Source organism: Castor canadensis, chromosome 5 (genome assembly GCF_047511655.1).
Source record: "Castor canadensis chromosome 5, mCasCan1.hap1v2, whole genome shotgun sequence".
NCBI lineage: Eukaryota > Metazoa > Chordata > Mammalia > Rodentia > Castoridae > Castor > Castor canadensis.
Window position 1 is genome coordinate 132,782,345 of NC_133390.1, and position 144,179 is coordinate 132,926,523.

The following is a 144,179-nucleotide window of genomic DNA, read 5'->3' on the forward strand; positions in this document are numbered from 1 at the left end:
TTTGATAAAGATCATCTTTCTGACATACCTCTTCCCATTCCTCAGGGCAGGATCCACAGCTGAAGATCCACTTCAGGGTGCGGGCAAATGTGTGGCCAAGGAAAGGAGCACTGTCTTTGTGCATAAAGCACTTACCTTTATGAAAGGCTTGGGGAGTTGTATTCCATGCCTGAGGCAATGCTCTGCACAAATTGTCCAACATTTTACAGGGACAGCAGGCTGCCATGGAAAAGCACAAACCAAACCCCCAGGGCAAATGATGCTCAGGAATCAGGACAGCCTAGTGCTACTTCAAGTCCATCACTCACTATTATTGCTACAACTGCTGCAAGTGCTCCTATAACCATCAAGTAGGTCCTGTGCTAAGTGCTTCATGCACCTTTTCTCATCTCACTCTTAGAAAACCCCTGTGAGATGAGCACTGTCATAATACAATGGGGGAATTTTTTTTTTTAAGCTGCTCTGAAATTGACAGCTGGGACCCAAAAATCCACCATGTACTCAACTTCTCAGAGAGAATTCTGGGGACAGTATTTGCTAATCTGAGGTTTGAAAGAAGGGAGTTAGCTGACTATGCTATGTCTAACCATTACTAGCTCCCCCTTTCCTTGAAGCAACATTGGGAAGGAGGGAGATCAGAGAGGGACCAGGCTCCTTGTCTGATGTCTTTTCTGGGAACCACTGTGGTTACTTTCTCACCAAGGGATGCCCACATGACAGGAACAGAAAACAATGGAGACTGAAGACAGGGGATCCTGGACAGTGAACAGTGGTCATGGTGAGGATGAAGTGAGGGCCCCTTCAGGAAAGAACAGTTTGGAACTATTTGGTGACACCCCAACTAGGAGTCAGGCTGCCAGGCTTGACCAGCAGGAGGGTTGGAAGAGGTGAACCATGATCCAGTGTAAGGAATTGTTTCATATCCCATCTCACTATAACAAAATAACCTCCCCATTTGTCAATGAGGGTTATTGGTACATGAGTGCTCCTTTGAAATTATGCACATATTTTATATTTAGTTCTCTATTATAATCTATTTTACAATTAAGTTTTAAAAGGAAGGTTAACAGGGGAAAAGACTCTTAGGTACTGCCTTTACATTCGATAAAGCTATGGCTGGCAGCTTTCCTTCCTTGTGCCCTCTTGTTCTTCTCTTTTCTCTTTCCCTCCCCTTCACTTTCCTGCTTTCTTCCCCCCCACTCCCCACCCCCACGCTTCTCTCTTTTGTCTTCCTTCAGCACATTATGCTGCTAGTTGAAGACAAGAAGACTGCATGTGACTGGACTCCTGGAAGAAAGAGGCCCTTTCTGTAGAGACCCCTGACCTGGGTGCTTGGTCTCATCTACTAGGCTTGGAAGGTATCAAGTCTGGACATGCTCAGCAGACAATGATGGAACATGTTATTTCTGTGGGTCATTAGCCTTGGGTTTTCATCCTCATCTGTGTATTGTTGGGGATGTGATCTGGGGTTTGCTTAGGAGAGGACAGAGGCTGTGGAACATCTCTTAGCCATCATGCCATAATATCTAGGACAATTGAAGAATCGGTTGCTACAGTTTGAAACTTGGGTGTCCCCAAAGGCCTATGTGTCAAAGGCTTATTCCCCAACCTGTAGTGCTATTGGGAGGTGGTGGAATCTTTAGGAGGTGGGGCCTAGTGGAAAGAAGTTAGGTTATTGGGGGCATGTCCTTAAAGGGGAGTCTGGTAGCCTTCTCTCTTTGCATCCTGGCTACCATGAAGTGAGCAGCTTCCTTTACCCCAGGCTTCTGCCATGATGTTCTGTTGTACCACAGGAACAAAAACAGTGGGACCAAGCAATCATGGACTGAAGCCTCTGAAACTGAGCCAAAATAAACCTTTCCTCCTTATAAGATGATTTACCTCTGGTATCTTGTCACAGTGATGAAAGCTGGCTAATACACAGAGGCAACAGGGATCAATGAAAGACCATATTTAGAGTATTGCTGATGTCCTAGTCCACAAAGTTAGCTTGTCCTCCTAGGCTCCTGATTGAGCCTCCAATAGCTTCCATTTTGCCACTGATTCTGAGCTGGGAACTCACATATAAATGTCTAGACAACAAAGGTGAAGCTTCCAGAAGGGCATAAGATGCTCCAGGCTCCCAGTGATTGATCAAAGTGTCCAGTGCTTTGGGGATATTTGCATCTTTCTAGCAGCCGGGGCTGTGACTGACCATTCTTTTGTGAGGGTTTGTACAATCTCAAGGTTTAGGAGGCTCCCTGCTCAGCGCAGGAAGGGAGGGAAGATGAAAGGTGCATCTCAGAATGTCTTGTTTCTCCCTTTCTTCAGTGGCCCCTATTGTCATGTCACAAGCCATTTACTGGGGATAAGGTTGAGATGGATATGTTACAGTCACCTGCAGGGCCCAAGAGCCCTGATGGCCAGGAAGCATCCAGCCTTGCTGAGCTACCTGCCCAAGATCTTGATATAGCAAGCTCAAGTTATTGAAAATACAATAAAACAACTCATAAAACAGGATTGTGCTAGTCTGGATCCACTGTCATTCCTTTCAATGCATTCAAAGTCCTGGCAAGAAGGAAGCAGTACTTAATGGTGCAGAGCTAGTGCTGGATGTCAAGCAGATAGGATTCCTCATGCATCATGGACTATGTCACCTTCTGCCTGAATCTAGCCTCACTCTGCAAATTCAAGCAGAGTATGTCATGGCCAGCAATTCCTGCAGGTGGAGGTCCCATGTTTGTGCTATGTTCCTAGCAAAGTTCTTCCATTTGCTTGAAGAAAAAATATTGGCTCATTTTGAGCTGGCAAATGAGGGAGTTTTGGAGGACTGAGGGTGGTTTGCTAATAGGAAAATCCTGGGTGGGGGATATGCTGTTCAAGGTGGCAATAAATGTATGATCAGATATTTCCACCAGGCAGGTAGTTCTTTGTATTTTACAAATAAACAGAGGGTGGTCCAGGGACATTGAGGTACTATCCAGAATCATCAGCTTGTAAGAAGTGAAACTGGAGTTTTGGACCCAAGGCCCAAACTCCTGAGATTCCATATATTTATGGGTCTGGCCACCCACCCCTAAATACCAAATAAAGAGACATGGTGAAGGCAGAGAAAGGACACTTATTACATGGTTCAGGACATGCCACAGCAAGAGGCAGAGTAAGCACTCAGCTCATCTTCAACCATCTTTTGAGTATAGACATGAGCTATAGGTTTAAGTAGACAGAAGTGGGGGCAGGGGACAAAGGTATGCATAGCTAAACACTCCCAATAATAGGTGTGCTCTTGTTGGTCATTATCTCAGTCTTTGTTTTGGGAAGGGTTCTGGAGTTGTTATCTGGAGCCAGGCAGGTGGTTTATCCTGAGGAAGGTCTACTATTTGGTGTAGTTTCTGTCCCTTGTCATGAAGATGTTATCTGTCTTTCTTGGAATCCAAGGTGATCACAAAGTGACTGCAAAGAGAGTGGCTTAGAGTCAAGGCAGATACAAAATGGAGGCAGGGATGCCATGCTTTTCTCCTGCTATTAGTTAATTTGTGGGCCTAAGAAGGAATCAGTGCTTTTCAGCAAAAGGAGTTTGAGTACCTCTTACAGAGGCACAGGTGGGATCAGCCTAGACCAGAGGATGATCCTCATGCCTGCTACCTCCTATTGTAAGGCTGTGATGCTTAGAAGATGTATAGGTGACTTACACTGAATTAGGTCAGGAGTCCACAGCTGCCAGGTGTGGAAATATAAAGGTGTCTCCTGGGGATGACAGGTCCCTTAAGCCAGGAGCCCTCTCCAGGAGGAAATAGAACTCTCCTTATAATGCCTCTAAGTCTTGTTCTAAGGAGGTGACTGTGTGAGCATAGCTACAGAAGAACTGTGTGGTCACAAAATGCTTTTCCTTCCAATCTTTCTCCCATTAGATCTGGACAATCTCCAAAGTGGGGAGCCCTCTGAAAGAAATGGGAGCAGTACTACAAATAAGGCCAAGATTTCCCCATGGTAACTTCTTGTTTGGCTCATGCCTGATGGGTGTCCTTACTGTCCAGTGCCTGCCATCTCTGTATCACACAATCATGTCTACAAATCCTTTCACTCCAACCTACTGCAAGGGTCTCTTTTTATAGCTGCCCAGGCTGGCATGGTGATGCATCTCTGGTTTCCACTCTAAAATTAGCTGACTCTTGAGAATAAGGCAGTCAGTGGGGTTTTGAGATGAAAGTGGAAAACATTTCTTCACAACACAGGCAAGGCTAATAAGGAGAATTTATTATCTCAAGTGCCTGGTTGAGTGGTATACACTAGCTATGGATTCTGCTCCTGAGTTGAAGCCAATGCTTTAGGGATGAATTACACAGAGTTTTGATATTAAGAAAAAGGATTTCTCAAGGAGTCTGAATGATTTAATACCTAAGATTTTAACTCTTTCAAAACACTGGAAAATGTCTTCAATTGCTGAAGAAGAAAATTGATAAAGTATAAAATCATTGCAAAAGCATAAGAAATGCTTCCCCAAGCTAATGACAATCAAAGAATCCATTTGCAGCTCTCTTCCAAAGTGAAACACTTTCTATCTTAGAGTCCAGCTAAGCACTCAAAGTAGACTTAGTGCACATCTTTCCAAATTTCTGCTGAAAGAGTCCTTGTGACAGAATCAGAATTTTCAGTTACCTAGAAACTGCTACTAATTTAATAAAAATAAAGAATAACAATTTGATTTGGGATTTCACCTCTGAATTAAATTAACCATTATTAAGCTGGACATTTGTTCTTTGGTTAACTAACACAAATAACATCATCCTATTAAGATTGGATGATTGTTTTTAGTGATTTAAAATAATATCTTTAAAAATCACAACCCGGACCAGTTTCCCTTCTCTCTCTTCTTTTCTCTTCTCTTCTTCTGTCCTCTTCTCTCCTCTCCTCTCCTCTCTCCTCCTTCCTTCCCTCCCTCACCTAAAATTGGTACTTCTTTGAGTTATATGTATCCATTCAATGATATGTTATGTATAACTTTCAAGAAATAGAAATTTTAATTTCATCTGCCATGGAATGGCAGGGTTGAAAGAAATAGCTAGGCTGTAGAATAAGACAGGACCAGAATCTCCGTTCTTCCCAGTATAACCGTCTTGGCCACGTATTCACATCTCTGGGAGCAAAACCATCTCTATCCCATGACACGCCCCCAGACAGCTTGATGAACTGGCTATTAGGGGCCCAGAGTCTGGCTATTTCCACTGCTTTGTAGGTGATACTCAAGTATTTCCAGGGTCCAGAGCTAGTACCACTCTAAACTGTTTTTCCTTCCTTCTATTGTCGTTGACTACTTTTGGGACTCACTTTTCTGTTAGGTTGTGAGCACTCGCATCACTGCCCCTGAAGGATTCTGAAATAGAAGCAGTATTGTTGAAGAGTTTATGTAAAAATGAGTCGTGTTGCATGCACAAAATCTCTGGTTCTCATTTGCTGACTGAGGGAAGATGTGGAACTCAGCCCCATATGGCTATCACCCTTTGTTCTCTAGTTTGTGCACAGGAGCTCTCTGCAAAGTCATCCTTCTGCAGTGTCTTATTGTCTTTGTCACTTGAAGAAGCTCCAGGAGCCCAGGCAGCTCTACCTCCCACCTTTGTAGCTGTGACGATCACTCATGGTGACTTAACTGCACTTGATATTTGCAGCCAAATCATTGAGCTGCCACGTAGCAGCATGTCCAGGTAAGTCAATGGGTTGTCAGTTCTTTTTCCCTCCCTTATGTCAGCAAACCATCCCTAGGAGAGCCTGAGGACATTTTCCTGTCTTCAGGAAACTCAAGAAAATGAAGTCTGACTTTGGGTATGGTTGATGGGAGGTTTGGGAAAGTCAAAGTTGGAAGATATCAGGAGCAAAAATGAGTGGGTAGTATTTGTTTTCCTGTGCACCTGATCTGACAGAAACAGAAAATTGACATTACTATCGCCATAGCTTTTTTTTTTTATTATTCATATGTTCATACAAGGCTTGGGTCATTTCTCCCCCCTGCCCCCACCCCCTCCCTTAACACCCACTCTGCCCCCTCCCTCTCCCCCCCACCCCCTCAATACCCAGCAGAAACTATTTTGCCCTTATTTCTAATTTTGTTGTAGAGAGAGTATAAGCAATAATAGGAAGGAACAAGGGTTTTTGCTAGTTGAGATAAGGATAGGTATACAGGGAGTTGACTCACATTAATTTCCTGTGCGTGTGTGTTACCTTATAGGTTAATTCTTTTTGATCTCACCTTTTCTCTAGTTCCTGGTCCCCTTTTCCTATTGGCCTCAGTTGCTTTTAAGGTATCTGCTTTAGTTTCTCTGCGTATGCGGGGAAAAAGGAACCCTCTTACACTGTTGGTGGGAATGCAAACTAGTACAACCACTCTGGAAAAAAATTTGGAGGCTACTTAAAAAGCTAGACATTGATCTACCATTTGATCCAGCAATACCACTCTTGGGGATATACCCAAAAGACTGTGACACAGGTTACTCCAGAGGCACCTGCACACCCATGTTTATTGCGGCACTATTCACAATAGCTAAGTTATGGAAATAGCCAAGATGCCCCACCACCGACAAATGGATTAAGAAAATGTGGTATCTATACACAATGGACTTTTATGCCCCCTCCCTCTCCCCCCCACCCCCTCAATACCCAGCAGAAACTATTTTGCCCTTATTTCTAATTTTGTTGTAGAGAGAGTATAAGCCATAATAGGAAAGAACAAGGGTTTTTGCTGGTTGAGATAAGGATAGCTATACAGGGAGTTAACTCACATTGATTTCCTGTGAGTGGGTGTTACCTTCTAGGTTAATTCTTTTTGATCTAACCTTTTCTCTAGTTCCTGGTCCCCTTTTCCTATTGGCCTCAGTTGCTTTTAAGGTATCTGCTTTAGTTTCTCTGCGTTAAGGGCAACAAATGCTAGCTAGTTTTTTAGGTGTCTTACCTATCCTCACCCCTCCCTTGTGTGCTCTCGCTTTTATCATGTGCTCAAAGTCCAATCCCATTGTTGTGTTTGCCCTTGATCTAATGTCCACATATGAGGGAGAACATACGATTTTTGGTCTTTTGGGCCAGGCTAACCTCACTCAGAATGATGTTCTCCAATTCCATCCATTTACCAGAGAGTGATAACATTTCGTTCTTCTTCATGGCTGCACAAAATTCCATTGTGTATAGATACCACATTTTCTTAATCCATTTGTCAGTGGTGGGGCATCTTGGCTGCTTCCCTAACTTGGCTATTGTGAATAGTGCTGCAATAAACATGGATGTGCAGGTGCCTCTGGAGTAACCTCCACATTTTATTTTATTCTGTTTTATTTATGAACTGCTTCCTTCACCACAGTGTGAGGTGTTTACCTTCCCTGTAGCTTTATAGCCCCCTGTAGCTATTTAAAATCCCAGGTAGAAGTGGAGAGTTTTCAAGTGCCCAGGAAGATCTACAGAACTTTTCACCAGGGACACAGGGCATCTCAGTATCTGAAGAAAAAAGAACCAACATTTAATGATCACTTAAGGATCACTTAATCATTTAATGATCACATGCAAATGCCCATCCATCCAGTCTCAATTTAACTTGCACAACAATATTCTGAGTGAGATATAATTTTCTCATTTAACTGAAAAGGAAAAGGAGCCTTGCAAAATTAGCTTAATGAATGCCTGGGGTGGATTCCCAGGCAGTTTTCCCTGGCTTCTGGACCTAATACTACTCATCAGTACTTAACAGAACATGGTACAGGTGGCCTGTGCACCTGGAGCAGCATTCTATGAATTTCCCAAGGTGTGACAACCTTTGGCATGTATCTGCCAGTTGGAGTGTTTGTGTTGTAAACATACAATTCACTAAGTCTGGAGTAAGGCTCAGAAAATTTTGCTTCTAACAAGTAGCCTCTTCCTTAATTTTTCCTGAACTTTAAGTGTTAAAACTTCTAGCTTAGAGAATATTTGTGAGCAAGATTGTTACTGAACTTTGCCAAAATTGAATATGTATCATAGCAAGATTCATTTTAGGAGTTAAGCCAAAGCGGATGCATCCTTTGTGCTAGTCAAAGAGTCATGCCAACTCAATTCAATTGAGTATAATTTCAAAAATCCTATCAGGAGCAACTAGTGCCTTCACAATCCGTTGCTATGAAATCCAGTGGGCTTAGGAAACATAAGAGGAAGGGCACCCTCCACTCCCTGTGGATTCTAAGAGAAAAGAGCTGCTCCTACCCGCCATTCCAGTGGAAGGGCTTGTCACCCCAGACAGCAAGGCAGATTGTTACTTTGAAGGCTTTTGTCCATCCACACTTGTAATTTGAGAACGAGCTCCATTAAACCATCCTCAGATGCTGAGAAAGGATTTTTGAAACTAAGAATTTCTTTTTGGTTTTGAGGTTGAGAAGCTAAATTTCATGTCAGGAGAGTCTAGAAAATTCTATTTAAAAGACAAGTTCAGTGATTCCATTGCCAAAGCATCTGTTGATAATGAGCAATCACTCATTCTAGTGGAGCAATCTCATTGAACCAGCTTCCTCCAGTTATGTCATTATCATGCTCTATGTGGAGCAAAAGGTAGCAAAATTGGTTCACATCAGATGGGTTAGAAATGTACTGGATCTTACTGAAGAACAGAAACTTTGTGTAACACAGATGAGAGAGACTTTCCCCTGTGGGAATCACAAGGGCAGGACCAGAAATGGAACTGCCCTGATCTAGAAGTACAAGTGGAAGGGTCAAGAATGGTTGGGCATCCAGGTGGCTTTTGAAAGACGTGCAGGCTCTCCCTGCAGCTTCTTCCTAGGGCTGAGGCTGTAGCAGAATTATGAATCTGTAGGAAAAAGTCTGTGAATACCCAGTCCATTTCCTCTGACCCATTACAGAGGATTTGCTTTGCAGGAATCCTACCCTTCCTTCCAACACAAACCTCACAGTCTTGGAAAATTTGGCTGTTCAAGTTTGTCAGCTTTCTTCTGACGTTTTTGGCTGCTTCTACAGTTAAAGGAAGGACATGCTCAGCGTCCTTCACCATAGCCTTTCCCACTGAGGTCCAGCTGCAAACCAATTCTCCCATGTGGCCAGACTTGGTTTAGTCGTCAGGCATGACCTGAATGAAATGTCTCCTTAAGGTCATTTGCTAGAAGCTTTATCTTCAGTTGGTGGCACAATTGGGAAGTGGTGGAAGTAGGTCACTGGGGGTATGTCCTGGAAGGGTATTTCTTGTCTCCATTCCCTTTCTTATATGTTCTCTCTCTCTGCTTCACAACTACATTAAGGTGACTAACTTTGCTCCACCATGTGCTCCTACCATGATATTTTGCCTCACCACAGGACTGGAAATAATGGAGTCAAGTGATCATGGACTGAAACCTCTAGAACTGTGAGATAAAGTAAAGTTTTCTTCCTTTAACTTGACTTTCTCAGCTTTTTGTTACAGTGATGAAAAGCTGACTAATACAGTAAGTTTCTTTTCAATGCTGATACTTAAGGTAACACAATAGGCCTGGAAAGCCCACCTCTAAGTCATATACTATTCTGGGCATGGCTTCTTTTTTGAAATTACTTTGTCTATTTTGTTGCTGGTCACTGCATCCACATCAGTTTGGTATCCTCAGCCTACACCCATTAGCCTTAGGCCTTTGAAATCCAAGGATAATGTAAGGAAAGATATATCAGATTGTCCCACGACATTTAGAAGACCAAGCAGAAGTCTGCCTTGTTTCCATAGTAATGTGACAGAAAATAGAACTCTGGGTCAAGACTGGCTCACAGATAGTGACAGCATCAATGACACTAACTCATCTCCCACTTTTATTGCTTCCCAAACACCAGCAAGGTACCAAGACACCCAATGAAGATGCCCATAATCTGCTCTGGGTACTCCATGTTCTCTAATGTTAAACATGAGTTACTCAGATGCTTGCTTTGCGCTTTGGAGATCCCACACCATCTACAATTTTTATATCTGAAGACTAGCTTTGCCTGTGAGTGATGAAGGAAAAACAAGCCAGTTCCACACCAATTTAGGTGAGGCAACAGCAAGAGCTTAAGATATCAGAAAGTTCCCCTGCAAAGATATGGCTGCCATGGGGCAAACAATTCCTACCCTGCGGCATATGGGATCCAGGCCAAGACTGTGCTATGCTATGTCTTGTCTGAATTTGGGCAAGTGGAATGGTCCTAGTAAAGCTTAACTTGAGAACCACAAGGGTGCAACTGGGTTCTTTCTTCACCATTGGATAGTCATAAGGACCACATTTAAAAATGCACACAAAATATTTACCACAATACCTGAAATGAAGTAACCACTTAAAAATCATTAAATCTCATGGGTTGTGAAACAGGTGACAGGTAGATGCACAAATGTCCTGTTTAGTTTAGCTTGATAGGATAGACTGGAGTCTCTGTGGCATCAGGCCTCCTGAAGCCCCTCCCTGGCCAATGATCCTTTTTTGTGTGTGGTACTGGAGACTGAACTCACATAGCCTTGGGCATGCTAGCCAAGTGCTCTACTGCTACCTTTGCCCAGGTTGGACTCTAAGTAGGATCCTCCTGTTTCTGCCTCTTGAGTAGCTGATATTCAGGTTTGCACTACCATGCCTGGCTTGGTAATGCTCCTTGACAGAGGTGAACAAGGGATGTCTGTCCCAAGGAGTGTGAGCCAGAGACAAATGTCCTGGCAGATATAACTGGAGAAGTAGAAGCCTGAGCAATATCTGGGGTGGAGGAGGAGCAATGCCAACCTCAGGTACCACCTGAGTGTTTCCTGGGAGTGATGTTGGTTCAGACTCCTACACCTCTCAGTGAAAGAAGTAAGAAGTCTAGAGGATCAATGAATCAAAGCAGATGCCATCCTAAAGACCTAGGCAACATCATCTGAAGAGAAGGAAAGATAGACTGGCACTAAGTCAGTGCAGAATTTGACATCAGGCACTAATATAGCACTAATAAATGGTGCTAGTCAGTAAAGAGAGGCAGAAGAGTTGGTTAGCAGAAAATATGTAAACATCAAATCAGGAGTTACAGAAGATGTTGCAAGAATCCACCTGTGAACCTGCACATGGATGGATGGGAAGACCTTGACTTTGCCTCTTCTGTATGATCCAGCCCTTTTTTTTTTCCTGATTTCATGCCCTCCTGAGCATGCTTCACATGATGATTTTGTTCTCTTTTGTGTGTAGGAATAGTGTTTGCTAGGGATACCAGGGTGAACTATTGGATCAACCTGAGGCGTATATTTTTGATTATGCCTTCCTCAACTGCATCCTTGTTGAGACATCTGAACCATGTAAGCTTAGTGAGTGTGGACCTCTACCTGAGGCATAGGTTTATACTCTAAGAGTAGATGAGATCAGATTTCTGAGCCTACAAAACTGTTGAACACAGGCACAGTGAAATATCATTTGGCAGACTTTTTGGCAGGCTGCCTGCTGGGAAAAACAGACTAGCCCCACTTTCATTCAAATTATAGGTCGAGATAGAAGATCCTCACAGATGCTCAAATCATTCTCTGAAATCATCATCAAAAATCCACAATGAATGATTCTCCCTTTGCTTTGTCCTACAGGGTGCATAGTCTTCATTCCTATGTATTAAGTAGATGATTACAGTCTGTCTTGTCTCCACCTCACCCCAATGCCATAGCATCTGTAAGCAAGCAACACTATAGTCTTGCTGAAGAAAAATAAATAAGAAGCTCTCAATCTATAAATCACATGGAAAACTGGCATGGCAGAGCTTACCCAACCAAACAGAAAGTATCAATCACTCTTTTGGAGGTGGCATGTATCTATTACTGCCTGAAAACATCCTATGCTGTCAGATATAAATTCATAACTTTGTGCTCCACAGTTATGGCATCACTCAGGAGCTCAAGCCAGCTAGCACTCAGGCCACCAATGTAGCTCCTCACAACCTTTCCCAGCCTTGGGGTAGAGGGAACTCAGCCAGCATGGTTTCTGTCGATGGTAAACAAGTGGGTGACCAATATGGATGTGTGTGGGGGTCAATAATAAAGATGGGTCCAATTATTTTTTAAGAAAGCAGCTTTTAGTAGGAGACTGAAAATGTTTTCAAATTAAAGTGCCTAATGGGACAACTAAGTTGACAACAACTAATTATTTCAAAATAGCTAGTGGAGAAGATTTTGAATATTCTCAACAAAAAGAAATGAGAAATTTTTGATGTGATGGGCATGCCAGTTACCCTGATCAATTAAACATCATTCACACATAATGAAATGTCATGTTGTGTGAACTAAATATTACTACTTGTCAAATAAAAATAAACATATATTTTAGAAAAGAAAATGCCTAAGAATACTTACCATGTGATTCTGTATTTAATCGTGTACTTGTCTCAGCAAGACATGCCATCAAAAAATCCAAGTCATCTACAGAGTTTTGAAATAGTTTAGGGAAAGCAGGCAATCAGCCCAGAGGATGTCAGAAGCAGGAAAGAGATAAAGCAAGAGTCCTGAAACAGTATGGAGCCCCTTGTGTCTCTTCTTCCCACACTCTGGGAACTACTTGGCTGTCATGGTTTTTATCTCATGGGGGCTTAGAAATCCTGTGAGGTGCTTCACTTCAAGGATCTTCTCCTTCTGAAAGCATCCTCCTCTTTCTACCCATTTGAGCCTTGGAGAGGAAGATGGCAAGGCAGAAAGAGCTGAGCCCAAGAGATTCCTGGCTCTTGTGTCCACAAGCCTACACTCATGGGGATTTCACAAGACAGGTTAGGGGAAGTAGAGGGACAGGAATTATGTAGTGGAATGCAAGTGTCTTGGAAGAAATAGTATGGAGCCAGGAGGGAAGGGGAGAGAGAGAGAGAAGGGGAGGAGAGGAGAGGAGAGATATTTTTCCTGGGCTGTGTGGGGAGGGAGAGCTTCCCAGAAGGCAAGGGAGGTCTCCTTCACTCAGGGCAGTGGAGAAGCTGATTAGGTTCTGCTGAAAGTCCGCTTGACCCCAGAAAGATGCCTCAAGAAGGACATGGTCCCTCACAGATTTCTTCCCCCTGCCACGACAATGGATGTGAATGGATCACAAAGATGGGGGCAAGGCCTTCTGGTGAAACCTGAACAAGTGAGTAACCATGCATCATATCCATGCACTTCTTCTAGATGTTTTGCATATCATGACCCTGGAAACAGGATACCTTCCAGCTATTTGTCACCCCAAGATTCAATGGGATGCATTTTCAGCCAAACCATTGGGATAAGATTCAAAGGTAAAAATTAAGTTGGAGGGTGTAGATCAAGAGTTCCTCTTACCAAGACCTCCTAAGAGATCATATTTTTTAGGTCCAGGAAGAGAGTGCCTCTTTTTGGTTTGTTTCCCTGACAGATGAGGAGGGATTAGTGTGTAGGGGCTTAAGTGGATCCCAGGGGCTGTAACAAGAGCCCCAGTGTGCTTTCTCCCATACAAAGTGATATGGCAGATAGCCAGGAACTGGGAGAGGTGTAGGGAGCAGTACTATATCAGAGTTCACTAGATGGTTTAAGTGAAGATGCTTTAATGAAAGGACCATTTAGAGATAAGAAGCAGGGCCATGGGAGCAAACTAGATATGGTTAAGGCACCTGAAGCCAGAACGAGTTGTCTTATTGTCCTTAAATATGTGTGGATAGAGACTGGAAGTAAGGTCACTGTAGCCCAATTAGATGTGAGTGGTTGCAGAGAGGTCACCAGGTGGGAGCTGCAGTTGCAAATGATAGGGACAAGGCACTAGAACCGGGAGGTATTGGGGAAGAAATGCCAGTTTCTCTCTACAAACACCCTTCATTCTCCTGCTGATGCCTTCTATTGGACAGCCAGAAACTACAACCCTGGAGTCAGCCTCCTGGTCTGTAGGTCTGTGTCTCTTGGGGCATACAGCATGGCAGAGAAGGCTGGGGAAGGAAACTGGGGTGGAGGGAGAGACAATACTGATGAAGGCAGAGGCCAAGGGCTAAGCCAGGTGCATTGTTCAAGTCAACATCTCCTGTCTGAGTGAATAGTTCACAAAAGAGAACCAGGCCATGGGACTGAAATAGTGCTCCACAGAGCAGGAAAGCAGATGGAGAGGAAGGGTTTCTGGAGCAATTTCAGGATGGGTATGAGAGCTATAATCCTAGACTGCACTTGTGGGATACAATTATACTTGCAGGGAAGCAGTATATTTTCAGAGAAGTTGGACCGTTTAGTTCTTATGTGTTGAATTCACAATAGCTGCATCTGAATCTGTTAACAAGCCACTGGTAGGATGCTGTAGTTTTGATCTTGAATGTCCCCAAAGGCCCATGTGTTAAAGGCTAAGTCTCAACTTGGTGCTATTGGGAGGTGGTAGAACCTTTAAGAGATGGGGCCTAATGGGAGGTCTATAGTTCATTGGGGAGTGTGGCTTTGAAGTGGATTGTGAGACCCAGCCCCCTTTTCTTTCATTTGCTTCCTTATCAGGGGCAAGTGGGTTGATATGCCAAATGCTCCTTCCAAGATGAACCCCCACAGACCCAAAACAACAAGGCCAACTGGCCAGGAACTGAAACCTCCAAAACTGTGAACCAAGCTAAACGTTCTCTCTATAAGTTTATTATCTCAGATATTTGCTACCATAACAGGAAGCTGACTAGTAAACAGCTATGGAGTCCAAAGTTCTGCAGGCCATGTCTCTGCCCTCGCTGAGCTGGGGTTTGTCTTCTGCACCCTGAGCTTGCCTTTTTCTTCTGGTGAGTGGAAATGGTGGGATGAAGATTTAACACAAGGTGAAGGAAAAGAATGGGAGGGGTTCAACCTTAAAACACAGGCACTGGGGGCCCTGCTCTGGCCTTTCCCATATGACCAGGAGCTGAGGGATCCCGAGACTTCCCACCTGGAGTCCCTCTTCACCAACAAAGCACATCCTAGAAGCTGACAGAAATGCTCTTCCCCCCAGAGCTTGCTCATGGGACCCATGTGGGTATCTAAGGTTGTCATAAAAGCTCTTCGATATTGGGTGTGGGTCTAAAAGAGATCAACAAGGTAGAATGAGAATGTGGAAACATGACATTGGAAATTCAACTGAGAAGAAGAACTTGTGGAATTAGGTTCTAAACTTTTCCAGGTGGAGCCCCCATCCCACTGTTGCTCTTCAAGTCCATCCTCTCCTCTAGGCTGACGGGTAGAGCAGTGGATGGGGCAGAACCCTTGAAGATGGGTCTACTGCATCTTGGCTGAGTTTAGAATGGCGACAACATCTGACTCTCTAGGGAGAAACCAGGGTACTTGTCTAAGGATAAAGGATAGATGGAAACTGAAGCTAGGAATATGTGCATGTGTGTTTCTTTAGTGGAGAGTTGCAATTTGAAAGCAGCAAACAAGAAAGCTGTGTAGGTCAGAAGTAGGTGTTGCCTTTTGCACACCAAGGAACTCAGGGGCAGTGAACCTGGAATCTGTAGGAGGATTTCAAAGGTGTGTAAACGCATCTCTCTTCCTTAGGTGATGACGATAGTTTCGCCCTCTACAACATGCAGGATTGTGGCCCAGTGGTGAATGTCCCTATCTCGCCAAAACTCAGGGTGAAGCTGAACTTCATCAGCTGTCGGTGCTGCTAAGCTAGCTGCTGCTTTCTTGCCTTAAAAAGAGGTGGTTCCAACCAAGCTTGATCCTTTTTGATACTGAGCAGGCTGGAAAGAACCGGATCCAGCCTGTTTGTGCCTGTACCAGTGGGCAGCATGACCCTGTGCCTCTCACAGAAGCACAGGATGAATCCAAAATGAATTCAGACAGGTCAGGAGTGGGCAGATGCCCTGGTGGGAGCAGGATTCAACGAAAAGAGGCCACTTCACAATTCATGATCTCATCACTCAGGACCGAGGTCACGCACATTACAGTCTCTGAGACTCCAAGGACTGCTTTTGCAAATGGGGAATGACAGTACATTACAGCAGCAGAATGGACAAGTGACCAAATACTGAATGCCTGAGTCATGCTGGATGCAGTTCTGGCTTGTGGGGATGTGACAGATGACTGGGCAACTGGGTCTTGTCTTTGTGGCACATTTCCTATGACTTTACATCAGGGAGAAATGTGAGAACACACAGGAAAGGTGGTGGCATACAGCACCCAAACTGTGATTGGATTTGGGGACTTGAGAAGACTGAGAGCACCTGGCCAGGTACACACCTAGGTCAAGAACTTTAGGAGGGTCCATTTTAGGAACTGGCCAGTGATTCATGTAAGCACAAAGCCAGTGAGGGGAAGCAATGTGGCTCAGCTTCCTTGTCCTAGGGTAAATAAAAGTCAGCGAAAGCAACTCCCTTCTGGGGATCCTGGCAGTGGCTCAGGGCCTGCCATCATTCCTCAATTGTTAGCCCTGGTTGACCTCTACCTTTAACTTTGTCTCATTTCTAAGGACAATCAGAAGGGAGTTTGGGTAATCTGTAAATGCATAAAATGACTCAGGGAACCAAAGAGAAGAAATGGATCTGAATAGGTGAGATCCTATGTCACAGAAATGTGAGGGACTCAGACCTGGCAATGTCTTCAGGGACTCAAGACCAGGCAATGTATTTGGAGTGTTTGGTGCCACCTTAGCATATGGCCAATTGTGCAGAGCTGCTGAGACAGGAAGTAGGGCACCCCCAGGAGTAACGGTGCTGCAGATCCCACAGCTATGCAGCCTTACTTATGTCTCTCCCCGGGATTTCTCAGGGATGGCATGTCCCCCTTTCACAAAGTTCTCTTTTGCCTATTTCCCTCCCAAGTACTTCATGGCAAGAAGGTCACCACTCCAGGAGAAATCAGGACCTTGAATCCTATATCAACATAACCTGTGCTCTGGCTAACTGTAGCAGTGTAATAAACTACTCAAACTCAGTCGCAAGGTATGAACCCTTAGGAAACCAAGCAGGGGTTGACCAGATGATTCTGTTCAACACAGTACCTACTGGGCTTGCCTGGTATAGTTCTGCTTGAGATTGGGCTGCCCCGATGGTCCAGTGGCTCCATTCACATGCTTGTGCTTTGTAGGGGACATCTGGAAGTGAGGCTTGGCTGGCACCTCCCGGCATCAACCCTTGTCTTTCCTTCAGGGTGGTTGGCCTTCTTATCCTAAGATGGACTGCTCTTAGGGGAAGAGACAGAATCTGCAGCTTCACATATTCTAGCCCCAGGAGTCCTAGAACATCATTTCCACTACATTTTATTGATCAAGCAAGCTGCACAGATTGAGGGAAAGGGTGGAAGATTCTATCTCTCAACAGGGGACTGCCATGCATATTCTCAGAGGGATTGGGTCCATGGGTTGTCCTGGAGACAAACTGACATCCTAGAGTTTCAGCAAGTGGAATTTAGGACCAGGAAGGTCTGGGGTCAAGTCCTAGCTCCTTCACTTACTTTGGGAATCTGGGACAAGTTAAACAATTCTCTTAAGACTGTTTCATCATCAGTAAACCAGGAATAATGACATCACATGCTTCACAGGGCTGTTTAATGGGCATTAAAACAATTCACTTGTCTATTGTTGAGGGGATTGGGCCAGTGGGTTTGCGTGTGAGATCCTGTGAGGAGGAGAGGGCTGCTTTTCTGCTCCACAGAGCCAGCCAGGCATGGTTAGCAGGATAAGTAGTGGGCTTGATGCTCGCTCCACTGTTTTTGAAGTGTCTTGACTTCTCAGTTTCCTCATCTGTACAGTGTAGATAACAATAGCACTGGCTTCATGGGCACACTATGGGGACCGAATGAGGGAAAGTCTAAGAGCTCTTTGCAGTGCTAGAATATCATGACTGCTCAATAGATGTTAGCAGCAATTATTATTCATATGAGTTGCTTTTAATCCACACAACAAAAATGCAAGATTGACATTTTCTCTTCATTTGGTGCATAAGCAAACAGAGGCTCAGGGAAAAATTTAAGTGCCTTCTCCAAGGTTACAATGACAGTAAGATGTACAATTAAACTCAGGTCAAGATGACAGGAGGGAATAGCAGAGAATAGGTGATAAAGGGGCAGAGCACAGGTTATGAATATGTTGGTAAAAGAAAGACAGGAGAGTTTGGGAAGAGGAGAGAATGAAGCAGGAGAACCTAGGAGAGTGTTGTTGCAAGCAAGATAGGCATGGAGAGGTACAGATAGAGTGAAGGGATAAAACTCAGAGAGAAAAAAAAAGGTGACAAACTTAAAAGTGAGGTTCCAGGGTACAAAGAAAAGAAAAGACAAGAATACTGAGGCAAAAGAGCTGGGGGTAGGATAGGAAATGGCAGAGAGAGAGAGAGAGACAGAGAGAGAGAGAGAGAGAGATTAAAAGAGATGTTCATAATTTGATGTTTCTATAAAGCAAATATTTAGCATAGGTTCCTTGGGGAAATGCATGCAATTGTAACTCACATACAGTAAGTTAACATTTATTTACTCAGAAATGTTGCAGCTTGGGGATGAATATAATTTCTTTAGAGAACTCAAGCAATAAAGAGTTGGATTCTCCAGGAAATAATTAGGACAATAACAAGGTTTTTAAAAACTCATGCACCAAATTGACCCAGAATTAGAATAACAATGTGGGATCAGATGGCGCCACAGTTGGATGTGACTCCAGTCTCATCTATTTAGCTGTCTGCCTCTGAGGCAGCTGGTGGCACATAAGGCTCTGAGCTCAGGGCAACCAAAGGAGGTAACTCACAAACATGATTGAATGTGAGTTAGGGGAGGTCTTCACATCCCCAGAAACACAGATATCCTTGCTGGGTCACAGAGTTGCCAACTCCAATATGTGTGTGTGTGTGTGTGTCCATATACATACATACATACATATGTATATACACAGCCACACAAATATACAAAAAATTATTAAGAAGAAGACAGACAACTAAATACAAAGATGAACACAAATTTTGGAGAAGCATTTGCTAAAAGAAAATCAGAGTAGCCAAAAAGCATATGGAAAGATACACTGCTACATTGGCCCACAGGAAATGTGAACATATATGTGAATATAAGAAATGTGAATACATTTACATATATAGTACACTCATGCACATATGTTTGCATTGGTGACTATATTTTGGCAACTGTTGAAAAGGATGTGAAGCAAGTTCTGTCTAGACGTCCAATGCACTATCACTTTGCCATAGAGCCATGTAGGAAGAAAATTTTGATACATGCCCACATAAACTTAAGTCTGTGAAACTACCTGGAAAAATGCTTGAGAGTCTACCAAGCTGGAACATAAGAATGATCCATGACACAGCAGATCCATTCCAGAAACATGTACCTGCTTTCACTAAAGACATGTAAAAGAATGTTTACAGTGGCATTTTTGTGATCATAAGACATTGGAAGCAATGGAAATGTGTATCCATACTAGAATGGATACATGCAGTGTGCATATTTTTACAGTGGAATACTATATAATAAGGACAAACACCTCACTGCCAATGCAACAAGATGGATTAATCTCACAGGTAAAATATTAGTGAAAAGGAACAGGCACAAAGGTGTATATGATGTGTAATTCTATTCTTGTAAAGTCAGGAGACAAAATGAATTTCTGATGACAGGGCCCAAGTAGGAGGCGTCTAGGGAAGCCTTTTGAAGTCTTTATCCAGGTGAAAGTTACACAGTGAGAATTTCACCCAACTGTGTGCATGCCCTCTCCTTTTTGTATGTTAGACTGGCTATAGTTTAGCTCTCAAGTAGTCCCCTTCCTCCAAGGTTCATGTGTTAAAGCCTTGCTTTCCAGGGTGGTACTAAGGAACCCTTTAGAGGGAGGGGTCAGGGGGAGATCCTTAAGGGAGGGACAGTGGGACCCCAGGCTCTTCTTTTTCTTTTTTGCTTTCCAGCCATGAGGTAAGGAGTGTTGTTAAGCCATGAAGTGCTGTTTCGCCACAGGCCCAAAGCAACAGGATCAAACAAGGACTGGAACCTCCAAAACTGTGAGCCAAAATAATCCTTTTCTCTTCATAAATTGCTCTTCTCAGGCATTTGTCATAGTAAGGGAAAGCTAATTAATGCACATTTTGATCCAAAGTTTACTTAAGACCAAAACAATAGAACTGATAAATTTTCTGTAATGCAAGTATTCCAATTAGGTTTTGTACTTCTGTCACGATTACCACAGAAGTATTCTAATTTTCCCAGGTAATGTCTGGATGGATACATAGATAAAGCAGCACTGTAATGTCTCATGCTTACCTTGATCATTTGGTTTGGACATGTCTTCTAGGTTTATCTACTGTAAAGTTATCATTTTCTCCTTTGTAATTAATGAATATCTTCCAGAGAGGTATCTTGAAAATATGCAAATACCTTCTTTCTCATAGTTCTGCTCATTTATATTCAAACTGGTTTTTGTATAAAAAAATCATAGCATCTATTATCTCTTAATTATCAGAAAGGTATATCCAAAGGTAAAATTCTGTCAATATAATTCAAATAGAAAAGCAAAAGAAGCATTCATCTTAGCTAGTCACTATGGCATTTGGTGGTGAAGGCATCGTTTATAGAGGGTCCCTGATTTTGATGGTTCAAATTATGATTTTTGACATTATGATAGTGCCACTATGTTATTGTATTCATTAGAAACCTTACCTGGGATTTAGGATTTTGATCTTTTCCTAGGCTGGCAATTTGTAGGACAATGCTCTTGCCATGCTTGGCAGTGGCAGCTATGTGATCAGAAGGGGAAATGATCAAAACTCTCTTGTGAACAGTGTTGCTAAGCTAGGATGTTTGGTAGGTTAGGTGGATTCAATGAGGTTTTGACCTGTGATCTTTTCAGCTTGCTGTGGCTTATTGAGATGTATCCCCTCTGCAGGTCAAGGAGCACCTTGTTTAAGATTCCTTATAGATGCCTTTACTCCATTTTGGGCACTTGGAATCTTCAGGTGGGAAAGTACTGAATTTACCTTTTTCTTTTCTAATTCAATTCTAAGTGAAGAAGAAAGCTGTTAAAACCTACCAAGGACTGTCTTTTCTCAGACAGTTCTCAAAATTGACAACCATTAAACAATTCCAGGTTTCTAAGACCATGTTTGCTCCATAGGCCCTGTTTTCCAAGCACACAGAGTCTAACTACATCTCATTTTCCTTTAAGTGTTGACCATAACTTCTCTGACCTGTGATTTCACTTCATCTGGACTCAGGCCTAGCATGGGCAAGCAAAAAGATGAATCTTTGAAAAGATTTGTAAAATTTCTAAAACAATGTTGACTGGAAAAGTGAAAATGATTATAACTCTCATCTGGATGCTAGATAAGTTTAAGTGTCATAAGATCGCCTCTTCCTTTTTGTTCCACACTCATCATTACCCTGAGCCCTAAGACTTGGCATATGCAAAGTCTTCTCCCCCTTCTTCTAGGATGTGAAGAATGGGTACAAATACATGCAATTTAAACAAATAGAATTTGAGGGCTGGGGGCATGCCTTACGTGGTAGAGTGTTTGCATACCAAGTGTGAGGCACTGGGTTTAAACCCCAGTACTGCTAAAAAAATAAGTAAATGCAATTTTACCAAACACACCAGTGAAATGATAAAATTTTCCAAATTAGACAGCAAAATAAATCAGATTTATGGTGTTTTCAAGAGGTACCCGTAGGACACAATTCTATGAAAGAGATGAGAGCAAAGTAATGAGATAAGTCATATCAAGCAATTACTAACCAAAACAAAGCTGGAGCAGCTACAGCAAGACCAGGCAAAACACGCTTAAGGAAAAATATTAGCAGAGATAGAATGGGGCAAGACGTAATGGTAAAAGATTTAGACAAAAATACATATGTGCCTAATAAAGTAGCCTCAAGATGTATAAAGGAAAATGGATAGAATGTCAAGAAAGAACCCATTGTTAGTCTGTGAGATTCCAATGAATTCCTTTACATTAATTATAGGTCAGGCAGACAACCTAATTAGCAAGAATATGCAACTTGAACAAGAGAGAGAGTCTGCAACCTTGACTTACTGCCCTTCACCTAGGTAAAATTTCACTTTGTCTTTAAATTCTTTCATGTCCACATGATATAGATCTGACTCTTGTTATGCAATAATTTAGCTTAAAATAATTAGCAACTTGAGTTCAGTCATTTATAAAGAAGTAATTAAATTGAGTTTCTCCCAGGTATGAAATGAAGATTTAATATTAGAAAACTTACAAAAAGTAATTTAGCTCATTAAAATCATAAGAAAAAATATCATTGGTATAATGGTTAAGTTTGAAACATAAACAGAGAAGCATTCTATGGCACTTCAATTAATCTAGGATACAGGTGAGAGTTATTTTCATTTTTCCGATCAACACAAATAAATAAATGAAGAAAAATTGACAATATTTAATAGCTATTCACCATAAAAACTTATTTTAAAGTAGAAATACAAGGTAAAATTGTAATCTAATAAGTCTTTATTAGGATAAAAACTAGAAACAATATCATCACCCTAAATGGGAGAATGTGAAAAGAATATACTTGAACATTGGGAACAATTTAAGGATACCCATGTATAACAAAGCTGTTGATAAAAGGAAATTTGCCACACCTCAGTCTCTAAAGGGCTGGAATATACTGGTGCTGATATCCCATACATTGGGATATCAATATGACCTAGCTACCCACTGGTAGCTATCTGTACCAATACAGATACCTCACAACTATGCAGCACTGAGTATAACAGGGTTAGTCACAGAAGCAGGTATGCACATCTGGATTCAGGGTGAGAAGGAGGAAGAAAATGCCAGTGGAGGAGAGCCACTTCTAGAATGGTGGCGTAAAGAGCTCCATGGAATGGTTCCTCTGTGAAATGATCATAACTTATAAAAATTATCTTAAAAACAACTATTCAAAGTCTCTGGAAATTGTCTGAAGGATATCTAGTGAATAAAGAAACATTCATTCAGGAAAATCTACTGAAATTAGGTGAGACTGAAACTAGGTGAGAACAGTGAGTCTGTGACACTTGAGATAACCCTGGGTCTTCCCTCCACACCTTGTGCTGTTCCCACCAGATGACAGAAACTCTGTGGTGGTACAGACAAAAGCACTGACTTCTTTAACTCAGCAAATCAAGGTGGGTTTCACCTGCTCTTACCGTGTGCATCAACAATTCTTTCCTTTGTATTACCGACTGATATCTTGTTGTCTGGAAATACCATGATTTCAGCCCTAATATTTTCCTGCGTCTGTCTTATCTGGGCATGAACTATCAGATAGAAATTTTAGATGACTTGCCCTCCAGAGCCACATGCACTCAATGCCAGGACTGGTCTTGGCCTGAGGGGCAGTGAAACATGGTCCAGGGAGAACTGGGACTCCTGGCACATCTCCCACCTGCACAATGTTTACTCTGATTTTGAAAACAAGGAAAAACCTGAATAATCCCTCTAGCTTTACTTACCTTTAGTTGACATTAAAATCACTAACATTGAGCATGGTGCAGTGGCTCATACCTGTGATCCCAGCTACTTGGGAGATCGAGATCAATAGTGTCACAGTTTGAGGCTAGCCTGGGGAAAATGTTTATAAGATCCCATCTCAACCAATAGCTTGGTATGGTGGTGCATGCCTGCCATCCCAGCTATGTGGAAAGCATAAGTAGAAGGATCACAGTCCAGGCTTGCTTGAACACAAAATCAAACACTATCGCAAAAATGACTAAAGCAAAAAGGCTTGGGAGATCAAGTGGTATAGTGCCTGCCTGTACTGGGGGTACAGTTCAATCCCCCGTAACACACACACACACACACACACACACACACACACACACAAAAGTAGAAAAAAGAAAAGAAAAGGGAAAAAATCTTATTGCTGGAGTTCTTGCAACTTACCTATATATTAGTCTTCTACAGACTTTGCTGTAGATAACACCTCTTTGTGATAATGGTTGACTAGGTTACTTTCCAGGGACTTGAGGGACACCTTTGTTGAAACCACCAAGTCTTCACTTGTGCTTATGAGGGTGTCCCATGGGTGACCTTTGGACATCAGAGAGCCAATAACTCCACCCTCAGATCATGCTAAAGCTGCCATTTTCTGAACATGCATCCCATGAAGAGCCATAAAGATTGATCATACGTGCACAGACCATGGATTACTTCACCACCGTCACGGTTCCTAAGCCTTAAGTCATGTTGCTACTTTATCCCATAAATGCTCTCCAGTCTCCACACTTGGTCACCTTGTGGATAAACATCTTTAAAGTTCGTCTTTTCAGTGATTATCATACTGTCACACAGGCGAAAATGGCCTGGCTTGGTAACAATTTCCATTGAATGAAAGTACAGTTCAATGTTTGCTACAAAAATTAAAAATAAAAGGTTTTCCTTGTGGAGCTGTGATGATGCTCTTCTCCACCGTAACAGTGATGGATTTAGGAAGCCACCCCTCTGTGTAAGTGAACTGCTAATGGATGTGGCCTGTGATGTATTGGCCTCTTGTACCTTGTGTTTTAAATATCAATGATTAAGGGTAACCTGCAGAAATGTTACTAATGCAAGAACTAATTATTTAAGCTGAGTTATATTTTCACTGTTTTTTTTTCAAGTAATTACAGACTGCCCTTATGAATTGATTACAGTAATTTATTGTAAGCCAGATTCCCAGTAGCACCAACGCAGTACTATGAACAATTGTGAAAGTTTCAATTGTTCCAATTGTCAAAATGATCTTTGGGTTTTGGGGCTTTGTTTTCCAGTTAGGACTCATCACTTTATGTCTTATGAAAATAAAGACATACATCAACTCTGAGAAGTCTTCACACTCTCTAAATACCTTTGACCAAGATATTCCATTGCTCTAAAGCAAATGCCATGGACAGCTCTTCATCCTGGCAGGTCCAGGGTGATGCCTCAGGAAAGATGGTTCACATCCCAAGACAAGGCCCTATGAGTATCATTTACCTTCATCCCTTGGGACTCCACCCATCAGAAACATGGATTGTAGGGAGAAATACCGCAAAAAGAAGGAAAATCTATACCAGGGAGTCACTAGTGACAAGCAGGCTAATGAGTGTTAGCAATTTAAACATTCACATGCATTAAAGTACATGGATCTTAGTTAAATCTCAACTAGTTAAGATTAGTTACTACATAAAAAAGGTAAAAGTACCCTAAATTGTATAGCTGGTATATAAAGAACTTGGTTAACATCTTCAAATACTTGACAATAATACTAAAAATGTATATGATGCCATCAATTATGAGTTGTGAAGTTAAGAGAAATGTTTGAAAACATCTAGAAACAGAAAAAATTTAATCAACCACATCAGGAAGACCAGGGACTTACCTTTGTATTTTCTAAGTAGAGAATGGTATAAAATCATTTTCAAGTGAGGAGGCAACCAACAGGTAGGAATCCAAAGAAAGTGAATTAGAAATGTTGCCAGTCCTTGGTTAATAGAAATACTATGGTATTTTCCCAAAATTTGTGATGGAAGTAGTATCTGTTGGCTTTTAAGATACACAAATTGTTGTGGTTTCTGTTTTTTATTCTAAATAGACTCTTCTTAAAGAGGACGTGGAAATTAGAGGCATGTCAGGTCCCTTAAAATCCAGGCCCTGTTCTAGTTTCAGACTTGTTATTTTGCTAATTAATGACATTAGAAATGAAATCAAACTCAATCAAAGTAACCTATTGTCGACTCCTATCATCATTTCATAAAATAATTTATATTTTAGCATGAAAAATAGAAAAACAGTGCTATTTGACTAAAAGCAGATTTTAACATAAAATTCACAAAAAAAATGGATATTGCTCTCATTTCCCCCTTATTTTCCTGGGGAACCTGCAAACAGAGATGTCTTCATATCCAGGAAAAGCCCATGCTGAGCATCCATTACTGCCTGTGAAGCAGAAGGTGGCATCACCTGAGGTGACCTGCCATATGCCCCCCACAACTGCAAACCCAGCATCTGATAGGCCTGAGGCCAGAGATCCAACTGGACTCAACACCTCCCCTCCTCAAGCTGCCATCAACTACTTCCTATTAGGGTGATCCAAGTGGTAGGACCCTGGTGAACTTGGAGGATCTCAGATAGGTAGTAGTCTAGAGCATGGCGGAGACCATTGCCTGCATCTTCACAAATGTGGTCTGCAAACTACTGGTCCTGAGGCTGCACAGATGGTCCTGATTTGCCCTGGTGCAACCATCACAGGAGGATTCTTGGTCTCTGGACTCCTACAGGTGATGAGCCATATCTCCCATTGGGACATACAGTCAGCTCTCTGTATCCATTGGTTTTGCATCCATAGATTCAATCAACCGTGCTTTGAAAGTATCTGAAAAAAGTTACATTTGTACTTAACAGGTACAGACATTTTTCTTTGTAATTATTCCCTAAACAATATAGTAAAACAACTCTTAACATAGCATTTATATTGTGTTAGGTGTTATAATCACTTGGAGATGATGTGAAGTGTACTGGAAGATGTGCATAGACCATATGCAAATACTGAGCCATTTTGTATAAGAAACTTGAGCATCCACAAATTTCAGTGTCTTCAGGGGTCCTGGAAACCATTTCTGCAGACACCAAAGGACAACTGTAGTTGTATTGTCTCAGGTGGATTTTTCATCCAGAATGTTTTCAGAGTACTACAGAAGGCAAAAGCTATGACAGTGCGTCATGCTTCCATGCCTGTGTGAGTGTAGCCTTTCTGCCAGATGTTGGCCTTAGTCACAGATGACAACAGACTGAGGGAAAAAGTGGATTTAATATTCCAACTGTCTTCCACTAAGATGGACACTAGATGAAATGATTTATAAAATTATAAAATAAAACCACTCTTCTCCCTTTTTAATTCTGGAAAAAAATATAGCTATTTTTCATTAAAACAGACCTTTTATGTTATCACGTAATGGATCTGCTATTGCTATGTTAAGATGGATTTATAAATACTTAAGGCATTGCTCATTTTTGTGAGTATGGTAAATATTGGTCAATATTTTGAGCAGTATTTACCTAGGCTCCTAGGGGTTCTCAGTGATTTTGATCAGTGCCATTGGTACTGATCTGGAATGTCTGAGTGTTGCTGCCCTGTGTTCTGAGCTCACTGTGTACCTGGTTTGCTGACCTTCACCTCAGAGGTTTCAGAAGCAGGTAAAGGTAGTGAAACTCAGTACATCTCAGCTATTATTATTGCCCACTGCTTGTATTACTTACCAATGAAGTGGTTATTTTATTACATCAAACAGAAGAGGAAACTGAGTCACAGAGAATGGAGAAAATGTGCAGAGTCATTAACATAAGTGATGGAGATGAGATTCTAACTAGAGTTTATCTTTCTCCAAAGGCAATGTCAAGTCACAATTCTATAATTTATGTCTCCCTGATCTGTGTATCTTAGCAGAGAAATGTTGAATTATCTATACACTGTGCAGTATGATGTTTCACCACATACACACAGGCACTCAGTAAATAATATGAAGCTGAGATCTAATTAAAGAGAACATCTTAAATTATTCTGGGAACTTAAGCATATCCTAAGTGGTATTTTTTTATCATGCAATTTAGTTAGCTATTTATAAGATATTTAAAATCAGGGCTGAGCGATGGAGGATTCTGACTGTGAACTGAGGGCGAGAGATTAGATTTGTGCTCTGCCAAATGAAATATGAAATTGAAAAGTTATTTAAGGACGTGGAACCTCTGCAGAATAGAATAACATAGGATAACAAAGTCAATATTGGATGGCAATACCAAGTTTTTGCTACAAAAATGTGGACGGATGAGAAGCAAACCATAGAATGAAATATCTACATTTTATCACAAAGGCAATATCGTTGCTTATAGAGTAAAGGATAGTGCCCTTGTGTAGAAATTGGCTTAAGTGGTATCTAGTTCACGGACTGTAGTGAGGATTCCATCCACTTACGCCTCTGAATTTCTCCTCATGTGTTTCCTGGTGGGTAGATGATAAATAATCACAATTATTACTGGTCCACATGGCATTTATGTGAATGTGCACAACTCTACCAAGCTGCTCACCTGAACATACTTCTTCTAACCTATATGTAGATACACAAACAAACATTTCAATGTGTTTGTTAATTAGACTTTAACATTTCAGGTGACATGAGCGGATGCCACCCTGACTACTCCAGTGGGCTAGAAGGGCCAGCATCCTTCAGGACTTCCTTGTTTAGTCCTTAGGGAAAAATGTTGTTTAGGGATGCAGCTCAGTGGCATAGCAATTGCTTAGCATCCACAAGACCCAGGTTCAGTCCCCAGAACTGCAAAAAACAAGGCAAAACAAACGTGAGCTGGATGGTCTGTGTGGTGCTAGAGATTCAATCTTGATTGAGATACACATGGTCATGATTTCTGCTCTTATGGACCCCATCACCTGATGAATGTCCTCAAAGTGTGACAAGCTCTAGGGACAAAAAGTGGTGAGATTAGTGCAGGGTCCTACAGTAAGTAAGGATGCTTTTTGATTTTTTTTAATGGCTATTCATACTAACTACTTGAAGTGCATGTTCACGGAAAGATGGGACATCACTGCTAATGTGCAGCATCAGTCCTGGACCAGAAGTATCATCTCTTCACATTTACTCACAAAGCCAGAGATTTTTAGACCCCAGGCCCAAACTCCTGGCTTCTACATATCAGGTATACACACTCACCCCTGTATACCAAATAAAAAGACATGGTGAAGGGCAGAGAAAGATTTATTACATGACCTTGGACTGCTGTGGGAAGAGGCACTTCAAGCCATCTTCAGCCATCTTCAGGATACAGACATGAGCTATAGTTTTAAACAGACAAAGAACTAAGGAAAGAGGGGCAGAGTCCTGGTCAAAGTATGGCCATGATTTCAGTCCTTATTGTTTGAGGATTCTGCAGAAGTTGTTTCTGATGTCATCACTTGAGGGGAACTATCTGGTTCCCATGAGATGATAATTCTTGCTCTAGGGTACAACTTCATCATTGCAAGTAATTGCCCTCTTTTGGGAGGGGGGGTGTCTTTTGCAAGGCTCTGCTGTTCCTTAGGGGTAGTTTTGGTACCTTGTCATAAAGACATTATTGATCAGTCCTGTCCTTCCTGGGATCTAAGTTAATATAAATGGCTTAGGCAAAGACAGATGTAAAATGGAGGCAGGGATGCCAAGCTTTTCTCTTGTCTTTAACTAACTTGTGGACCCAAGTAAGGAGTCTGTGTTTTTCAGCAAAAGCAGTTAAGTTCCTGTTACATTCAGACATACCAGACCTCCCTGCCACTGTGCTTTCACATGGAGCAGGATGGGAAGGACACGGAGCCCATTCAGATGGGTATCCTTGACTCTCTCTCAGTCCCTCACCTATCTGGGGTTCTCTCCTTGCATGACCTTCCTCTCCTCTCCTGGAGGCAGTCCAAGGATAGTCATGGTACCAGGACCCTCAGGGACCTTGCCAGGTTTTCTCCCACCTCTCTCCTGTGAGCGAACCTTTCTTTTTCATCCTCACCAGGAAGGAGCCTCTATTTGCAAGTTTTTTCTTATGTCACGCTTTAGGTTCTCTCTGTGGCTTTTCTAGGCTCTAGAGATTTAGAAAGCCTTTTGTTCATGGTTTTGCCTTCAATTCTATGGTCTCAGTAGACTAGAAATACTTAAAAAATTAGCCAATTTCACAGCCAAAGCTGATCAATGACTACTGTTTTGACTGGATCTATCTGTATCCTGCAGCAATAGAGCACATTATAAAGCAAGGCAGATGAAAATGGTACAGCCATTAACAGTTTTGTCAATAGTGTAGCTGTTGCATTACTATAAGAACTAAAATAACAGAAAATGAAAGTAAATAAAACTCAAAGGAAAATGGAAAATCATATAGAAACAGATTTAACACATGATGGAAGAAAAAATGGCAACCAAAGCTGCAGGATTAGCTTACAAAGCTTTAGAGGATAAATGTGGAAATGGCTTTAGAAAAGTACAGAACAAAGCAGTATACCCCTACAAACAATGTATACACATGTAAATAAATGTAAAAATGATAAAATAAAATTTAAAAAAGCACTATACCCCACAAATAGTAAACAAAATATGCTTTCAGAACAAGTCCCCCGAAGATTAGGGTTCCAAAAGATATCCTCTCTTGCCTGCCAGGATTTTGACACCAGACAAAGAAGGAAGGCGCCAGGGCGTTTGTGAGCAACAGAATAGCTCCTTTGTTATGGTAAGGTTTTGTGAATAAGAAAGAATGCGTTCTCTAGTCACCTAAGATTATAGAATTTTTTTTTTTGGTAGGATTTGGCTGCCAAATAGCTAAGTACTAGGTGTCTACTAGTAGAGGCCAGGGCTTTGGATGAAGCACTGTGGGCCGTTATTCAGAGCCTTGGGGTCCAGTCTTGGCTTCATCACTTGGAATCACAGTGGAGTAGTCTCTCCTCCCCTCCCCTCTGAGATGCCACATCCCTATCTATGCATATGTAAAATAGGGACAATATGCATGCCTAGCTCAAGATGCTTGGCCTGGTGTTGAACTGAGACCGGGAGAAAATGCTTTGCAAATTCCACGTATATACAGGCAATCAAAGCTTCAAGCTTGTGAAACATGTCACAAAGGACTAAGATATACAGGTCAAGCATCTCTAATTAAAAAATGTAGAATCTGAAATGCTCCAGAATCCAAAAATTTTTAACCACTAACATGACACTACAAGTGGAAGATTCTATACCTGCTTTTATGTGATTGGTCATGGTCAAAACACAGACACATGGAAAATATTGTATAAAATTACCTTCAGGTATATATAGAAGGTGCTTATGAAAAAAATGAATTTTGTGTTTAAATTTGTGTTTTATCTCTAAGATATCTTGTTAATGGCAGTGGTGCAGTCTGTGATCAGAAGACTTCCAAATTCTTTGTGTTCTGTGCGGAAAAATTCATGGCAGGACATGTGGGTATATGTGGAGTTTATTAAAAGTTAGGGAAGTAAAATATAGGTGGAAGCCAGGAAGCAGGAGAGTGTGCTTCTCTTCTCCAGGTGCTTTTAAAACTTACACTAAACCTATGGGAAGGGAGGATACAGGTAATTCCCATCCAATAATCAATGAGTGAGGAGAGGCATGCATGGTTCCCAGGCTAGGTGAGGATGATCAAGCCATCCCTGGGTCAGGTGTGGACAACCTACACACACATACAATATTAAGTCATATATTTTCTATGAGTCCTGAACTTTTCCTAATTCTAGACTGCCTCAGTCTTACTACATGTAATTCCAATATTCCAGAATCTGAAAAAAAAAATCTGAGATCAGAAGCTCTTCTGGTCCCATGCACTTTGGATATGGGATATTTCACCTGTATTCAACTAAGATGGAGGAAAGGTGTTTGGTGGTCTTGTCTGGGTTTTTTCTTTAGTACCATACAGTGAAGTGCAGTTTGTTTTGCTGCTGAGATGTGTAGGGCCTATGTGCACTGACAGGAGGAGTGAAGGGGCAACCAAGGTTACAGTTGAGAAAAAGCTATGATTGTCACTGGGCCTTTGTTCAGGAATGCTGGAAGGTGTTAATTCTATAAAGGAAGAAATAGATCTTAAAAATAAAAGAGAAAGCTAATAGCAGCTGAGAGGACAACAATTTAGAATCAAGAGATGGTGATAAAAAGAGCAGAGACTCAAGGTGCGGAGGCTGGTGTGCTCCTCTGACAGAGTCACAGCCTGGGAGTCAAAAACTGAGTTGGCCTGAGGACTGGAATACATGATCCAGTGAGTGATCAGAAACAAAGGGCTGGAGAAACGTCATCATGAGTGTGTTGCATTTATGAGAAGTCCATGTGCAGGACTTATCAAAATGGATGGTCTTGGCAGTAGGAACAATAAACATGGAAATACTTTTAGTGTGTGAAAATGTAGGAACAATAAACATGGAAATACTTTTAGTGTGTGAAAATCCTTGCCATTTTTTGGAAACTCTGTCATCAAGTAAGAAATTATATATATATATATATATATATATATATATATATATATAAACAAAACTATAAAGGGCTACAAAAACAAAACAACCCACGAACTCCAACATGGCACCACTAATGATTTTGCTGATAACGTTTGGAGGCTTTTTGTGTACAAGCCATTATTCAAGGTTCTGGCTGCAGTTGAGTTGGTATGAGACATTCAGGCTTTACAAAAGCTACATCTCTGATTTTAAATGCTCCCTGAATGATAAGTATACAAAAAAAGACCCAATGCATCAATTTGATATGCATGAGCATACAAGGTTACTAATTAAAATAATTTCTTTGTGTAGTGTTCCATATTCTATTGCACTGTTCCGGGGACTTGTGATAACTGGAATTCAGTGAAGGCAGAGAGAAGCCAGGCTAGAAGCTAGCTCTCCTGTACTCTCCTTGTAACCACTGGCTCATTGGGTATAAGCAGAGTATATATTTCTATTTGTCTTCTACTTAATCTGAGTTAGCTTCCTAGTTAATCATTTATAATCAACATTATTGATCTCTAGATAGCATACTTCTCAGGAAATCAGTGAGGATTTTTTTGGCACAGATAATGACCAAAAAAAAAATGACCTGTATGTGCATTGTCAACAGAGTTTTGGACTATCTGGGACAATGAGAAACGCATGGCAAGATTCTTTCACTGTGACTATGCTGTCACAAATCAGCATAGCTCTTCAAAGTGCTCTGTTTGTTTTATTTTTCAAGAGCCTTTTTTATATAGCACTAAGTCAGAAGCATGCTTGTACATGTTTAAAAAGCATCAGCTTTTTGAACTCTTGAACACAGGTGCCTGTTATGAAGAGTAGAGTCAAAGGGGACCACTTGATGTGGAATGTAAGAGCATCATGAGCACAGGGATGGCAGCCCTAAAGCCCAGGGTGTTCATACCTGTGGAAGCTGCTGGTGATGACTTCTGTTCCCTGAGTGTAGGGTCAGTCTCATATGTCATTACTATTCTGCGTCCAGTCAACACTTTCTGTTCCATGTTTCCCCTGGTTGTGTTTGAGCTGTCCTCTGGAGCTGGCAAAACTCCCTCACATCTCCTTGATGGTGCTGGCTCATTGATGTCTTCTCTTGGAGTTTACATTGAAAGGATATGCATAATCTCCCTATCTCTGTGAGACTGTCCCAACTTCAGTTTACTAAGGTAGGGCAGAAGAGTTACAGCATGTTTGTGTCATGGATTGTCAGTAATCCAAGGATGTATCTTAGCCAAGAAAGTGAATCTAAACATAAAAGCTAAAATGTGATGTTTTAGTGGTATGGGAGAATATATTTGTAAGCTTTGAAGAGCAAAGGATTCAGTAAACAAGTTGCAAAAAGAGCAAGCCATAGAAAAATATCAATGAGTTGATAGAGGAAGTTGAAATTAAAAACATCTTTCTTCCACACACCCAATAAACAAAGGCAGGGGCCCTGTCCTCAGGAAGTTCATATTCTTTAGGATAAGAGACAAACATACAGTGTAAAAAAATGAATGAATTATCATCATACACAACTGATAAGTACCGTGTAGAACATGAAACAGGATAGCAGTACAGACAGGGCTGGATAGAGGGAAATTCATACCCCTGGATAAAATGCTGCAGGTTCTCTTTCACTATAACCTCTCACATTGTCTCTTCCATTTGAATCATTCTGGGGGTTCAGGCTTACTCTGAATGTTGACATTAAATCAGAAAACCTTCTTATTTGGTGATGTTACCACTGGGGCTTAGAGCAACTGCATATATGCTTGTCTTTTTCAATTACTTTCTGAGCTTAAACCTCCTGATTTAAGCTCCTAGTTGGTTTGCTAAGACACTAAGTCTTGTTGTTCTCCACCCTTCCTCCCTGACCAACGTCATCATTGTTCTGGCCTTCTTTCCTGTAGATTAGAGTTCATATAAGTCACAAAAATGGAATCATTTCATGTATTTTCTTTTGAACCTGGTTTCATTATCAGTGATGATGATCTAGTTGCTGCATATGGAGATTTTTTTTTATTTGTTCTATGAGCATTTCATTGTTGGAATAAACTGTACTTATTAATCCATTCCATACTGATGTATGGGTGACTTTTCTTATTTTCTTGCCAATGAGCATATCTATGTATGTCAACAACACCTAAAAATAAGTTGCATCATGAAGTGTAGGTATGGTTAGGTTAGATAAATAGTACTGAACAATTCTTTCCCCCAAAAGTTGTCCCATTTACATTGGCAAGCAGTATGAAAGTCATGGTTGCCTTCTTTCTCACAAACACTTGGTAACATCAGGACCTTGCTGTGTTTTGTTTTGGTAGATGTCTACAGTATATAGCAACACCTCATTTTTATTTGAGGCATTTCTTAAAAGATTAATGATTATTAATCACCTCTTAATAAGAATATTGGCACTCTGGATAATTTATCAATGCTGGTTCAAGTCTTCTGTCTTTTTTCCCATTAGGCTTCTGTCTTTTTGTTGATATAAAGGAGTTCTTAACAGGTCCCCTTTATTGTACTTTCTTCCCCCACTCTGCAGATCGTCTCTTTACTCATTTAATGGTGTCTTCTGAAGAGCAGATTGCTAGCACACTAGTCCTATTTAACAGATTTTCCCTTTATTACAACATGTGTTTGTTCATGTTTAAGAAATCCTTTCTTCCATGAAAGTGATAAACATATCTACTAAATCATACTCTAGAAGTTTCTTGTTTTTTAAAGGTACTCTTTTGAAGGAGGGAATTCTGTCTTTCCCTTCTATACACATTTACCCACATCTTGAATTGAAGTAGGCAGAAGAATTAAAGGAAACAACTGTGCTCTGTGTTGACACAGCCCTGCACACTCCAGCTGGCTCCACTGAGCTCCCATATCAGCCACTGTCCAGAAAACCCTAGAACACCAAAGCAGAGATGTATTAGGATGCAGAGAAGTCTCAGTAGTTCACAAAAAAATAGCAGTGGAGTAAGTTCCCTTGGAAGGGGAAAAAACTAATCAGCATATCACCAAGCTAATCTCTAGGCAACCAGAGTCATGTCAACTTAAAGCATGACTTACATAAAAAAAATCGAGAGCTTTTCTTATCAGAACTAAACAGCCCTCTTGGGCATGTGGGGAACTTGTGGAAGAAACAGTTTCCAAAAAAATGTAAGTATATGTACATGAATGTATTTCTATATGTGTACAGAAATATATAAACACATGCATATGCACATGAATGTATACATACATATACACACATGTATTTGTATATATCCATACCCACCCATACATGTATAAACATGCATAAGACATATATATACACATACTTATATATTCACGCATATACACATATTTACATATACATGCATATGCATACACATACGTGTACATACAAACACACATTGCTCTACTATCACCTTGGTCTATTACCAGGATTTGTTTTTTTTGGTCACACTAAAGAGAGGGAGGTAGATCAGACTAAGAGCTTGCTTTCTATTTCAACATTCCTGCCTGCACTCCACACCTGACATCTGAATCTAAGGGTCTTGTTTTCCTCCTGCAGTGGATCTTGAGGCCAGGATTTGGTTGCAAGGAGATCATGTGAGAGGCCATCCCCAGAAGTTCCTGCAGGGGAATTCGGAAGTGATAAAGAGAAGGAAGCCTGCCAATGAAGGTGGGCCATATAGAAAGTTATGCTGTGGGCCAAGGCAGCTTGCATCCTCTTGGGAGATTTCAGAGTCAGTGTGGCACATGAATCTCAGAGTGATCTTGTTCAAGGAGCATGGTGCTGTCCACCATGTTTGGCAGCAACCAGGAGGACTGCTAGAGGCTTATGGGTCTTCCTTCACTTTTTTACATGAGCAGAGCCAACTTTGGACATCAGAGTGAATCTGGCTGCTTGAGGTCTGACTACTACATTGGAATGGGGAAGGCCGTAAGGAACAGGGTTTGCCCACAGCCTTTTCTGGAGCTAAGGACTGTGGAGAGCTGGCCAGCACCCATGCAAGGATGTCCTCACCCACAGCCTGTGGTAGTGTTGGTAGAGCTCCATCCCACCTGCATAAACTTGCTGCACAAAGAACAAGATCATGGCTGTGGCTGTAATGTTAGACAGAACTCATGCAACCAAGGGTGCCTCTAGACACTCTAGGGTGTCTTCTGTGATCCCAACTGCATGTAAAACCTGAGAAATCCAGGGCTTCACCACAAAGAGTGTGAAGGTGTAATCCCACAGGGAATTCTATATAATGGTAAACAATTCTTCCATACATCTAAAGGAAATCAAAGTATTTCTATACCAAAATAAAGATAATTGAACTGAAGATAATCAAAATGTAAAACACAAAAGAGATATCTGCACACTGTGTTTATTGTGGCAGTATTCACAATAGTCAAGTTATGGAATCAGACTAGGCAGCCATCAATGGAAGAATGGATAAAGAAAATGTGGCAAATCCACACAATGTACTAGCGTTCAGTCATAAAGAAGGACGAAATCATGTCTTTTGCAGTCAAATGGAAGGAATTGAAAATCAGTGTGTTAAGCTAAAGTAGTCAGACTTGGAAAGATAAATATTGCATATTTCCTTTCATGGGTAGAATCTAAATTTTTTAAGAAAGACATGAAGGCAAAAGAGGGACTATTTGGGAAGAAGAAGGGCACCAGCAGGAGTGGGAAGGGGGACAAGAGAGGGCAATTAGGGTGAATATGATCAAAATACGTTCTATACATGTATGAAAATGTCACAATGAAACCCATTATTTCATATAATTAATATATGCTAATAAAAAAATGCACTGTTTCATCTGTGGCCCACAAAACAAACAAACAAGTCATGCAGGGGAATTCTGTCTTCTCTTTTTTGCCTAAAATCAGGACAGAGATTCACAAAGAAAAATGGTATATCTGCCTTCCTTCCCTCTGTCCCCACCTAATGCCTAGATGTAAATTCTTCTTTATATCACCCACTTAACAGCTCAGAGATGGTGGCCTAGAGAAATTTTTCTATAGACTTTTCTCCTAATAGACCTTCTATAGTTCTCCTGCCTCTGAAGCTTGGAATTGCTTTTCCATTATCTTGTCACATCTCTGAAATTTATTCTTCTTTGGTAAAATACTATTTAAGGCAGGTGTAAGCTACTACCTTGATTAATTTGAACTAAAGTTTCTCCCATGTGGTGTGCACTGCACATTAATAAGCTTGCTTATTTTTTCTCTTGTTTTTCTTTTTCTTTTCTTTTTTTATTGTCATACGAGGGGTGCATTGTGACATTTACAAAAGTTCTTCCATAGTTGAATTCACCCCCTCCACCATTCTCTTTTACCCCTCCTATGCCCTTTCCTGGAATTTCTTTAATTTAAAAAAAATTGCACAACAGGGGTTTATTGTGATGTCTCCATGCATGCATATAATGTACTTTGACCATATTGTCTTTTGTCACAGTATTCTGACTCAGCTATGAACTGATGAACATTAAGGAAAAATTAAACTTCTCCCCTTCACACCAACTGGATTAATGTGAGAGACAAAATGTTTAAGTGATACCAGTTCAGACACCAAGTAAATGAAGTCAAGTGAGTGGTCCCATATGAAGAAGAACTGCACAGGCAAGCCCTGTCTGGACTTCTGACCCAAAGCATCATGGGAATTAACAGACTTGCTGTTTTAGGACAAGCTCTATAACAGCTTGGTTTTCAGCCAATGGAAGCTGAAAGGTTGACAAAATATACAGGCAAACTATATATCCATGTCTTCTTGTACATAAAACTTCGGTTTGGGTTCTTTCCAGCTTGCTTTGGTACACTCCCTTGTTGGCCTTCAGGCCTTTGCAGTTCATTCATCCCCAGTTCTTCCCCAGCTGTGCTCAATGGTTCTTGACCACTTCCCGAAGATTGTCTCTTTGCTGAGCCTCCCAGTGTCCCAAGCTCTCTTCTGCCCACTGCTCCAATGGCTCTTCAACCACCTGTGGGCAGATCTGACTCCTCTCCCTGGACTCTCCACCATTCCTAAAATGAAGGTCCTGTGTGAATGAAACTTCAAGCCACCATCAGCTCTTGTGCCTTGTAGTTTGATTCCGTGAGTCTTCATTTGCTTACTCACTGAGCTTGTATCCAGGGCTGGAGGCTCAGAGAAGGCAAGCTCTGTCTGTGACTGAATGAGTAGTCTCTGAAAAACTCTGGTCAGATTTCAGCTACTATTATCCCATGTGGGAAGAATCCAAGCAGGCCAATGAAATGTAGTAAAGTTTATTAGAAGTGAGGGAAAGTTGTCATAGAGAAAAGTAGTAATAGCCCCTGGCTAGGTGGGGTAGAATCACATGCTAGTCTTTGTTTAAAGGGCCTTTTATAAATTAAAAAGGAAAAAGGCTGTAAAAATCTGGGTGGTCTCTGAGGGACAATGGGCTAGGGTGATTGACAAGTTAGAGTCACTCTGCACACACACTTGAGCTAGCTCTCAGGTATTTTAATTACACCCAAGAGGTGTGATCAATATTCATGTTTTAAGCAAAGGACTTTTTACCTGAAAGGCAAATGGGGCAATTGCCTCAAGACTTTTTTATCTTAAAATCTTTATAATTTACAACTGCAAAGGATAACATAGGGCTGAGATGAGGAGTTTAGCATGAAATGAGCTGAGAAAAGCCATGCCTCATGGCCAGAGTCCCCACAGGAAGGGAAGGGTCCCGAGTAGGTTGCCAGAGAAGTGAAGTTCTGAGGTTTTTATCTATTTTCTCTAGGGCATTGCTCAATCTCTATGCTAATTAGGTGAGCAGAAAGCAGGATTCTGGTTGGCTGTGCCTTCAACTCTCTGATTGGTTGTGCTCTAATCCTCAAAATGTAGCAGGATGGCTCAGACAGGAAGACAGAGTATCAAAGCTCTCAGGAAGCAAGTTTATCAAGCAAGCCGGCAGCGACTTGAGTCTAAAGGCTGAGCCCCGAGAACAAAAGGGGCTTTCCTTATATACCATTTAGAGCAGGTTACAGAAATGGAGGGGCAGCTTGTCCCATACATGGTCACATATTATTTCATTGGCCATTTTAACCTCTGGGGCAAGGTGACCCTTCTCAGGTCTTGTCCCAGGTGCTACTTGACGTTCCTCAAATCTGGTTTTTTCATTTGTTTTACTGATGCACTCATTATCTGTCATTATCTCCCTTTCCCCTCCCTGCCATCCTGCCACAATACTGTTCCTATTCTGGTCTGCCCTGCTGTTTCTTTTTTCATCCTTTAAGGTTACAGGAGGTCATAATGGAGGTTTCCAGGGACCCTTCTGTCTCATTTCTGTTTGTGAAGCCATGTGTATGCTGGTGTCTGGCTCTGAAATGCTGTTCCTTGTTTCCTGTATGTGTCCTATATAAGAAGTACTCATGCCCTAAACTGGAGCTAGGATGACCCTTGTCTAAAGCTGTCTGTAAATTTTCCAGCCGGAGGTTATCGGCAGACCTCCAAGCTCCTGAAGTGAGCTTGTGCCTGCACTGTTAACACTTCCCATTTGTGTTTTTCTTCCTTCAGGCATCTGGTGCTTTAATTCTCCTGTTCACTCATTCCACACATACTTATTAAGTGCTTAACATGTGCCAGGGACTCCCATGCAGTCACTTTTCAATACATGCAGATTTTTAAAGAAGAGGCTTTTGTTAGAACTCCAAAACTTTAAAAAATTCACTAAAGACTGACCTGAAAAATGTCAGCATTCTGTACCCCAACCACTCAAGGATACCCTGAGCAACTCAAATACGTAGGGCACTTTTGAGTTTCAGCTTGGTTGCTCTGAGGGCTCTTGTCGCACAGCACACTACCTCCTGAGAAGTTTCTCTTTCAAGGCCCATGTTAAATGCCATATCCTCTGTGAGGCTCTTTTTTCATTGGTAGGGGGAATGGGTCAGGGTCTTGTTATGCAGCCCAGGCTGGCCTCAAACTTGTGATCCTCCTGCCTCCTCTTCCTGAATACAGAGATTACAGGAATGTACAACCACACCTGTCTTTCTGTGAGGTCTTTCTTAGTGCCTAATGTCAGAGCTAAAAGCTCCCTCTGTCTCTACTTACCACGAAGTGCACTGTGAACTGTTATTCTGCTCTGCTGTCTCCAGAAACATGTTACTTTTTCTACCTGGATCTTTAGATTCTTAGAGGGGAGTGGGTCTCTTAGCTTTGTATTTGCTCCTTTGTTTGCCTCTAGCAGGTACTTTTAGGGACAATCACTTATGCTTGAGGGGTGAGAAGAGCTGCCACCTTTTTAGGTGACTGTTAATGCTCCTTCAAAGCTGTTTTTTGGTTTCAGATAAAGCCCTTCTAAGAAACCTACAAAGAGCTAGCCAAAATCTCCAAGTCCCTGGAACCCACCATTTTCAGATGACCAAGAGTAGACCTTGCTTTTATAATACTAAATTCTCCACTCAGGTGTTCTGGTCCACCACTTTTCTCAACATGCAATGATGACCTTACACTGGACATGCTCAGGTATGTGCCTGCCTCTCCTTGTGATGGGAGTCTGTCCTATATGAATATGTGAATTTTTTCAAATAAAAGTCCCTTGATTTCTTTTTTCAGGGAGAGGAACTGCTTTGAGAATCATTTGCAGTGTCTCCCTACCTGCTGTAATTAATAAACCTCTCCTCACAATTTCATCTTCTGGTTGTTTTTATTGGCTTTGAGATCATCAAGGGTCGGATCCACTGTGCATGGTCACACTTTTGCCAGATTACAGCAAGAAAATGCAAGATATAAGATTTCAAAATCACTAAAACTTGAAGAGATGCAAGAATCCATTGTATACCCACTGGAAAAGCAAAAACTAAAAATCTCAACCACACTAAATGTTGACAGGAGTGCAGAGCAACTGGCACTGTCCCTTACATTGCCAATGAGAATACAGAATTACATTTGCTTTGGGAAACAGGTCAGCTGTTTCTTATAAAGCTAATCGTATACCTACCATATGACTCAGCTATTCTTCCCTTTGGTGTTTATGAAGGGAAATGAAAACACATTCATATAAAGGCTCATGAGCACAAACATTCATAGCAGTGTTTTTTGTTTTGTTTTGTTTTAACAGCTTCAAACTGGAGACAATTCAAATGTCCATCAACCGATGAAAAAGCAAACACATTGTTTATGCACACAACCGAATCCTACTTAGCGGTAAAAAGAGGCAAACTACTGATGAAGACAAAAATACAGAAGTGAATATGTTATATATTCTCTGTATATATGAGATTCTGGAAGATGTAAATCTAATCTGTAGGTAAAGAAAGCAGATCTTCTGCAATCTGGGGGTGGTGGGGGTGGATGGAAAGGACTGACCACAAGGGGGCATGAGAACATTTTGAGGTCATGAAAATGATCCATACTTGCTTTTGGTGGGTAGGAGGACAACCATTTAGTTTAAACTCACCAAGTTTTGCATTAGAACGGGTGCCTTTTGGTTTACGTAAATGATATCTCAATAAAGTTGATTTAAAAGAAAATGCCTAGGGCTGCTGTTTTGCTGAATTTCTTTCTGCTGAATTTCCTATGACTTAACGGAACTCTGGAGATCCTGGGATTTGGGGGAGAAACAGAAAGACTCATATACTGATCCAGACCTATCACATCTTCATTTATCTTTAGAAATGTCTTTGGAGGTGTTTTACATAGCTGACTCCGAGATGAAGAGGTCATCCACCCCACATCATCTGGACAAGTAGTACATCCAGAATCCACACTAAGAGCCTGCCCTAACCCAGATATCTTTCATTTAGCTGTTTCCAAAGTCCCTGGAGGAGGATGGCAAGCTAAGCCTACAGATGGATCTATCAGAAAATGTCTTTACTGCTTCCTCTGCAGTTACCTTGAGGGAATGTGCATGAAGCATGAACTTCTTGTTTTTTTTATTTTCTTTTCCTTTTTGGTGGTACTGGGGTTTGAATTCAGTGCCTTGTGCTTGCTAGACAGGCACTCTTCCCTTGAGCCATTCCACCAGCAAGAATCAACTTTAGAAAACTGGAATTGTTGACCTTGGCTTTGCTCCAAGGCCCCAGCTTTCTGTCCTGGGACCTGGAATCAGGCAGGTTGGTATTGTAGGAGTTTTCAGAAGAACAATTTTTCTACATGGGAGCCATTGCAAGGTATTTCTACATGGAGGCTGTTGGAATATTAGGTACTAAATAAACTGAATGAACAAGTGATCTGAGCAGAATGCAGCAGACTTGTAGCAGGTGCTTAAACTGCTTTTGCTGAAAAACACTGACTTGGGCCCACAGATTGACTAAAAGCCAAAGAAAAGCTTGGCGTCTGTGCCTCCATTTTGTATCTGCTGTCCTTTGCTCTGAGCCATTCTCTCCTGCAGCTATCCAGGAAGGATTAACCAGATAACTCATTTACAAGGAGGGATGAAAAATAAGACTACCCCCAAGAAAAGAAATAGCAAAGATCAACAGAACAGATCACCTGCCAGACAACAATGATTTGTTCATTTTAACCAGTGACGACAGTAATAACATCTTCTGTGGAACTTCTTCTGTGGATAATGATCCACCAGAACACACCTGTGACCAGGACTGTTTAATTATGCATACCTCTCTCTCCTTGCCTCCAATTCTTTGTTGTTTCAAACCTAAAGCTCCTGTCTATATACTGGAAAATGGACTGAGTGCTTAGTTTGCCTCTTCCTATGACTGTCCATGCTGTGTAACGCATTTCCTTTCTCTGCCCTTTACCATGTCTCTTTATTTGATGTACAGGAATGAGTGGCCCAAAGTGACATGGAACCCCTGGAGTTTGGACCTAGGGCAAAAAACTCCAGTTTCAGTCTCAGTGGACTTATGGAAACTTTGAGGAGAGAAGCCACCTTTCTGCTACAGAGTTCAAAGATTTGTGGGGCTCTGCTGCATATGGGTCAGAGAGCAAGGCTCTGCAAGGACACAACACTGCTGAGGTACTGCAGAAAAGAGTGTTGAAAGGATGATAAAACTTGCCTGCTGTTAGAATGTGCATGTGGTTTGCCCCCAGTGTGTTGGGAGCTTGGTCCCAAGAGTGGTGGTGTGAAGAGGTATTAAAAGTCGAAACTTTAAGAGGAGGAGCTAGTGGGAGGATGCTATCGGTCCTTACCCTGTCTCATTTTGACTTCTTGTCTCGCATCTGATCTCTCCCTCTTGCATGATATGATGTCATCTGCCATGACATGATGGTTATCCAGGGGCCTCTTGCCAGAGCTGGTGCCGTGCTATTTGGACGCTGCCTCCTCTGTGAGCTAAATCAGTGTCTTTCCTTCATAAGTTACTTAGTCTCAGGTATTTTGTTACAATAAAGGAGAACAAACTAACCCCTCACACCCTATATTGTTATTCTTAAATTCAATCAAAACTATCACACATAAATTCCATAACAAATTTTTGGAAATGGAAACTGCATTTATCCTTCAGTTTCTAAAGCCCTATCCATACTTTCATAATGACCTTGTCTGCCCACAGCACTAGCTGAGGATGGCTGATGATTACTGTATATTTTAGCTGTCAGATATGTCAAATGTCACATCCTTTCTTTTAACCACAGACATCCCATGAATTATACACAAAAGTATATTATAAGAATCAACCTGTAGTCTATAAAAATTGGTTATTTTTCTGAAAAGCAGGATGGTATCAAAGTAACCATGTATCCCACACTGCCTGGGGGAAACAGCATTTTCACAGAGAAAAAGTGGCATGCTTCCACATTTGAAATAGATCCTCTCTTTTCTTGTGTTTTGCTTTTAGGACATGTCTTACTGTTGATCTGTGACTTGTCTCTCTCTCTATTTCTGTCTCTCATCTTTATCCACTTGTTGCCCCCTCCAAAGCTGTCAGGCTCTTGGATTGGTGGTGACTGAGAACTGAGGACATAAGCTCTGCAGGGGCTGTGTGCACCATCTGAGAAGTCCCTCATGCCTCCCCTCCCCCCTTCCCTGACTCTCCCTCCAGAACCCTCACCCTTGCCCTTTCCTGCCTCTCCCTCCCTCTCCTGCTTCTTCACCCCCCCCTCCCCAACCCTCCCCCTTCCTGTTTTCTTCCTTCTCCAACTTTCTGCAGGGGCAGAATATAAGACATCATGTTTATATATTTAAAAAAAAAAGCTTCTTGAAAGACTTATTTCATTGCAAGGCAAGGTGGAAAAATAAATTTCAGGTGCAAGACTTTTTTATTTGATTTTAATTCTTGGAAAGCACTTTAAGAGCCTTGGTTGTGCAGAGCAAGTTGAGGGCCTGGCCTGATGAGGAAGTTTGTCTCCAGACAGAGTACAACTACCCTGCATAATTAGCTCACAGTGAACTTTTTTTGGGGGGTGATATTGTATTTTTAACTTGTGTTTTACCCCCACCCCAGTAGGGAAGGTGTCCTTGGAGGAAGAAGAGAAGCCCAGCATAAAAGACCTGGGCACAAAGGAACCCATATCCTCAGGTAAGATATCTGGGAGGGGGTAGCCAAGGAGCTATGGCATCAATGGTTTTATCCATGAAAAGTATGTTTCTTTATCTTAAAATGCCCAAACAATATATGAATAAAGTCATGCTGTTTATGTGTAAAGGACAGGGACCTATTCAGGTCAACATTTGAAAGTGCTGTTTATAGAATGTAAAGTGAATGAATGAATAGGTGAAGACATGGGACCATATAGGCTCAGGGGACACACGTCCACAGTGGGCTCAGGGGAAACACATATCACATTAGGCTCCAGAGACCATTCATCCACAGTGTGCTCAGAAAAGGGGTCATGTTTTTTGACACAGCTGAAGAACACCTGTAAGCAAGTGGAAGGCTTGAGAAGATGGGCTATATTGAAAAGAATTCAAAGTTTACTTTATTTGCATTATCATTTGAGTGTAGTATTCTGATACTGAGCTTCCATGTGAGTGGGTTTGATCAAATTTTATCAATAAACTCCTCTGCATGTTATTTCAATGAACTATTAATTAATTTATTTCATAAATATTTATTAAGGCTCTCTCCTGCATGCCAGACAGTATTCTAGAATTTGGGATATCTTAGTACATAAAACACTAAGACTCCTGTGGTCATAAAGCATTCCTTCAAATTCAGAGAGACAGGCAAATAAAAAATAGATTGTGAGTTATGCTGAAAAGTAGTAGGTGTTATTGAAAAAAGATAAAATAGAGTAGTATAAGGGGAATTAAATTTTACAGAGGGAAAGGCAGTGGAAATTTTCAGTATAGTGGTTAAGGTGGGTGGCATTAGGAAGATGCGGTGTAAAAACTGAAGGATATAAGAGAATGAACCAAACAGATAACCGAGGACAGAATATTCCAGAAAATGGCAGCAGTCTATGGCAGGAGTCTGAGACAGGCTCCTGTCTGAGGAGGTCATGGTGATTGGAGATGAGAGGAGGGCAGTGGATGAAGAAAGGATCAGAGATAGAGGGGCCCAGCTCATGTGGAGGCCAGAGGGCTGAAAGTACTTTGGCTTTCATTCTGTGGAGTCCTGTGATGAGAGGGAGCAAAGGTGGAAGAAAGAAGCTTTGTGGTAAGGCTATGTAGTCATATCAGAGGGGTCATGGCTCAAGCCAGGGTGAACAGTGAGGGTATGAGAAAGTAAGGATCCAAAGAATCTTGAAGACTGGGAAGCAGGGTTTCTGTTTTCCTAACCCATATTCAGAAAACGGGTGCAAGATCAATGTGCAGAGAACACTGTGGGAAATGGGTAGATGACATCACATGGGATATTTCTGTGAATGGGGATAAGGAAAGGACATCTTAAAGAAAAGACTGAAAGCACAAACTATCAGATGAAATCTGATGGATTTGACAACACTAAACAATGATTTTGGATTGATAAAATTGCTAGAGATAAAGTTACAATATATATAGAGAATATTAGAAGATAGTTACAAATCCAAAAATAATGGTGATAGGGGCTCTTATTTTAAAGATAGAGGTAAAAACTCTATTTCCTTGTTTTATTTATGGAAAACGTCCAAAAAAGCAGCAAGTAGAATGACAAACAGAAACATAAACTCCCCTATCTGCCGAAGGAGGAGGAACTTAACCCTTCCCCAATTCCAGATGGCAGAAGGGCTGCTGGAAGCAGTGGATATGACACAGGGTTTCATCTGGGGAATACTGAGAGAGGTTGCTTGGCTGCATGCTTCACATCAGCAAGAAAAGTAAGTTTCTTTAAGCTGTGGAGCAAGGCTTGAGATTCAAATCACATATTCCTCAATTATTCCAGTTAAACCTGAGAACACTGCTAATTGCTCGGGACCTCTGACCCCAACTTGATTCCAAGAAACAGCCCAGGGGTCACTGAATGAGGAAATCCGTAGTTGCAGGAAGCAGTCTTCCTCTGAAGTCCCTCTATTGTGACTCAGTTGTCTTCACTGATCTTTTGTGAGAAGCAAATTCAACAGACTCTCACAAAATCTTTGGTTATAAGAAAAACTACAACTGTCTTGCCAGTTATTTCCATGACTTTCAATATTTAAATTATTTTCTAATAAATGGTCTGGAAAAAAATTCACCTGATTCAAACTTGAGTCATTATAGCAAAATAAAGCAGCAATGGTAAAATAGATAAGAATAATGAGGAGAGGAGTAGTGGGGAAAAGTGTATTGCAAATGAAGAAAATGTACAGAAAAAAGCCTCCTATGGAAAGATGTTTGAAACCAGTAATTATCTATCAATTATCTATCTATCTTTCTATATATCTATCTATCTGTCTATCTATCTATCTACAGTAGACTCTTGGTGTCCATGGTTCAAGGAGATCATTGTTGAGGAGAAACTATGAATGCTCAGGATATGTAGAGTTCAGTGCTGCATTGGGATGCTCGATTCATTTTGCCCATAATGTCACGCAATTTCCACTAAAAAGCAGGCTACATTTTGACAAATCTCAAATTTTTTACTTTATCATTTCAATTAAGCACATTCCATGCCCTTTTTTGGCATGGGAGGATTATCATAACTTTTACCTTGCTTATGGGGAGACATATTTTCACAAAATTAAGGACAAGGAAATACTCAGCAAATCACACAATGATTTAACACAACTGAGAATAACATAGGACTGGGTATGAACTTCTCCACATCAACTGAGGTATGTAATGTCATGAATGCATGTGTGAGATTGTCAAATTTTTTTGCTTTGAAATTCTTTTGTTTTTTTAATTTATTATGTTTTGACAGAGCTTGGTCAAAACCACGTGCTAAATCCAGAAATAAGGCAGGATTACTGTATAAACAAAACAAGCAAACAAAGCAAAATCTGTAAAGTAGACTTCATCCATACTGAATAAGAACACAAAGACATGTGCTCCAGAAATATAGTACTTGAGGAAAGAAATGAGCAATCTAGAAGAGAGAAGTGAGAATAAATGGAGTTGTTAGAGTATAGCAGAGCCAGGAAAATAAGCCAGGAACCTTCCTCCCTGAATAGGTTGGAGGGAGTGCAAGGAAAGCCTACAGTGCTGAAACAGTGCCCAAGAGGCAGGAAGGAGAAAACAAATAGTTTGAAGTGATGAGGAAATCAACAGTTAAAAGTAGCATCAGCATAAGGCAAGGAAGATAGGTCACGTGGTACACCAAGTATCACTGTGCCTGAGAAGAAGAAATACAAAATAGTGAAACACAGGAATGTTTAAAGCCATGATGCAAGAAAATTTTCCCAAAGCAAACAAAAAGAGATTGATAGCTGGGCAGGTGATTTACATTTGTAATTCCAGCTACTTTGGAGGCTGAGATTGGGAGGAAAACTGTTTGAGGTCAGCCAAGGTAAACAGTTTGAGAGATCCCATCAAAAAGGTGTGCATGGTGGCTCATACCTGTGGTCCCAGCTATGCAGGAAGGATAGGTAGGAGGATCTCAATTCAGACCATCTCCCAGCAAGAAGTGTGGGATCCTATCTAAGAAATATCTAAAGCATGAAAGACTGGAGGTAGGAGAGTACCTGCCTACCAAGCACAAAGCCCTGATTTCAAATCCCAGTACTGTCCCTGGAAAGAGAGGGAGAGAGAGAGAGAAAGAGAGAGATTTTATATTGAATGGACTTGCAGTGTACTAATAAAGATTGATCCAGAACAGCTAAAACCAGGCTTATCTTAGTATGTTTAATGAATGTCTAAAATGAAGGGTGTACATTCTGCGGCAGACTGGTAAGCATAGTAAGCAATGTACAAGGAGCCAAATTCAGCCTGCCCTCAGAATTCTTCATGACAGTACAGAACAAGACAACAGAGTGCTAAAAGAAAAGATCCTTCTATAAGTAAGAACCACTTAAGTCTGATTATGCAGCCATGTTGCTGTCCAGAAAAAGGACAACACGTGTCACAGGGAAGCTGTGGTCACTCTAAGAAGATTTTTCCCTTGAGTGATTTTTGAGGGACCCACCTAGAGAAGAACTTTAGCCAAGTAAGAAAATAAGTAATCAAGGAGAGGCTTTTTCATGAAAATCAAGTTTATTTAGCCATGAAAACAAAATTGAAACAAAGGTGGAGTGACATTAGAATGGAGATATTGTGGAGTCTCCCAATGAAATAACAGCATAATTGTGTGTTTGTGGAGGGGGAACTGAAAGTTGATGGGTGTGCTATATCCTCATGTTCAACTGTGTGTAGAGGAAATTCAAGGATATCTAAAGCTGAAAATAAAGAATATATGTACGTGTTTTTTTTTTTAACCAACTCATTTATAAAATTTCTTAAATTCTTGATATTACAGAACTAACTGAAATTTGTTAACATTCTACTCCTATGTTTCTTATCAATAACTAAGAATAAAATTTATAAGGTATAAAACTGAAAAGTAAAAGACAGAGAAAAGTTTACAGAACTAAATATGGATCCCAACATTAATGTCTGAACAAACAATGTGATTTTTTTCAATTCTTAGCAGATGATAAAGTGTAGAAATCGAACACTTACAAATTATTTAAAACATGGAATTACTGACTAGAAATTGTACATTTGGGTTATGGGAAAACAGCAGAAGGGGGTATGAGTGAATCTACACTGTTGTGGCTGCACCCCATGCCCTTCTCCAAGGAAAGCTGGCATTGATTAGATCCTGAACAGACTAATACTGGCAGCTGGGCCAGTGATAGTTACCTGCCTACCAGAAGAGCCTTCTACTGGGCTCCACTGGGTTGGCAGTTTTGATCTGAGCTCTGGACATCTGGTGGATCTCATTGATGTTGGTGCCTTAGTGCCTGATTATGCAGCCAACTAAGATTCTTGGAATGGTGATTTCATGGGTGATATGAGTAGATGCACACAAACGTGCCCTATAAGACCTAGAGTCTATTCTAGTGAATCAGTCCTGCGGTTCATCATGGCAAAGTAAGGCTGTTGTCTTGCCACCTGGTTCAGCTTGGCCAGATCCATCACAGAAATTGTATGTTGTCCTTGAATTGAGTTGGCATGTAAAGGTGGTCCTTCTAGGTCATGGGTGGCGTGGGGGTGGCCTACAGTGTCGCTGCTTGGATCCTGGTCACCTGAGTAGATGATGGAGAGCTGACTGGCATAGGCTGGAAAGGAGTGGTCACATGACTCTTCCTTGTGGAGACTGGGAGAGGGACCCCAGCATGACCAGGCAGAGCTGTATAACATACTCCATGACAGACTACACCACAGACAGTGATGGTAATAGCCTGCTCTGTGGAGTTGGGCGGCAACCTCTGCCACCCCATTCAGCCACCCAAATCTGGACCCCTAAGCTCTTCCATCTTCCAGCCTCCTTTCCCAATTGGGGAGCCACACTGGGTATCTGGCACCATCAACCTTAGGGTTGAGGCAGGCTAAATTAGGGACATTTGGGCATGGTAAGCAAGAGCCAGGAACTAAGATAAATGCTGTATTAATTGGTAACTTGAAGTCTCTCACTTCCCGTTAGGCAGCTGACTGTGCTCTTAATCTTGCACTAATGATTTTTGTCAGAGCTCTGGATAAGCAAGACTTAGGTGGATAGCTCAAGAAAAACATCTGGCAAAACTTACCTTTGGGACTAAAAAAGGGACCTTGTTAAGGGAAAATAAGTATCTCCAACAATGGGCTTCTCTGCCCTAAATAAAAATCTTCCAAAAGAAAGTACTTGGTAGATTATCGAACATATATCACCAATACAATTAGGAGACTTGAACTCTGGGAATCTCAAATTTGTCAGTTCTGAGAGAACATATGCTATAAATAAAAGAGGGTTGTCATAGCAAATGATTAACATGCCAGATGATTGAAACAAAGAAGTATACACAGAAATAAGGACTTACAGATCCACAGGCTGACTTGAGCCTCATAAATACACCTCACACACAAGTCTCTGTGTGCTTCCTCTGTGCCCACATCTCCAGCCTACTCAGCTGTGCTTTTCTGTTTTGCTAATTAAAACATTGTATCTAATTAGACTCTTTCTTAAATCTTTTTTCTGTGACAGTGTCAAGAAGTTGGTGGCATCATGCCCTGAACATGGTACACCATGTCACAAGCTGAGAATCCTTGGTTGAGGTTGATGCTCTCTGGGAACCTCCCTGGATTTCAGCAGGTCCTGGTTCTAGAGACAGGGTGACTGGGGAATTGGCTAAACATTGGCTTTTGATCATGGAGGTAAATCTTAAATGTGAAAGAGATTGAAACCAGTTAAAATCAGATGCAGGGACAGGAAGATGAAAGTGGGGGAAGAAGGAATATGCTTATTATATGATAGCTACCATTGACAATTGTGAGATGTGCAAAAAATATTTAAAGGTATTATGTAAAGTCATGTTTATAGTCACCCCACTGAAATGGAAACATGAATCTTCTTTGTAATTGGAAAAAATGTGTACTGAAAATAAACCATAGGGAAATAAGTTTAAGCAATAAAAATAGAAAACATAATATAAAATAACAGCTAAAACAAAACATAATTGCCATTTCAGAAGTGCAAGTGGGCTGAAATGATTTACTAAAATGAAAACCCAGATTTATTCTATGTCTAGAGACATGGATAAAAATCCAAATATGGAAGAATGTGCAACATTGTAGGCTAACATGTGTATGCAAAAGAAAGCAGATAATCAATCTCAGCATCAGATTAAATCGAATCCATGCCAAAAATCATTAAACAAGACAGAGGAGAACATGTTAAGTGGCTGAGGGAGGAAGCACACAGTTAACACCCACAGAATAACATAGCAACCATATTAATAATAGGAAAATTACAGGAGGTTAAATGTGAGCTGGATGCTGCAATGGGAGTCTCCAAATTACACCAGAAATATAAGGCAGACATGAAATCTTAAATATAATAATTAATAAGAGGAGCTTGGCACAGTGGCCTGTATTGCACCTAGCTCAGAAGAAGAAGTAGGAGGATGGAGGTCTGAGATTGTCCCTGGAGAAAAAAAGCATAAGACTCTATTTGAAAAATAAAGCAAAAAGGGCTGGAGCATGGCTCAAGTGGCAGAGCACTTGCCTACCAAGCACATGGCCTTGAGTTCAAGACCTCAGTAGCAAAACAAACAAACACTTAAAAATCAATAAGGGTAATCTACTTATTATTTTAAAATGTGTACCTTGAGCCAGGTGCTAGGGGCTCATGCCTGTAATTCTAACTACTTGAAAGGTAGAGATTGGGAGGATCACATTTCAAGGTCAGCCTGGGCAAATAGCTCATGAGATCCCATCTCCAAAATAATCAGAGCAAAATGAACTGGAGATGTGGCTCAAGCAGTAGAGTTCCTCCTGTGTTAAGTGTGAAGCCCTGAATTCAAGCCCCAATCCCATCAAACAAAAAAACTTTGTACCTTAAAATCAAGAAATAAATCTTTTCCAGTGCCCATAAATAGTCACAAGAGGTGATGATACAATGGGTCAAAAAAGAGCAAGAGAACCTCCATAAATTGTAAAAATCAGAAATTTAGTCATTATCTGGTCATAAGTAAGAAAACTGGAGTTTAATAGTATAATAAAAAAGCAAAAAGTACTTAAAACCTAGATTTTAACGTGTACTCAAACAATTATTGGGTGAAAAAGAAAATCAAATAAAAAGATCAAAGTAATCACAGTATTACCAAATCACAGTGACAGATCTACATATTAAATGATTATAATGAGGATATTAAAAAGTCCTCTCTTGAAGCAGGCATGATAGCTTATGCCAGTAATCCCAGCACGTGGGAGGCTAAGGCAGGAGTATATCAAGCTCCAGCCAACCTGGGCTAAAAAGACCCTGTCTCAAAAAAAACTCTCCTTCTAACTATTTTGATTTATATATTACATTATTGTAAACTATAATCACTCTTTGATGTAAAGAACACCAGGACTTATTCCTTCTCTTCTAGAAAATCTAGAGGATACAGAAAGGAGACATCACTAGAGAAGAAATTAAGAGGTATCTTAATGGCTACTCAACCTCTAGAAAGTAACGAAGAGTTCCGTCAATTCTGTCATTTAAAGATCAGCTCATTCCAAAGATATGTAAAATATTCAGACCATTACAATTTTTTTTCAAAATATTTCAAAATAAGCATGATATGGAGATACCAAAACGTGACAATCATTGTGTTACATTGGAACAAATTGGAAATTACAGATCCATCTTTTCCTTCTTATAAGGAACTCTTGACCTCCCTGAGGTATGTGCCAATTTCCCAAGGGCATGGTTTGTTTTATTATTTTTAAATTGATTTTCTTTCTCTAATGCCAACACCTAAGAATAAGAAATGGATGACTCCTATTGACCAATAAGCATATGATCTAGACATTCCCAAACTTAACACATTACCATGACCTGGATATTAAAAATCATTCTGAAAACAGAATCAACCCCAAGAGAAATTAATTCAGAGTCTTAAAGGAGTTTCAGACAATTGTGAATATTTGTGGTATAATCTCATGTGGGGGAAAGGGGAGAGATCTCTGGTCCTGAGATCTCTGTTAACAAGACAGCCATCAGCTACAGTTGGAAGCTTCAATAATGGGGAACACATTCCTGAACTGGGATGCCCAAAGCATGCTTTGGTTCTCTGTTGTCTCGTACATTAAGCAGCTGGCAGAACTAGCTAGTTCAGCTCCCAAAAGTATCCTACCAAATAGGAAAAGAAGTGCAGGAGCATTAAATGATGGGGAATGGCATAGTCAGAACGTGCTTACTCCACAGGCCTAGAAAGGCTTTGCTGCTGTGGTGGTGGCTGCTGTGTGCCTTTTTGTCTTGCTTTGATTTTTACTTTTATGAGAAATTTTAAATTCAGCTTTGTCCCTGTCTTGTGAAATGGGAATATAATTTCTAATGAAGGTGACATTTTTAAGAACATTTCATTTCTACAAATGACTTATTCTGAATAGATTTCACTATGAAATCTGTTGTGCAATTTTTTTCTAACGGAAGAAAACCTCAAGAGGCCTGTATAAGCTCTGGAGGGAGTCTCATACTGGAGTAGTAGCTGTGTCATATGTGATGGGTGCTAGATAGGTCTGAGAGGTCACATCCTACAGACAAGGCCATTTCAAGGGCTGCCAACTTAATCAGTTATTCTGGCATGAACACGACTGGCAGGGCCTCCTCTTCCTTCATCACCTGAGGAATCGGCTTAGCTTCATCCCTTGTCCTTGTCACTTGGATGTGAGTGATGTGTCTGCCAGGCCAGGATGGGAAATTACTCAGTGACCCAGGGTGCCAAGATGTTCTGACTGATGTGGGCCTTGGGGTTGGCCTCCTGGAAGGGCAGTTTTAAAAGATTCTTCTCTGTCTTTGATTTGAAGATTATCTCACCTAAATTGCCTGGTCCTCATCTTCAAACTGGTCTCATTCCAAAATTTTCTGTTTGGGGGCCAGAATTTCAGATTACTCAGACTTTTCGTAGTCTAGACTCTAGATTAACTGTGACTCTTTACTGTTCAATAAAGCATCCTTGTTTTTCACACAGTTGGTAGACTGCTTTGTGGGGGTGGGGGATAGGAAACAGACAGGAGAGACTGCTGGTGGGGACCTGGGGAGCAGCAGGCAATTTCTAGTTAATTTTCAATTTCTCTTTGTAATACATATTGCACATAGAATTCATAATGATTCTGATACATAGATTGAATCAGTCTTTGCTACCCTTTTGTAGTTCTACAACATTACTTTCTCAAATGCTAATTAAATGGGTGTCTGGCTGCTGCAGGTGGAGCAGCTGGCCTTTGCCAAGAGCTTAGTAATATGCAGTCTGGAAGCTAGGCCTGCCTTGGTGGTGGTGATGGAGTGGGGAGAAGCTACCTTGCTGACTCACAGGAGTCCTACAGACTTGTCTTCATGGCAGAGCATGCCAAGAGAAGAGGGTCTGATGTCCTCTACCTTCCTTTGGTTAATGAGAACCTCCTCTACCTTGCCTCACCCTCAGGACCAATCATATAACCTTTATTCACCTCCATCTTCCCACACTTCCAATCCCATATCTTAGGGGATAGCCTGCTTTGGCCACCTTACTCTGCAACCAATGCATTCCACACACCCTCCTCCCAACACTGGTGAATTCCCCCTCAGGCAGAAATACAACAGGTGTAAGAGGCAGATGGTATTGGTGCCCCCACACATCCCCTTGGCCTCTCTGCTTTGTTGGACCACTCCCCTCCACACTGATAACTGTGCACCTCCAACACAGCACCTTATTTTTCTGCTGGGTGTTTTCTCTGGCCAAGGAAGCTGACTCAGCCTGCATGACAGAGATATTAATGTCCCCAGCTCAATTCTCAGCTCATAAGAGTGAACACCACAGGTTCCTTGCATCTTGGTAATACTACCTGATTCTTGGTCCATGGTCTCTCAGAGATTCTCAGGTATATCCTATTTAAGAAAAATTCCCTATGTGATTTTAATTTGGAGCCAGGTTCCTCAAAATTTGACCAGATAATGCACAGGTGTCCTTTAAGGGTTACAATGATCAAACACATATAAGAGATTTGTCAAGTTACAGAGTCTGTCTCAATAATATGTACAATCTACAGTGGGAATGTTCATTTGGAAAGAACTGAAATTCCCCTTGACAATGAAATTGTACAGCAGTGGTTCTGAAACATTAGTCTGCAGAAGAGGCCCTGTGCCTTCTGACACCGTGCATTTGCCCTTCTACCATGTGATACTTTCTGTTAATGTTGCAGCAAGAAGGCCCTTGCCAGGTACCAGAAACTTGAGCTTGGACTTCCCAGCCTTCAGAACTGTGAGTTAATAACTTTTGTTTGTTATAAATGATCCTGTCTGTGGTAATCTGTTGCAATAGCTTAACTAGATTTAAACAAGCTACATTGGGACCATCTGTACAGCTTATTGAAATGCAGACTCCTGGATCTGCCTGGGGGAGTCACAGCTCTAGAGATAGGTATGGAACAGGCAGGCAAGGTGAGGAAGGGCACTGAAGGTCCAGGGCACAATGGTTCCATATGATTGAATTAAAGGATGAAATTGTGAACATCTGGAAAAGACCAGCTTATAAGGAGTCTTCCCTACCAGTGCAATTCAAAGTGTGGTCCATGAGCCCACAACAGCAGCCTCTTCATGATAGCATTTGTCAGAACTGTAAGTTTTGGGGGCCACCCAGACCTAGATCCAAATCTGAGGCTTGACTACCTACAAAATCTCTGAGGGACTCCTTTCCTTACCCCTGACTGCCAGGAAGATTGCAGAATATCTTATTTCTCAGAGGAACCCAGAGTTTCTGACAGTCACTGGCCATAGTTTTCATTGATATGGCAACTTTGCATTTTCTGCTTTCTGCATTGATTTCTCTCTCCTTATGCCAACTGTAGAATAAGGGCGTAAATACATGAAGATACTCGTCTATAGTAATGACTGCTTACTCTGTAGGAAGGCAACTCTTTTGTGATGATTTCATGATTTCTTAGCTGTGGGACAATGGGCAAGCCACTTAATCCTTCTGTGCCTGCTCCATCATCACTAATAAGTGGGACATATTGCTTTCAGAAGTAAATGAGGTAATGGGAATAAGATGCCCAGCATAGAATAAGATCTCCTTAATTTTTCCTTCTATGGTCAACACAACTGTTACTTTCATTTCTGTCTATACTTTTTGTGTTAGCTTTCTATTGCTGTGACAAAATATGAAAATAAGCAAGATTTACTTTGGTTTCAGAGGTTTCAGTCCACGGTCACTTGGATCTATTGCTCTGGGTCTGTGGTGAGGCAGCACATCATGGTTAGGAGCACAAGGTGAATCATGGAAGCCAGAAAGAACAGTATGGGGCCTGGGCCCCCATTGGGCATGCCACCAATGAGCTCATTTCCTTCTACTAGGCTCCTGCTATTGGAAGGTTCTAATACTTCCCAATAGCACCATCAGCCTGAGGACCAATCCTTTGACACATACCTTTGGGGGACATTTGATACCCAAACCATGACAAATTTCAGCCTCAACTCATCAAGGTCAGACTTCATCCACTCAGTTTTTATCAGCATGGACAAAGGGACCAAACGTGTTGGAAATATCAGTTAATTTCCTGCAGGAAGACAGAAAGACAGTGTTGGAGAAGATTTACTCAAGGTTAGGTCTCTCAGAGCTCCCTATTCTCCTACTCCTAGGTAAAAGTTAATCTCTGGTTATTACTGCACTAAAAGATGTCATATTACCCCAAGAGAGGCACAGCCACTGGATTCATTACACATGAATTGTCTCCTGAGAGACAAGTGTCCTGTCTGCTTTGGTATTGAGAGTGCAGCCTTGGACTCACACTCCTGCACCTGTCTTATGAGGAGGTGTGATTGGCAGGTACTGGAGGTCCTTAGAAACAATCCCATGCTCTATGAAATAAACTTCTCTGTTGAATCTTAAGTACTTCATGCAGAAATCTATCCAAGAGGCACTGCAAGATGAAGTAATGTTAGGGAAGTGTGGCACTATTTGCCACACACACATTAATGACATATCTGAAACCAGATTGTGTTCAGTATCTCCAAAAAGTTATTTTTTAATTCTGACTTTTTATAGTGCTTGGGAATTAACCCTGGGCCTTGTACATGCTAGCAAGCATTTTCAACTGAGCTACCTTCCCAGCCCCCAAACAGTTGTTTGACTGTTAGAACTATGCATTTAGAAAGTTGGTAATATTGATTTGGAACAAGAAACTATAATTTCTTTTTGCTTCAAGCATGATATATAAAGAAAAAGTATATATTTAAAAAATAAGTCATCTCCCTCGATTCATGAAAAACAAATTAAAATCTATATCATGCTCTATCAAAACTCAGGTGTTACTTTTAGAGATTTTGCAGATTAATGAGATGACATTCTTTAAAGACCATAAAATCTCATGTATTAGAGAGGCAACCAAAATGCAGATTGGTCAAATTCATCTTGAAGGAGGATGTGACAGATGCTGTGTAAGGTCAATCTTCTCGATCAGCACTGTGCAAGAGACATCTAAGCTACATCGAATGAAGTCTTTAAAGAATGAAATTAATTTTTGAGAGTATATTTTATTTAATGCATAATATCCAAAACATTATTGTTTCAATGAACTCAACCTAAAAATATTAGTGAGCTATTATACATGCTCATTTTACATTATTAATTCTTCAGAATCTTATGTTCACTTCACAGTACAGCATATTGTGACAGCCTGTCCCAAGAGGTCAGCAATTATGTGAGGCCTATGGCTACTGCATTAGACAGCAAAGTTATAACAAGTAATTAGGAGTCCCTTGCTCCTTTCTTTAGCACTTTTGTTTGTTGCTTGCTCCCATTGGGTTCTCTAGACCCAATGTTGCTTCAGGTAGCTATGAGTTGAAATTTATGCTCCATCTTTCTGGAACATTTTCTCTACTACCATCCTTCCCCTTCCTGTCCCTATGATAGACCTTCAACTTCCTAACCAAGAGTCAGCAGTTCTGGGAAGAATTTTAATACCCCGATATCCTTAAACAATTGATTTAGTGTTTTTTGTACTATTGACATTTTTCTGTTATATATATTTATTTGTTTTTCCCTGTTGTGTGCATTTTGAAGGCATGAATATGTGTATTGCACTCATACCCTCAGTGGAGTATGCAAATGTACTTTATGTGCTGAATAAATGACTCTAGATCTTAATTTTAAAATCAGTCCTAAAGAAGCTTCCAGGGCTGCCCTTCACCCTTCATGTAGTCTGTTTACAAGTATTGTTGGAAAGGCTGAATTACATACTGATTGCACTCATTGTAACATAATCGTATTGATAAATCATAATAACCAATAACAATGTATTTTCTTATTTTTATCCTTCTTCTTCTTAGATATACCTGCTAATGAGTCAGTGATCACTCAACTAAGAAACACCATGAATTTGTCTGAAACTAAATGTAGCTTTCAGAAAGTATAGTCAGATTCTGTTAAGAAAGAAGAAAAGATAATATGCAGATGGACACCATCTTATTTAGACTATGGGAGAGACAAGGAGATAGGATAGGATAGACCATTGAGTTAATACTCACTATTATGAATGTTCTAGCTTTCATGTTGAGTGGTAGGTTCACGAGTATTGTTTATAAAACAATTGTGATGAAAGTATAAAAAGTCTCCGTATACCACATGGCCATTACTCTTAAAATTATCCTATTACCTTAGTGTGGTATATTTGTTATAATTAATGAACTAATAGTAATACATTATTATGAAGCAAAGTGAATATTTTATTCAGATTTCCTTACTTTTTATCTGATGCTTTTTCTTCTCTTCCAGGACCCCATTAAAATGTTGTCATGACTCCTGAGCTCCTCTGGGCTGTGATATTTTCATGAGCTCTTTGACACTTCTCCAATCCAGAGATGGGGTCTGTTCTCTCCCTTGAGTCTGGCAGGCTTGTGACTAGAGTACAAGTGATTGCTGTATCTTCTAATGCTGGGTCACAAAAGGCGTACCTGTTTCTTGAGGACAATGGCTCTTAGAACCCAGCAATGCTTTTATGAAGCTCAAACCAGATTACATGAAGACACCACATGGAGAAACCACCCTGTGAAAACATTGCTACTGACAACCCAGCTGTGGTTCCTTCCACTTATCCTGCCACTTATACACCAGATGTGGGCCTAAATATGCTTCCAGGTAATTTCAGCCTTCAGTTATTGAGTCACTGTAGCATCAAGTCTTCATCTGACACACCATACATCACAGAGCAGAGACCAGCCAACCAGTCTGACCTTTGACTGAGTCCAGAAGGATAATGCAGGGATTATTTTATGACATAAATATTGGTTGTTACAAAGACACAGTAGTTAGAGCACTTGGTATTTCACAAATTGGTGCAAATTCTGATTGTTGTATTATAAATGAGAGGTGGTGGCGGAGAAGAGCACCTGGTGCTAAAGTCAATCACAACTACTACATGCTTGACTCTTCTTTTCCTTGCTCCTTTGACTTAACGATGATCTGATTCATTTGTGAATAAATGCTTATTGAGTGTCTATCATAGTCCAGGTGTTGTCATATTTGCCAGGGTTACACCAATGAACAAAACAAAGATCCTTACCCTCATGGAGTTTTCATTTCAACAGAAGAAGATAGAAAGCAACAAACATCATAAATGAGTAAAAACATGCCAGACTGAAAGTTGCAAAATGCAATACAATAAAGAAGGAAAAATTGCAGCAGGATCAAGGGGACCAGAGTGCTGTGGGCATCATGCAGTATTAAACACAGCAGTTGGGATGGTCCTTTTTGAGTTAAGACATTAGGAACCTGAGGCAAGAATAAAGACAGGATCACTTAGAGATGTAATCCCAGGACAGAGATGTGAGCAAAAGAGAAATGAGGTCAGGAAGAGTTCAAAACACTGGAAAAAAGTGACTCACTGAGGAGAAACCATTATATCTGCCTCAGAGAGAAGTTGCAGATGGCTCTGCAGTGTGTTCACACAGTACATCCTCAGGACAAGAGCACATGGAAGCATCCAGGGAATGGCAAATAGCATGTGCTTACTAGTTCCCTATTGCCATTGTTGTCTGAGTGGCACACATGAACTAGTGATAGGTACTTCCGAGCACTCAAGGTTTCACCCTCCTGGGGCACTCAGGAGTTCAGACCAATAGCCCACACTGCATCTCATCCTAGTCCAGACCCACAGCCCACAATATGCATCTCATCTTTCTCCAAAGGAAAGACTTAGCCCAGAGTTTGGATTTGGGCATGAGATTGTGTCCTGGGAATGTGTATGGAATCCTTGCTAGCACAGAGCCTGTTAAGGACTCTAGTAAATGCATTTGAACAGCAGCAATGTACATGCTATGTTCCCTGAGAAAGAAGGGGCAATGCAGAGAGTCTCAGAAGGGGCTTCATACCCATGTCCTCTGTAGGTTAGGGATCTGGCCATGAAGAAATCTGAGGCCATAGTACTATGAGCAGTGAGACTAACTGAATAAGGCCCAATGGCCCAGGAGGACTGGCCTACTGGAAAACAGCAAGAAGTCCAGTATATCATGGATATAGGAGGAAAGGGGCCATGGGGAAAAGGAATCTGAGAGGAACAGGGCCCTCATGGGGCAGGGTCTGCAGTGTGTAAGGTCCATGGCCTTCCCTCTGAATAAAACTATTTGGTAGATGATTTGAGGGGAGGATTGGAATGGCTTAACTTATATTTTGATGATGAGTCTGATTGCTAGACTGCACATACTCAATGCTGGGAATTAAGCATCAAATGAGATCAGAGAAGCATAGAGAGCAATTAGTGGTCTACTAAGGTCATAAAGCAGAAACAGGAAGGGGGCTCATGTCCAAGTGGTGGGGCAGAGGGTCATTCCTAAATCTCATTAAGGTAGAGTAAGTACGTGGGCTTACCTAATGGTTCTGCTTCTGGGTGTGAAAGAAAGAATTTGATCATGGAGAATCCCAAGCTCCTTGTATGCCAGGATGGATGGAATTGATATTTGGATATATGGAATCGAGCCATTCAAAGAAGAGAAACTGAATACACAATTAGATAGATGAGTAAGATAGGGAGCTATGGATGGATGCTATTTAGCTCAATGCAGGATTGACACTGGGATAAGAAAGATTAAAAGGCTGTGCCTCACCAAAGGCCACTTTGCTCTAAGAGGAGGACTCAGAGTGTTGTCCACTGCACCATTTGCCCGGGAGAATGGGGATCAGCGAGGCTGGGAGACTGCAGTGTAGGCTAGAGAGCCATGAAATGAATTTAGTAGTTTGGAAATGAATTGAACCACTTAATTTCAGTCTGTGAAAATGAACTCCGAGAGTATGTCTGGACTTGTGGTCTTCATCTGTTTCAAGCCTCCCATTAGTGAGCTGGTAAAGTTAGTAGCTAGTTATCAAGGGCTAGGCAGAAGGTAAGAAAGAGAAGCTGATTGATTTGTTTTAGTGTCCTGTTTCACAGTGTAGAGCTCTGTGATCTTGAGGAATTTTCTGACCCTCTTTACACCTTTGTTTCCTCATGTAAAGTGGTAACAATGGTAGTACCTAGCTCACAGCACTGCTTGAGGACCAGTGAGTCCAGAGCAGACTCACTGCTCTGGTTATTATTATTATTATTATTTTTATTTTCATAGCTAATATGTAAACAATTTCAAAAACTGGGAGCTGTCTCATTATATGACTTCTTGTGGTGCTTGTAGGTAGATTTGTTTGCAAGAATTTGGTGATTTTGATGGTTGAAGACACTTGATGGCTTTCAGTTGATAATCACATGTTAGCAAACATTTCTTTGAGGCATCAACTACTCCTAGCACTGTCTAAAACACCAGCCAAAAGGATAAAAAATTGTGGTATTGTATTATTTGGGACTTGACAGGCTGAGAAAATAATTAAAAATGTATGCATGATCAAGACCTCAAGTGCCCAGTTAAGGGACACAGGTGAATTTACAACAAGTGGAGTGGGAGGTGTGAAGCATTTCTGAGCACCTGCTTCAGGCCAGGATTTGTGCTAAGCATCTCTGATGATTCACTGAAATCTTTAAGGAATGCATCAGCATCCCCATTTTATTGTCAAGGGATCTGAGACTGAGATACTGGTAAGTTTTGAATATGGCTTAAGTGTGTCCCCAAAAGAAGGCAACAGAACCTTATAGAGGAGGAGCCTAGTGAGAAGTAATTAGGTCACTATAGGTACTGCACTTGGAAGCCACTCTCTATGTCTTCCTGTGTCACCACGTGATCTCTTCTTATTTGTGCTTCAACCATGATGCCATTCACCATGTAATGCAGCCAAAGAGACTTCACCATATCTGAGCTGATGCCAGCATCATACCCTTGAACCTCCAGAATGGTGAGCTAGATAAACCTCTTTTCTGTATAAAGAATGGAAGATGGATTAATACGGAGATCTTTAGTTATGTGAGAAGGGTCATAGACTTCGTGGAGGACCAGCTGGGACTTGAGTCAACTGGCCAGTCATTGCTGTCCCTTTGACCTGACTGGAAGGCTGAACAGTGGGTGACGTGGGTCACCAGCAGCATTGGCCAGGCTTCCAACAGTGGGCAAGAGTTGTTCGTCTTCCTACACCCCAGTTATAGCTGATGAGAAATTCACTACTGGGATTGTAGTGTGCAGTCTGGGAATGGAAAAAAGTGAGTCTGTGTCATTATGGGGGAGAAGTCTTCAAGACTGGGAAAGGGATAGGATTTTGGTTCTTCAATGTAGAAATAAAAACACTCTATTTTTGCACCTTCTTTCAGTAGCTTTATTTTTAAATGCATCCTCCTGTGCATTAAAACTTTCTCTTCAGGAGCTATTTGTTCCCCATTAACCCTCCTTTGTGCTTTGTGAGATCCAACTGTTTTAATACCATCTAGCTTAAGGAAATGGGGCATCCTGCAGCCTTGCCTGCAGCAGCTCTATTGAAATACTTTCCAGTCCTCAGTTCCAGCTCGATGTTGAGTCAAGTCTCCTGGCTTTTGGTGATGCTGGTATGCTACTGTCATTCCATCCTCCTCATGTGCTTCTCCTTTGCCCAGGCTCCCTGCAAGACACTAACTCTGAACAGAAAGTCCATTTTCTTTTAGCTGAGGGAATAAACAATAGGCAGAAACAATCTCATCACTCCTTTAAACCAGGGGCTTAACACACCAAAGCTGTTGAGGATATGCTGCAGAACTAACTCAGAGCCTTCCTGTAAGTGTGCCTTGAAAGCATATATTCTAAACAGATTTAATGCAGAAAACCAGCTACATAACTGCTTACAGCTTTCACTTACCCGATGACCTGTGAGTCTTTAAAGTTAACCTTACAAAAATCTTCTAGGGTTTGGAGGTGCTGTCTCTTTTGTTCCTTTCAAGATAGCAATTTGGACCTTATCTCTATAAAGCTGTATTAATTAATCCTTACTTTATGTAGCCCTTCTCTCCAAGCACTCTATTTTAAACTAATTTTAGATTTACAAAAATAATCTACTTTCAAAGATAATAGAGAAGGTTCTCATGTAACCCTCACCCTGTTTTCCATATCATTAACAACTTACATTAGTATGGTAAGTTAATTACAATTAATGAACCAATGTTGATACATTAGTATTAACTGAAGTTTCTACTTTATTCAGATCGTTACCTTATTTTTCTGTTCCAGGATCCTCTCCAGGATACCATATGACATTTTGTGATCATGTATCCTTAGGCTTGTCTTGGCTATAACATGTACTCAGAATTTGTTTTTGACAACCCTGGAAACTTTGAGAGCTATTATTTTGTAGAATTTGTTTCTATTGGAACTTCTCATGATTGGACTGTAATTTTGAGTTTAGAAGAGGAAGACCACAGAAGTGAAGGGCCACTCTCATTACATCATAGCAATGATCTATAGCATCATGGAGACTCTATTTGTTTCTCCTTTTCCAGCTTCTAGAGGCTGCCTGTGCCCTTGATTTCTGGTCCTCTTTGTCTTCAAAGCCCCAGGGGGTGGGTGAGTCTTTGTCACATTGCATCCCTCATCTCTGACTCTTCTTCTGCCTCCCTCTTCTACTTGTCATTTCTTTGGGCCACCCAGATGATCAAAGATAATTTCCTTATTCCAAGACCATCTGATCAGTGAATTTAATTCCATCTGTGACCTTAATTCCTCTTAGCTATGTAACCTAACAGATTCCTAGGCTTCTAAGGACAGGACATCTTGAGGGAAAGTTAATCTACCCAGCACAGAATCCAAAATATGCATGTTAGATGTGCTTGTTGCTATTAAGGTGTCATTGTTTATAGGTCCTTTTAGTAGAGCAATAGATATTTATGTATCTATCTAATCTCCTATCTCTCCTTTTGTATCTATATTAAACTAAACATAAATTCGTACTGAGGTTCCCACCTGTAATCCAGTATCCTATGGATATTCTATCTTTGGTTGCTTCCATCCCTTCAATCTGGCTCCTACCCCACCTCCATCAATTTGTTCAGTTATTAAATTCGGTGAACATGTATAATAGTTTCAGAATCATTTTCCTCTACCTTAATAAGGGACAACTTTATCAACTAGACTACAGTGTTTATGTCTTTTTGCTTCAGTCTTACAGATTCTCTTCTCTGAAGCTACTTAGTTCTGAAACTTTCACCTCTACAACTTTCATTTTCTATCAGATAAGCTTGTTAATATTCTTTAATATATTTTTAATAAAACTTTTTAAGGTCATAATCTGATCCCACTCTGGGATTCCCAGCTTCTTTAAATATGAAGAACTGAAATAGGAGTGCAGGGTGAGCAGCCAGAGTATAAGAGTGCACAAGGGCAAAGACATGTCATTAGTAAAAATTGTCCAACAACCCAGACAATACACCTGCCAAGAATGCCCACCATCATCCTCACTGCCCCACGAATGCCTCATCATCTATGAAATCCTGTTGTGAAGGCAACTCTTTCCTCAATGTCTTAGTCTTCAATTTCTTTCCAGGCTAAACAAAGCCATATTGTTCCAGCCCTGAGATTACTCTCTTTTTAAGTCTATGGTAAATAGATATTTATGTGACTTCTTCTGCTCTTCATAAATGAATTGTACTGTTTTTTTTAATGCTTTCAGCATACCTATCTTGTAACTCTTAATAGAATTTGTTCCTATGCCTATCTGACCCATTAGATCAATGCAACTTGAGAACATGCTCTTTCTTCTTAGTAATGGAGGTCTTGCAAAAGATAGTGCTAAGGAAATGTGTGCCAAAATATAACAAATGTAAGAACAAATGTCTGACCTTCCTGCTTTAGACTCACAATGTCCTCATTCACTTCTTCATACACTATTTGTATGATTAGTACTGATCTCTACATGTTGGAGGTAATATATCCATCTCAGTGTACCCCCTGGAGAGGTGATTCCTAGATAGAATGGCCAGATTCTAACCCATTCATTTTGAGTGAAGGTGGGGAAATATTCTTCAAAATTCTGGCATTAGTATTTCTTAGTATTGGTTAGGAGCCTATTCATTTCTCAGAGTCAAGTTCAAATTTCATATATTTTATGATATAATTCCTTTCAACCCTAGTTGCCATTAATATACCCCATCCATGAATCCTTATAGGACTGCCTACTTGTGCCAAACACTCGGGTCTTTTGAATACTGTGTCACCATGTGGGTCACATTTCCATGTTTTATCATATTTTCTCAAAAACATAGTAACTACTGGTAGTGGGATCCATTTATCTTCCTCTCTACCTTTCTCTCACAGTGCTCATCATGAAATTTTACATGTAGTAGTGATCAGTAAATTTGTTAAGCTTGAGAATGGAAAGTTACTTGTGGAAATCAATTCACCATCAGGTGAATGGTACTCTTATTTTAGGAATACGCACTCTGTAGCCTTAACCAGCATAGACGTAACACAAACTCATCACTTCACAACATGGAAAATTGAACACATGGGTTATCACATTTCCATAGGTGTTAGGTAATCCAGTGTCTCCATCTGGGATTTTCTAAAAGCAGAGCATGAATTTTTACTTTTGGTCAGGTTCTATATTTGAGAGGTGATCCCAGCAAGGATAATAGGGGATGATGAAATAGGAACAGACAGGAAATCAATAGTGTCCATTACTGAGCTTGTTATTGCTGTGGGCAGTGGGTCTTTGTCTCACTAAGGACATGTTGAGGAACCTTATAAAATTCACCTAAGATCTGTTCCTTTAAGGATGGGAGACTCGATATTTATTCACAGGGTATTTAGTCCTCATTGTTGTGATTGTCCCTAGGAATCTTAACAACACTACCCCCAAGCTCCCAGGCTATACTCTTGGGTGGGCTGAGGGAGTTTCTTTGGCTTTAGAGAAAGCCTGGAGGATGAAATGCAGAAAGCCCTTTGATAAACCCTTGTAGTGGCACCTGGCAGTGTCCACAGGCCCAAGCTGAACAGTTGCACTGAAATCACAAACTGAGATCTACAGAGTGGGAGATAAATAGTGTTTGCTACATAAAGCATTGCTTGATTTTCAGAAAGGTAGGCTAGACACAAAAAGATTGTTTAAATTCTTCCTTGAGCTCTCAACCTAGAAGAGATTTGGGATTAGACTTTCATTTTAGAAATGTTATCCCAAGCATTAGTCTGAAGTGTGTACTATTCTGAAATTGGTTTTTATGATATCAGATTGATATAGTTCTTGCAATATGATACTTAGGCAGCAAATCACAAGGAGTTTTGAACTTAAGAATTAGAGCACCTAACAAATGTCAGTTTCTTGACTGTCAAGTTTACTTTTGAGTCAGTAATGCACTAGTCTGCAAATAGTGTATGTTTCAGCAAAGTAAGTGGTAGACTAGATTTTTCATTCAGGTCTGATAACTCACCCTGGGAAGATTCAGAAAATGTGCCTTTCACAATGACTGCAGGACATAAGTCTGTGAGAGGACCTTTGGCAACTTTAGAGGGGCTCTCTGACTATAATTTTCTCTAAAAGATTAACCCTACATTGGGAGCCACAGCCCCCAAAGTGCAATGGGAGTAATTGAGTCCTAGAGTGGCAGGGCCCAAGTGGTGACACTCAACCACCAAAGAGAAGACAAGGGATCATGGCTACTATAGTACACTAAGAAAGTGTATTCTGCTGGTATTTCTTCTAGACTTCCCCCAAGAGACCTATGTCACCTTTATCAGCGTAACTGAGAGTTGGGGCATGGAAATAGAACTTTCAGAGGCTACTAAACACTGGCTCTGAGCTAAGACTAATTCCAGGAAGCCCAAAATATCATTATGGCCCACCAGTCAGAAATGGGTTCATGGGGCCAGATGATCAATGGTGCTTTAGATCAAATCTGTGTCACCATGGGACTGGAATGCATGGTTGGAACAGATCTATAGCTTCTGTAGTCCCCATGTTGAGGGTGGAATGAGGTTTATTGCTATAGAAAAAGCCAAGTGAAAGCTAATAGAACTGCCTGTACTGAAGAAGATAGTAAACCCAAAACACCATCACATTCTTGGAGGGATTGCAGGGATTAGTGCCATCATCAGGGATTTTTAAGGATGTAACAGTGATGATTTCTACCATATCCATATTCTCTGACTGATTTGATATGCAGAAGACACGAGATCTTGGTTAGTGACAGTGGATTATCATAAGATAAATCAGGTAGTAGTTTCAGCTGCAGCTGTGGTACCAGATGTGTCTGCAGTGCTTAAGCTAATTACCACATCCCCTGGCTCCTGGTATGCAGCTGTTGATTTGGCAAATGTCATTTCCCCCACACTATCCGTAAGTCTCACCAGAAGCAGTTTGCTTTTATTTGTCAAGGTCAACAATTTGCCTTCATTGCCCTAGCTCAAGGGCATGTCAGCTTTCTAGCCCTGTGCCAACATTTAATTTGTAGGGATCCTGGTTGCCTTCCTTTCCATGAGATATTACATTAGTCTTTTACTTTGATGACTTTGTGAAGATTAGAACTAGTGAGCAAAAGTAGCAACTTCTCTAGACTTACTGATATTTGCATGTTACAGAGTAGGGGTTATATCTTACAAAAATAAATGGGCCTTCTACCTCAGTGACGTTTCCAGTGTGTGAGGCAGGTTAAGATATCCTTTCTAAGGTAAAGGATAAGGTGATGTATATGGCCCCTTCTATAACCAAAAAACGGAGTGCTATACCTTTTTTGCTTCTTTGGATTTTTGAGAAATGCACTACTCATCTGAATGTATTGCTCAGTCCATTTATCTGATCACCCAAAAACTTGCAGTTTTGAGTGGTTCCCAGAATAAAAAAAGACACTGTAGTGCATTCAGGCTGCTATTCAAGCTGCCCTGCCACTCAGTGCACACAGACTAGCATATCCAGTGGTGCTTGAAATGGCTGTGGCAGGTAGATGAGTTGTTTGGAGCTGTTTTCAGGCATTCTCCAAATGCCCTTAGCATTTTGGAGAAAAAAGCCTCACTGTATTCTATAGATAACTACTTTCCTTTTGGAAAAAAGAAGTTTTGGGCTTGCAAGCAGAGCCTGAACATTTAGCCATGGTCCATCAAGTTACCAAGCAACCTGAGCTGCTCATCATGAACTGGGTATTATCTGACCCACTAAGCTGTAAAATTGGGCATGTACAGCAGTACTCCATCACTAGTAAGAATGGTGTATGTGAGATTGGACCCATGCAGGTGCCCAAGCACAAGTAAGCTATATGAATAAGTGGCCCAAATGCCCCTGGTCCCTACTCTTGTTGCTTTCTCTGTCCCAGGCTGCAGAGATGGTCTCATGGGGAGTTCCCTATACTCAGTTCACAATAGCCAATGGTTTTGACTGCATGGACAGAGACTTGGAAGAAAACAATTAGAAAATCAGTGACAAGGAAATTTGGGGTAGTATATGGATGCATCTCTTTGGGAAAATAATGCAAAAATGTTTGTGTCCTGTGTGAGTGTTCATCAAAGGTGACCTTAGCAGAGGAAGATTTTAATAATCAAGTGGATAGGAGGCTTGTTCTGTGGATACCAGGTGGCTTCTTTCCCTAGCTGCTCTGTCATTGCTTGATGGGCTCACAAAGCTGCAATGGTGGCAGGGATGGAGATTATGCATGGCTCAGCAACATAGATTTCCAATCATGAAGGCAGACCTGGCTATAGCCACTGTTGAGGGCCCTGTATGCCAGTGTCAGAGACCAACACTGTGCCACTGATATGCAACCGTTCTCAGGGTGACCAGCCAGCATCTAGTGGCAGGTTGATCACATTGAACTTCTTTCATTATGGAATGGCTAGTACTTTGTTCCTACTGAAACAGACACTTATTCTGGATATAGATTTTCCTTCCTTGTACACAATGTTTCTGGAAAACTCCCATCCTTATATTTACAGAATGTCTTATCTACCATCATAATATTGCACATTAATTGATGATTAAGGAATTCACTTCACAGCAAAAGTTGAAGCAATGGGCCCCTGTTCATGGAATTTTCTGATTGTGTCAGGTTCCTGCCTTTCTAAAGAAACTGGCTTGATAGACAAGTGGGATGCCATTTTGAAGACTTGGTTACACCATAAACTGAGTGGCAATCCCTCGGGACTGGGGCAATGTCATCCAGGCAGCTGTACATGCTCTGAATCAGCATCATATATATGGTGCTCATTCTCCTGTAGTAAAGATGCATGGGTCCAGGAATTAAGAGGTGGAAGTGGGAGTGGCACCATTTACTATTATCTTCAGTGGCCCTCTAGCAATTTTTTAAAATTTCCTGTTTCCATGATTTAATGCTCTGCTCAATTGGAGGTCTGAGTTCCAAAGAGAGGAATGCTTCCACTAGGAAATACAGTAACACTTCCACTGAAGTAACAGGTACCACTCACTTTGGACTTCTTGGGCCTCTGAATCAGCAAGAAAAGAGAGGTATGATTGGACTGGCTGGGTGATTGATCCTGAACATCAAGGTGGAAATTGAACTACTTCTCCATCACGGAGGTAAGGATGAGTATGTCTGAAACACAAGGGCTCTTGTAGGGTCTTTTAGTATTATCACGCCCTGTGACTAAAGTCAATGGAAACTATCCAGTTCAGGCAGGACTAATCATCCCTTGGGTGAAGGTTTGAGATGCTCCACTCATTTAAAAATCATGATCAGCTGAAGAGCTTGCTAGAGCCCAAGGGAATAAATATCAGCTATGGGCGCATGCCAGGTATAGAAAGAGGAACTATAGTTGTCATTTTCTCATGAGCCATGTGGGCCCTGGCACAATTAAGCCTTGTTGCCCACAACAGTAAATGGCTTAGCAACTCCTACTTCCTTGGCTTCGTTCTCTGCCCTGTCTTGCTTTCCTACGTTGTTTCTGTTAAGGATGTTTCCTTTGTCCCCTGAGTAAATAGACTGCTTCCAGGGGAAACAACATTAATACTGGCAGTCTGCGGAGAGGTAAGTACGAGCATTCTTGTGTCCCGTTAGACTTAGAGGCTAAGGTCTACAAAGTGAGGATACTGTAGCCCCCAACACTCAAATTGCTGCTTTACCTGAATTTAGCAATATGCGTGACAATAATAGTGGCACTTATTGTGAGTTTACTACCTGTCAGGTCTGGCTTAATCCCTAATCCACATGGCAATGGAGCAAATTGAGAATACGTATATGGTTTTCACTTCAGAAGGGTTAACTAACTCAAGTTCTTACCTTGAGTTAGTCAAAAGTTGTTTGGATAGATTGAAATTCAGATGTAACTTAAAGTTGCTAAAAGATTGTTTAAATTTACTTCCTCCTTCTTGAAGTCATAGTTTGAGATTACACTTAAGCATTAGTATTAGACTCATTAAGGACAGTGGGGATCAAATGAAGCCATTTCACGGAGCTGGACGAGATGATGAAAATGCACTGATGTACACAATCAGTTCTGGTGGTTGGTGAGCTCACCCCTAGTGTGAAAATCACTAAGTATGATGGATATTATGTGCAGAAAGCTCCATCTAGAAGGATAATAATTGTAACATAATTTATAAAGGGAAAAATTGGACACAACCCAAGTGCTATATATTTGGAGATTAGATATATAAGCTTTCCAAACTCAGCAATATAATACAATACTAAGCAACTAGTAAAATCATATCCTATAAAATATCTAATGGTGAGGGGAAATAAACATCACATACTAAGTGGAAAAAAGCTGCAAAAGCACTAATTATGATATGATTATGTATTGACAAAAAGGTAGTATGGGTATGTACAACAAAAAGTGTCAGCAGTCTCTTGGGTCATGAGATATTTGAAGACTTTCATTTTCCTATTTGGTTTTCTATGGATTTCTTATGATGACCAAACAACTGTATACTTATACTTTTCAATATATTCTCCATCACCAAACCAGAACTCAAATATAATGACTGAGAGATGGTTCATTGAGGCAGAACCTTTGAAGGAAGAGCTGTGTGAGGTCACATCATGAAGAGAGACAGGAAATATAATGACATTCCTTAATGTCTCATACTGAGTTCAATGTTCTGCATAAATGACCTTTTCTCAAGTACAAAGTGTGAAATGATTCACTCAGAGCTCAGCAGGTAGCTGACACAGGTGCTGTACCTACTTCCCACTGACCTTCCCCAAATCCACATTGGTCTCCTTACATCCAAACTTGCATTACAAATCTTCGATCTTCTCAGATTATTTGCAGGTATTCATACAAGAGAAAACTAATTCCTGTTCTAAGAGAATGGGGAATGCTTCAGGTCCTAAATGTTCACCAATTTGACCACTCTATCTGGAGACATCACTCCAGACGGTTCCTTGGGATGTTTCTTAGTATGACCTCAACAGGAGCAAAGGATCTTGGCTGCTCCAGTCTACAGCCTCCCATATTGATTTTATTGTGTAGGGTAGGGTACTATCAAGTTCACATGGATGGCTTATGAACAGAGAAAGAACTCAGCAAAATGTAATAGCTTTTAAGAAACTTAGTGATGGAGAAGTAATGAAAACAGTAGAGGGCTGGCAGTGTGACTCAAGTGATAGAGTGCTTGCCTAGCAAGCTGGAGGTGAGGAGTTCAAACCCCAGTACTCACCTCCCCCACATCTCACAGAAAAACAGTAAAGTAGAGGATCACAGGTTTAGGGATTCAGGTCTCTGTGTTCCTGAAAGCTTACCTGCCATTTACCCTGCAGCTGGATCCAGGTCAAAATGCCCAATAGGAAGAAGGTTCAGCAAAATAAAGAGACTTCCTCATCTACATGCTCAACATTTTCTGTTACTAATACCTCTCCTCCTAATGCTTGGACTTGGACCATGAAGAGTGGACCATGCTTCTATAAACTCTAAATCCACATTGTAAATTAATCTTTTGGGAATGTTCTTAGGGTGCAGGCAGGAGCATGGCAGGACCTTGTCAATAGCTGAAGATCATGGTAAAGACTATATCATCCCCATGATAGATTCTCCCACCACTCCAATATGGCTCAATATATATTGTCTTTCAAAGACATAATCCACTGAATATTTTGGACAAAGAAAATCTGCTCTAATTTCAGCAAGGTCACCACTCCCACTCTGACCCTTCTGGCAACTTTTAATTCATGTCAGCTTTGATTCAAAGAAATGTGGATAAATCTGCTCTTTCAAAGATTCATAAATGGAGTGTCTCCACAACTGTCAAAGGAAAAGGATAATGTCACTTAGGCTGAAGATTGGTAAGAGATGAAGAGTGGGAACAACATAAAGAACTTGAACTTTCTGAGGACAGTGGGGCTCAAGGATGAGATGAGAGAAATCAATCCATTCATGCCTCTCAGCAGGTTGTTCGGAAGATTAAGGTTGTTCCTATAGTGGGGTAAAACTAAAGCACGGGATGTGAAATGGTTCCCTTGAAGCCACATATGTTGCTATTGAAAGTGAGCTGGGGACTGATGCAGATTCAATGATCCCAACCATTTTCTTTCCTCCCCACCACACTGGTCTTCTCACATCTAGACAGCTTCACAAAACTTTGGTCTTGTTAGATTTTGCACTAGCAGCAAGGTGGTTAGCAAGCCTGAGAAAAATGCTTCTGGTCAGCCTATGAAATAGATACTCAAGCAATGGTGTCTTAGTAAAAGGCATCGTGCGGCAGATGAGTATTCTGTAAATCTCACAGTCTGAACAGATATTGTGCTTAGCTTAGCACCTCTTTATTTTTTAGAAACATGCACCATTATTATTACTTAAAAGTATAAATTAAGAAAACAGGAATCAAAATGAGCAGACTTTCTCCTTATGGATACTTTGTTATTTAGCTTATAATTCACAACATCCTTTGCAAATCAAGTAACTCATTCATTTGATGGGTGACTGTCAAATTTTCTGTGAATATGTCCCAGAGGTATTTGGAAGAAACTATGGCTGCCCTCTATTTCTAAGATAACAACACTATAAGTGGCCTCTTTGTTCTGATTTCTAGGACTTGGCAGAGGAGAAAGCAAGCAACCAGCTGTATAACTCCCTTGAGTTTCAGAACACAGTGTTGGAATTGTTGAGGACATCTAATCACATCATTTACAGATGAGGAAGTTGGAGGCTGGATAAGAGGTGAGTGGTCTGAGGTCAATAAATAAATTCATTATGAAAAGAGTTCCATATCCAGGACCCCAACTCCTTTCTTCCTACATTAGTGCTCATTCCTCGCTGCTGTGTTCACTGCTACCTGGATGACAGACATTCACACACACTGAGGGGCACTGGGCAAGCTACTGAACTGTTGGCTGGCTGCTCTGTGTGCAATGGCAGTCCAGACAGAAATGATTAAAAATGTTCCATGTGTTTCCCAATATGGCCCTGAAGCACTTGCTCTTTTGTTGCATCAAATGATCAGTTCTGAGATCAGAAGTATACCTCTCACTTTGGGGCAGAAATATTTAAGAGCTTTTGCACACTCCTTCAGCTGTCTCCTGCCCAGTGACCCTGATGCTACAAGCTTACATATTGATGCTACACGATAGAGGGATAGAAGACAGTCTCACTGGCCTGTCTTAGACTTCAAGTGAACAAGAGAAAAGAAAAAAATTGGCTGTACTAAGCTCCTGAGGTTCAGGATTTACTTGTTACTGTAGCATGACTGGGTGCTCCTGTCCAATATAACAGCATTGTCCTTTATGTTATAAAGACATAAGATGTTTCATTCTTGCCATCAGAAAGCTTACAATGTGATCTATAATAGTTGCTCTCAATGTGTGACTCCTGGAACAGTAGCATCAGCATCACCAAGGGAAACATCAGACATGCAGGTTTTCCAGCTCCAGCCCAGACCTATGGAATCACATGTTGTGGGGGTGGTGCCAAAAAGGTGTCCTACAACAAGCACTTGGTGATTCTGATGCAGGCTGGACTCTGAGAACTATTGATCTAAAAGTTGTCATATGCATAGCTCTTTGGAGTTTTGCAGGAAACTATATTTGTAATAAACATCTCAGGAGATTAGGGGCTTTCTCACTGAATTCATTGGCCTTTTCAATAATTCATTTTCTTCTTATCCATGAAAACCTCTGAATGTAACAATATCATTCCACTTTCTCTCTAAAAAACCTCATCCATTGGTCTTGAGTCAAACCTTATACCAATGGGCCCTTTACAATTCTTCTTTTATATGGTAGGCCTGGATACATTTCAGAGTAGTTCCCAGGGTCTCTCTATCACCATTTTCATCTCTTCTGCAGGTTAGAGACTCTAGTCCTCAAGATTAGACATGCTACATTTTAGAAGGAGTTGGAGGTATTTTCTTTCCAAGGAAGGCCCATAATTTGGGTACTTGGGGTCAAAATTTTAAAAATGACTCAAAGAAATACATGGGAAGATGCCCATGATGCCATGTCATTGAACCCAGGAAATCTCTAACCCTCTTCTCAACATGGTCATAGTGGAGGGCCACACAGGTCTACAGGCAGAGGTAAATGGAGCCTCCTCTTGATATGGAGGATCCATTAAGACCAATAATTCTTCGAGTTTTGATTTTTTTCCCTTGAAATGGGAAATTTTTTGTTTATCACATAACAGGAAAGTACCAACTACTATTGCATGCAGAAGAAATATTCTGTTGTCAAATCAAAGCAAACCTTCTACCAGTAAGTGTTATGTTTGTAGTAAAGAATACCAAGGCTGGGATGCCAATACTGGTCCAACCTCCTGTAGCTAACTAAATAATTTCAAGAGGTCAATGTCTTGTTTGGGTCTTTGTCTTTTAAAAAGAAATTGGTATGGGAAAGAGGTGGGGACTGGAGCGAGGATTAAGAGAGGAACAAAACAACTGATTAAAAGCAGTCTGACAATTATGGGGAAAGGTTAATGGAGTTGAGGCCACTTCTGCTGCTGAAAGCATCCAGGAGGCAGATTAGAAATGGTCTTTGAGTGCATGAAAGGTTATGATGAGGACACTTCACAGTGATTTGCTTCCTCCCTAGAGGCACAAACAGGGAGAAGTGAACTGGCATTGAAACAACAGCAGCAAAAAAAAAAAAAAAAAAAAAAAAAATTCAGTTAAGAAAGAGAAGACAACTAATCCCATTTTAATCATTCAACAGGCTCCAGAGAGAAGCTTCTAAAACTTGGAGAGAAAACAATGTATCTTGGACTCTAGGACCACAATGTTAATGACCCAGGCACATCCCCAGAAGCTTCTGGTATTTTATGTACAATCAAGTCTTTGGGCACCTTAACACCCAAGAGCCTGGTCTCCGGATCACAGGGGCTGCACCATTTTAGGAGTAAAGCCATATGTGCTTATACCACAAGAGCTGGAAGTGCCTAGAAATGCATACTTTCCAAACTTAGCCAATGATTGACAGTGTAGAAACAACACAGGCGCTCCCTCATTCCTGATTGGTACAACTCTGGGGTGTGAAATAACCTGTCCACAGAGGTTCCTGCAAAGTTAAGCCTTTTGTGAACTTTGATTAACATCTTACTCATGCTAGACTTCCTCCCCTTTCTGGGTCCTGGTTCCTTACCCATCACTGACTTTCAGTCTCTCATGTAAATCCTATCTCTGCATGCATACCTGTGGAACTGAAGCTAAGGCAAAGGATCAGTTAACTTTTGATAGATAACAAATGACTCCAAAACACAGGGCTCAAAATAATCACCATTATGGAATTCATGATCAATAATTGGCTTAGTGGGAAGGTTTCTTGGTTTGGTAGATTGTGGTACACTGCAAAAATGGATGTGACAGTGTAAATGGAGCAATGACATAGGAGACTCCATTTTGGATGAGGGAGACACTTTAGAAGCAGACATCTAAAGGGTGCAGAAAACATCAGGCTTCTCAGAGAAATAACAAGGCCCTTACCAAAATAACAAATGCAGCTACAAGATGTGGGCCTCAAGACCAGGACAAGCTAACTAGACCTTCTAGAAGTGTTCTGTTTGAGCAGGAAGGCTATGGACAGGTGGCTGGGTTCAGTGAGAAGATGACTAGGTGCCGACCAATCACAAATATAGTTTCAAGGTAAAATAGTTGGACCTAAGCCAGGTAAAGCCCTATATCACTTCTAGGCTCCAGCTATATTATGCTTTAGCCTTTTCCACTAAGCCCCTCCTATGCAGGGAGATTTGCTATAATTTCAATAAACTTTGAGCTTGCTGTACTCTTAACTCTTGGTCCAGTGTCTTCAATCATCGACTTTGCCAGGACGAAAACTCAAGATCAACGATTCAGTTTTAGTAGTGCATCTCTTCCAGGAACAAGTGGAATCTATTTTCCTATCCCTTTAATTTGGGCTGGCTATGTGACCTGTTTTGACCAGTAAATGTAACAGAAGGACATTGTGTGTATTTTAAGCTTAGAACTTGGGAGACTTGCAGTTTCTACCTGTGCTATTGGAATCTTACCATCACTTGATCACACCCTAGCTAACCTGCTGGAAAATGAGAGATCCCACAGACAGGCGCCATTTATCCCTTCCATTCCAGCTCTGGTTGTCCTAAATCACAAGCCTTAGCCAACTGATCAGATAACCACAGATTTATAAGCAAGCCAAGAGGGCTATGGACAGGTGGCTGGGTTCAGTGAGAACTGAGTTGTCCAGCTCAACTGAGTTGAGCATGGCCTGGAAGAACCACCTTACTGTCCATTCCACATGCCCTCTTATAGAATAGCAAGTTGATAGATGACTGTCATTTTGGAGCCATTCTAGTTTGGGTGGTTTGTCATGTCACAAAACCTGACAAATACAAGCATCTAATTTCAGTCTTTAAGTCTGTGAGGCTTAAAAGCCAGATAGTAGATATTTGTGACATGGGTTTTCTGGTGGGTTGTCATTATTATTATTGTTGTTGCTATTAGAGAAAGGATATCACTATGTAACCCAGGCTAGCCTCAAACTCAAGGCAATCCTCTCACCTCCACGTCATGAGTGCTGGGATTACAGGTTTGCACCACCATGCTGAGCTCTGGGTGGGCTGTTTTACTGGGGTGGTTCTCTAGGCAGGGCTGGGGTGGGCAGCTGGCTGGTTGCAGCTTTGAATGAGGTGCTGGAGTTCAGCATGGGCTTCTACATCTGGCAGGAAATGGATAACAGAATTGGAAACCTATTCTATAATTTCATTCTGACCTGGTACTACTGTGTGGAAGAAGACAACTTGGGGAGCAATGAGATGTCCAGGGACACAAAATGCTAGTACTGGATGAAAAATGAAGGTAGGGAACAGACTCCTTCTTTCTGGGACAGGTGAACAGAGGGGTCTTTTTTTGTATTTCTTAATAATGCTTTTTAGATATTTTATTTTGTTTGTTAAAAAAGTAAACTTTATTTTATAGCATCTATGTTATAATAGAATAGTTTTAGGTTTACAGAAAAATTGAGGGGTTAATACAGAGAATACCCATATACCTCTCACCTGGTCTTCTTTATTATTGGTATATTGTAATACAGTACAAACAATAAGCCAATATTGACACACTATTATGCACTCATGTTCCCACTGTATTAATATTTCTTTAGTATTTATCTAGTTCCAGGATTCTATCATGTTGTCATGTTTCTTTGGACTCTTGTTGACTATGACAAATTTCTTAGACTTTTTTTTGTTTTTGATGACCTTTGGCAGTTTGAGGTGCACTGGTTGGATGTTTTATAGAATCTCTCTCTATTGGAGTTTGTATGATGAAGCAAACAGAGGATTTAAGCTTTGCCAGTGGCCCAGGAGGGAAGTATCTGACACCCACACACTGAAGCCACCCCACTGCACCTGCTTACCCCTCCCCTACACTGTGGGGAGGCAGGCAGGACAGAGTAGGGCAGCAAAGGCAGAATGACAGTGCTGCTCTCCTGGGTGCTATCTCCTGAAGTGTTGCTCTGCTTGCTCAGCAGAGCCACCCAAGTGTCTACCTGTGACTGGACAAGGACTTCAGATGGTTCTGATGGGCAAGTGTGCAACACAAGGCCTGGAAACAGAAGGGTCCTGTGCCAAGAGAAGCCAGGGTAAAAGCAGAGGAAGAGGGAGATGATCAAAGACACTGCTGTTTACAGAAAGGAAAAGTAAATCAAAGGAGGTTAGGAATGGAAATGAGGGACAAAAAAAACCAAGGTGCAAGAAGTCTCATGCCATGGTAAGACTGGCCATGACTGGAGAGCAGCTGGAATGATCTGGGCCAGGTACAGCCCTGGGACCCAATCTCACTATGTATGAATTTAGGATATAGCCTAATCCTTTATTCTATAAAAAAGAGGAAAAGAAGAGCCTCACATAAATGCCTCACAGGACAATGTGAGTCTCTTTTCTTCTCCATAATTAGTGTGCTTTTAAAGTCTTCCCAGGTAACACCTAGTAACCTGCTAAGGAGAGTAGATGCTCACAGGGGTGAGGAGAGAACATGATGAATGGTCAGCTGGGCTTAACATTTATTGAAAGCTGACGCAGTCCCTCTCAGAACATGTGCTGTCATTGCCACTGTTTTTCTAATCTAATAATAAGTCTGTGTCCTAAGAGCTGACATTTGCCCAAGCCCAGCAATTAGAAAACGTCACTTTGCATCTGATATGATTTATGGGGATGGTGGTTTCCCACAGCCTTCATTTAAAATGCTATGCACTGCTCAGGTGGATAAACAATCAGCTGTGGCATTTTCCACTCGCAGCTCTGCCTGTGATGGTTGCCTTGATCTTCTTCTGGGCATCAGCTGAGTGGGCTGTGATGGCCCCTCAGTGGATCTGTGTGTATCTGTGAACCTAGTGGGGATCCGAACTCCCTGTACAGGAAAGTCCCTATTCCTGATTCTCTGCTGTCTCACGCTGGTATTCAGACCTTTGGAACCACTTGGAGTGGAGCATATCCATGTGACCTGGGAGCTCTCTCTGTCTCTCTCCTTCACACACACACACACACACACACACACACACACTCATAGACTCACACATAAATTCAGGAGCAATTTTATTATTATTGTGCTCTCCTGAAATCCACCGTGAATGCCAAATGGTGCAATCTGAGGTGGCAGGTTGATGTCAGCAACCATCATGCTTGCACATAGGAGTATGAGTGAGTGGCAGCTGAGAACATCTGCTTTGGAAGTAGCCAAGATGAGGTCAACATTGGATCAGCTACAGTATGTGACCTCTTTAATTATACTGGGTTTGCTATATAATGAGGAACATCTAAGTACTTATTTCCTAAAGTGTTAGGGGCTAGAAAGTGAGAGAAGTGGGACATGTTGGTCCAAGGGGACAAACTGTCAGCTATAAAATGATTAAGTTCTGAATAGCTAATATACAACATGGGCGGTGATAGATGTGTTAATTTGATTGTGATAACCATTACACAATGTGTATGTATATCATGCATTGTCTTATTCATTTTTCATGCTGGACATAAGCCATGAATGGGTCATAAATTTCATCTGCTGCATTGTGGCTAATATTTTTAAAAGGTGACAGACAAAATAGAAAATATCACAGTACATTGAATATAACTAGGCTAAGTATTTATAGCATGTTCTATTTTCAAAAATAGGCACAACTATCTCTCCTCATTTCATGTGCTCTTCTAGAATGGAACGTTCCTGCTCTGCCATCCAGAAGTGAGGTCTATTTCTTCTATTTCTTTTCCTCTTCAATCTGGGAAGTCCTAGGATTTCTAGGAGCAATAGAATGTGACAGAAGTGAAGCTGTGATTTCTTAGGTTGTTATAAAAACTACGTGGCATTTGTTTTGCCAACTAGAGCCCTCGAACTTGTATCCCTGAGCTGTCTTATAGCAAGATAAAATGACTCGAGGCTGCCATTGTGTGAGGAAGCTCAAGCCATGTGGAGAGGCCATACATCAGTGTTAAGGTCAGTAGACAGTTCTAGACCTTGAGTCAGCCCAGCCAGGCACCAGACAGATGGATGGAACCATCTTGAGATTCTTCTAATTCACCTACATGGAGACGGATTAGTATCCATTGGATGGATTTAGGTGATACCACAAGGAGCAAAATTATTGCCTAACTAGATCCTGTCTGAATCCTCACCCACAGAATCAATCCATTAGTAAAACTCGTAAAATACAGTGGTAAATGTTTTAACCCTATCAATCCTTTTTGGATAGCTTGTTACATAATTACAGCCAGTTCAGTGTCATTTGTGAAATTCTTATTTAGGTATGTTTACTGGGTTACAAACTAAAATTGTTTTCATTGGGTCTGCTACTTAAAAAAATGCATGGCTCAAGTGGTAGTGCACCTGTTTAGCAAGCATGAGACCCTGAGTTCAAACCCCAGTACTGCCAAAAGAGAGAGGGGGAGAGGAGGGAGAAAGAGAGAGAGAGAAGTATTCTGTGGCCATTACATGTTTTCTCCCTTATCCCAGTCATATGCATAAACCTGGGCAAGTTACTTAACCTCTCTGTACCTCTGTTCTTAATTTGCACCTTGGGGATAGTAAGACCTACCTTACAGTGATGTTGCAGAGTATAAACAAGTCACCTTTTGCAAAGTTCTCAGAACTGTGCCCAGAATCAGGCAACCCCTGTGTAAGTGTCCTTTAAATAGAATATGCAAGTCACAAGATGGGAATTATCTTTACAGTACAGTTAAGGGGGCTGGGGTGAGAAAAAGTAACTGACTTTGCTGGAGCAGGGTTAGTAGTAGAAGCAGCAAGACATAAGGCTGATGTTCAGTGAGTGTTCTTTGTTGCAGTTCTTTAATGTCAGTAGGCGCCTGAAGCCCTGTATTCAACATTGTAAAATTGGCACCAGTGCATTCTATAATGGCCCGTCACAGTCTGAGGGGCCCAGCTCAAAAGAGCTGTTTCAGGTCATTTGCATCTCTGGTTGTCAACAAGTGGCTTATTCTGCTATCAGGAACCCGAAGGTCTCTGCACTGTTGTTATTAATTGGGTGGTTCCTGCCTAAGAAATTCTTGGCAACCCAACTCCCACTATCACCGCACCTCCAGAGCAGGGTGAAGAGTGGCTTTGTGGGGATGCCTTCTCTTCACTGTTCTTCTCTTTGGTAGCAGTAACTCCTGTTGCAGTCAAGAGATGTTGTCCTGGTAGGTTTCTCTGTCTCACTGAAACAAGTGTCTAAGCCAAACTGTGTCAGGGAAATTGGAACTGGATTAAATGTAAAAAATGAATTTCCTCTTAATATCAGCAAATACCTACAGCATATTGACCCTGTCTGAAGTGACTTCAGTACCATCAGACTCAGATGCTACAACAGCACTCATTTGGGAACTGCATGTCTAGTTGTCAAACGAGAAACTTAAAATCCAAGACTTACACACTTGAGGCAGCAAGTGTGTAATTATTCTGCAAATAGGATGAGCAGAAACATCTTATCTGTGACTATCCTCTCCCCACCAGGTTAGTCCAAGTATCCATTTAGCCCAGTCATTAAGGTGGCACTCTGAGTCAGTTGCCACTCACTTTTCAGACACATGACAGGGATGTGCATCAATTTCAGTACCTAGAGAGCAATGACAAAAGGTCCCTGCTGTATTGACACAACAAAATTCTAGAAAGGATAAGAAGATGAATTTTTTTAGCAGAGACATGAGTGTGTGCACAGAGGCCTCCCTCTGAGCTTCATTCACACAGGTCTCTGGACATTGCAGAGTTTGGGGAGAGGAAGAGAGAAGGGCAGGGTGGGATTTATCAGACCACATCAAAGAAGAGAAGCAAATGTCACTGAGAAGGCCAGGTGATCCCAGGAGCCCATCAGCCAAGTGAGCTTAAACAGGCAAGTCCATTCCCCACGTCTGACTTGGGAAAACAAGGTGGCAGTTACTTGGCTTTGGGTAGAGGCTGACTGAGAAGGTAGTCACCTTTTGGGCTCCATCTCCAGGGCAGAGCAGCTTGCTGTTCTACATGGTATGCTTTGGGCTCCACATCCTTTCCTGGAGGTGCAGCCTGTTGCATTGCAATCACATTTATTGATGTGCAGACCTCCAATATATGCCTAAAAATCCCCTGGGGGTTGTTTTGAAATGTGAACCATCAAATCAATAAACAAGTTTGTCCTCTGCTTTGTGTTGATACAGAGAAAATCTGAGACATCCCTCTTGCTTTTGAAGTCTTGTAAGTTTAATACAATAAACCAGGAGAAAATGATAGAAAGGAAAAGCTATGGTATTTAGGGAAGATCTGATGAACAGAAGGCTTGAGCAAGACTTTGTAATTTTCCACTTATTAAAATTCAAAGTAGGAACCATAAGAACAGCCAAGCAAAGCCTCCTGCCAGAGACTGGAAATCTTTCTTCCTTAGTTGGAAGCCTTGGGCTCATCTTGCCCTTTGCTATGAGTAAAGTTGTCAGCAGAGGTTTAATATCTTTGCTTATGAGTTCACAGTCTTGGCTTTTGATAGCTTTAAATCAAGGCTGCTAGAAAACCTTACAAAGTGCAAGAAAATGTTTGCTAAATTCACCTACAGAGGAGGAAAGTAGACCCGCGGAAGGAAAATCTGTGTTCCACCATGACAGCTCTTTGGCTTGGGAAAGGGAATAGGGATACTTGCTCTTCCTCAGCAGGGGAAAGGGTATCTTTATGAAATGCTTGAGGGTCCCCTGGAGGAAGGGGTGTCATTAGCACCTGGAGCCTACCAGTAGGGGAGACGGTTTGGCTCTGGAGCTGTGTATTACACTGGAGCTACCCGGAGACATCAATTATCAAGGCGAGTCATTAACATATATCACGAGGATGCTCAGCCTTGGCAATCACCATAATTAAGTGTGCACACTGAATCGGTGCTGATTAAGTGGCTTCAGTTTATGGGTATGACGCCTAATGATTGCTCTCTTCAGTGAGTAAGATGTGTTGAGCTTCAGAGGGAATTCCTGGACTCTTGACAGGAAGTACACTGAAGCCACACCATCTGGGGAGGAAGCTCCCCCTTTAGTTATCTTCCAAGAGCAAAGGAAAGTTTTCTAAGCTAGGTTTATGCCCAAAGGTGCCCAGGTGCCAGGCAAGAGGTGACTGCTAGCAAGTCCAGCCTGACTTCTGTAATCTGATGACACCAGCATTTGTTTTCCTGAAAAAGTATCAAAGGAAGGTTTCAAATTTTTCTAAACAACTCCATAGGATGCTAGAGCTAACTATTCACCAGAAGAGGTAAGAGAAACAAATGACCCACGAAGTGAAAAGTAGCACTGTGCTACTGCCCCTTGTCCCTATCCCCAGTCTTGTCACTGCACACTGCATTAAGCTGACTCCATGATTACCAATAGACATCCACTTGTTCCCCCTGACTTTACCTTGTAGACTTGAAAATGAAGCCCTATGAATTCCCTTTTTTCTCTCTCTCTTTCTTTCTGTCATAACCATTCCTTTTGCTCAAAGAGAGGACCACCACTCTGTAAGACACCAGCCTGGAAGCAGGAAGTCATCACTATGAGCACTTCCTGGTTTCTCACTGCCCCACCTCCTTCCCAAGGCCAAGTCTTTCATTACTGTCTTTCTGACAAATCTACTTCCCTCTGTCTTCACTGCTAGGACTTTAGCAGGATCCTTGTCTTGAATCTCAACTGCTTAATTTTCTCTTTGGAGACTCCTTTTATTCTTTTGAAGTCACAATTCAATTTGTTCAGCCACCACAATGAATTTGTCTTATACAAATATGATTCATCTCTTGTTTAAAATCAGTGTCTTTCAATTCCTTGGGTATAAAACAAAAATGTAGTTGATTAGCTTAAAGTTCTTCCATGATCAGCACATGTCTGCATGTGCTCCAACCATAGAGGAGATCTTGAATGTCTCAACTCTCTTTAACTTTTGTGTTCCTGGCAAGGGAATACAGAGAGGATTATGTTGATTGATGAAAGTCTTCAGAGGCTTCCCATTGCTCTTAGAATAAATTTCCATACATTTTTGCTTTGAAGACTTAAAGCACAGCTGTAAAAGTTTGTATTTTTTGTGTGTGTTCTTTGATTCCTCTGCTAAGTATAGTTCTTACGAGGGCAACAGTTTTGTTTTTCTGTTTGTTGGTTTGAATCTTTCTCCAGTCTTTCTGTTTGTTAGTTTGACTCTTTCTCCACTGTTTTCCCCTAATATTAATATATTATCTGGCTGATATTAGAAGCTCAATAAGTCATTGTTTAATGAACTCAGGCATTTTGCATCCTTTTAGACTTTTATTAGTATGCAGGTATAGCATCAATGTTTGATGAAAAATGAAATAGCCATGGTATCTGGTTAGATACTGAGGTATGGAGGCTTGTCTAAGCCAGACTCTGTCTATGCTGGCTTATTTTATTCAACATTCATTCTGATTTGGTGTAAATGCAATTTACACCAAATTTCCTCTTTGTTCTGTGCAATTTCCTATCTCAGGGACAACTGAGAAAGGAGTGAAATGGCCAAATCTAGAATATTTTAACAACACTTGTGGGTGTGCCCTCTCTACTTGTTTTCCTTTTCCTCCCAGACCTAGCTTTAGCCAGCTGCCTGATCTCTGTGCCTTTGTGTATCCAACCACCCACCTGATTAGCTGAGATGAGGTGAGACAAGCCAGGAGAAGCCAAAATCAGAAGAGAAGATTTAAGAGCTTCAGAATGCAGAGTTCTCTGAGCAGTCATTTCTGTTTCAAAAGAATGTGGGTTCAACCTTCATTCCCTCTTGAGTATTGCAAATTGACCATGCAGCAGTGGCAGATATCACAGCCAAACACTTAAGTCATATACTTTGTGTCATCCTGGTGAGGATGATTTGAGGAAATTCTGTACAGCAGTAGACCCTTGGCAGGCTATAGCTATGGTTCCTGGGGACTTTTGTGCAAGTCTGAGCATTGTAACAATTGCTCATTGCTCTTATTCAAAAGTTTTTAAATTTTATTTTTGTTGCTCCTTGGATGTACTGTAGAAATAAATAGCATTTGTTCCTTCTCCCTATAGTTTAATATATCATCAATTCTCCTTGGCTGATTAATAATCTTTAGTTAACATCTTATCTAGTAACCATGGATCAGCCACCTGCTCCTTTCTCCTCCTAACTCCCCTTTCCATCACTTATTCTGCAGCTTGTATCTTTGACATCTGTCTGTCCCATGCTAGAAACTTTAATCTTGGTCTGTGTTTCATTCCACATCCTGTCAATCATTCTACCCCTTGATAATTCCTGGACCATGCACCTTTTGCCAGATCCTCAAGAGCACTTACTATATTCATGGCAATAGGTCCTAACTTGACTGCTTTCTGCAAGCCAGGAACATTGCCTATCTCACTTATGATGCACTCCTGGTTTCCAGTCCATTGTCTTGTATAGTTTAACCACTCAGCATATTTGATTTTCTTTTAAAATGTGATCTCTGTATGTTATCCAAGTTTGTCTTGGTTTCCTGTATTTAAGTGATCCTCCTGCCTCATTCTCTCTAGTATTAGGATAAGAGGTATGTACCACCATGCCCTGCTTTAATGTGTATCATTTGATGATGGATAAGTGTTCCTTGTACTGGGATCTGTACCTCCAGCTTATCCCCTCACTGTCTGTTCCACAGCCTCCGATGACTCCCTATCACCCACAGAATAAAATACAGACTCATTACATGGATATGCAGGCTTTCAGTCTTTTGACTTGGTTAATTTTACACTGTCATCACTTACCACTTTTCTGCATAAATTCTCCATGCTGGACACTGAAAACGCCTGTTCTTCCCTGAGCACAGAACAGAATACACTATTTCCTCTCCTCTTGGCAGATGCTATGTGCATTGCCACTTTTCTATTTCCAAGTCCCTTATTTCTTCCTCTTTTGAAATTCTGATCATTTTTGAAGATCTAGTTCAGTTGTCCTTTTGCTGATCAAACTTTCCATGAACCATCCTTCCAGGCATACTCAAGAGTTGTTTTCACTAAAATCTACCTCTCTTTTAGAAGTTACCACAGAACTTCATTAGTATTATTACTAATCATTAGTACAATTTCTACCGATTTGTCTCTTTGAAAACATTCTGATGAATAATTGGTGTATAGCCTATATTATTCTTCCCTAATTATTAAAGTTGTCTTGCTACTCCTCTCTTCCATATTATGATAATATTTTGCAGTCTAGTTTTCTTTCTCTATCACTCCCTAGTGACAGAGAATTCAGTGTTTTGTGGCAGAGGCACTAACAGGATATTAGATCTGTGTATTTAAATTTCATTTCATACCTCCAAATCCTTGCTTGTTAGTACAAGACAGTCTAATAACCCTACATTCTAAAGTGATGTGTGTCTTAGATCTCTGAAGAGATTGCAAGGTGGTTTATTGATTAAAGCCCAGCATTGAAATATGTATATGAAGAAGAGGCAGAGGGATAGGACTACTTTTGACATCATGTGTTACATACATACCTCAAACCCAAAAATAGGAAGTGGAGGTGAGTTTCTGATTTTCACTTCAACAGGACCAGGCAGAGAACCTTATGGAAGTCCTCTGGAGTGTGCATAGGCACAGGGATAGAATGTGACTCACACAAGGAGGAATCAAAAGGTGAAGGGTGTGGAAATGTTCTTACCTTTGAGTGAACAAAGGTGGCTTTGCAGGGGACAGCTGGATGTCCATGATGGCAGGGGAAGTAGACTATGTTTCAATACTTAATGGAGACATTCTGGGATCCCATCCAAGAAAAATACAGGGACAAAGGGATGTTAGAAAGATAACCTGCAGAAGCCAGGAGGAAAGAAAGGTGTCAAAAGGGGCCCAGTTACAGGATGTATACGTGAAAGACTACAAAATTTCAATGACAAATTAAAGATCTAAATATACGGAAAGATGTTCAACATTAATGAATCAGAAGACTCAAAATCACTAAAATGTCAATTTTTTCAAACTTGATCTACAAATCCAACATAATCCCAATGAAAACCCCAGTAAGGTATTGTGTCACTATTGACAAACCAATTCCAAAGTTTATATAGAAACTCAAAAAACTCTGAATAGCCATACTGAATGAAGAAGAGTGACAAAGTCCCACAGTCAGATTACCTGACTCCAAGACTCCAGTGATTAGAATGGATTAGATTAGCATGGTACTGGTGAAATTATAGACACAGATGAGTAGAACAGAGATCGAAAATAGATGCACAAATATTTTCAGCTGATCTCTGGTAACAACAGCAAAGGAAATTCAATGAAGAAAGGAGACTAAAAAATGCTTTTGGGAAACTTGGACATCCATATTTTTAAAAAAATGTTGAACCCAGACATAGAACCTTTACCTTTGACAAACATTAACTTAAAAATCAATCATTAACATAAATGTAAATTAAAAAAAATTTTTATTACATTATTGTTGTACAGGGGGTACATTGTGACATTCACAAAAGTTCTTACAATATATCATAGATATCATAGTTGAATTCACCCCTCCTTTATCCTCCTTCCCCTAAATGTAAAATTTAAAAATATAAAACTTAGAAGAAACACTAACAGAAAATTTATACGTTGTGTTCAATGATGAGTTTTTAGGTACGATACCAAAAGCATGATGTGTGAAAAAAAATTGATAAATTAGACTTTATTAAAATTAAAAAGTTGTGTGGGATGGTGATGTCTATAATCCAAGCTCTTATAAGACTGAGGCAGGAGGATTGTGAATTTCAGGCCAGCCTGGGCTACAAAAAAATCAATACATCTGTTCCATGAAAGATTAAAAAATAGACAAATGGTTCTTCTGAGGCAAGTGTTGTACACTTCCATACCCCCATCCATTTGCTTTTAGTTTGTTTTTCAGATAGGGTCTTCTGCTAAATTTTCTCAGGCCAGCATTGAAATGTGATCTTCCTATTCCTCTGGAGCAACGAGGATTACAGGTGTACATCACCTGGCTCAGCCTAGGCCCTACTCTTAAAGGATCCTCCACTTTAGTAGTGCCACTCTGGGACCAAGACTCTAGCACATGAAACTTTGGGTGACACACATCATATTCAAACCATAGCATCATGAAAAGACATGTATGAATCTTAATTGGATGCTGCTAAATGAAAAAAAGACAGCCTGAAAAAAGCACATTCTATATAAATCCAGTTGTATGACTTTTTAGAAAGGCAAAACTATAAAGATAGTAAAAAGATCAGTGGTCACCAGGGACTTGGGAAAGGATTAAATAGTTGGAGGATGGCATTTTGTATAGTGGAGAAAAGTAAGACATGGTAATGGTGAATATTACTGGAAAGTTTAGTGCTGTTGTATATCTTGGTACTTGCACTCAGCAAGAGAATTCAGGCAAGATGTGAAAAGTAGTAAAAGTAATAGTAGAATTTATTAGGAAAAGAATTTAGTAGAATAGGATAAAAGTGAGAAGTGGGAAAAAAGGGAGAAACATTTCCTGTTTCCCACACTGGAAATGGGAGCAAAGACTCAACATGGTGGTCCACATCTCTTAGTCTTGTACTTTCAGAGCTAGAGGAATATGCATGGTCATTAAGATATTGGATCTGGGTGGCCAAGATGGCTACCAAAACGGGGAGGTGTCCTTGAGGCCTACTTAAATGACAGGGTCAAAAAGTGTGCATTAGGACTTCCACTTGCTAGATGCTTTCATCCTTTTTCCTCCCTTCACCCATCCAAGGAGGCTTGGAGCTTGTTAATATCTCAAAGAGAAAATCAAAGTCCTGTTGTTGTATCTTAAACATCTGATAGGAGATGTGAGGAAGTGGCTAATTGCTCTGTTTTTTTAGGTTTTGCTTTCTAGTTTCAATGTCTGAGTCTGGTCCTTTTACTATTTATTAAAAAAATATAATTTTTCTGTCTCCTCATCTATCTATCCTGCCTCATCCATTACTCATGGATCACTGCTACTTAACAGTGAAGACAGAACATACGCATTTTTCAACATTTTTTATCTTTACAGTGCAAAAAGCAAACCTCAATATATGTATATTTTAAAAAGAGAGAAAGAAAACATCATATTACAGATTCAGAATCTTATGTTAGAATGCACAACATGACAAAAAGATCTAAAAAAAATTAAAGTGGTTTATATGGGGGAGACTTGACTGATATAATTGGAAATATACTAGTGATTCCTGGTTTTAGGAAGGTACCCACAACATTCTCCATGAATGACAAAGACACTGGGTACAAGTTAAGTAGGAGTCTTCCTCCTCCCTGATTTCAACTCTGAGGGCCGTAAATATCTATTTTTGATTGCAGGTCTGAGTTGGAGCTAGGAAATATCAGAAAAGCCAACAGTGTAAGCTCCTCAATCCTGGGCATTCAAGTTTGGCTCAAGGCAAAGTTGGGAGGAGCTAGGAAATATCAGAAAAGCCAACAGTGTAAGCTCCTCAATCCTGGGCATTCAAGTTTGGCTCAAGGCAAAGTTGGGAGTTGATGGAAGCTGACACACACTGGTTAGTGGCTACTGGTATTGGGTCTGGAGACCTAAAGGGCTGATGAGTGAGTTTTCCATCCCCCATGGAAAGCACTATGATTCCTGCATCCTGAGAAGGAGTTGTAAATCTGCATTCCTGCATCCTGAAGAGGAGATACAGGGTCTCATAGATCTGCCACAGTGTTGAGCAAAATGCTTTCAAGATTGTTTCCCAGTCCCCAATAACGGGCAAACAGATCAGCTCATCTAAGAGAGCTTGGGAATACTTGGCCAATGAAAAGAGCCCACCTAACCCTTACCCAAACCCAGAGTTAAAACATCCATAAAAGCCCGAGCCTTTACCTGAGCAGGGAGCCATCAGTTTCTGGGCTCTGCTGTGCTACTCTAGCTGTAGCCTTTTCTTTCTCTCTAATAAATCCTACTTTGTGAATCTGCCTTGCCTTGCAAGTCAAACAGCTGCCTCACGAACTAGTTCTCTGCCCTGTGAAGGTAAGAATCCTCGACACCAGCCTGCAACATTTCACACAGGCAAGTAACAATGGTAAGCAGCTGAGGCTATGGAAGAAAAGCCCTCCCAGGCAGAGGGAACAGCCATTGTAAACACCTGAGATGTGATGGAAAGTCTGCATTTGAGGAGAAGTTGGAAAACTGAAAGCTGGGGCTAGACTAATCTAGGGGACAGAAGGATGAGCTGTAAGAATTGGGCCTGCCAAGTGGCCAGCATGAGGTTCAGAAAGCATGCTGGAAGCATGAGATGGTTTTGAACTTTGTCCCACCAGTGATGGGAGGTCACTGGAGATAGGAGTTGAAGGGATAAGTTTCCTAAATCAAAATTAAATCCCAACTTTGACTTTCCCCAAATAAAGACCAATTTATTAGCACTTTACAATATTCATTGAAAGTATAGGATGGAATCATTTTTTAATCATTAAAACTGATCTCAGATTTGCATGTCTTACCAGGATCAGCCAGCTCTTAGGTGGATTTAAACATGATGTTCATATAGGAATTGGTGGTCCTCAGGCTGAGAACGATAGCCTTGAGGCAGGCTAGAGTTAGGGAAAGTTCAGGATTCATAGAAAATATATGACTTAATATTGTCTGTGTACAGGTTGCCTACTACACCTGTCCCAGGGATGGCTTCACCTGGATTGGGAACCACCCATGCCCCTCCACACAGATTGATTATTGGATGGGAAACACCTGATCCTTCCCTTCCCATAGGTTAGCATAGGTTTCAAATGTATCTGGAGAAGAGAACCATGTGCTCTCTGCTTCCTGGCTTCCATATGTATTTTCCTTCCCTAACTTTTAATAAACCCCAGTTACACCCACGTGTCCTGCTATGGATTCTTACACACAGGACACAGGACTTTGGAAATCTTTTGATCACAGACTCCATCAAAGTTGTTAACAACCACAAGTGCTATTATAGGACAGGTGGATATCTGGCTATTGGCAAGTTCAGGGCTGTGGGTGGCTCTGTCTGCCCTGCACTCTGCCCTAAGTCCCAGGTACAGAAGCCATGCTAGCATAATATTCCATGGACACATTTACCCTATATTAGCAGCAGCCCCAGAAATTGCCTTGCACTGATTCCTATGTTTTCTTCTATGGAGATCACCCTTTAGATGAAGGCTCCAAGATCAGTATGCCCTCAGGACCTACTGTTGCTCTCTCCCACCCCCATTTCAGCCTCCAAATTTGTAGGCCCACATTGATATGCAAAGCTGGTGATTCTTGCAGCCAAGCTCCTTTATTGTAAAATCACAAGGAGAGTGAATTTGAGCATAGAATGACAAAGATTATTCAAGGCACCCTGCTTAAGTGCTGATAGCCCCGTCTCTGCCAATCCCATTCAAGAGTCATCTTGGTCCTGCTCCTCCTTTTTCCTTTTGTCCCACAGAGTTACTGTTCACTGACTACCTACTTTCTAAGGAGGATTTCTGGTGGTCACAGAACTGAGCAGCTAGACACTCAGAAGGAGAGGAGAAAGTAACCTGACCTTCAATAAGGAAGTCTGACCATCTCCTGTGACTCATTGCCTAGAATTTAGGTAATATGAAGCTCTTGGAGGCTCTCAGGAGGGAAAGAAGCAAAATTCAGGCTCCTTCAGTGAAGATGGATAGATGTTCCCTTTTAAGCACAATGTAGTCTCAAAACAAAGGAACAGAGTCCACATGCTCCCTGAGACCCTTCTTTTCCATGAGGGTCCAGGAAGAGGAATCTCATTTTCTGCCAAAACAAGCTCATCCCTCACAGCAGTAAAATGTGTTTAATACAGTGAGCCTATTGATCTACGTACACAGACACAAATTCAGCCCTTGCCTCAGTCCAGGCTCAGTCATAATAATAATAATTTGTGAATACAACAGTTGGAATTAAAGTCCCTCCAGTGGCAAAAACAGACACACAAGAGACAGAAAATCTTGATAAGGCAATTTTCTCTTAATCAAGATGGTACAAGCATATGCTCACTCCTTCTAAGCAAACAGGCAAACACAAAATGGCTGACAGTGGCACCTCTTATATCCCTGATGCAGTTGTACCTGCCCATTATCTGGGATTTGTCCAGGTCAAAAGTTTACAATGGCTCCCGATTGGCTAAAAGGGTTGAGGGATGGGTTAGGGCATACAGCTTGGTAGGCAACAGAGTCATACAGGAATCCAGAAGAAGAAGAAGCAAGGACCCTTTAAACATGTAAGTCATCTAAGATGGTGACTTGAGGAATTTTTAAGTAATCTAAGAGGGTAACAAATACTTTGATAGAAAAGATCATTTTTCTTACAATTTCTTTTCTTCAAACTCATTTAGGAGCCATTGGCTCTCATGTTCCTAAGTTTTTAATAGAAACAAGTTATTTTAGTAGGGCGGGGTGATTATTTGGTGAGGGCTGTCTCAATTAACTGCTGTATTAGTCCTTAGATAAGGAATTTTGTGGCATCCTACTAAAATTAAAACTCTGGCCACTACAATCAAGTTGGTTAAAATTGAGGTCATCTAGCCCTTTCATCATCCAAACTATTTTTCCTTTAAGTCAGTGAAGGATCATTTATACTTGAGTTTTCAGCTAGCTTGTTAGATAGAGAAGTTAATCCTTGTAGGGTCTTAGTAATAGTTCCATCAGGGGCTGTATTATTTGGTATATATGTGCAACACAAAACTGCAATCATTATGCAAACTTCTCTCTTTTTGGTCAACATCATGTCTAATGCTAGCCTGTTCTCCCAAGCCATCTGGCTAGTTGGTACCAATTGCTCTGCTATTCCTTTGATAGCATCCCTGGTATAGTTGACAAACTTTGTTGGTTGTAATAAATATAATTAATCCAGTCAATGTTTTTATTTATAGTGAACCACTAGAAGAGTACTGATTCAAATCCAGCTTCAATTTGATTTCTGGCTTTAAATTCATTTGGCACCCTCTAGGAACCCCAGTGGCATCAATGTAAGCATGGGGATCAAAGGAGCCACTGTGGTTGGCTGCAGTGTCTATGTCTATGTCTCTCTTTTTTGTAGATGTTGTGGCATGGGCTGGGGATATAAATACTAGGGTGAAAAAGATTGCCAGCTGCACCAAAGTACAGGTGCCTGCCCAGTTACATGGGAGAGTCTCTAGGAAAGGTCCTCTGCCATACCACCAGACATCAGCTCTGCCCACTGAGAGTTGGACTGGTTTGTGAGGCTTTTGAAGTACTGCCTTTCACTGCATCCCATCAGGTTTCCCATATTTGCCAATCATCCCCCCTGTCTGGTGAGACATGAAGTATAATTGACATCTAGGGTGGGTGGCCTAATACTCCTTGGGGCTGACCTGCAGGACCTCTGGCCTCTGGGAACAGTAGTGATAGCAACTGGCAGGATTTGTTGCCCCAAGCCTTGGCATCCTGAAACACAGCCAACGTGCAATTCATTCTATCTGGGTCTAAGGATGGCCCTAATAAAAACAGGACCACCTGAGATTCTGGTCTCCCAGTAGTACAAACATAGCAATCACTCTTATTTAATGTGTGGACAAAATATTTTCTCCATTCCACCCAAGCATTTGCATCCCCATACCTGATTTTAATAGCCTCAGTGTGTCTTAGGTCCTTGACTTCTACTACGGTTACCTGAGTTCGACACTTGTATAAACATGGAAGTAACATTGGAGCAGAGGTAGAACTGGTTGTCCTGAGAGGGTCTGGGAGCTAGATGGAGCTCAAGGTACCTTAAAGGGTTTGTTCCTGAGACATATGCCCCCAACCCATATTTATGAAATGGATGTTTCTTTTGACATACTCCAAGAGCTTTTTATGACCAATCTAAGTGGGTCACACTGTTTATCTTTGCAAGGAGAGGGGTGTGTCCAAAACAGCTGTAATTTTGACTGTAGTCTTTTAAAATACTGTCAATTATTTTGTATGGTGGAAATCAGTCTTTCCAGTGCCTTGGGGTCTAGTCTGGCCCTTAGGATTTTCATAAAAGGGAGAAGTGTTTTCTTTGTACCCAGTGTTCCACCCCACATCTGTCCACTCTAGATAGATACCAGGCTTCCCTGTGGGTCTCGGGATGTGATACATATAAAGGAAGTATCCTTGGAGTTGAAGTTGGGACATATGGTCTCCACAAGGAAGGATCTGGCATGCATTGAATTTAACAATTAAAGGAAAAGTAATCTGAGTTACATTAATAATAAGGATACCATTTCCCAAATGAAAGACTATAGTCTTTTAAAAGTCACTTTGGTATTACCTGGTTGAGTGGGGGTGTCTTCTTTACTCGTGTGTGATGAGTCCACCCCCACTCTATGGTCTGGATGGCTGTTTCTGTGGTCAGCAGAACCAGGAAGGGTCCTTCCCAAGTTGGTTCATGCTTATTTTCTTTTGAGGTCTTGATCAGTGCATAATCACCAGGCTGGTGCAGGTGAACAGGAAAGTCAAGTGGAGGAGCCTGTGCTAACAACCCCTTTTTCCTAAGAGAAAGTAAGGTAGAGACAATCCAAGTATATAATTTTTGAGGAAATAGTCTTTGATTTCAAAGGTAGGCACATCAGCAACAGAGCTAAGGTAAAGAAGACCATAAAGCACTTCATAAGGGTGCTGGTCAATGTCCTTTGAGAGGCCATCCTTATCCTGAGTAGTGCTATGCTAAGGCATTTAATTCAAGGTAATCTGGTCTCTAAGACTAATTTAGAGGGCTGATGTTTAAGAGTCTGATTTAGAGCAAACAATGCACAAGTCTGTGCTGACCAATTGTTAGGAAGTCAGCCTGATTCTGTTATTGTCAAGGCCTACTCATTATGTCTTTTTCCCTTATTTACCTGAGAGGATTCACTCACAAAGAAATGGAACCCAGACCAGAAAGGAGTTTCCCCAATGTCTGGCCTTACTTTTGTCTGGTATTCAGTAATAGCTAAGCACTTATGTGTGGGGCTCCTCCTTCTTGCTTTCCTTTCCAAGAAAGTGGCTGGATTTGGGGCCTCATCAGTAGTAAGAGTCAGATTATCCTTTTATAAAAGCAAGATAACCTCATACTTTAGGATCCCAGAATCTGTCAGCCATCTACCCAACTTCTGGTTTAAGATTGTCCTAACTTGATGGGTAGTGATAATAATTAGGTTTCCCCCAAAGGTGATTTTCCTACTTTCTTTGGTTAAAAGGGCTGTAGATGCTACTGGCTGAATGTACTCAGGCCAACCTCAGATGACAGGATCTAGGAATTTAGATAAGAAGGCCACATGTTGACACTGACACCCATGTTTTTAGGTTAGCACCCCAAGGGCAACTCCCTTCTTTACACTTACAAAGAGGTGAAAAGACTTTTCAAGAGAGGGCAAGGCTAGCCTCAGGACTGTAATAAGGGCTTGTTTCAGCTCATCTACTTGTTTTATCTCCTTAGGGGTCCAAAGAAGGGAGTCTGGTCCCCCTTGGGTCAATTTGAGATATAAAGATTTAGTTTTAAGGGCATATGAGTCTATCCACAAACAGCAATATCTAACTAAACCAAGGAACTTTCTCAATTCTTGTTTTGTTCCTGGGAGAGGGAGACCAATGATTCCTTCTCTTCTTTCTGGACCAATCCTTCATGTGCCCTTACTGATCAAATGTCCCAGATATTTTACTTCAGTCTCAGCAAATTATAACTTATTCTCTGAAATATGAAGTCCCTGGTTTCCCAGGAAATTTATAAAGCCAATGGTTGGGTTAAATCACCTCCTCCTGATTTTCCCCTCATTAGTAAATCTCTCAAGTCTCATATTTTCTCAGTGCTCTGGGGTGTTGTTATCCCATCAGGTGTTTTGATCAAGAGGCTTACAACATCAGCCACCAGAATACCTTGTCCCAGGGGATGTTCGCCCTCCCAGATAGCCATTGCCGCTCTGTGGATCATGGCTCTTTCCTTCCCTGAGAAGAGAATTCCCAAAATAGACATTAACTCAGTCCAAGTATATATCTGTGGTCCCAGAAGTTGATCAGCCTGTTCTGAGACCCTTCAGGGGTCACAACTCCTTTTTAAAATTTCAGACCTCAGAGCTGATAAGAGGGGCATTTACAAACTCAATTTCACCTCCTCTTAGGGAAACCTCCTGAGAGAAAAGAGGGAGTGGAGTTTTTCTTCTTCAGACTGAGGAAAAGGTAGATTCTCAATGTCTTTAAGACAGTGTTCTAACTACCTTTGAAGACGCAGTATGGAGGCATTTTGGGTAGGGAGGGAAAGGAGTGGAGATGGAAGGATTAGGAGGGGGAGGTGGAGAGGCAGAAGCCTGGTGTGGCAGTGCAGGGCCAGCTCTGGCACCTAAGCTGGAGGAACAGCAGGGTTATGGGGGGTGGGGGGAGGAGAGTAAATCCCAGTTAGAAAGGATTTTGAGTTTTTTTTTTCATTTTGTCCTTTGTCCTTTTATTTAAGTGGAAACAGGACTACAAGACTCTGTCTCCAACAGAGGGCATATTCCATCTCCTCTTGAGTGACTGGGTTTTTGTTGTTTACATGTTCAATTAATAGTTGACAGATCCAGTCTTCATCAGACCCAAATTTTGGCTAAAAAAACCCAAAGGCTTTAGGATTGGTTCTTGGGTCCAGATAAAACAACAGTATTTAACCATTCTTTGTTTCTTTTTCCCTTTAGTGGGAAGAGGTGTTATCATTCCAATATTTTAACATCTTCCCTAGGGGGCTCTCAAAGGGTATTTTATTCTGGGTCTTTGTTTTCTGTTCCCCCTCTTTGCTGCCCTTATTTACCATTTCTCTCTTCTGGTCAACTGTGCTCTATCAGGAGCTTAACCCCCCTGCCCCCCAACCTTGCTTCGGAGATTTCTTGTGCTCTGATTCTCTTTTGCTCTGTCTGTCTCCAGCTGCATCCCTTGTGGGAGCTTGAGGCACCTCTTGGTAGCTGGCAGGTCAGTATAAATTGTTGACCTGGATTAGATTCAAGAATTTAATCCCTTCATGTCACCTGACTCATCTCATTCACATATCACACAGCCTCCAGTATCCTGACTACCAAGACATTACTTGGTCACCCATGTGACATTTCTTGTCTTGGTTTGTGCACAAAACTTTGATGGTCACCGCGGTCCCTGTCTTTGGAGCTTTTTTACCTGTGTTGTCAAGAAATTCTGAAGTCTGAGTTCATTCACAAATCTGGAAAGTTGTCACCCTCAGCTAAACCTCTGGGCCACCACAACCAGGCAGCAGGACACATCTCCCCTGGGAAGGGCCGGGACCCCCTTCCTGGATGGAATGTAAAATTCTGGATCAAGCCTCCAAATTGTTGGAATTAATAACTCTCTGGTGCTGAAAATAGACATATGAGACAGAAAATCTTGACAAGGTAATTTCTCTTGATCAGGAGGGTGCAAGCATGTGCTCACTCCTGCTAAGCAAACAAGCAAACAAAATGGCTGACAGTGGCTCTTCCTTATATCCTTGATGCAGTTGTACCTGCCCCTCATCTGGGATTTGTCCAGGTCAAAGGTTGACAGTCTTTCCCAATTGGCCAAAAGGTTTAGGGGATGGGTTAGGGCATACAGTTTGGAAGGCAATGGAGTTGTACAGGAATCCGGAAGAAGAAGCAAGGACCCTTTAAATATGCAAGTCACCTAAGATGGTAACTTGAGGAATTTTTAAGTAGTCTAAGAGAGTATACTTTGATACTTTTCTTACAACATCAGCAACCATGTCAATAATAATGTCAATCATAACATTGACATTTCTGGAGCTTTTGTTTGTGCAGACATCACATTCTGTACTTCATGAAGTTATCTCTGTGTATCCCCAGAGCAACACAGTGAGGCTAGATGTCAGAGTGTCACCTTTCAGACAGAATTAACAAAGGCTCCTGGAGGTTAAGCAACCTTGTCAAAGGCACATAACAGGTGACTGTGGAAGCAGATTCCTAGTCTTGTGTGTCTGCTCTGAAGCTCCTAACCACCAGACCACATGGAACCCCAGCCCCAATGCCCACCTGTCTATATTTGTAGACAGAGAGCTGGCAGTAACCATTGCTACGAAGACCAGGAAAAAGCAGAAAGGACTGATAGGTAGCACTTAGATATAAGTGGTGGCCACAAGATGAAGAAAAAAATCATAGCAATTCAATTTTCCAACTCCATTAATATCTATTTAAGATCAGGTAGCCAGAGCCCAGGGTCTATCACAGGATGCTTTGAGATTAGCCATTATCCTAAAGCTTAAACCACTCTTTACCCAAAATTAATAAACATCAACTAGGTCTGGGGCAGGGAAGTTTTCACAAATAAATTTAACAAAACAAAAACTCAAGCCTAAGAGTTAGATAGAGCAAAGGTTAGGAATTTCAAACAAAATTTCCCCATCAATTAGAGCAGTAACTAATAGATTACACAATGTCTCTCTTAACAAGACAACAACCCAAATCTAGGAAATCACCCCAGGGGCCAAAAGAATCCAAAGTTGAGTTTCTCAATAAATATTCCAATTAAAAATCTGATGCTTGAGATGACCTGCTTTCAGGCTATTGAAAGTGTGTTCCTTTACTAATAAATGTTACTGTTTCTTTTACTACATCTTTTACATCTTGCTTAAATCCTTCTCCTGCCAGGCATAAGAACTGAGGTAATTATCAATGCTATTTTTCCAGTAACAACTCTGCTAAGACAAACCCAGGTTCATTTTCCATTGTTGTCTGGCCTTGGAGCAATGTCTTGGTCTGAATATGGGAACAAGAATGTTATCTCCCTTATAGTACTCTTAAAAGTATTAAAAGGCACATGTGTATGAAGCGCTTAGCACAGCATCTGGAAAATAGTAAATTGCCAATTAAAAGAAGAATTAGTGGCCTTTATTAAAGCTGGTTTCATAAGTAACTTTTTTTCTGTGAGAGGAAGAGGTTTCATGCCCCTCCCCAGCCCCAGGAGGAGTAGCAGGCTCCTGCAGTGAATAAAGCAATGTCCTGTATTGTCTGGTGTCATTCCCAGCTCTGAGCAATGCTACTGTGTGCAAAGCCACTTCAGTCCTCCTCCTCCATCCCAACCTCTTCCACCCTTGCAACTTGGAAGCACTGAGTTTCAACAGCACTGCTGGAACTGAGCTGGCTGCTCTCAAGGCTTCATTTGGACTTAGAGTTTCTTTGTCAAGTGTTGCTCCCCTTGCCTAAGGCCCTCAAGTTTGTATTCCTCATCACCTCCCAAAATACTCCCAGTCTGCTGTTAATAGTTTCTCAGTTTACTTCACTCCCAGCATGGGCAATGACTGGAAGCATCACTCTGGAACTGGTGCAGAGCTTGTGCATACCATGTCAGCAATTTTACTGAATCACTGCACACTCAGAAAAAAATGTAATTCTGGTTATTAATGGCATTGGTTCTTTCATTCAAAAACATTTTGTTTATGGAGTTTCTGAATTATCTAGAAGCCAGGATTTAGTATTTCTAAATAAAGCTATTACTGGCCCCTCTTGCATGGAAACAGACAGGTAGCTGTAGCCTTTCACTCTTGTTGAAAAGGCTCTGGCTCCTATTCTGAGACTTGAGGATTTCCAAAGTGCTTATGGGGTCTTGTGTAATACAGGGGTGAGGATCACAGTCTTTATTTCTCCTTTGAATTTCCTTCTCCTAACACGATCTTCTGTTTCCCACCATCCATACAGGCTTGACTCACTGCCTTCCAGGTTCTCTAAAAAAACAAAAACAAAAAAACAGAACAGGACCAAAACAAATCAGAGCAGAACTGAAACAGGCACACATGGGCATATAGTGTCCAGTGAGAATGGGAGAAATCAGTTTAGATTTCAGAATGTCTAACTCTAAATTGGAAGTCAAACATATACATAATAAAAATATTGTACACAAAATATATAGAGAACTCTTAGAACTTAACAGCAAAAACCCCTAACAAATTAAAAATTGGCAAAGATTTGAATAGGCTGTTCTATAAATAATATAACATACACACATATATGTATATTTCCAAAAAGAACATGGAAAGATGTCCATCTGTTGGGAATTGGTGACTTACTGGGTCTCAAACACTTGTTGGGAATTGGTGACTTATTGGATCTCAAACAATAGAACTTGGTACAGGCCCTAGGGGGAGGGTGGCCCTGTTGGTCCATTTCTCAGTTAAGCTGTTTTACAAGTTGAGCTGTTTTACAAGTTAAGCTGTTTCACAAGTGGGCTGCAGGAGCACCAAGATGAAAAACACCAAAGTGAAAAACAGGATATTGCAGCTGACAGGTGCTGACCTGTTGCCACCGATAGGCTGCTGATGGGTGCTGACCACATAGATGGGGGAAGAAGAAAACCTCCACCCCCACTTCTGACAGAAGATAAAAGAACCCCTCTGCTGTTATTGCAGGGAGCTCCCTGTTTCTGGGCTCCACTGCACTACTTTAGTTACAGCCTTTTCTATCCCTAATAAATCTACCTGTGTGTGCACTCTTTGTATCTTGTGAGTTTATTCCTAAACCCAGCAAAGACAAGAGCCCCTGGAGCACCACCCCCCAACAGTGTCTTGTTTGGCTCCTTCAGGACAAGCTTCAGGTCTCTTGACCTGGATGTACCCAGGGGTCCTGGGACCTACATATAATACCCCACACAGCAAATGCCCCACAGCATATCCTAAAAATACAATATGATTTGCTACACACTTACTTTTAGACCTAAACTCATCTTCAACTGTTGGAATACACTTAAATGGACTTTGTTATAATTTAAAACATAATAGTTCTTAGCATTTCTGTGTAAATCAAAGCATTTTTTGCCACATATACACCAGGATACTTCCAAAGATATGATAACTCCTCACAGTGTTCACAGGTCAGAAAATACTGCACGAAAAAGATGGAATCTCTTGCTGGGACATTAGGGGCTCCCAAGTTTCTTCCTTAATTCCACATGGGTTTATCATGTGCCTGGCTGCACTTGTCAGTTTGGGTCAGAAGCAATTGCAAATAACTTCATTTCCACCTGTAGAAATGTTCCCCACTGAATGAAAAATTCCCCTTGTGCTTGCAGATCTCGCTTAGGAGCAGGGGTTTTTACATGCTCCCAGCAGACTCAGCCCAGGGTTGTTTTTCCACAAGGTGAAAAGGTCTGCAAGCCCTAGAAAAGCCAGATCTGTCTCTTTATGCTTATGCTATATCAGCACAGACACTCTTAGGTTAATTACCCAAACCCATTTATTTAGCTGTGGAATGTATGTCAGCCTCTACTGCAGAAAGCCAAGAGAAATGACTGATAGCAATTCCATTCTATAAAGAGCTTCAGTGAGTCTTGTCCAAAGCAGAGGCTAACCATGTTTCCATGGCAACCAGAATCCATCTGAAAGGAGCGAAGAGCCCAAACAATTGTGTCATGGACCAAGTCTTACAGAAGCAAGGGTGGCAGAGGCACAGTGGAGATCTGAAGCATGGAGTTCATGTGATTAGGTAAACAGTACTTCTATTCAAGGAAAGGGCACTGTATGGCTGAGAGAGAAGTTTGTTTCTTTAGACTCAGATTTAAGGGGACGGCTGCTTTTTGGTTAGTATTATTGCAGGTAGCTATGGGTGATTAACAAAGGCTGCTAACACCATAAAAACTTCATGGTAGCCTTTACCAGAGACACAAGAGGGAAAAGGACCCTGTGCTCCCATTCTAGAGCTACATTGTTCTTTCTAGTTCCCAACATCCTGGCACAGTGCCATGGATGGACATTACATTGATACAGGTAGAGCATCTCAACCTGGACAGACAGACTTAGGTCTTTACGGAACAATGAGAAGACTTTATATTTTTTGGAAAATGTCCCCATGGAGACTCTTGATCAGCACTCACAGCAGTCTTCAATTCTTAACCTCTTCTTGATAGTTGATCTTTTTTAGAATCACTTAGTAATGTTACAGTCATAACAATTGGGAAATGCAGATAAATATTTCTTGGATGAGATGGAATGTATTCATGTCAGTGTTTATGGGTTTTCTTGCTGCATGCTTAAACATGAATGCTCATAGAGTGATGTTGCTGTTGGCTATGAGAGCATGCTCACTGACTGTCAGCAGGGTAGGCCATGCCAAGCATCCACATGTGGAGAATCTATACTGACTGGGACCAAGAGCCCATGCATTTGGCTGTGACTCTGTAACACCCAGGGGGCATTAATATTTCAGTCCAATGGACAGAATCATCATTCCATAACCGATGCTGATAGATTCTGTAATCTATTTTTAAAAGACTCGATAAAATGATTTTAAAATAAGACCAAGGAGTGCATAACTACCATTTTCTACTCATTACTCATGTTGCCTGACTTTCTGAGGTTGATTTAGAATTTTGCCAATTTTCCAGGGAAAGTGTTGATTATAATTGGTGAAATGAGTCATAGTTTGTGTGAATGGAGGAGACTCAATGAAAGGGCAATTTTTAATATGACAATATAGGAAATCACAGGAAACAGTTTAGTTTTATAAAGACCAGGGGAAGGGTATCTGTTGAAAGTGTCATCATTGTGAGTAAAAATGGTCACTTCTTTTCTTTTTTAAAAATGACTTGTAACCTTAATTGTTGAGGTTAGTCAGATAGAAAGTTGGATGAATAAACAGGGATAATATATCTGGGGTAAACAAAAATACCAAAATCTCATACTGGATGGTGTGGAAATGGGGCCATGAAAGAAGATGGTAGAGAGCAGTCCAGTAGAAAGAAGGTTGGTCATTAGGTTTGAGACTCTGCTAGAGAAAATCAACATATTATACATTTTGAGAAACAGAATGGCTTTGTTCTGGTGACACTTGAATTACTTGGTTGTCCTGATCTGTCATGACTGGTCTCACTCAGCCTGGGTCTGGTCCTGCCTGGCTCAGTCCACTGAGGGTCCTCAGTGCCCAGTGCTGGTTCTGGCCTCCCTGTCTCTAACTCCTTTTCTAAGGGACCATCAAAGTTAGATGAAGATAGGATGTGAATGATCCTCAGTCAGTTTCTCAGTTACACTAGCTGTTCCTGGACTTGTAAGCAGGGTACATATTTGATATTTGTCCAGTAAATCCCTGCAATCACATATGCAGAGAGTATCAACCATGATACTCAAGTCCCACAGTACTCAACTGCTATGTATGGTTACCAGGTGGAACAGGAAAGCAAAGCCAAGTGAATCCCACACATAATCAGAAGCTGTGCTTCAGTTTGTATAATGTGAGCATCTTCTTTCTCAGGTCCATTTGCCTGAACTCTGAGCAAGAAGCTGATAAGTCTTGAATTTGTTTCTTTTACTTGTGCTATGGTACCATTTGATGGAGGTGTAAATGTGCTAAGGAACAGACAGGGTACGCTGGGGAATGCAGGAAGAAGGTATAATCTTTGTAAACTTCCACTTATAATACAACTTTTTTTGTAAGTACATGACACTAATCAGGAAATTGATGTATATGGAAATGTGTCATGGATGTGTCTGTGAACAGAAATATGTGCATAGCCTGAAAAAGAAAACAAAGTTGATCATTGTCTGTTTAGTTGGGTTTGCATTTGTACTTGCATTGCTTGGAAGATAAAGAATTATTTTCAAGAAAATAGTCATAAGAATGCTTTTCCAGATTCACAGGGAAGCTTAATGCTTCAAGTGAAATCCTAGGAAGGCTTGATCTTTTTTGTTTTATGCATAAGACTCAGATTTACTGTGTTGACTTTCATATATTTACACTAGAAACATGCATTTTTCAAGTATTGCTTCCTCCATCTACTTTTTAGAAAAAAGAATCAACTATTAATGATGTTACTTCATACTACAGTGCATTGGATGTATGAATGCCCCAATGCTAAAGTTATAAGTACCATTTTCCAAGGTAAATCTGAAGTGATGGTCTTCTCCAAATTATATCTTCCAGTAACCTAATTTCTTATCCTACATAAAAGGTCATTCAAGCCACCATCTGTTCTCTTTCTGTCCTAGTGTTACCATTATACAGGTAACATTGTCTATTTTAAAACACATACAAATGTACAATACAACATGTTCATATATAATATTAAATACTGGAGCTGGGTGTCAGTGGCTCATCCCTATAATCCTAGCTACTCAGGAGGCAGAGATCAGGAGGATTGCTGTTTGAAGCCAGTCCTGGCAAATAGTTTGCAAGACCCTATCTTGAAAAAACCCACCACATAAAAGGACTGATGGAGTGGCTCAAGGTGAAGGCCCTAAGTTCAAACCCCAGTACCATGCACACACAAAAATACTTGAGCATTAATTCTATTGAATTTTTTAGAACGAATTCATTGAATAGATCTAATGTCTTGCTTGAAGTGTGATCTCTGTCATAATGATATTTGCGTCCCAAGGTTGAGTGAGGATTAAACAGAATTGAATATAAAAGAGCACAGGGCAATTGCTTGGTTCACAAAGTTCTCTAAAATAGTTAATACATGCCAGCACAGTTGTAAATTGAGCAGGTATGTGGCCAGTGTATTGAAAATAATAGAGTATCAAGTGACTTCCACCAAGGCTATCTAGCTCACATTCACAAGTATGACAGAATATTGCTCCTTGCATGATCCTTCTTCTACACTTCTCCCTACTTAACTGCTTAGTGGTGGTTCCCATGCAGTAATTAGCTACCTTTTCCCTTGGGAAACTAAAGAAGTCACTAGCAACCTAAGGGAGCAGCCACAGGATGCTGGGCTTTCATGAGCAAGTTTTGACTATTTTTAAAATTCTCTCACAAAGTTTTCTCATCCAGACACCCACCCCAACTGTGGTGCATGCAAATGACACTCTGATGTACTGAAATGAACTCAGTAAGAGCCTGAGATTTTCTGTGGAGGGCACCTCCCCAGGAGGGCAGGCAGTCAAACTGCCTTGAGTGGTTGTGTTATTCTTGGGAAAGCTAAAGCAATCTTTTTTCAGCCTGTAAATCTACTCATGGCTTAGCTCCAAGAGCCATGAAGAATGTTTTTTTTTTTTTTTCTGCCTTAATTTCAACTTCTTCTCCTGTTCACTTTAAATATAGTGAATGATAAGCTCATGTTTCTTCCTCTGTGGGTTGCTTGGAACGTATATTCAGAATGAAGAGTTTACTCTCTATTAGTGTCTACTCCTGGAAGGGCACACTTTCAGCCCTTTCAAAAAGGGGACTCACATATCCAGCCTGATTTCCAGGCACAGGAGACAAAAAAAAATGCTGTTTTGAAAGGCTCTGGGAATATTTACTTTATCTATGTTTCTCAAACCAGGGACATTAAAACTTAAGAAGCAGGATAGTAGAACAATGAGACTGTAAAACCCACACTCTGCGCACATAGGTGGAGAATCTCATCTGTTTATCAACTTCCACTTGTAGGTTTCCTCTAAGAATACAATGCCAGTTGCAATGCCCAACGTCTTTGCAAGTACTGAATGGGTGACTCCTCACTTGGGAATGACTTTTGAAAATGGCATGAGCCATTTGGAAAACCCTTTGGAAAAGCTTGCATTTTTATGTCATTAAGTTTCTTCAAATGGATCAATGAAATCAATATACTTTAAAAAGAAATGCTGGTTAAAACAAGTCCCACCGATAATTACACAGGGAGAAGAGAAACAACACAGACATATAGTTATAGGCTCTGTTGACATGGCAGGTAATGAGGCTACATTCAGATCCCAATCTCTGTTCTGTGTTCTGTGACTGTCTGGAAGAATAGGCTTCCCCTGCATTTCTCTATGTCTTAATGTACTTCGCACAGTGTTCATTCTCTCTCCCTCCCCTTCCTTCTCTCTCTCTCTCTTCTCTGTTGGTGAAAATGGAGGGGGGGGGGCACCACAGCATATTCTGTCCCCCAATATAAGATAGAAGACATCATATGTGCATGTTACACATAATATATATATACATTTGTGTTTCGTTTCTTCTTGGGTTAATGTTATTTTTATGTGCATAAACTGGCCAGTTACAAGCTGCAATTGAATTAAAGTTGGTGTATTTCTCCGGCATTGTAAAACTTCTTGTCACTTTATGATCAGATGAGGAACAGTTGTATGATTTTTCTGTGGATTTGTAGTTATGGAGATAGAAAGAGCATGGATGCTGTGACTCATTTGTGATTCTCCTACTTTATCTCAAATCTGCCACAGCATGTTTTCCTCCCAGACATATACCATGTTTTTCCTGAGTTGCATGTCTTAAAGGATGGAAATGTACACCTGAGCTTTTGCATGAAGGAAGACTCAGAGAGAGAGGGGGAGAGAGTGCTCTGGTTCTACCACAGGGTGAAGATGTGTGTCAGAGCTTACTCTGTCCAGTTAGTGCCCACTTACATACAGCATTATTTCCAGATATGTTCTGTGCCTCTCGGATGAAGTCAAAGACATAGCTTGAGTGTGTGGTTGAATGTCAGATGGATTGGTGGCACCTAACAGGAGCTTTCACATGTCTGTGTTAACCTGAAACAAACAATGCTTCCAGTCATAATCTATCAAGCCCAACTTGCTTCCAGTGGAAAGATGCTCCACTCAGTTCAGTCTTTTAAAGTGTGTGTGCGTGTGTGTGTGCTGGCTTAATCCACTTGTACATGCTTTGATTCCACCTCTAAAATTATAAAAGAAGCAGGCAGAGGGTCTATATTGAACTCCAGGGGACCCTGCCTCAGGGTCAGAAAGTTAGCTCACACAGTGAGATTCCTGAGATTTCCTAGTAGTCAGGCTGCTGGAGGATAGAAAAAAGAACAAGCCTTGGATGGGAGACTGAGGGAATGAGAGAAGTTTGAAAAGAAAGTGGACTGATCTTGAGAGGCAGAATGGTTGCAAATGAAATAGAGTTTTAGTCCAAATAACCTATCTGTGTTTTTTACTAGTGATAAAGACCCAGGTCCTGCTAATATTTTAGGTTTTCTTCCTTTGTGGATAATAATTATAGTAGAAGGAAGTTCTAATTTTCAGTTAGAAGCAAGTGATACTCACCGAATTCTATTCATGTTCATGGAATCTCTGAATTCTGTTCGTAGGTTCCCTTAGGAACTCTGAGGTCTGTGATCCCAGGTGAGGGTTGATAGTGCTCTCCACAAAACCAGTGATGGTAGGTAGAGAATGCTGAGGGCCTTGTAAAGCAAAGCCAGTCTAAATGTTTCTTTAGTGTCCTTTGGGGAGACCCCAGTCTGACCCAACCATGGAAAACCTTTGAGCAAGCAGATGTTTGGACAGGAATCGTATTAAGTGAGGGGCGTAGGGTGAGGACCATGGACAAATGTAAATAATTCTAACTCTGGCTCTTTCATGCCATGCTAAGCCTCACTACAGAGCTGCCAAGAGAAAGTTCTATTCTCAGTAGGTAAAATTAGAAGCCAGGGATCAAGGAGACAAATTCCTCAACCCAGGATACTCATTGTCTTCAACAAAGCCTCCTTCTCCATCTGCCCAGCATTTGATCTCAGACATCATGATTTGTGTCTCACAGTTAGGAACATTAAGTAACCTGGATTTTATTGCCATCATTTTAGAGGAGAAAAATAGAAGCCTAAATGGCCCCAGGAAATGAAATCTACCTCTTGGAGTCATTTATTGTTAGAAAGGTGTGTGGAGATAAATAAAATCATTCTAACACCGAACTTGCTCAAAACAGACTTCTTAGTTCTCCTCAAACCTGCTGCCTCTGCATTCCTTCCTATATCTTTTAATGAGATCCTTTTCCTCCAGTTGCTCAGGTCAAACCCAGAATCATCCTTGATTCTTTATAAAATTTACAACCAATGCAAAAGTCGTCAGCAAATGTTCTTGGTTCTGCTGTCAAAACTTATCAAGAAGCCAACTATTTCTACACTCTCCACCCTGTTTCAAACTGAAAAGACCTGCCTGCCCACCTCTGATCACACCTTTCCTGACTTTATCCATACCCCCTACCCTCCTCCCCTCTTCCTTCCCATGTCCATAGGTGTTGATCCTAAAAGTCCCTCTAAGAAACATCCCACACATTAATCTTCACCCTAGAGTTTGTTTGTGACCTGAAACAACAGTTGACAGAAAATGGGGAGGAAGAAAGAGGAAGACAGATAGAAAGAAGTATGTGCATATCAATATCCCCATGACAAAGTAGAATGTCAGCAGTTACCCCCCCAGCTCAAGGAAAAAGAGCATGGTTTTTACTTGACTTCATGACAAAAGAACTATGCTTTGTACTTTTCCTGCTCCTTAAGCTCTGGAAAACCCTCCCATCCCCCTCTGCTCCAGAAACTTCTTTCTCTGTCCTGCGGATACTTGTAGTCATGTGATTTTTATCTCAGTAGCTATAGCTACCCCCACCTCAGTCTGCACTCATCCTCACAGGGGCATTCCCTGTACCTCCAAGGTGAGAAAACAGCCTGAAAAGTCAGTTATGAGGGTCTCTTCCTCTGTGTAGTTTCCATGCCACTCTACGCATGTACCAGTGTGACCTCTCTCAGTAAGACACCATCCTCTTACCCTCCATTCAGAAGCTGGTGACTTCTGTAACACACCTGACCTATGATCTTATAATGACCCTCCGAGCTGGAAACACCCTGGCAGGAAGTTCACTGCCTTGAACGTTGCCAGTGAATTGCCTAAACTCTCCATTTTTTGAGAAGTTATTTGACCCACCTCTCCATCTTATAGTAAAAGAATGATGGAAATTTGTGAGGGAGAGACATATAAGCAGCCCGGGATTTTGTGAGCCTGTGCACATTGTAGCTCTTGTGTCCTGTATCCTTATTCATTAACAATGTCTACTCTAATAGTACTTTCTCATCAATTTAGAAACTTACCAAACACTCTTGTATTTACTAAGCACCTTTATTTCCATTATCCACACGGAAAGCCTTCTCTTTATTTTTTGTTTTCTGTCTCTGACTTTGTGCTACGTTTGTTCAATCACTTACCTATATGGGTATGATCTTAGGATGCTCAATGTGGCAGACAATGAGCTCCATCTTCATTGACCCGTTTAGTTCTCAACTCAGGAAAATTTGGTTTAATATGCCCCAAGCACTGACTTGAGCAGTTTATATCTACTCACTTAGCAGTGGTATAGCCCCGTGAGTTAGATACCTTTATTCACCATTTTATAGATGAAGTAGCCAAGACACAGAGGAAGTAAGTACCCTGAATGAAGTTCCCAAACTGAGTATGGAATTAGGCTGCTTGGCCACATTATGGCTCTGACCCCTTCTGGGCACTGATCCAGTGTAGGGGTCAATTTTGAGGAAGTAAAGGTCAGTTAACCTCCCCTAAGTGCAAGAGGGAAAAAAGAATATCCTTTACTTCATTGCTTCTCTTGTTTCTCAAATTATTGGAATTATAGAGTAGCTGAATGTTCTTTTTGGGCATTATTTAGTGGCCCCTGGGTCTTTCAGATCTAGTTCAGGGCATTTTCCTTTTCTATGACTTCTTCCCAACTTCTAATTTTCTCCCAGACCTGACCTCTTGAAGCCTTGTGAGACTCAACTATACAATCTAACTTAATCAGTTTTCTATTCCTATAACAAAACACCTGAAGCTAGGTACTTTATGAAGAAAGGGGTTTGGTTCACAGTTCTGATAGGTAGTATGTGCAGCAGCCTAGTGGGGCCCCTGGCAGTGTCATAACATGGTAGAGAAGCAGAAAGGGAACTGGCTAAATGTCAGGAAGCAAGAGAGAGGGCCAGGAGAGGCCAGAATTGCTGTTTTTAGCAATTTATTCTTATGGGACTGATTGTGAGAATCCATTTTAAAGACCTAATCATCTCCCATTAGGCTCCACCTCTTACAGACCCACCATCTCTCAACACTAGCCACACTGGCACAGTACTTCCAACACTTGATCCTTTGGCTTGGGGTACAAACCATATTCAAACCATACCCCTATCTATTAGTAATGACCTCAAATAGTGACAACAAAATTTCACCTGGCTTTTCTGCCAACTTGATTCAATACCTTTAGAGTTTATATTTCCCTGTCCCCATGATGCCCAGAACATGGCAGAACAGGTGGTTGGCCTGTCTTACTGGCTTGCTAACTGATAGACTGATTAATAATCTAACTGGAGCCTTAACTTGTTTCCACAGGCATCCCTGGAAGGAATGCCTCTATATCGGGGGAACATCTGAGCTCACTTCTTGACATCTTCTCTGAATAGCACCTTGTGTTGTGCAAGCTTCAGGAGGTCACTGGGAATTATTTGAGTTATTCATTTTACTTTTAAATTATCCTACAGCATGCAGGGATAATTTTTTTCCCAGTGGAAACTGTCTGCTTGCATTCACACCTTCCTGAACACATTGGCCCCAGGCCCTAACCACAGGCACCTTTATTATATCATACTCAGGTGACCAAAGAGTTCTGTTTTCATACTCTATTTTTCAAATAACAGAAAGTTAACTTGTGCCAAATATCTTTTCATAACAATAAAACCTGTAGACTGAGGAAGGCAGATAAGTCTTGCTTCTCTGCACAGAGGCCCACTAATGAAGACTGCAGGATCACATTCCAATTATTTGCATCTGAGAGGCTGCCTTACCTCTTAATATCTTCCTTTTGCACACCAAGGATAGATGGTCCCATCTGAGACAAAGGCAGGGGCCAAGCTTTTGCAGAAGTTAGGCTCTTATTAATGTTTCATTATGGTTATCTTTGGCTTCTAGGTGTGACTTCCTCCCCCTGGACCAAACATTAGGAAGATTAATTGGTTGTTGGACATTAGCAGAGAGAAAGAAGAGTAGCTGACGCAAATCTCACTGCAGCATATTTGCTCTCTAAGTTCCAGCCCAGCAGCTGTGGGAGGCAGAAAGGATGCAAGATGTGGATTCTGTGATTTCTGCTCAAGGCTGCTTAGAGCTGGGTGACCTTCCCACCTCATGGGCTATTATTTTCCATCTATAGGGTTGTTATAAGAATTAAATAACATGCCATTTGAGAACTGTGTTGTGATTTTCTAAGCAAGGTGTTACTGTGTGTTACTGTCAGTTATGGTTTTTTCAGAGTAACAGGGTTTTTGTATTGTGGTTGGCAGTTTCTCTTAACCTGCTCGTGTTCCCTCATGGAGACAGACAATGTTCTTCAACTGTCACTAATAGGCCTCTGAGGACTTACCCAGGAAGGCATGAATAACTTCACTTCATGTGTTCTCTGGTCTGCTTGCTGGATTTTATGGACTCTGAGTAGAACTTTTAGCTTCTGGAATTGTCCAAATCAGTACTCTTTGCCTCATGAAAAGAAAGCTATCACTCATAGACTGGGGCATCAGGCCTAATCTGGGACATTTGTCCTCCTACAAAGATGGGGCTACTGCCATCATCAGAGAAAAACAAATAAGATGTCCGTGGTCTGCAATGTACAAGTAACATATCCCAAAACTGTCCAATATCTTACTCTCCTGGCCATCTCCTTCAGTCCTGTTGTATTTGCCTTCCAACAGGAGACTCTTGTGGGGAACCCATAGGATTGGCAGGCTAAGGATAGATCTAGAGAAAGGATTCTGGGACAGAGGGAAGAATAATCCACGGGTCTTGACAATCATCCCAGAGGTAGTTGTCACTTTTTGACCATCTCCTTTCTTGTATTTGAGCCCTATCACATGTCCAAGAGCATGGAATCTGTCCTACTGGTGGGAATGCTGGTTGCATTTTACATTTTGCTTTTTTTTAAAGTGTGAAATGTTTTTGACCCCATCTCTGGCTTCAGGAACTGCATGGATTGTGGGCAGATGAGCAGAGAGTGGACTGATTGCTCCCAAATCAGCACACAGCAGTTATTTTCCCAAAGATCCCACATGTTGAGTCGTCTTTCTGTACTCACAGAGATCTATCCTCTTATCAACTCTTTGTGGATTCTTCTGTCATTTCCTCTTTGGTTAAATTAAACACCATCAAGCTGGGAAAGCCAGATGGCTTAGATTTATTGGGGCTACTTAGTTCCATTTATTAGCTCTGTCATTGCAACAATCCACAGAAGATGTGGAGTCTGCAGGAAGTATTTTTACTTATTTTAATTGCAGTTTTCTTTTTCCTTTTTAGGATTTTTTTTTGGTGGTACTGGGGTTTGAACTCAGGACTTCATGCTTGCAAAGTAGTCATCCTACCACTTGAGCCATACCTCCAGTCCTTTTTTTCCTTTTCATGTGTCTATGAGTGTCAAACAATAGTCAACCATATTTTATGGGAATCTCCTTTTTTGATCATGTATTTTTTTCTTTCAGTTCATACATCCAATCTCTTGCACAAGGTTGTGCTCCCTCCTTTTTGAGTCGAGGATCACATCCTGCATCCCCCTTCCCATTGTCCCTTCTGGCTCGGAGGGCAGGTGCTGATGCTAAATGCTGATGTTCAACTGGAGTCATGAAGTGGGCCTGCTTCATGGAGAAATCCTGACAGTGACTCCAATGAGAGCATGAGCAGCTAGTAGGAAAGGTTAATGAGGGTCACTCAGTGCCTTAAAAAAAGGAGGTATCCCAACACCAAACCAGGGTGACTCAGATAGGCTTTGTGGTATGATAGGGCTCTCACATGCACACACCCATGCCTCCTCACTCCACACACCAAATGTAAATGTGTTGATACATTAAAACCTAGGAGTAAGGGCATATGGAAAAGTCACATATGATTTCTCATACAATGCACCATTAAGCCACCAGAAACATATGAAACTAGATAACTTCACAGTATTTTAAACCAAAGAAAAATGGACAAAAATGAAGAAATTATCTGTGTCCTTGTGACTGAAATAATTTTTCAGTGTAAAAGAAAGAAAGAAGAACAAACAAATAAAAATGGAAGAACCTGGCTTAAAAAATGTAGAGAAATGAAAAGAGTAAAAATAATCTCAAATCCCTTCATGTACATTTTTGTCCAGGGCTGAAGGTCTATCAGAAATAGACAAAAGGAGAAACAAATGGAGATGAAAGAAATATGGGTCAGCCCTCAGAGCCAGAGAGTGTTTGAGAGCAAAATAATGTGAAAACATCTAAAGGATGCAAGGATAAAGAGAGCTGCTGTAGCAAGGTAAGAAAAAAGTCACTTTATTAAAGTGCTGCACTCTGGAACTGGAGGAAGGCACAATTTCTAAGTAAGCTGAGGGGCGAGTGATACCAAGTCTATGGTCAAATATTTAAGTATATTTTGTTTTAATTCAAAAATGTTAAATAACAAACAGCAAACGAAAGGGGTCCAGAAATCACAACTGGAAGCAGAGAATCTACACGCACTGAGTCCAAAGGAAGCCACATATAGAAATGACAAATAAAGGAATGGAACTAAGGAAAGGGGATGTCACATAGATTGTGTGACACTTACCTCAGAACTTACTAATTGAACTAGGAGAAGATAGAACGATTGAGCTGATACTTTTAAGAAAATTAACAACTTCTTCATAAAGATTTTTAACTAAGATGTGCATGGATGAATTGGATATATTAATGTGTTCAATGAACCTAAAGAAACATGTCACAAGAGAACTCACATTCAGTGGAATGTCCTAAGGAGGCCTCTGCATGGCAGGGTATTTGTTTCATCTACTTAAGAATTTCTAGCACCTATGACAGCTCCTACATATGGTAGGTACTCAATAATAGTTCTTTAATGAGGGTCTTTTATAAACATAGTCATAAGTAATGAAGAAAGAGGTTGCAAAGTTAATAGTAAAAAACTGTATTTTACAAAGGGAATGTAGAGAATTAATTAGCACTGATTTAAAAAATAATTTATGATGTGAATCATAAGGGTTTAGTTACAAATGGGTCAATTATCATAGCTAATTCAACAAGAAATGATATGTAGCTCATATTAGAAAAATGAAAAATTAAAATGAGAAGTCAAAACACAAAAAATGAAAGAAAAGAAAAGAGGATAAGGAAAGAGAGTACAACAATAAGAATGATAACAATAATTTTAAGTTGTGAAATGTCTCAATCACACATAGAAATTTCAGAGTAATGTCATATTCCTAGGTACCCTCTACCCAGATTTCTCAGGTATTCTCCCTTTCTATACATTCTATTTCACTCTGTGTCTCTTTCTTTTCTTGTTTTTCTTCTAGTTCTTCTCCTTCTTCTTCTTCTTCTTCTTCTTCTTCTTCTTCTTCTTCTTCTTCTTCTTCTTCTTCTTCTTCTTCTTCTTCTTCTTCTTCTAGTTCTTCTTCTAGTTCTTCTTCTTCTAGTTCTTCTTCTTCTTCTTCTTCTTCTTCTTCTTCTTCTTCTTCTTCTTCTTCTTCTTCTTCTTCTTCATCTAGTTCTTCTTCTTTCTTTCTTTTTCTCTCTCTCCCTCTCTGAGAATGAAATCTAAATAGAGCTAAATTTTCATGCTTGCCTAAAAAGTCAGTTGTGACATTGGAGTGTGAATCTAGGCAAGTATCTATACATTTTCTACATATGTTTATGTTCATGGACCATACAGAATATATATTATTTCCTCATGGATCTAAGATGTTTTATAAACATCATCACATTGTATTTAACTTTTCCCCTTTGCTTTCTGAATAGCAAACTTTCATATTTGTCAAAAAGAACACACAGAGGTCTAATGTGTGTATTTTGCTTTCTACATGTATTTAATTAGATGGATAAGCAGTTTAATTTTAGGGTTCTCTATGTGGGGTAGTTTATATGCTTTCCATATTTTTTTCTAATGTGAATAGTTCTGCAACAAACATTTGCATGCTTGCCTCTGAGTGCATAAGACTCACAAGGGAGATATTAGAAGTAGAAATAGTGACTGTGAGCACCTTCACCTTGAAGTTATTGGCAGTGGCTTAAAAAAGGTACCAGCTTCCACCCCAGTCTGCCATGTGTAAGAGTCCTTCCCCTGACTCTTGAGTAGATAAGCTTTAATGTGTGAGCTAGTTTCTTGAGTATTAGGATACAGTCTCCTAGAGTGTCTTTACTGTGCATTTATTGGTCACCCAGAATCCTCTTCTGTTGTAATTGTAAAAGTTTATGGTATGTTCTTTATGAAAGTTTTGAATGATTGCCCTTTTGCATTAAAGGATTTCAAAAACCTCTAGGCTGTTGAACTTTTACTCTCCAAAATTAATTTTAGAATGATTGTGCTAAAAAAATTAATAGAAATAGCCATCATTAGCAACACCACAAACAACAGGTGTTGGTGAGGATGCGGGGAAAAAGGAACCCTCATACAGTGTTGGTGGGAATGTAAACTAGTACAACCACTCTGGAAAAAAATTTGGAGGCTACTTAAAACACTAAACATTGATCTACCATTTGATCCAGCAATACCACTCTTGGGGATATACCCAAAAGACTGTGACACAGGTTACTCCAGAGGCACCTGCACACCCATGTTTATTGCAGCACTATTCATAATAGCCAAGTTATGGAAACAACCAAGATGCCCCACCACTGACGAATGGATTAAGAAAATGTGGTATCTATACACAATGGAATTTTATGCAGCCATGAAGAAGAACGAAATGTTATCATTCGCTGGTAAATGGATGGAATTGGAGAACATCATTCTGAGTGAGGTTAGCCTGGCCCAAAAGACCAAAAATCGTATGTTCTCTCTCATATGCGGACATTAGATCAAGGACAAACACAACAATGGGATTGGACTTTGAGCACATGATAAAAGCGAGAGCACACAAGGGAGGGGTGAGGATAGGTAAGACACCTAAAACATTAGCTAGCATTTGTTGCCCTTAACGCAGAGAAACTAAAGCAGATACCTTAAAAGCAACTGAGGCCAACAGGAAAAGGGGACCAGGAACTAGAGAAAAGTACCAGATGCTTGAGAGAGGACTCTCAACTGAGCTCTTCAAAACAAAGCTAAGGGAATGAGAATTTAGAATTTTCCAGCAACAAGTATAGATTATTCTCTTAGCACCAACTCTAGAGAAGAAAAGAAAACAGTAGTAACATCTGACTATGGAAATCAGTATGGAGAGTCCTTTAAAAAAACTAAACTAAAAATATCTGTGAGTAGTAGTGTATACCTGTGATCCCAGCACTTAGGAGGGAAGGCTGAAGCTGGAGGATTATGAGTTCAGGCTATATAGCAAGACCTGTCTCAAAACAACAAAAATAACATAACTACCATATCTCCCAGCAATTCCACTACTAGGATATATATATATCCAAAGGGAATGTAATCGTTATGCCAAAGTCATCTACACTCCCATGTTGATTGCAGTAATATTCACAAGAGACAAGATATGTTATCAACCAACAGATGAGTAGATAAAGAAAATATAGTACATATACACAGTAGAATATTATTCAGTTGGAAAAATAATGAAATCCTGTCATTTGCAGCAACACAGTTGGAACTGGTGGACCTTACGTTGAATGAAGTAATCCAGGTACAGAAGGACAAAAATTGCATGTTCTCACTCATTTCTGAAACCCAAAAGGGTCAATGTCATAGAAGAAGAGGGTAGAATAGTGATCACTGGAGACTAGGGAAGGTGGGGGAAGAGGGCTTATAGGGAGAGGTTAGAAAACAGGCACCAAACACAGACAAGAGGTGTTACAGGTTGAAGTATTTCTACTTTTGAAATATTTGCATAGACTTTGCCAGTTCATCATCCCCAATCTGCACATGGGAAATCTGAAGTGCTTTGTAAGATGCAATAATAAAGTCATTGCTTTCTTTTCACAGTGGAATAAAGACAACATTCTGGCATTCTAAATATATTTTAAAACTTTAGCTTTAAAATTCAATATTTTGGGTGGGGGAAGGGGGAAGAAATGACCCAAACATTGTATGAATAAAATAAAAATTTTTTTAAAAATAAAAATAAAATAAAATTCAATATTTTAACCTACCTGAGACTTATTATAGTATTATGTTCTAGCTTGTGTTTTCCATATTTTATTACCATTTTATTATCTGAGGAACATTTATAAAATAATGGCTGTTATGCCAGTGCTTTGCAGTAGTTAATTTGATATGTATTGTATTTATATTCACCTTCAAAAGTTTATGTTTGAGTCATAATCTCTCGAGTACCATTTTGTATCATTCTAATTATTGTAAGACCTAAATAAAAGTAAGGATATATTATGTGTAAGTATAGCATGTGTATTTCTACCCTAAGTGTTGTGAGACTGTAAACACACCTTTTTTTGAGACAGTGTCTAAGTATATAGCTCAAACTAACCTCCCAAATTCTAAGATTAAGGCATAATCATACCACCACATCTTGCTTGAAAATTCACTTAAAATCAATAAATTCAAATTTGAATAAATTCAAAGTTTCTAAGCAAAATCTCCATTAGTTTTTAATTAACACATAATTACTAATAGCCACATAATATCATGTATCTATTAGTTTTTTTTTGGTTTTTTTATTGTTTTATTATTCATATGTGCATACAAGGCTTGGGTCATTTCTCCCCCCTGCCCCCACCCCCTCCCTTACCACCCACTCCACCCCCTCCCTCTCCCCCCCACCCCCTCAATACCCAGCAGAAACTATTTTGCCCTTATCTCTAATTTTGTTGAAGAGAGAGTATAGGCAATAATAGGAAGGAACAAGTGTTCCTGGTTGAGATAAGGATAGCTATACAGGGAGTTGACTCACATTAATTTCCTGTGCATGTGTGTTGCCTTCTAGGTTAATTCTTTTTGATCTAACCTTTTCTCTAGTTCCTGGTCCCCTTTTCCTATTGGCCTCAGTTGCTTTTAAGGTATCTGCTTTAGTTTCTCTGCATTAAGGGCAACAAATTCTAGCTAATTTTTTAGGTGTCTTACCTATCCTCACCCCTCCCTTGTGTGCTCTCGCTTTTATCATGTGCTCAAAGTCCAATCCCCTTGTTGTGTTTGCCCTTTATCTAATGTCCACATATGAGAGAGAACATATGATTTTTGGTCTTTTGGGCCAGGCAGGTGGCCAACCCTGTGCACTAAGGTGATGCCTGGCTGTTGCTCAGATGGAGAACTTCCTAGATACATAGCTCTGCTTCCTAAACCAAACTATGATTCAGTGTGGTGTCCCAAATCTGTACCACTGTCTGCAAAGGAGGATGAAATGATGGGTCTTTCTAGCTGAGGGGAGCTACCTACACTAAAGGATGACAGATAAGAAGGACACTGATAAGTACTGAGCCTTATCCAGTAGAGCTAAACTGTGTTGAACTAGATAGAAAAGGCTTCAAATTAAGTGCTGAAGAGATCCTGCTGCCTCAGCTTGTTTGTCTCTCTAGATCAAGAACTAGAGAAAAAGTGAAATGCTTTACAGAGTCAATAAGGGAAAATAATTGTGCCAGCACTGGCTAGGTTTTCTGATTTGCTGTTGCTGAGGTACAGACACCCCAGAGATGCACACAGTCTTTCCTCAAGGAAACCTGGTGGCAATATAAATGGGCAGGCTTAGAAATAAAGGGGCACATTGGGTCTGACACACAGCAGCAATCTCTGAGATGATCAGCTCCCTTCAAGACATGGCAGCTTCCATCCTAAGAAGGACATTACTAAGCCTTCAGAAATTATTCACATATCTAGATGGAAAGTGGAAGGCAGGTTTAGTGGATGGACCTTTCCATGAGCCCTGGTGCATGTGTATGTGTGAACATGTTCAAACTTCTAACTCAATTTTCACTCTCTCTGAGGGGCATTTTCATATCCCAAGCACAATTAATTATTGCACAATGCTGCAAACCTCTCAGTCATGTCTGGAAAACTTTATCTCTAATTCAGAGCTTCTCTAAATGAAAAATGTAGAGGAGGATCAAGTGGGTTTTGAGCTAAGGGGGTAGAAACATTCAGGTACCCGACATTCCTTAAGCAAAGAATGATGAGCAATGAATAAGAATTCTCTGGAATTTACCTGAATCCTTTCAAGCTGTAACACCAGTGACCTATTTCCTCCAACTAGGCCTCCTCTCCTAAAGTTTCCAGAACTTTCCAAAATAGCACCACCATCTGGGGAGTAAGCATTCAACACATGAACCTATGGGAGACACTTCCTATTCAAGTTGTAACATCCAAAATTTTCCCACTTTTAACACTGTAAGCTCTCATTCCCAGGAAATTCCAGAGTCCCTAACAAACTGGAGTAATTGCTATTCTCCAACATGACAAGATTACAGGATCAAATTGTTCCCAGTTTGGGGAGGCAGTCTTTGCCTTAGACTGTGGAGGCATGGGAAGGCCTTGAGCAGCATCAGACATTTTGCTCATTTCCAGCCTTTGCCTCTTCAGGGTGTCATCACCCATTGTTAACCTACTCCCCACATTGCCTGAACCAGCTGCACAGACTCTGCTAAGCCTCTCTCAGTCTCTGCCGTCCTGTGTGTCAATGGTCTCTATCAGTCCTTCAGTGCTACTTTCAAACAATAATAGCAGCTGGTATCTTAAATGGGCTAAACTTGGTAGTGTGAATAGAAAACAACCTTGTCTCTGTACCAGCCTCCACTGTGTCCTAAACTAAGAGTCAGCAACTTATTCTGTACCAAAGTCAAGCTTTCCAGGCCACATGGTCTGAGTGCTTACTGGAATGAGTAGAGCCCTGGTTATTCATAAGCCAAAGGATGAAAGAGATTTAACCTGTCAAGGATGGGCTTGCAAACTTATGTGGTGGTGCTTATCTATAATCTCAGCTACTCAGGTGGCAGAGAAAGGCAGATGGTAAGCTCAAGGCCAGTTCTGGCAGAGGTAGTGAGAACTATATAAAAAACAAAATAAAAATAAAATGACTGGGGACATAGTTCAAATATTAGAATGCTTGCCTAGCAAATAGGTGGTCCTGGGTTCAATTCCCAGTGTAGTAGGAAAAACAAAAGGTGAACTTGGGCATCTTGAGACCAGCCAGTTAGGACACTGGCTGCTCTTGGTCGAACCTCCCCAAGGTTCTGACGTAACACCAGATAGATGAATGGTGTTGATTTGTGTTTAACTTCAGAAGGACTGCAGTGTGAAATGACCCAGTATCCCCGGAGAAGGAGCATGTTTCTATACATCTTCAATGCTTGTGGAAGTGTTGTAATTTAGAAGTTGTTGCCTGACTGTAAGGATAGAATCACAGCTACTGTGAAGGAAGCTCAGAGAACAGTCTAGTGCCCAGGATAACTTTGTTGTAATCCTCCCTGCGTGTCACCTCAGGGCCCTCAGCTCCCTCCCTCTGCAACACCACCTCTGCTGAGGTAGAAACTACCACAGAGGCCTCCACCTAAGATGAATCTTCTAATCCTTATTTCTGCTATATGTTAGACAAAGTCAAAACCTACACATAAGCTCGGGGCCCCACACTGGGCACAGCTGTAGGCAGCTCTGCCATATTCCAGTTGTTGAATCCACATTGTCTTGTGGCGAGTGTCTGTTTCCCCTTGGTATTCATGGAACAGTAACTACAGGTAAGCATGTTACACCTGCTATAGGTAGTGCTGGATCAGTTGAGGTGCTGCACATGTGGCTAGTCTTTCATGGGACTTGAGGTTTGTAGTTCTCTCTTGGGCTATTTTTCACTTTGGGGGACTCCAGGGACCAGGTACTGATTCTTTAAGGTATCAGAAGCTGGAACCTGTGTCTTCTACCCTGGAGGCCTTTTTTTTGGACTGGCTGATTGCCTTCCATCACATGACTTTTACCTGCTGGTAAGCTTCATCTTCCCTAATCATGGGGTTTCTAAAGTCAATTCTCTGGAACTGGTGGCTTTTCCTGCAGCAATACTGGCCCAAATTGGCTATTGTGGCCCACAGGGCTCCTGGTCTGGCTATGCAGAGCAATTCCTGTGCCTGGACAGTGTCCTCCTAGGCACCAAGTGACAGTCTCTCTGTTTAGTGCCTTGGTATTTATCTGAAGCCTGTTCAGTGAGGGGAGAAGTAAAGTAGTGATAAATACCATCTCTCTAAGGAACACATCTGTGAGGAATTCTGGAGGCTGAGCCCTTGCTTTCTGGTCAGGTCAGCAATAGCCCACTTCAGGTGGCTTTTCCTCCTCCATTTCACTCTCACACTCCCTCACTTTTGCTTCCTGGGAGCCCCTCTCCCAATCCCTGCCTCCACCCAGGACTCAGGCTCTGCTGTGGGGGTGAAGCAGCCACGGAAACCCCAGGTTATTACACTGCTTTTCGCAGGATCCTTCTGACCCCAGAATCAGAGGCAACAGGACTGGCTCACTTGGGGGACAAGGCTGCAGTTTTGTCTGAGGAGGTACTGTTAACAAGGCGTCTACCTGAGAAGGGAAGCTGTCAGTGAGGGAAGCAAGCTAAGATGCAGTGAGAAGGTGCAGATTGAGGAGAGCGAGGGCCTCTGTATGATACAGGTTTTTTGTTTTGTCCTGCCTGAGACCAGATGCTCTGCTACTCCTACAGGATGACTGATTATAAGAGCTAATAAATTCCTGTTCTAGCCTTGGCTACTTCACTGGCTGCTTATTAAAGAGTAGCAAAAGCAGCCACAGCACTAGGAAGCCTCTCCCTTTAGGTACTTTCCCACTTCTGTTTGCCTTTGGGCTGGGGCTGGGTCTGAGTATCCCCAGCCCTCTTCCTAGGTCTCACTGTTCCCTTCTACCCCCACAAGGGCTTTATCAACCAAGCCTCTTCTTGCCCAGCCTCACCTGCCTTCTGTTCTCTGAAGTTCAGTCCGTGAAGCTCCTGGATAAGCAGTGACTAGCAGAGACTTGTGAAATAATTCAGTTTTACAAATAAGCTAAGATCAATCTAGAATGACAACTAATATTCTTTTCTTTGGATTCATACTGACTTGATTTCTGCCTTGTCTCATTTCTTATGTTTCCCTCCATGTTGTTTAACAAAGTTATGACTGTGTGTAACTTTGAGTTTCCCTTGGTGGTAGTTGCTGAATCCTCTTTATTACGGTACCTTGGCCAAGGTCCCTAGGACCTGGTCTGTTTCTTTTCTTCCTCTGCCTTTACATCCTCTTTATTCCCTTTAATCAACTGAATGAAAACCAAAGTGTCTCCACTCTACTTTCTAAATAACCATATCAATAGCAATAAATAAAGTCAGAAATAATTAGCATAAGAAGAGATGTTAACATCATAAATTCCAACTTCTTTTGTTTTCCATATGATTTGGAATTAGACCCATAAGTGTTAAGTGGTATTCAAGAGCAAAACTACAACTGATGATCCTGGGTGAACCCACAGTAAAGGGGACTTTTCCAAAGAGTGTCTCCCCACTGCTTTCCTAACATCTGGGACTGCACTCCAAAAGAGGAAACAGTAGTGGACTGAGGCCCTACCATCAGTATCTTCTGGACCATAGATTCACTAATACTTGGGCTACAAATACTGGAGTATCTTTCTCTCTGATAGTTTTTTTGTTTCACTATTTTCAGAAAATCTGCCATAAACTGTGAACCACAAGAGGCCGGTCTTACATCTGCAATGATTTTCCTCTATCTGATTTGCTCTGACAAGACTCAGTACAGACTAAGGTGATGTTTCCACCCTGCTGAAAAAGTTGGCTGATGAAGCAAGGAGCCAGACCTGCTAGAAATTGGCTTAGAAACACCTTTAAAAAGGATGCCGCCATGCTTTTTCCTGTGTGTTACATGGCTTTGACTTGCCTTTCTGGAAGGAGTGGAAATGACATTTCCTTCTGCCTTCCTTTCTTTTCCTTTCATGAATGTGCACCAGCATCTCTGGCTCAATGGCTGTGGACACATCATTCTAAGTGAGGAAAAAGAGGAAGGCAATGCTTGGTTATATAGTGATGTGACTTTCCTCTCTCAGGGACAGTATCTGGTTCCAACAAGAATGTCCCAAATTATTTCCCTTAGATAATTCTCAGGGCATCTTTCCCTTGTGCTAGCTAATTATTCTGAGAACAGAAGTAGTATGCAGGCCATGCCAGGTACTTTGATGAAAACAAGCCAATGTCTTTCAGTCAAGTCGGCAACAGATGTGCAGTTGTGGGCCAGGCAGACATCAGAGGAACCCTTGGATGGAGTCACACATGTCCATATCCATCCAGGGATCCACACATGTTGTATCTTGGTTATAATTTGCTGACTTGCAGTTTAGCATCATATAGCAGGTCTGTGAAAGCCTGGGGACATCCTCTGGCTCCCCCTGTGGTCATCTTTTTTGGATTCTATACAGCAGTGAGATCTTATGATATTTGTTTTTCTATGCCTTCAGAACCTACAGCCTGATGCCTTTCTTTAGAATAAAAATTAAATTAAAATTTGTTTTTTAAAGTTTTATTTTTATTTTCAATTGGCAAATAATAATTGTGTTTATTTACGCTGCATAATGGTTTCATTGTAGAATGATCAAATCAAGATAATTAACATAACCCTCACCTTACCTCAGATACTTATCATTGCTTTGTAAGAATATTTAAAATCCTATCTTTTAGCTATTTTGAAGTGTATAAATACATTATTATTAACCATTGTTACCATGCTGTTCAATAAATTACCAGAACATATTCCTCCATTCTAACAGTATCATCATACCTGGTGATTAGCACCTTCCCTTCCTTCATCTACCTACTACTTACTCTGGTAACCACAATTCTGCTCTCCACTTCTATGAGTTTGACATTTTTTTTTCTTTTTTTTTTTGGTGGCACTGGGGTTTGAACACAGGGCCTCACACTTGCTAGGCAGGAGCTCTTATCACTTGAGCCACTCTACCAGCCCGTTTGACTTTTTTTGTACTCCATATAGCAGTGAGGTCTTATGGTATTTGCCTTTTCTATGCCTGGCTTACTTCACTTTATATAGAGTTTCCTCTATGTTCTTCTAGGTTCATTGATATTGTTGCAGATAGCAAATTTTTCTGTTTTTTTATGGCTAAGTAGCATTCCATTGGATATTTATATAACACTTTAAAATCCACTTATCCATTTGTGGACTCTTAGCTCATTTCCTTCTCTAGGCCACTGTGAATAAAGCTACAATGAACATGGGAATGCTGACATCTCTTCAGCATACTGATTTCAATTCCTTTGAGTGTGGTCCAGTAGAGGGATTGCTGGGTTTGTATGGGGTTGGCAAGAAATTCTGGGAGTTAAAGCCCAGCAAGCAACCCCCAACTTATGGACAGGAGATGGTAGGCAGATGCCCCGGCTTCCTCCCTTCTTAGAAGGATACATCAGGCATTTCTGCACGGGTTCTTATAAGGTCTGCAGTCGCCGAGCATCAGCTGCCAGCAGTGGTAACCATCCAGAATACACTGAAATAGCCATTGTTTCAAATCTGAAAAAAGAGAAACAATCAGGTTGCCTTCCACAGTGGAGGTTATTATAAAGCTGTGGTAGAATCCCCAGACATGTAGAGAGGTGCAATTGTCTTGTTTTCTTTCCCAATGCCTCTGTTGGTACATTTTCTGTGATTGACAAGGCAAATATGGCAGCTGTCTATCTCCCACTATAGGGTATCCCTAATGGCCAGTCTTGGCCTACTTGCCAATCTCTGGTCCAATGAAAATTGGAGAATTTTAGTGGTGCCTTGGGTTGTAGTCACTTTTGTTCCTTAATCTAGTACAAACCCCTTTTCTTCTTTTTTCGTGATATAGCAAGCTCTTTGAAAACACAGAGTTGGTTATTGTGTAGAAAATCTTACATCAAATTTATCTGATTATTTCCTTATGGTACCATTTAATTTATTCTGCTTTTCCCTTTATTTCCTGTAAGCTAGAAGTTGGTCTAAAGGTTTGGTTAGACTCAGTCCGAATATCTTTGGCAAGAAAGTGTTGTGAGTGATATGATTTGTTTAATTCTGTACCCAATAGTTGCTGGTGTTGTTTAATCATGTGATATCACTTGGTTCACTGAGTGACAGCCAGAACTCTCTATTACAAAATTAATTTTCCCCTTGAAAACGACAATTTATCTGTTATGAGTCATGTTATCATTACTTGTAACTGAGATTTAGTGTCCATTGGTAATCCTGGCTAGAATCAATAATATCACTAATGGTCACAATTTTTTGTCTTCCATTTCTGTTCTTTGTTGTTTTTCTAGGAAGAATTTGTCCTTGTCCACTCTGGCTGTCTAAACTCTATTGTCTAAATGATTGTTAGAATAAGTGCTTGTTTGGTCATATCTCTCTTTGTATGCCTGTATATTTGAGCTTATTTGTTTTCAGTTTTCATATGTATTCTCTTTTCTTTTGTTCTTTCAATAATGTTAGAAATTTACATAGTTCAAATGTAAAACTCTATAAACATGTACTTCAAACTGGAACCCTTCTTCTCTATATTCTACCCCTTTGCCTAGAAATGACTATTTTTGACAGTATTCTCTCAACATATTTTCTGAAACAAAATAAAATCAAATAAACACGTCATATGTATAAATGTATGTACTTTTATCTCCATGTTTAGTTTACTTATAACAAGACGGTTGTTTACATGCCTTGACCTGACTTTTTTTGCCTGTCTCTCTCCCTCCCTCCCTCCCTCCTTCCCTCCCTCCCTCCCTCCCTTCCTTCCTTCTCACTCTCTCTCTTTCCTTTTTTCATTTCCTGGACATTACTTCTTACCCTAAGTCCTTCCTTGCTTCGTCCTTCCTTCCTTCTTTCCTTCCTACTCTTTTTTTTTTCCCTTTTTCACTTTCCAGACTTCTTGTTCTCAGTGCTGAACATGGAATGTCTGCCATCATGGTGATTCAGTGTGTTGCTATCTTATTTTTCCCAGGTTATCCTCTATGGCTAGCCTTTTGGATTATTCCCAATATTTTGGTGTTATGCATAATGCCACAAAGAATACACATGCACACTCTTACTAGTTTTTTTTAGTGTATATGAATTGTACAAGACAATGAAAGTCATTATGACACTTACACACACACACACACACACACACACACACACACATAATGTATTTTGATCATATTCATCATTCCTCTCTTGTCCTCCCTCCCATCCTACTGGCCCCTTCCTCTTTCTAATAGCTCCTCTGCTACTTTCAAGTCCTTTAAAAATTAATTAATTAATCAGTTTATTTATTCATTTATGATGCTCTATGGATTGAACCCAGGGCTTTATTCTTGCTAAGCAAGAATGCTACCACTTGAACCATGTCCCAAGACCTTTTGCTTTTAGTTTGTTTTTCATATAGGTCTTTCACTAACTTCACCCAGGCTGGCCTTTGTCCATGATCCTCTTACTTCTGCCTCTTGAGTAACTAGGATTAGTGGTGTGTGCCACAAGAAACAGCTTATTTTTGAGGTAGGATTTGCCTCAAACTGTGATGCTTCTGTCTCTGCCTCTCAAGAGGCTGTGATTACATAAATGTGGCACCATGCCTGGCTTTGTGTCCTTTTAAAAAATATATAAATTCCTCATATGAGAGAAACACATGCTATATTAGTCTTTCTACCTTATTTTGCTTAATGTGATGATCTCCAGTTCCATTCACTTTCCTGTGAATGACATGATTCTTGTTCTTCATTTTCATTGAATAAAACTCCATTGCATATATATAGCATGTTTTTTTTATTCATTCTTCTGTTGATGGACACCTAGATTGATTCCATAACTTGGCTATTGTGAATAATGCTGCCATGAGCAAGAGTGTGTAGCAATCCTTATTGTATACTGACTTTGATTCCTTCAGGTATATACCCAGAAGAAGTATAGTAGAATCATATAGTAGTTCTATCTTTAGTTTTTTGAGGAACCTCCACACTGGTTTCTGTAGTGGCTACACTAATTTACATTCCCACGAACAGTGTTCTGTTGAGTTGTTTTTATCCCACATCCTCACCAGCATTTGATGTATTCTGATTTCTTGATGGTTGCCATTCTGATTGGGGTCAGATGGAATCTCCATGTAGTTAAGATTTCCCTGATGGCTAAAAATGCTGAATATTTTTTTCATTTTTATTGACAATTTGTAGTTCTTCTTTTTTGAGAACTGTATGTTAAATTTATTTGTTCATTTATTGATTAGAATATTTGTTCTGTTGGTGCTTAATTTTTTGGGTTCTTTATATATTCTTGATATTAATTCCTTGTTAGATGACTAGTTGGTGAAGACTCTCTCCTATTCTGTATGCTGTCTTTTCACTCTGGTAATTGTTTCCTTTGCTTTGTAGAAGCTTTTTAATTTAATACAATTCCATGTGCCAATTCTTGCTAGTATTTCTTGAGCTGTTGGGGTTCTATTCAGAAAATCATTTGTCTATGCCTATATCTTGAAGTATTTTCCCCTAGTAGTTTCAAATTTTCAGGTTTTACATTCAGGTCTTTGACAGATTTTGGATTGATTTTTGGACAAGGTGAGAGATTTGGTTCTAGTCTTCTACATGTGGATATCTAGTTTTTACAGCTACATTTGTTGAAGAAGCTCTTTTTTTCTCTAACCTAACTTTTTGGCACTTTTGTCAAGAATCAGTTGACTGTAGCTGCATGGGCTTATTCCTGTACTCTCTATTCTAGTCCATTGATCTACCTGTCTGTTTTTGTGCCAATACAATGCTGTTTTTACTACTATGGCCTTGAAGTATAATTTTAAATCAGGTTGGTTTTACTTCCAGCATTACTCTTTTTTGTTTGTACATTTTAATGGGTTTCATTTTGACATTTCCATACATGTCTACAATGTATTTTGGTCATATTTGCCACCCTATTATGTGCTTTTGTCCCTTTTCCCCTTCCTGCTGGTTCTCTTCCTTTTCCCAGTCACTCTTCTACTTTAATGTCTTCTTTTTTAAAAATCCAGATTCTGCATATGAAAGAAAATGTGCTATTTGTCTTTCTGAGTCTGGCTTACTTCACTTAACATCATGGTCTCCAGTTTTATTCATTTTCCTACAAATGATATAATTTCATTATTCATTATGGCTAAATAATACTCTACTGTATGTATAACATTTTCTTTATCTATTCATCTGTTATAGGCACCTAGGCTGATTCCATAACTTGGTTGTTGTGAATAATGGTGCACTGAACATGACTGTGTAGTTATCTCTATTGTACACCATCTTAAATTTAGTTTAGCATATACCCAAAAGTGGAATAGCTAGATCATATGTTAAGTCTATTTTTAGCTTTCTGAGGAACCTCCATACTTATTTCCACAGTAGTTGGTCTAATTTACAATCCAATCAACTGTTTTTTTTTTTGAATAGTGCCAAGACTTTATTGATATTTGAAACACTTATATTTGCTTTACAGACAAATCGATTGTCCTGTAACCACCAACACTCTGAAGTCTTTCTTTGCCAACCGCTGGTATTGGTATCCTACTGCCATGAAAATTCCACCAATATACAAAAGAATTTTTCTTTTTTCCCCACTTGTTTCCTTGTTTTCTCATCATTATTAAGAATACTAATTCTAATAACATCTAATTTAACCTACAGAAGACAGATTATCTCTCAACTATGACAACATTATCAAAATTTTATTTTTTATCCTTAGAGTATTTTATGCTGTCAAGTAGATGTGTAATATTAAATTAATGTTGCTTAGATAGTTTCATGCTTTAGAGATGTATCAGACTTGATCAACACATTGGTAATCTTACCCAGAAATTCAAGATGAGCTCTGTGTTGATCAACTGTCTTTAAAGTATCTTTACCCTCATATCCTCATCAGTATTTGTTGTGTGCTTTCTTGATGGCAACCATTCAGGTTGTGTAAGATGGAAAATCAAAGTAGTTTTGATTTTTGTTTTGCTGATGACTAAAGATGTTGAACATTTTTTATGTATTTGTATTTCTTCTTTTGAGTACTGTCTGGTCAATTCATTTGCCCATTTGTTGATTGGATTATTTATTCTTTTGGTACTTAACTTTTTCAGTTTTTATGAAAATATTTTTGATATTAATACCATGTTAGATGGATGTCTAGCAAAGATTTTCTCCAAGGTTTAGGTCTTACATTCAGGTCTTTTATGCATGTCGGATTGATTTTTCTACTAGATGAGAGATAGGAATCTAATTTCAGTCTTCACATGTGGATATTCAGTTTTCCTGGCACCATTTGTTGAAAAAGCTGTCTTTTCTCCAACATATGTTTTTCACACTTTTGTCAAGAACCAGATGGCTGTAGCTTCATGGGTTTATTTCTGGTTCCTCTGTTCTATTCTATTTGTCGATGTGTATGTTTGGGGCCAGTACCATTCTGATTTTGCTACTATAGACCTATGATATAATTCAAAGTCAGCTATTGTGATAGCTCCAGAATTGCTCTTTTTGTCTATGAATTTTCTTTTTTGCTATTTGGGGTCTTTTGTGCTTCCATATGAATTTTACAATGGAGTTTTCTATTTCTGTGAAGAGTGTGGTATTGGGATTTGATGGGTATTGCATTGAATCTATAGATTGCTTTTTATAATACAGCCATTTTTGCAATATGAATTCTGACAATCCATGAATGTATGAGGTCTTTGAATCTTCTAATATCTTCTTTAACTCCTTTTTCAATGTTTTATAATTTCAAAGTAGAGGTCTTTCACCTTCCTTGGTTAGGTTTATTCCTAGGTATTTCTCTTAAGGCAATTGTGAATAGAATTATTTTCTTGATTTCTTTCTGAGCATATTCATTATTAGTATATAACAAAGGTACTGATTTTTGTATGTTAATTTTGTGTTTTGCTACTTTGCCAAAAGTATTTATCAAATTTAATAATTTTCTGATGGAGTCTTTTGGGTTATTTAAGTATAGTATCATATGCAAATAGCAATAATTTGAGTCTGCCTTTCTTATATGCATCCTTTATGCTAATTTTGCTTGCCTTATCGCAAGGGCTAATAATTCAATCACCACATTGAGTAAGAGTAGAGAGAGTAGACATCCTTGCCTGGTCCCTGATTTTAGAGAAACTGTAGGTTTGTTGTACATAGCCTTTATTATGTTGAGGCATGATCTTTCTATCCCTAGTTTCTTCAGAGCTTTCATTATGAAGGGCTATTGAAGTTTTTCAAAGGATTTGAGGCATGTATGAGATGATCATGAAACATGTTGTTTTATATTTGTAGAGGTGGATCTTCAGGGTAAAGTCCTAGAAATAGGATTGCTGAGTAAAAGTGTAGATGGTGCTAATTTCTTCTCTGTAAGTGTTCTAATTTTGCCTCCACAAGTCAGTGCAAGATTTGTTGTACTTTTTTTGAAACATTGTGGATAAAAATAGCATCTCAGAGATGTTAGATTTTTGCTTGGTACTATCATGTTTATTTTTTTGGTATCCATATTCATAAGTGATATCTGTATTTCCTGTTTTGTACCAAATTATATTTGCTTCATTAAAAAATGTAGTATATTCTTTTCTTTGTCTATAACCAAGAACAACTCACATTGTGTAGTAATATTTGCCCCCAGTTTTAGTATTAACCATTATGGCCTTCATTTACCTATATTCATCTCTACTGACTATCTGAACTCAGGCTTTGTGAGGGTGCTGGTGAAGTGGGATGTAGGATCATTGAAGATATTCTCTATATTGTCTATGAAGATTGGCCTCTTTAGATTTCATATCATTACTGTGATTGGTTTGGGAAATGATTGTTTTCCTAATTTGTGTGAATTGTGTGTGTAGAGATGAGAGTGGAGTCTCCTTTGATTTTTTATTTTTCTTCTAACAGTTTATTTTTCTGTTATCATTTCTTTCTTCTTTTCCTTCTTCCCTCCCACCCTTCAGCTTTCCCCCTTTTTCCTGTCTTTCCTTCTGTTCTTCCTGATTTTTATTTATTTTTGTGGTAGAGATTGAACCAAGGGCCTTGCACATGCTAGGCAAACACTCTACCACTGATCTACATCCCTGGCCTTATTATCACTTCTTATTTGTTTTATTGTTGCTTTTCCCCAGGGTAACAAGTAGCTAATATATTTTACTGATTTTCTAAAAGACAGCTTTTAATTTACATGTTAGTTCTACTAAAGTTATAACCTTATCTATTGAATTCTGCTTTTAATATCTTGGCTCCAAAGTCTATAAAATCTGATATTAACATGGTCACTCCTGCTTTGCCTTGATTAATACTTCTATGACACATCATTTTTTATCCTGTAATGTAGATTTAGTAGATTCTTCATCAAGTTGAGGATGTTTTGCTTTCTTCTAGTATCTTATGAGAGTTATTATCATGAATAATGTTCAAGTTTGTCAAATGCTTTGTCTGCATTGAATGATGTGGTCATGTAAGGCTCTTCTTTGATCTATTGATGTGCTGTATTACATTGATGGATTTTTTTTGATTATTTAACAAGATTACATTCTTGAAATCTACCCCACAACAATCTTTATTGTTTTTTGTTAAATATTTTTCTGTCTGACTTCATAAAGGACATAAAGGATATTGATCTGTAGTTTTCCCTTTCTTTCTTTTCTTTTTTCTTTCTTTCCTTCTCTCAGTACTAACTTTGTCTGGTTTTTGTATTATGTTAATAAATAAAGTGAATTAAGTAGTGTTCCCTTTTCCCTTAAAATTATAAGGCTATGTAATTTTTCTGTTTAATATTGAGCTATTTGTTTTTGGAGGAGCTGTTGCCTTTATCTAAGTTGTAAAGTTTTGAGTGTAAAGTTGTTCCTGGGACTGTCTCATTGTCCTTTTGATATCTCAGAAGTTTGCACTAAATGCCTCTGCTTCTTTCCTGATACTGGTAATTTGAGTTTTGTTTTTTTTTCTTTGTTGTTCTTGCTAGAAATTTGTTGGCTTCATTGGTCTTTTTTAATCAATGAAGTTTTTGCTTCATTGATTTTCTTTTATTCTTCTTTTTCACTATTTTTTCTTTTTACTTTATTCTCTTTATGTAGTCACTTTGGATTTTTATTCATCTTCTTTTTCTTTTCTTGAGGTAAGAGTTTGGATCAACTTGAGTCTTTTCTTTTCTAATACCTGCACTCAGTGCCAGGAAGCTCCTCTTGGCACTGTAGCTATGTCCCACAAATATGGATATACTGTATTCTCATTTTCATGTACTTCAGTTTGCTTTTCACTTCCTTTGATGTTTTTAAAAATTATTTTCTTTTAGTGTTAAATTTATTTTTAGCTACTACATAAACAGGCTGACACATGATATATATATACATATATATAATATAATATAATATATGCTGCATAATATTTAAATCAGTTTAAGCATATTCATCATTTTCTTATGGAATAAACCTGAAAAATCTTTCTTCTGGCTTTTTGAACTTCTTTGATAATTTAGAAATGTGTTGCTCAATTTCCTAATGATTGAAGATTTTCTTACTGCAGTCCTATTACTGATTTTCAGTTTACTTACCTTGTAAAAGAAGTACACAATGTATGACTTTGATTCTTCCAAAGTTTTTGAGGTTTACTTTATTGTCCAGGATATGGTTTAACTTGATCAGTGTTCTGCAAGCACTTGTAAAGAAGTGTCTCGGCTCTGTTGGGAGAAGTGTTCTGGAACCATTGATTGGAACCTCTTTACTGGTGGTGCTATTGAATTCTTTCTTAATGATTTTTCATTTATCTAGTTGATCAATTGTTCAGGGATGGGCTTTGAAGTCTCCTACTATATGTGAATTTTTCTATTTCCCCTTTAAGTTATATCAGTTTTGCTTCACCTACTTTTATCCTTTTTGTTTGGTGCACACACATTTAGGACTGTTAGGTCTTCTTGCTAAATTTACACTTGCTTTTAGTAACATAGTATTTTTCCATATCTCTGGTCATTTTCATTGCTCCGACATAGACTTACCTGACAGTCACATAACTATTCCTGTATTCCATTGATTGCTGTTTGCGTAATATATTATTACTCTTCTTTTTGTTTTCAACTTGCCTATATGTTTATATCAGATATGTTTAGACAGCATATAGTTGGTAGCATTTTGTATTTTTTAATGTACTCTGTCACTCTTTGTCTTTTAATTGGTATATTTAGATGGTTTCCATTTAATAACATTATTGACATGTTGAGCTTAAATCTGACATTTTAGTTTTATTTTCTGTTTCTTCTATTTTTTGTTTCTCCTTTTATTTCTGCTTTCCTGTCAATTACATGAACATTTTTAGAATTCCATATTTATTTATTCCAGTTATTTTTAGTGTATGTTTTTTGTGTGATTTTATTAATTCTTTAATGTTTGCTGCAGTATTACATTATGTTTACACAATGTCAGTATCTCCTGCTATTATCATTCTGTCAGCTCTAAGAAAGGGAATCCTCCTACACCTTTACTCTCCCCAATTTATAATTTATAAATTTATAATTGTTTTCAGTATTTAGTTTATATATTTGGGACTACTTTAGATAATGTTATAATTTGTACTTTAGCCATCTAACATAATATAGCAAATACACTAGTATAGGAAAGATTATTGTAGCTGTCCATATTTTTGCTTACTATGTTCTTCCTTCCTTCCTTATATTCCGAGTCTCCTTTTATTTCTTCTTTCTGTTTATAGAACACCCCTTAGCTGTTGTTTTATGGGAGGTCTTCTGATGACAAATATTTGAATTTCTCTTCATCTGGGAATGTCTTTATTTCTTCTTCATCTCTGCCAGATGTGGATATTGGGTGGACAGTTCTTTGATTTCAACAATTAGAAGAAGCCATTTCATTTCCTTCTGGTCTTCATAGGTTTTGATGAGAAATCTCTCAAATGAATTATTTTTCAGCATTGTTATTGTGTCATTTATCTCTCACTACTTTCAAGATTTTCCCATTGCCTCCAGTTTTCAGAAATTTGACTATTAAATGTCTTAATGTAGACGAGGGAGGTTTCTTGTTTGAGGTTCACTCAGCTTTTTCAGTCTGTAGGTTTATGTAATTTATAAAATGTTAGAAGTTTTCAGCATTATTTCCTCAAGTAGCTATCAGAAAGTCTGTGAAGCACATGATGAAATGGGTAGAAAGTGGTAACCTAAACCTTGGGAATAGTCTGGATGTGGGAAAGAGTCTAGAAGAAAAGAGGGAGCTAGGAGGATATGAGCTATTTGGGATGTGAAAGAGCTTGAGAAGGGGGAGCATTCCTGGGGGTTTTTGACGTCGCCCATGAATAAAGAATGTTCTACTCTATGTGGTAAGAGACTGGAAACATGTTATAATTGTTTCTGCTGTGTGTCTTGGTGCTGTGGAATTTGTTTGAATTTTAGCTGCCTGAGGAGAAGACTACTGCTGAAGGCCTATTGAGTTGACTAGAGGAGTAGGCCTGGGGTCTGGAATTGGGCAAATCTCTGTGAGATTTGAGATATTTTCCATACATATTGGTCCTCCCATATTTTGTTTATTTCAAAACAATGTAGAAGAAACCCAGGGATCTATGGGGTTGGGCATGACCTTCTGCCTTAGAGATGACCCTTTTGTCAGGAAACCTGAGTGCTTGAGGGTGCTTGGGATGTACTTTCTCTTTGAGGTCATGTTCTTGATTTTAGGGAAGGGATAGTTGAGAGCTCAAGTTTAGGTTTTTGGTGGAGGATACTCAAGGTATGTTATTTTGCCAGTGCCAGAGTCTCACTAGGAACTTGAGGTAGCAGTGTGATAGTGGAGACCCTTATTTCAGAACCTCATCTCTTAGAAGAGATGATGATCCCCTTCTGAGAACTCACAGGCTGGACAGTGAAAAGGCAGGCCTTTCATGGAGTGTGTGTCTGCAGGTACACTCTGGGTGTCCAATTTGGGAATTGACACAAGGAGCCTATGGTGAGTCCAAAGAACTTCCTGAGGATCCATCTGGGAAATATGCCAATAGCAGACTGAGGGACCTGACTGAATCTTCTGAACAGAGCATCTACTAAGAGATCAGACTGAGAAGCACACAATCCTGTCAGAGGCAGCAGGATAAAGAAGATAGGCCCTCAGGAACCCTCATTCCTTGCCTTAAGATTCCATGATCCCCTCTCTCCATGACCTGCAGAGTCATAACTCTTAGGGAATGAGGACCTTGAGCTACAAAATGCACTTTACTCTTAAAATGTTCTTTTTCAAGTCCTGCTTTGAATTAAGCAGGAGGAGGATTCTAACCAGTTAATATATTCCCTACCTACCAACACATACTGCTATACTTTAATAATTTGATTCCATTTTAGTTTTATCTATTATTTCTCTCCAAAAACAAACTGACTTTTTCTCCATATTAAAAATAAGAGAGAAGCATATTATAAAAAGACTGGCACATTTGATACTTTTCCTACAGAATTGGGGTAATTGAAAGATAGTACATGAGTAGAGTTTAACATATGACTAGATTCTTAGAAGTTGTGATTTCAGAGCTCAGGGATTTTTTAAAGGCATTCCTTGACAAGGTCACTAGGTTACAGTTTTGCAGAGCAATTTCTGACTAAATAAAACCTCCAGGATAATTAGTGTGTGAAATAGATCTGAAAAGATGTGTCATTTTCTTGAACTGCACTTGCTTTAGGAAATTAAAGATTGCAAAAGGAAAAGCTTCAGATCTTTCCCTTGTTCTCAAATTGAGAGCAGGGTACTCATGCATTAGTCAAAGCAAAGAGCACTTCACATATCTGATGAAGATCAAAGTAAAACAAGGAAGGGATGCCTTAATCTTGATGAGGGCTTATGGAAATAATACATACTGAAGTGTCTTGGAAAATATAATACACAATGGTTCCTGAAAATCAGGCAGTATGATAATAGTTGACTAGGTCTCATAATTGTTCATAGACTTGTGGTGTGTTTACTGACCTTTAGATTAATGGATGGAGGCAATAGAATCTAGTTGCCCCAAATAATTTTTTATTCTTAAATTCAAATTTGATTTCTCATAGTTTGTCTGTCTGACACTTTGCAAATGAATGATAATGTAACTCAAAATATTAATCTAACTAGCCACAGTTGTTTCAATCAATACATTTTGCTATGTTGTGAATTTGGGAATTTTTATTTTATATTATTTGAAGATAGAAACCCTAGATATTTGAAAAACACATATCCCTGTAAGAACTACAGCTGTGTTCTTTGGGTTCTCAAAAGCCCCTGAGAATAGAGGGATGGTTTTGCAGAGAGCAAGTTCTTGATTATTAGAGGATGAGAGAATCCTAAAGATGGTAGAAACAACCCTTTGGCAAGAAAACCACAAAAAATAGACTGATGGAGTGGAAGGATTGATTCTGAAACATTGGTCAGGAGAGGGATGTGGCACAGAAGAGGAAGGAAAATGCAAGGAGGAGTGGCTTCCTCTAGAATCTTGAATTCCAAAGGCCTCCCCTCCCTGAACTGAGATTCCTACTTGGAAGAAGCCTGTAGCAAGGTACCTTGCTCTACAGAAACTTCTAACAAAAAGCTGATAATGGAGGAATATTTTAGGGATGTGTACACCTCTATAGGAAATGCGTAAGTTAAATCAAGGAAGATATTTGGAGGGAAATTAAAGAAGGGAGTAATAGAAATTGAGTGGGGAAGTTTAACCAGGAAAACCAGCACTAAGACCATGATATCATTATGGGTGACTGTAAGCAAGAGTTACCTCCCTATCCTTTGGCTTTCTATCTTAGTAATGGAGATAACTGGTAAAGGAGTGATGGCTCCAAGGATGGCAGGAATAGACATCAGTCTGCAGGTTCATACTGGTTTGGTTAAAGCTTTGATGAATACATCACACAACAGGCGTGATCAGGCAGGGCAGCGGCAGGTGGTTGAAGGTCTTTATGTATCCTCACAGACTTTCTGGTTATTCCTTTGCTTGTTTTTTGACAATTGCATTTCTTAAAATGCAAGAAAGAAAGGATTGATTAGAGACCTGGAGTCTGAAAGTTTGAGATAGAGTAGCCATGCTTCTGTAGATGGATGATAAGGAAAGGAAGAGGACTATCTGGTCTGAACCCTGGACTTTCATCAAACAGGTCCAGAAACATGTGAAACTCTCAGTGTAGGAGTCCAGAGGAGAAGACTGGCAAATGGACTTCAGCTGTTTGTTAGAGGACTCATCCAATTCAAGCAAGAGGAATCCATCCTGAGCCTTTAAAAAAGGTTCAACATTAGTAAATCTGTGTCTATAAACCACTTGGCCTGAGAGGTCAAAGGAGAAGGGGTACATAATTATGCAAAACACTGCAAGCCATAGGGAAAGGGGCTCACAGGGACATAGGGATGGATTATTAACATACTGATCCATAGTTATGCCTCATTATATATATGTCCCTCTAAGGACAAGTCAAACCCATGTTCCCTATAAACACTCTTCTCCTTAAAGAGAGAACAAACCTGGAATATCTATAGCTATTTCTTTTATTGTTATTGCTCTGGAAACAAGAAAAAGGAAAAAATGTCTAACAAGTGGAAAGGAGAAGGCAAAATTATGGTCATTTTGCAAAATAAAATTATGTGTTTTAAATATCAAAAGAATTAGTCAAAATGTTTAGAAAAAAGTGATTTTAAAAAATTCACTAGACAAAGTTTGAAAACAATTTTTTAGAAAAATGACGTAGCTCAATAGTGTGCCAGTTTTATATAACCTCGAAAGAGCAGTTGGCTATATCTTACTAAATTTAAAATGAGCCACACTCTGTCCCAGCCATTTCTAGTCTGGAAATTTAACAAGCAAATATGGTCACTACCTTTCAAAAGTAAATGTACAAGAATGATTTTGTAAGAGTAAGTCTGAACCTCAGCAAATGTGAATCAATAGGGAACTAGTTAAGTAATTAAAGGCAGTTCTTAGAAAAATATTATGCATTTTTAGAAAAAAATTAAGTATTTATTTTTGATACTATGGAATTATCTCCAAAATGTAATTTAAAGTATAAAAAACTTTAGAATATAATATACATATATATTTTTATTTGTGTAGAAGCATAGAATGCTTATTTTTGAATAACAGGTTTACTTTTGCATACCAAAATACTATCTTAAAAATTTGCATAGCAAAAACTTGTATTTGCATATATTATTTATCAAAAGACAAGCAAACAAAGCAAAACAAAACAAAATTAAAAACAAAGTTGATAGGTTTTAGTGTCCATCTCTGGGGGAGGAAACCCAGCACCTTATAACCATGGTGGAGCTTGATTACATTTCATTGTATGCACTTTGTCTCTATTTGATATTTTGAGAAATCTCTCATATTTATATCTTTGCTTTTAATAAAATAGCAGCACCTTTTAAAATTTTTGATTTTGAGATAGGGTTGCATAAACTTTGTCTCGGCTGGCCTTGAACTCACCTTCCTCCTGCTGATGCTTCCCAAATAACTGAGATTATAGGCATATAGCACTATGCCTAGCTGCAATAAAACCACTTTTTAAGATTAAATGTTAACTATGAATGAAATCATTAACCACATGCTTAAAAGCACTATAACTCACATGGAAAATAAACTGTGAAATTTAAAATTTGGTCAAGGAGACCATGACTAATTCCACTGAAAAAGAAAAGACCAATATGGCCAACCAGGTTGCTGGGCCCTTGGCTCAGGTTGTTGAAGTCCTCAAACAAAGCACAGAAATGCAGTTGAGCCCTTGTCTGCTTCTGTCTCCTCTGACTAGAAGGGCTTTCAGATGGGAAAACAAACTGACCAGGTGAGAGGGCTGGAAAGTTGGCAGCTGTAGGTAGGAGGGCAGTGTCCCAGGCAGGTACACCATGGTGTGTGTGAGCTGCTCATGCACTTGAGTGGTCTTTACAAGCAGGAAAGTGGGTAGCCAAAGACACAATAAAATATGCTCCACCTTTAAAAGCAAACAACAAATGGACTTCAGACAAAGTGCCAGATAAGAGAAAGGTAGAGAGGGATAGGGGTTGGAGGAAAATGATAATAATAAAATCATCAACTTGAAGTCCCATCAAGTCCCTTGTGGATTAGTCTCAAACAGGACACTGTCCTCCCAGTCCCCACAAAGGCACCTTCCTACTGAGGTCCTGCTATTGTGTTGTTCGCAACCCTGTGAGTTGAATTCTGAAAGCTGCTAAGAAGAGTACTGGAATAGTATGTTGAATGATTAAAAGCAACTAGCATTCTCAATCTCCTGGTAATTTCAAAAGTCCTGACAAGACAGGCATTTAAATTGCTCTATAGTTATATCATAGCACTGGAAATTACAGAATTAAAGCATACATGATTACTCAACTGTGTATGAGAGAGCTGCTGTGATCAGAGACCACACTGTTAATAATAATAAAAAATTAGCATAATATGATTCATTTTTCTGAAGTAATCATTATAATTAACAACCATTTTTTATCACTAGTTGCCTCAAATACATAAATATTTCAGGATTAACTGCTAATTGGGATAAAAAATTCTTCACAAGAGTGATAATACAACATAAAGCAGTGTTTTATGTATCAACTTAGGTCTAAGGAATCATCAGTGGTGTGAAGATGGTGCTGGGCTGCATTCCCACCCTCAGGAGCTAGGAGGGCATAGGAAAATGACAACATAGCACACAGTGACTTCCTCTGCATTATCTCACTGTGGTTTTCAGCTTGTGCTCTGCATGTTTTGGTGGACAGCAATGACACAGCTAAGAAATTGCCTTGTTATCTATGTCCCAGCATGACTCCCACTCTGTCTCCTCTGCCAGCCATTCTTCATGAGTGAATGAAGGCCAATGTCCCAAGGAGTGCAGCATAGGCAATGGGTTCATTCATCATTATGCACCTGCACTGCTATACTTCTGTACCTTGCTTGACATAATTGAGTCAATATTCACTCAGCTTGTTTCTACAGGGCCTGATTCACATGTAGAACTCAAGTGAGAAAAGCTTTTCTAGCAGACGAATGTACACAGGACCAGAGGCAGTTCAGAAAACTCATGACTCTTGTGATGGATCCACTTTTGCCCTACTAGATGTACGTTACATACTTTTTTGGACTCAACAACGCAGGACATATGTATATCTTCTGACTGTTATATTTTATGATATCGTTATGTGGCTAATTTCTGCTCTGCTTGATTTATGATTTCTTAGAGAATTTTTTAAAGCCTACAGGAAGGAGCAATTTGTTTCTACACATAATTGTTACAATTATTTTTAAAATTAGTTTCATAATGTGCATTGTGGGGGAAGGTATTGGGCTGATTATAGAATCTTCATACTATGACACCCAGTTCATCATTATGAACTTCTCTTAGGTCAGCAATGACCTTTGGTTATTTGTCTTGATATGTGGGGAATGCTTACCTATGAAGTTGTATTTTTCCTGTTCTGAAATTTCATATAAATGGAATCTTATGATATAAATGATTCTGTGTCTCACGTCTTTTATACAATATTATCTTTGTGATTTTACCCTTGTTTTTGGCACATATGTCAAGTTCACCTATGTCATTTTCATTGATATAGTATTCCATGGTATAGTTTTTTAAATGAAATATATTTATGCATGTAAAAAGTACAGTGTATTTCTTGACGGGGAACACAAATGATTTTGGGAGCACAACTTGGTGTTGAGGACTTATGTAACATACACTGGCAGAAACAAAAATTGATTTCTACTCAACCAGACTCCTTATAGAAACAAAAATTGCCCATTGATAAGCAAATGCATTAGCAAAACAAGCCTTTCCCATGGTTTCTCCATTTGTAAATCTTTTGAGTTATATTTAGTAAACTTCCTGATGCTTTTTTTATTTTTGGATTGACAGAATGAAACAAGTTACTTGATTAGCTGATTCAGGCACATGATGGTATGTTCTCAATTCATGCTAGAGGTTCATGAACAGGGTCAGTGTGAGCTCCACAATGCTGCTGAGCCATCTAGATGAAAGGGAGCCCAGAGTTCCCATTAAAAGATAGATTCTAGGTATGTGATTTCTCAGCCGAGAAGACTGACAGATGCTCCCCGGTCAGAGTTTTCTGACAAATATAATAGGATCTCTGGTGTCAGATTTCTGCATCTCTGCCTTTATTACACATGTACTGCTTGCTTAAATCCAAAGTACATACTTCCCAGAGTCTCAAAGCCTCTCCACCCTTGCTCATGTCTCAGAAAGTTCCTGAGGACTCTGTTGAGTCCTGAGTCCTCAACCTGAGGACTCTGGGTTGAGGCTGAGTGCTATGCAGGGATCAACAAGGAGCTAGATCAAGGTTTGCACTCACAAGCTTTCTCCTGAACCTTCTCAGGCCAGGGACTTGGCAGGTCACTGTGGAGTCTTTTCAGGGCCCTACGCTTATTTTGAAGATCTACTAATAGGGAAATGCATGAAGCTTTTTCAACCCAGAGACTTTTCGTTCTTTGAACCACTTCTCACTGGACAATGAATATCCTTTTACCAAAAGCCCATATATATCTATAACTACAACAATTATATATGCATTTATAATTCCTGTTTTGTCCAGATTATTCATACATTCCCAGTGTTAGGACCACAATGAAGTGATGACCAGAAGAAGCACTTAATGTACAATGCTAAAGAAAGTTGAATTTGGGCATATTTACCTTATTAGCACAAGTTCCATTTACCACTTGGAGTTTCATAAGCTCTTGCTCTTCACATTGTTTAGGAAAAGCAGAAAGTAAGGAGAAAGGACAAGGTATTCACTTTCCAACTTCAGAGCAACTGAATCAGCACTGCTGGACTCTTTAATAAGGACCATAGGTCCCATGCTGAATTAGGAAGGCTTCACAAATAGGAGTCAGGGCAAATCTAGGTGGGGCTCAATGGAATCAAAGGACTCTTCCCAGTTAACTTTAGAGGGTGAAGGAGGGTTAGAGGGAAGGTTTCAGGAGCCAGCTCAATGGGGCAGCCTCTCATCATATTAGTTTTCAGAGTGGGACTGAGGGTGGGGGAAGACCTGGAAACCGTGTTTTAATTTTTCAATAAGCTTTAGTAAATGGCAGATAAGATCGCCAGTTATTTCAGGAGAAGGAAGGTATTTGTCAGGACACCCTGGAATTGGGAACACAGAAAATTCTTTCCTGTGCTTTTACCTGCCACGTACCTTGGATAGACTGCTTCATCTTTCTTTCTGTGGTGCATCTCCTGAAGTCAGAAAACCGGACTGTCTGTCTGGGAGGGGTGCAAAGATGCCTGCTATGAATTCAACATGACTCGTCCCCACGGAAACTCATGTGAAGGCTTGGTCCCAAGGTAGCGGCATTGGGAGGTGGTGCCATTCTGAAGCCTGACTAATAGATGTTAAGTGGGATCGATGCTTTCTTTGTAAGGATGAGTTCTTACTTTCTAGACTAGAACTGTGTGAGGGCAGGCTGTTATAAAGTGAGTCTTTACACATGTATTGAATAGAGGTGGTAAAAGTGAGCATCTTTGTCTCATTCTTTATCTGAGAGAAAAAGCTTTCAGTCTTCCAGCATTGACTGTTATAATCATATATTGTCTTTGTTCTGTTGAAGTAGTTTTCTTCTGCAACTTAGTTTGTTGAGTGTTTTTTGTCACAAAAGCATTTGAATTTTGTCAAAATCTTTTTTTCTGCATCAGTTGTTGTGACAATCATGTGGTTTATTCCTTCCTTCCCTTAATGTGGTATACTATATTGACTGAATTTCAAATGTTGGAACCATTCTTGCATTCATCCCAAGAGTACATGCCACTTGGCCATGGTGTTTAAACCTTGTTTTGTTTTTGTTATTTGCTTGTTTAATAGAATTAATGTTTCAGAGAAGTTTGGGTTCATAGCCAAATTAAATAGAATGTCCAGTGATTTTTTCCATATATCTTCTCTCCCTACTAACTTTCCCCATTATCAACTTCAAAACCAGAGTGTTAATTTATCACAATTGATACATCAACATATTATTATCACCCAAAGCCCATTGTTCACATCAGATTCATCTTGGTTTTGCATATCCTGTGGGTTTGGATACAGTTATGACATATATTCACCATTTACAGTATCAGACAGTATTTACACTGCCCTAAAATCATCTTGGATCTTTATTCAGTTTTCCTCTCCCAACACCTGGCAACCACTGATCTTTATTACTGTCTCCAGTTTTGCCTTTTCTATTGTGTAAAAGAGTTGGAATCCTACAAATGTAGCCTTTTCTGGTTGGTTTCTCTCACTGAGTAATATGCATCTAAGGTTCCTTCATGTCTTTTCATAGCTTGATAGTTCACTTATATTTGAAGGTAATAATATTCTATTTGACAATAAATTAAAAATGATCGATTGCTTTTATACTTCTGAGCTTAAGGAGTTCAGTGTATATTTTGAATAATAGTTCTTTACCAAAAGTATCTTCTGCTAATAATTTCTCCCACTCTGGTGCTTATCTTTTTATTCTTCTGATAGTGTCTTTCACAGAGAAGAAATTTTTATTTGTATATTTCTTTTTTTAATGCAGTACTGGTGATCATAAGGAATTGTCCATGATAGGTAAGCACTCTACCTCTGAGCTACATTCCCAGCCATTTTTTTTTTTGACAGAATTTTGCTTTGTAGCCCAAACTGGCCTTGAATGTGCAGTCCTCCTGTCTCCACCTATTGAGTGCTGGGATTATAGGCATGTGCCACCAACTTGAAAATTTTATTTTAAATAAGGTTCAGTTTATCAACTGTTTCTTTCATAGATAAAGAATGCCTTTGGTGTTGTATATAAAAAGTCAGCACCAAAGATTTTCTCATATGCTATCTTCTAAGATAGCATATTTATAGTTTTTCTTGCTGCATTTAGCTCTATGATCCATTTTAATTTTACTTTTGAGAAGAACATTATATCTGTGTCTAAATTTTTTTTGCATGTGACTATCTAGTTGTCCCAGAACATTTTTTGAAAAGATTATCTTTTTTCTGTTGTATTATATTTCTCCATTGTCTATTTCTGAGCTCCTTAATCTGTTCTATTGGTCTTGTCTCTCTGTCTGTTCTTTCACCAGTATCACCATGTCTTAATTACTGTGCCTTATAGCAAGCTAGGAAGTAAGGTAGTATCAATTCCTCAACTTCTTTGTTCTTCAATATCGTGTCAGCTATTCTGGGTCTTTTTTTCTCTATATAAACTTTACAATTAGTTTGTTGATATCCAGAAACTTGATGGATTTTGAAGGGGTGCCTTGAGTCTACAGATGAAGTTAGGAAGACTGACATCATGACAGTATAGAGTCTTCTTCTTCATAAGCACAGGATGTTTATTTTAAGTAAATATTTACATTTGTTTAGTTCTTCCTTTGGTTCCTTCATCAGACATTTTAAAAGTTTTTCTTATATAGTCTTTGTACCTATTTTGTCAGATTTATGACTAAGTATTTCATTTTCTGGGTGCTAATATAAGGTATCTGTGCTTCTAGTTATAAATTCCACTTATTAATTAGTATAGGAACGTGATTGACTTCTGTATATTGTCTTTCTGAAACCTTGGTATAATTTCTTATTAGTTTTTTGTTTTGTTTTAGTTGTTTGCTTGCTTGTTTTGGTGATACTGGTGTTTGAACTCAGGGTTTTTGGCTTGCTAAGCAGGTGCTCTTATACCTTGAACCATGTCTCCAGCCCTTTGCTCTGGTTTTTTTTTGGGGATAGGGTCTCACTTTTTGCCCAGGCCAGCCTCTTATTTTATGCTTCCCACCATGCCAAGCTTTTTTCCATTGAGATGGGGGTCTCAGAAACTTTTTTTCCTGGGCTGATCTAGAACTACAATCCTGATCTCAGCCTCCTGTATAGCTTGGGATGACAGGTGCACAGCACCTTTCTCTTTTATGTTACATGCATTCAGTAATATAAGTTTCCCCCTAAGCACTGTTTTTTACTGCATCCCACAATTTTATTAA

General features: G+C 40.2%; 1 pseudogene; it reads right to left on the minus strand.

The window, feature by feature from the left end:
• Positions 1 to 48,729: 48,729 nt before the first annotated feature.
• Positions 48,730 to 95,670, minus strand: LOC109680040 (poly(rC)-binding protein 1-like; annotated as a pseudogene).
• Positions 95,671 to 144,179: the final 48,509 nt, after the last annotated feature.